Here is a 117,919-nt window from a genome sequence, read left to right as displayed (position 1 = left end):
CCAAGTGATGAAGGCTCTGAGCAGAGGGATGAAAGTGTGTCATTTTCCCTCTGGAATGGAAGCTCGGGGAGCCTCCTGTCCCTTAGATCAACCTCTGTTCCAACATGCAGTGCATTTAACAAATTATTCCTCCCAGTCCTTCTGGGCAGACTAGGCAGCAATTCTGAAACTACAGGTTGTTTGCTGGGAAATAGATCTGAGTGCTAAAAAGTGAAGCCATTTTTTTTTTAAATCTTACGCCAAGGTGCTGGGAGTGTTTTTGATCTGGGTGCCGGTGTCTACCGTGGATCTTTAATCTCATCATTTGCACATTTTACCTTATGTGTGTTATTACTCAGTCCAAAATTTCAAAAGTCCTTCCCCCATCAGCAGTGACTTCTGATACATGTTTACAAGTTCACTTCTGTCACCTGACAGTCCCTTCCCATCAACCCCCAAACCCTGCTCCCAAGGCCACCCCCAATCCACTTAGCCTCTGGCCACAGGCATTTCCAGGTACAAGCTTGTAATGGGCAAAGCCCTCCAGATTTCGAAATGCTGGAGTTTTTTAAAGAGCTCCCCAAATTAATGTTCAGATAATCTATCCACCAGAGGGCGCTAGAGAGTCAGAATAACTAGGCCAGGCTGGCCCTAGCCAGCCTCACACCAAGATACAGGAGGACCAGGATTCTGACTCACACCAAGAACCCATTTCATGGCTCCAAGTGAGCTTCAGTGAGCTCTCCCTGCAATCAGGTGGGGTTCGGGCTTTAGGGCTCTTTCTTTCTTTTCAGCGGTACTCAGGTTGAAACTCAGGATGCTTGACAGGCAGGGGCTGTACAGCAGAGCAGCCCTTTGGCAACTGATGATATTTGAGAGTTCTGCTTCTTGCCTGAGCCACAATCTGCCTGTAGGCTGGGATGACCGGCACTCACCCCCACGCCCAGTTGTTCCTGTTGACTGTGAGTCTTGGGTGTTTTTCTGTCAGGCTGGCTTGGAACCTTGATCCTCCTCATTTTAGTCTCCCATATGCCCAGAATTATAGATATGAGCCTTTGGACTTTGCATTTCTTATTCATAAAGCAGACATACTTTAATGATTAGGGGCAACCGACTTTGGAGGGTGTTAGCATAAATAAAGGTCTAGGATGGAAACGGACATGGCAGATTTTCAAGAACTTAGAAATGAATAGAGAAGGTTCTAGCTGCTTCCATGCAGGGCACTGCTGACATATAGAAAAGACAGAGAAAGACTCACCTGCGGGCTTGGGGTGCGGCTTGGTCAGCAAAGCACAGGGAGGGGGGGTGGATATCAGATCCCACGTCCTTGCTCAGGCAGCTCTGCCAGGGCGACGTCTGTGCCCACAACTCACATCACTCTCCTCTCTCATGTCCTGCCCCGCAGCAGGGTGACACCCGGACACTTCAGAGGGCTGGCAAGCCTCCCCTCTGTCCCTCAGCTGCTTGTTTCTGGGCCTAGCTGCAGGTAGACATGCTCTTCAGGCAGGCCAAACCAGCTCCCACCTGCAGGGCTGTGTGCCCGCGACCTCTCTGTGGATCCTCTTCCTTAAGATGATGCTCTCACCCTCTCCAGGGTCCGCCATCTGCCAGGCCTCCTTCCTGTAATGGGTCAAATAACCTCCATACCTCACCCCTCTCTGTCTGCCAGGCCCAAGGTTGATTTTCTTCATGCGACGTCTCTCCTTGCCATGCAGATGTGTTGAGGTACACGGCCCGAGCTTTGTGATGGAATGCATTTTGTTTCATTCACGGAAGGTGTTTGTGAATTAGGTATGTGGTGAATCTAGGCAATTTTATATGCTCACTCTAAGTTTCATACAATGTGTAAGTCAGAATGTGCTAAACTTGGCTTAAGTTTTGTGTTTCCCAAGCAGGAAGTGTGTAGAGAAATCCAGTGTTTCCTCTTGAAGCTCGTGGAAGGATCATTGGCTTGGATGGATAGTGGACGAAATGGCTCCGCTCTGCTTGCATCCACTACCTGAACAAAAAAGAAAACCACGAAGCAACATTGTTGAACCCTGGCTGTGGTGTTGAACCACAAGACATCTTACTTACTACATTTTTGCTTTACTGGTTGCTATGAAGTTCTGTTAAACTAGATTTGCACTCATGCCACAAGCCCCTTTACATGAATATTCTTTTTCATATTTATTTAAGCAGGTTTTTTTTGTACCTTGCCCTCTTAGCTTTTCTTTTCTGATCAAAGCTAATGCTTTGTCATTTCCAACTTTTTGCTGATTAATTGGAGATAAAGAATCTCACAGGGTTGAGCTACTATCTTCAGATCTCAGCCTCCTGAGGAGCTAGGATTATAGGCATGAGCTACCAGCACCCAGCTTCAGTTATTTATGTATTACTTGTTTGTTTCTGTTGTTGAAGAATCTAATATCTCAGGAGGAATTCACCATCAGTGAAGCCAGAATTATGTTCCCACTTATCACCCTACTGCTAAAGCTAACTGTTTATGTTACAGACTCCTGCCTTGATGTGGGCTATTAGCATATTAAAGTATATTTACTGAAACCAGATCCACTGTTTGAAAGACATATAATTTAAATATCCATGAAAATTCAAACATGAATTCTTTGAAAACAGTATAATTGAGGGGGGGAAAGTTAAAATGACACTCTTAGCTAAATTGTTTTTTCCCTAATTTGCACTCATTGTGAAGAGCTCTTAACATGAGATTAAGACAAATTTCTTGAACTTCTTGAAAATTTCAAAGTGTGCCCCACAGTCTTGCAAACTGAAGGCACAGTTGTGTGTGACACACTGCTAGGAGTTATTTGTCTTGCAGAATAGAGACTCAACAGCCATTTCCCCCACCGCGGTGGCCATTTTAACTCTGATTTTATGAGTTTGACTCTTTTAGGCCTTTGTATAAGTGAAGCCTTGCAGTGTTTGCTGACAAGTGATGGAATATTATTCAGCCTTTCAAAAGGAGGTTAACTGCTTCTGCAATAGGCACAGTTGACTCCTCTGAATTCTAGACAGGCAGCAGACTAGTTTTACGTTGAATCTGAGATTGCACATATATTATGAGTTACCATAGTTATAAACAGTTCATTCACACCAGTGTGTGTGTGCGTGTGTGCGTGTGTGCGCACAAACACACACACACACACACACACACACACACACACACACACAGTGGAGAGGAAAACACACCAGAGCTAAACTTTTCCTCTTTGGATTTCTTTTTTAAAAAAGTTGAAGTTTATAATATCCTTATATAATATGTATCCTTACTACAGTTCAACCGCAGCTTCTCCCATGTTTCAAACTGTGTTCAAACCCTCAATGTCACATCCCCTAAGGAATCCATCCTGTTTTGCCTTTCCCATCCGTCAGCAACTGCCAGTTTGCTTTTTGCCTCTGCAGACTCACCCGTTCTGAACACGCAGTAGAAAAGGGATTTGTTCAATTTTTATTTAGTATGTTCAATGTGTTTTGGGGTTCATCTAAGTTGTAGTTGTGCATTTCTGAATAATACCCCTTGAGTCTATCACAGTTTCTGTCTCCATTCGTCTACTGCTGGGCATGTAAAACTGTTTCTTATTTTTGGATACTACATGTTGTGCTAAGATAAATGCTGTGTGTATGTTTCTGTGGGGACATGATTTCATTTTCTTGGGTGTATCCCTAAGAGTAGAATTGCTGGTTCCTACGCTAACTGTTTAACTTTTTCAGGAAGTGTCAAACTTTCTCCTGGTGACTACTTCATTTACACCTCTTTCATGCCTACAATCCCCTCACATCTCCAAATCCTCACCAACACTTATTTTTACTTTTTTTTGGGGGGGGGGGTCTGTTGGGCTTGAACTCTGGGTCTGGGCGCTGTCCCTCAGCTCTTCAGTTAAGGGCATGTACTCTACCACTTGAGCCACAGTGCCACTTCTGGTTTTCTGAGTGGTTTATTGGAGATAAGAGTCTCATAGACTTTCGTGCCTGAGCTGGCTTTGAACCGAGATCCTCAGATCTCAGCCTTCTGAGTAGCTAGGATGACAGGCGTGAGCCACCAGTACCCAGGTCTTTGGTTTTTAATTAAGTCCACCCTAGTAGGTATGAAGCGGCCTCTCATTGTGGTTTTGCTATTTTTGTTTTCTCTTTCTTTACTGGGCAGTACTAGCATTTGGATTCAGGGCCTATAGTCACTAGGATGCTAGCCTCATTGTACTCTGCCTAGATATTGGCCAAGAAGGCCTCTTGTGTGTTTGTCCAGATGGCCTAGGACCAACTTCGTCTCAGCCCCCTAAGTAGCTAGAATTACAGGTATCAGCCTCTAGCACCTAGCTTAGATTGACATTGTTTTCCAGCTGGCTTCTTGGGCGTTTTATCTCAGTGTTGAACACGAATACCCTCCCCTCAGTCTCTAAGTCTCCAGGACCTTTGTCTTTACAGGCTTATTAATGCCAATAAACAAAATCTCTTACACTGAACTCCTTGTAAGTGCCCCGCTTCTGTAGGCCGGGTACGCAGTATTTGTAGAATGTAATTGAAAATAAGGGGAGTTTTATTCTAGTGAATTTAATTTTTACACACAGGCATTCCAACAGCTCACATCCATTTTGCTTGATAGAGCAACAATGCACTGGGGTGGATAAGATAATCTCATTTATCAAAGCACTTATTGCAGAATGTAGCTTGTAGTAACCCAACTTTAATATCTGTTTAAAATGTTTCCTCTTTGCTGGAACCGTCCGTCTTGTTTGCTTCTCAGGAAAAGGGTCAAGAAATGCTGCGGTTGTCCTGCCCGATCGCCCTGATTAAATGATTAGGTGAGCTCTTGGCAGGTGCTCGGGGATCCTGCCCAGCCAGCCCCTTCCTGCTCTCCACCTGCCCAGGTCGTACCCGCTCCAGGGAGTGAGATGTGACAGTTCTGAAACTGTGTGGGGTTTGCATGTATACCACAGTGGACTATAGGAGTCTAGGAGGAGGAAGTGAGGCCAGCGTCCTTCCCTGTGGGCCCAACTGCAGACACAGAGAAGGGAGATTCAGTTCTTGTGCTGGATTGCTGTAGGGAGGGGTGGGTAGAGGATTGTGAGTGGGTACAGGTGAGCCGGGTGTATAGAGACTCTAGTTTCTTCACGTGTTTGCTCCTCTGTGATTATCATTGCAGTCGGCATTAATCAGATTCACCTTCGGTGCCAGGCATCCTGAATCGAATCCTTGACAATGGATGTATTCTCAAATCACACAGAAGGGAGGCAACTTGTCCCCCAAGTCCTGCTAGGTCCTCGATCAAATCCTTGAGCGTTTGTCCTTGGGCAGCTGATATGAGATATGCTCATCATATAAGTCAACTTCTCCTCCTCCACCTCATTCTAATGCTTTTTGGGGAAGCAGTTTCCTGAAGCAATCCAGACCACAGAAACTGGCATCCTCGGATTGAAGCTGAGGGTTGTGGGGGGTCCAAGGCTGAGCAGCAGGCCAGGGAAGCCTCAGGTAAAGGCCTGTAACTCTTTAACAAGGATCTCCTCACTTCCGGTTGTGACTACGCCTCTCAGGTACGACCTGGGCAGGTAGAGAGCAGGAAGGGGCTGGCTGGGCTGGGCAGGTGGAGAGCAGGAAGGGGCTGGCTGGGCAGGATCCCTGAGCACCTGCCAAGAGCTCAGTTAACCATTTAACCAGGGCGATGGGGAAGGACAACCGCAGCGTTTCTTGACCCTGTTTCCTGAGAAGCGAACAAGATGGACGGTTCCAGCAAAGAGGAGGAAGAGGAGGAGGAGGAGAGCACATTCACCACCATTTCCCTAGCAGATGATACAGGTAAAGAAGACAAGGATATGTTCTCAATGTTTGTTTGTTTTTTAATTGAGCATTGGTTACCTTTATTACAATAGTAGACATAGTCATCATAGAAAGTTTGAAAAATAGAGCTACAGAAGCAGTTTTTAATTAAGAGCTGTTTTTCTTCCTCTTTTTACATTAAGTGATAATTTTTAAGATTCCCACGGCTTTTTAAATTTGATCAACAAACAAAAAGTTTAAATGTTCATTTCCTGTAAGTTCAGGAAATACAGCCTCAAAGTTATTGCTAATCCTATGATTTTATTGCCTTACTTTATTCAGTTATAGTCCAATTATTTTCTATTTTATCAAAACATACTGTCATTTGTGAAAAATGATGTAGTATATTCTACAAGGAACTTGAAGAATTCTTTCTGACAATAAGGACAAAGTTCACCAAATTTAACAAAGGAAGAGTGAAACCGGTTTTTCTTTTCTAAGATTCAAATGGGAGGAATAAGTGTACCTCATTCAATATTTCAGAGCAAATAGTGCTGAATTGTGTGATATTAAAAAGAAGTACTTCAAATCTAAAGCCCCCAAATCTTGGTGTGTGTGTGTGTGTGTGTGTGTGTGTGTGTGTGTGTGTGTGTGTGTGTGTGTGTGTGTGTGTGTGTGTGTGTGTGTGTGTGGTTTTCTGCCCAATTTCCTTCAGTACAATAATAGTAAGAAGCCAGCAAGACTGCAACTAAGCCACAGGGGTTGGTGATTTTGATTAACAGCGAGCAGAGCATGAATATTTAACAACAAGCGCTCTTTCCTGCAGCCATGGTTCTCTCCTTTCTCTCTAAACACTCGGATTCCAAAACGTGTCTTTCTAACGTGCAGCCAGACACTTCCCAGGATCCACCAGCTGGAGCTCCGAGCCTCCCGCCCTGCATCCGCATGCTGGGGTCTCTGGGAAGGAAAGAGAGGGCATTTTAGCTTTCCTAAGGGGAGGAAGGACACAGGTCTGGGGACTGCTGGGCAGGTGGAATGTTGCTGTCTGTATGGTGCTGTTCTCACCAGGGTGTTTTAGAAAATGACAGAGCTGCTGAAGGCTGTGAAGAAAGCAAAGACAGAGGGACAGGTGCTTCTTAGCTAATGGAAGGCAGCGTAGCAAACCTCCTGAGCCACAGAGCCCCAGACACCGTGGGTGCAGGCGGTGCCACTCCCGTGTGTTTGTTTGCTCAGAACACAGCTCAGCTCACAGTTCTTCTGCACTGTAATATGGGCAGAGGTAATGAAAAACCGTTGGAGGTGTTGAGCCTGTTTTGTTTTCTTTTGTCGGTGGTGGGGCTTGAACTCTGGGCCTGGGCGCTGTCTCAGTTCTTCAGCCCAAGGCTAGCTCTCTACCACTTGAACCACAGCACCACTTCTGGTTTTCTGAGTGGTTTATCAGAGATAAGAGTCTCATGGACTTTCGTGCCCAGGCTGGCTTTGAACCGAGATCCTCAGATCTCAGCCTCCTGAGTAAGTAGGATTACAGGTGTGAGCCGCTGGCACTGGCCTGAGCCCTTTTAAAATCATTCTTCTCTACCCTTAACCACACCCTTAGATTTAAAACTTCATACACTTGCTGTCTTTTGTGATGAGAACACTTGAGATCTACCCTGTTAGTAATTCTAAGTATATAATACACCATAGTCACCACTATCTACAAATTCATTCTTCCTCACTGAAATTCTACATGCTTTCCACAACATCTCCCCCAATCTTCCACTTTCCAACTGCTGGTCACCCCCATTTTATTCTCCGTTGCAAAGTTTGACTTTTTTTTCTAGATTCTATCCATAAGTGCTGTCTAGCCTCTCTCGTCCAACGTGATCAACCACTGATTCTTGTGGACTTGAGGCTGAAAATGTCACCCAAAGCTGCTCTGCTCCCTCCTACCATGAACCCCAGCACCAGCCTCTCAGCCATCTCAATTCCTATCTTCCCACGTCTGTCCTCACCTTGACCACAACCCTCCCCAGCTCTGCAGTGAGCAATCAGAACCCATCACATCTTGCTAGGTGAAGTCTGACCCTGAGCTGGGCTCCCTGGCCCAGGCCCTTGCCTGGACTTCAATGCCATTTCCTGACCCACAGTGTGGACCCAGTGGGAGACACTTCATGCTCCGTGGACCATTTATGCCTCTGCTTTTGGCTGCTTCCCCCTTGGCCTGGAATAATATCACAGGCCTTGGTTCTTGGCGGGCCAGGTCTGGCTCCCGTAACCCCCTACCTCCAGCTACCCCATAACCCTTCACTAGGGTCATCCCTTAACACCTCACTCCTCTCCTCCAGAAAGCCTTTCTTTCATCTCCCAAGACTATTAGGAATCAACTCAGCAAGGAAAGATGAAATCTATCCGTTCTATTCCACAGCACCAGTGTGTGTGTGTGTGTGTGTGTGCGCACACACATGTGTGTGCAAGTGTATGAATGTGTGTGCAAGTGCATGCATGAGTGTGTGAATGTGTGAGTGCGAGTGTGTGTGAAGACAGCTTCTACCCAACAGACTTAACTTCTAGAACACGGAGTCTGGGTTTAGGCACTCAGCCTGTCTGTTTCAGTGCTTGTCACTAGTACAGCACCTGAACACTGCCATGGATCTCAACACTTTTGTTATTTTTTTTTTTTTTAAATTTTTGATGCCTGTACTGTGGCTTGAATTCAGTGCCTGACGCTTTCATTTGGCTTTTTGTGCTCAGACCTAGTTTTCTCCCAGCTGGCTAATTGGGTTGCTTTGCTCTGTCTCAGCTTCCTTCGTAGCTGTGTCTGTGTGTGCCCTGCAAAAGGGCCAGCATGGCCAACCCCAGCTGCTCTGCTCTTGGAATCCGCCTTCCTACATTGCTTCTACCTTGTTTGAGCTTCTTTGCCACCTCCACGTGAGGGTCAATTTAGTTCTGTTTCCAGAAGGCATTTATTGAGCAGCTACTTGTGTAGGTGATGTGTTGGCAGGATCTGCCCGCTGGGAGACTTGGCACAGGCAGACTGGCAAGAAGGGCTCACGGCAGGAAATGCTCGCACTCACATGTGTTACACGGTATCTCACCTCCCTGAGCCTCGGCGGTGTGCCCCGTCGCATGATGATCACAAGAAGAGGCCTCAGAACCCCTTTGAAGTCTGCGTTGGTGAGGGAGGTGTCCTGAGCTGGTGCTGCACACGGGGAGCATGTGGTGTATTCATTTCCTCCGCTCCCTATTCAAGGAGCTCAGAGGAAGGGTGTGCATCCATCTGTTCCCATGGTAACGACAGGGTCCTGTGGACATTGTCCTCCAAGCCACGACCCTGTCCTGTGGACACTGTCCCTCAAGCCAGGGCAGTGGCGGTGCATGTGAGCCAGCCCTCGGCTGAAGAGCACGATTCTTTTCCGCTGGCCCCTTGGGCCGGCCCTCTGCGCCCTCCCGTCCACAGCCTGCCCAGTGCTCTCCTTTGTGACCCGGCCTGCGTCCTGACCCTGCTTTGGAAAATCGCTCTTCACTCACAGTCAGAACCGGGCCTGGCTGCTTTCGGTGTTAGCCAATTAGCCCCCATTGTCAGGTTGTCATGTTTCCTGGACAAGTGGCACAATTGCTGTGTGCTTTTATTCTGTACTGCGCTCCAGCGCTGTGCAGAAACTGTAACAGTGCCCTCTCGCGCCTGAGGCGGCAGGCTGGGTCTGGAAGCGTCCCGAGGGCCATCTGCCACGCCGTGGCCCGGCAGGGCAAGCCCCCCCTTGGTCAGCAGGCCCAGGCTCCTTTCCATCTCATCCACCCATCACGTCCACGCTAGATGAGGAAGGGAACGGATGTGTGCTGTGGCGAGAGGGGGCTGAGCCCTGCAGGAGTCTTGTCCTGGACAAGAGTGAACGGAATGGTTCACAGGTGACACCTGACTTCTCCATGTCGGCCGAGGCCTGGTGGTAACCCTGCCGTGGGAGACAGCGGGGCCGCTGGATGCACCATGGAATTGCTTGTGTCCAGTGAAACAGACCAGGCCCATCTCTGTTCGTGCTCCATCTCCTTGTAATGAATTTGGCCAAGAAGATTCATTTCAGAGATCATTCAGCCGGATGCCAGTGGCTCCCACTTGTTATCCCAGCTACTCAGGAGGGTGAGATTGATCTGGGGAGTCGAGGTTCAAAGCCAGCCCAGGTCGAAAATGTGAGCCTTTTATCCCTAATGAAGTAGCAAAAACAAAGCCAGAAGTGGAGGTGTGGTTCAAGTAGTAGTACACCAACAGCCTTGAGCATGGCAAGTTAAAAGAGTGCCGGATCAGATCCTGAGTTCAGGCTACAGTACAGGCACCGAAGAAGCCAGCCTGGGAAGACAAATTGGAGAGACCCTTATTTCCAATGAACCAGCAAAAAGCTGGATGTGGAGGTGTGACTAAAGGTGGTAAAGCACCAACCTTGAGTAAAAAAGGCAAGTGAGAGAGTGAAACCCTAAGTTCAAGCCCCTTGTACCAGCACATAGTATATAAACATGTATATACATACACACCCATGTATTCACATGCATGCGTATATATGCATACGTGTGCGTGCATATGCATGTGTGCACCTATGCATATGTGTATGTGTACACACATATATCTGTATGTGTAAATGTGTATGTCATTCAAAGGCTATTCAAGATCATTCTCTAGTATGGTGGGAAATGAAGTCTTCAGTGGAATCAAACAAATATTTTATACCAGCAATGGGAGAATTTTCAACAGATCTTAAATTGGCATTTGGGATCCATATGTGTAAAGATAGCACTGGCACTGTGGAACATCTGTCCCTGGAAGCTGCGGAGAATCGGCACAGCGGTACGGGGAATACCGGCCTCGGCCCAGCGAAACGCCTTAGACTTTGTGGGGAGGAGGAGGTGGGTGTGTATGGGGGGGGTGAGTAGCTTCTCCAAGCTCCTGAGGCTCCAGTGCTGGGTGCCAAATATATTGCTAGAAACGTCAAGTGTTCTTTCTAAAGAAACACTTGACACTTCTTTCAGGAGAAATCCAGTTAGCTGAAATCAATCATCTAGGAAAGAAAAGAAACTAGTTTGAATAAACAAGCTTGGGAAATTGGAGTGCTAGGGCACTCTAAAGGTTTTCTTAATCTAGGCAAAGCTCTAATTTTCTCATCACAGGAAAAGTATTAATATTGTGACTCTTCCTGAAACAGACAAATACATCCGTCAGTTGTCAGCAATGGCTTTTACTTTTTCGATAGATTAACAACATGAAACAGAACCCGTAAATGTTAGAATTCATCTTAATTTCATACAAAAATCTTTATAGTTATGTTTAGAGTTAGTTTCCCAGCTGGCACCCCCAACATTCCAGGTGAGCTGAGTGATTTACCTGCGCTCCTGAGCTCGGGAAATGCTGCGTTCTCTTGGGTTTGGTTCCCACTGAGAAGGAAGCAAAGTGGCTGGACTTTTGTTCCACAAAGGCTCCGACTGGGTTGGCTCTTTGAGCCCAGTTCCTCTCCTTCCTGTCTGCCTTGCTCAGAATTTGAGGTTCAGAGACTGATCTCCATAGAGACCCTTAAGCTAGTGTGAGGGTATAGAGAGGAATGAATCAACCCTCCAACATAGGACAGACTGAATGAAGCAGCTCCTGCTGGGAGCTCCAGCTCTAGAAATAAATTGTAAATGATGCCTGAGGCGCGCACGGCTATCCTAGAGTTAATATGCGTGTCATCTCAGAACCAAGGTTAGCAGAAAAGTTGTTTCAAGAAGGCAGGCTTTGCTTTCTGAGACGGATTCTGTAGTCATTTTGAATTCTCCACTCTGAGTGCATACAGGGCCCAGGGGCCTCTGTGAATGGTCGGTGGGGACAGCCCGCCTTCCTGTGGCCTTTGTCACAGGGCCTGCCTCCCTGCCACCAGCCCTCTCAGGTTGCTCTTTTCAGCTCTTGCTGACTTTTCTTCCATTTAACTGTTGTTCCCTGTTTACACACACACACACCAGCTTAATGACTTTGGCTCAGAGCATTTGCCATGTGCATGCGTGCCTCTCAATTGCTGTGTGAGAAAGCTTGTATGTTAAAATCGCTTCTTTTCCCACCCCTCCTCTGAATCTGTGCTAACCTTTTCCTAGAGGACAAAGCGCTCTCTTATTATTCGTTCTTAATATTTTGCTTTCATTTTCATTCTTGCTTATTACAAGGGTCGTGGATTTTCTTAAGGTCTATTTAGCAAGCTCCATTTGTAAAAAAAAATTATTTAGAGTTAAAAAAATGTTTCTTTATAGAATTGTGAAATTCTAAATGACTTCAGTTTCCTGGTGTTGAAATCATCTGTAACTTTCACTGTGGATTTCTGTCCCTTCTGCTTGCAGCCCCTTAGCGGAGTGTAAGCATGAGATTTCCATAAAGGAAGTGATACAGATGCATATTCCGAGTGCCTCTTCAGTGCGCAGGGAAATGTTGATCCCGAAACACTATATTTCGCAGCCCATGCATCTCTATGAGATACTCTGCAATTGCCTGGCATGCATTCCCCAAAGAAAGCACATATTTCAAGGAATCGCTCAAAGAAATATTTTTTGCAGCATATTTTTGCTAGCACAAATATTAAGTCCTTTATTGGTCCGTTTTGTAAAGTGAAACATCCTTTTTTATTTTTATTTATTTATTTATTTATTTTGGTCCCATGGTGGGGCCTGAACTCTGGGCCTGGGCACTGTCCCTCAGCTCTTCAGCTCAAGGTTAGCGCTCTACCACTTGAGCCACAGCGCCACTTCCAGCTTTTTTCTTTTTGCTTATGTGGTGCTGAGGAATCGAAGCCAGGGCCTCTTGCATGCAAGGCAAGCACTCTACCACTGAGCCACCTTCCCAGCCCCAACATCCTTTTTTTAATAAGGTGTAGCCATTGATTGTGAGAGTAATTACAGAAGTCCATAGCTAACTTGCCTGGCAGGCTCCAATGGTAACACGTTTCAGGGTTTTTAGATGTGGTTTTGAGAGAGGCAGAAAAAAACTACAGGTGTTGCAGGCAGATGATTTGTCCCACGTCATTCTAGGTCTTCAGTGACCACTAAGAATCCATTGGTTTCTTTGTAAACACTATATAGCTGTTTGGATACTTGTTACCATGCTGTGTATACGTGTGTGCACACTGTGGCTGAGGCTTGAACTCAGGGCCTGGGTGCTGACCTTTAACTTTTTAGTTCAAGGCTGGCATGCTACCACTTGGTCAAACCTCTATGACCAGCTTTTTGGTAGTTAGAGATAAGAGTCTCATGAGACTTTCCCGCCCTGATTGGCTTTGAACTGTGATCCTCAGATTTCAGCTTCCTGAGTAGCTAGGATTACAGATGCATACCACCACTGCCCAGTTACCAGCCTTTAAAAAAAAAGAAAAAGAAAAAGAAAACATCATAACAAGTCCAACTAAGAGAGCTGTTTTAAGTATGACCATACTAATTATTTAGCCTTTGATGACTGATGATCATACAGCATTTGCAAAGAACGTGGAGCGTGCTAGGCTGTGGGTAAGACCCAATCTTACACCTGCTGTCCCATCAAATCCCCACCAGTAGCATGGTAGAGCATGATTATTCCCGTTCCTCAGATTGAAAACAGGCTCAGAATGGCTTAGTGACTTTTTCAAAGCAGATGTTGGATTTTAGCCCAGGTCTTGGTGACTTCAAAGCATTTATCAGTGACAAAGCATCAGCTAAAAACCACTAGGTAGATAGCACCGCCACTTTATTCTGACTAGGCAGAAGCAATAAGGTGCCTGCATTGCAGGTATTGAATAATGAAGTATGGTCCTGTGGCTACATTATGGGGTCAGTGCTTCAAAAATGTAATCACAGAACCAGAGGGTGCGAAGAGCCCCAGAGATGCTAAAGCAATCTAGGACGTGCTCAGACAGGACAAGTCGAATCAAAAATGGTGTCTATGCTGAGATTGCAAGCATGTAAAAGTAATTTATGTATATGGACTGGGAGGGAAGAAAATCTGGGGAAAATGTGTGTATTAGTGTGAGGAGAGCCTAGGTGGTTAGATTTCCATGGTGTTATATTTGTGCAATTTTAAAAATACAATCAGCCGTAGAGATTTTTCTAAAATAATGCATATGGAAGGAAGGTATTAAAATCCTAATGGGGATGTTGATTTTGAGAAGATTACCAGCCCTTCAGTCATGCAAGTCCATCAGCGCACAACATCTGCATTTTTTAGTGAAAAGTTGTCGTAAGGAATATAAAATATAGAAAGTGAGAAATTTAGCCACAGTTCATGGAAGGCAGATGGGTGAGGGAAGGTGCAGTAACTGTAAAAGCTTCTTCGTGATTTTTTAAATTTATATATAATTACTGTATAAAACAATCTCAAACTAAACAAACAGTGAAACTACCTTCAAAAGTATTCAAAAAAAAAAAAGTATTCTCCTTTATACTGAATAATTGAATAGCATCCTTCGGTTTTCTATGCTCAGGGATTTTCTCCTCCCTGACCACCATCTATTTAACAAATCTTACCTAATACTCAAAGCTCTTTCCAGCTTCATCCGTTGTCTTGGAAGTATGCCTTACTGATGAAATCCTCGGCTGAGAGTCAGACCTAGCATTTGGTGGTCATGTCATTTTAGTCAAGTATGTTGGTACTTTTGAAGATTATAGTTATTACTTTGTTAAGTGTTCTTGTCCTTGCATTTGTCTAGTGTCTCCTTGTGATCCAGGAGTTTGGTGAGAAACTGCCTGACACTGTGTTCTCTGCATCCTAGCAGATGCTATACAACTTCTGTTTATCCTTAAACAACTTTGATCCCTTGATTATCAATGCATAGTTTACTCATTTAGTAGCTAGTAAGGATTTTTGTTGGGGGTGAGGGGAGAAATTTTGAGACTATAATATCCCATTTCATGTCAAACAGTTGGTCTACTTATTTATATCAGCATGGACACATGCGTTTCCAAGTTATTGTGTATATTATATTATTCGGTGTATTTTTGGAGATGAGGAAGAGCTACATGGTGTCTTCAGATCTTTGAGATATAATTTTAATTTCTAAAATAGCATTTGTGATACTACAACATTTTAATCAAGATTCTATTCCTGCTGCCTTGAATTATTCAATTCTCACTTAATTCATATTTTTTCTCCAGCTAAATCAGCCTCCAAAGTTGATCTCCATCAGAGATAATGCACAGTGATGGATCAAGGAAGGTTGAATACTCCTTTATTTAATCATCTATGTAACAGTGAGTTAATTTGTGCCTGCTTTGTACCAGGCTTGGGGGCCAGGCTGTAAATTCAGGGCGACTGGGGTCACATTGTAAATTCAGGGTGTCTGAGTCTCAGGCTGGATACTCCTTTGATGAGTGATTGGAAAGTGGCTGAGGGCTGTCCATGTTTCTCTTCTCATGTGATCAGGAGATAGGATGTTCATCATCCAACACAATTTCATGGGTGTGTTGGTGATATTGTTGTTGTTCTCATAAATACCTGACAAAAACAATGTGAGGAAGTAAGGTTGGATCTGGAATGGTTTCAAACTCTCTTCATGGGTCTTAGGGTGGTGGCCTAGCAGAAATGTCACGGCAGGTAGGGTGCAGCAGAGCAAAGATGCTCACCCTTGCCTGTTGGCTGGAAGCTGAGCTGCAGCTATCAAAGCACCCACATGAGGCCTCTTTAGGACGCTACCTCTTCACGGGGGCGAGGTACCTCAGAACAGGTGTTCTAGACCACTGGGTGCACATTGTGCAGCCTTTTACAATCAGCTTGGTGGTCCTGTGATTCTTGGAAAGTGCGAATCTCCTAAACAGACATACACGAAGATCATCTGCTAAGTAGAAAACATTACTAAGGATAAAGTAAATCCAGAATCAATTTATGTACATGAAGTAAAAGTTAATTTTTTTGGTTTATGCAATTTTATTAAAGAAAAATAAATCAATTGCTACCAGAGCTAGTAGTTGATCAAGCTCTTATTCATCAATAACCTGCATTATTATATTATTATTATTGTTCTGACTTTTGAAAGATTAAAAGTTGATTTTGAAGCAATTTGGCCACTAGAGGTCACCACTATACCATGTCAAAGAGGACAAATCTGATCCTGGCTCTCACATGTCCTTATCTACTGCCCTCTGTGGCATTCGCAGTGTCTTTTCCTTTACAAGTATCTCAGAGGCATCAGAGTCAGAGATGACACTGAGGTGCCACCAGCTGTCACTCCAGAGTTGTTGCACGTGTGCCTGGTATGCACACGTGCACACCCGGAAAAACACTTCCTTTCTGCCTCTCACTGGCGGCACCGGGAACAGTGATAATTTGAGGAAGATCATAGGAGCTAGAGATGAGACAATGGTGAAAATCTAGTGTCACACCACGAGCACTCATGTTGGGCTTTTATGACATAAAGCTGAGAAACTGCACAGAATCTTAACCAGTCTTCTGGATTTCTGGCACTGGCCTTAATAACGGACCTTCAAGATAGACTTTCTGCCCGCAAAGATTTTAAGACATCAAGATAGGATTTTTCTGCTTAGTTCTAACTGTTGCTTACACCAAACCAGGCAAATCTCCCTATTTTCTTAGCTCGCCTCCCCTCCAGACGGTCAGACGCCACCACCATCCCACTGGTGTGGAGCGTCAGCTGTGTTCTTCATAATATATTTTCTATTAGAATAGAATATGCAACTGCTTTTTTGTTTATTTTGGTACTGGCATGAAGGCTTGAACTCAGGGGACTGTCCTTTCACTTTTTTGCTCAAGGCTGGTGCTCTACCACTTGTGTCACTTCTGGCTTTTGGGTGGTTAATTGGAGAGAGAGTCTCATGGACTTTTCTGCTCTGACTGTCTTCCTTTCTGACTCCCATTCAGCCTCCTAACTAGAGAGGCTGACAGGTGTGAGCGGCCAGGGCCTGACTTTGCAACGGCTTTACATTTTTTTAAAAATTCTTACTATAAAGGCGATGTACAGATGCAACTACATTTGCAATCTCATCTGGAGCTGTTCAAGGGAAGCTTAAATAAACACAAAGAAAAGGCAGCACTTTTAGTAATGAGATGAATCACTGCGAATTGCAGATTAATGAGCTCCAAGTATGAGAACACACCTGGTTACACTTGAAAGTTGTCAAAACATCTTCCTTTAACATATTTCACCTTAAAACATTCACAGTGTGTTTCGAACCCTCTTGATTACTTAAGACAAGAGCGAAGGTTTTACATCCACGTGAGAGACCTTGTCAGACAGCACAGAGCGCTTCCTTACAGAAGCCATGGTCACACAAAGACTTCAATCCAGAAGTCTCCCCATGTCTAGAAAGAAAAAAAATTTGATGTTCTGATTTAAATGAATTCTAGTGGATTCCTGTTGACCGGGGCAGAGGTTCAGTTTGGGAAGAAGAGACAATGTTTCCGGAGGTTGACTGTGCCACCTCGTGACTCCACTGAATATGACTGAGCTTCAATTTTATGTCAGGTGTATTTTACAACTAAAATGTACAAAATTATTTTAGCAGCACAAGGTCTCCGGTGCTCTGCGGTGCCGCCATCAAACGTTATTCTTTCAGATCAGTCCTGTGCCAGGGTAAGAACTCGTGGACGTTGAGACTCAAGTATGTCACAATCGTGAGGCACTTTTAATCCTTCCTGTCTGAAGGCTAGGCTCATCATTCTTGCTACTTTTTTGTGTGCATTCCGATGACAGTGATGTTGGAGTTCTAGTAAATTCCCTCAAACCGTAGATTGCAGCCCCAGCCAAATGTGCAGTGCGCACACACCAGGTGGAGATTTACATTTTAGTGTGCGGGCTTTTAAGAGAATTCAGGCCAAGAGCAGGAGGCAGACCGAGCTGCCCCCAGGTATGAGAGGCCAGCGGGCGGGCCGGGCCGGGTGTGCGGGCCGGGGCAGGGGGGGGGTGTGCGGGCCGTTGCGGGGGGGGGGGGGCCGGGCCGGGGCGGGGAGGGGTGTGCGGGCCGGGGCGGGGGGGGGGGGGGTGTGCGGGCCTTTGGGGGGGGGCGGGCCGGGCCGGGCCGGGTGTGCGGGCCGGGGCGGGGGGGGGGGGGTGTGCGGGCCGTTGCGGGGGGGGGGGGCGGGCCGGGGCGGGGAGGGGGTGTGCGGGCCTTTGGGGGGGGGGCGGGCCGGGCCGGGCCGGGTGTGCGGGCCGGGGCGGGGGGGGGGGTGTGTGGGCCGTTGCGGGGGGGGGGGGGGCGGGCCGGGCCGGGCCGGGCCGGGTGTGCGGGCCGGGGCGGAGGGGGGGGTGTGCGGGCCGTTGCGGGGGGGGGGGGGGCGGGCCGGGCCGGGTGTGCGGGCCGGGGCGGGGGGGGGGGGTGTTGCGGATCCCCACGGATCCCCCGCGGGCCCCAGGCGGGAAGCCCGCTTCCTCTCCGGCTGCAACATGGGCTGTGTGTGGAACCAGCACCGTTAGGGTTCCCCTCCGTTCTGAAGAGTCGGGGAGCGGCGCCATCACGGTGACGCTGCGGGTCTCGAAGTCTGCTCTGAGCACTGAGGACCCACGGGAGCGTAGCTTTGGCCTTCTCTGTCCCGAGAGGCCCACCCCCGAGCTGACAGCCCGCAGTCCGGACTGCGACCGGCCTCCAGGGGAGGAGACAGCCACTGGCAGGGGAGGGACCAGCGCTCCCTCAGGCAGCCCGCTTCCGTGCTGTTATTGGCTGCTTTTGCAGGACCCGCCCATAAAACTCTCAGTCCTGATTGGGCGCCAGTGTCCTTTTGTTAAGGCAAAGGTGAATCCCAGCACCCTGGAGGAGGGGCTGGCGGGGAAATGGGTCGCCTGAGGCGGGCGGTAGCTAATCAGTGCGCAGGCGTGAATCCTAGAATCTGGCTGGGTGGCTCCTGGGGCGGGGCGGGCCCGGCGGATGGGGCGGGGCTCCTCCCTGCGCATGCCCGGTAGGTGAGGAGGGCGGAGCTGCCGGTGTCAGTCGGTGCTGGAGTCCCGGGCCGGAGGCGTGATCTCGGGATCCCGCCCCTCCGGCGCCTCTGAGGTAGGGGAGGGTGTTGGGGAGTGTGGTCGGGGTCTGGGAGGCCTGGCTGGGGTGACAGGGTAGGTGGCCTGGGTCCCGCCGACAGCCTGGGGGGAGGCGGGTCGTTGGGGCCCGGAGGGGCGGCCTGAGGCCTGGCGGTGGGTGGTCGGCCGCGGCCTGGTCCCCGCGGTTCTCCTTCCCCCCCTCGGCCTCCGGGGAGGCGGGCACCCCGGGACCTCCCGGCGTCGCCCCGCCGCCGGACCCTGGGGGCCGTCCGGGCGGGAGGGGGCCTGGAGCCTGGATGGCCATGGCTGCCCCTCCGGAACCCGGATGCAGGGAGGGGCGCGCCGGTGGGGCGGGGGCCGCCGCGGAGGGTGGGGGCAGGGACAGCTGACTGGAGGGGGGGTCAGCTCCCCTCGGGGGTCCTGGGCACCAGTTGTGGGGAGCTGGGGCTGGGGGCCGGAGCCCGGCGGGCGGGCGCCGGGACTGTGATGTAACAGTGTGGCGGGCTCTGCCTCCCTCCGGCCGGAGCCGCCTCCCGCGCGCGCGCCGGCCTCCGCGCCTGCCTCCCCGCCGGCCTCCGCGCCTGCCTCCCCGCCGGCCTCCCCGCCGGCCCGCCTGCCTCCCCGCCGGCCTCCGCGCCTGCCTCCCCGCCGGCCTCCGCGCCTGCCTCCCCGCCGGCCTCCGCGCCTGCCTCCCCGCCGGCCTCCGCGCCTGCCTCCCCGCCTGCCTCCCCGCCGGCCTCCGCGCCTGCCTCCCCGCCGGCCTCCGCGCCTGCCTCCCCGCCGGCCTCCCCGCCGGCCCGCCTGCCTCCCCGCCGGCCTCCGCGCCTGCCTCCCCGCCTGCCTCCCCGCCGGCCTCCGCGCCTGCCTCCCCGCCGGCCTCCCCGCCGGCCTCCCCGCCTGCCCGCCGGCCTCCCCGCGCGCGCGCCGGCCTCCCCGCCTGCCCGCCGGCCTCCCCGCCTCCCCGCCGGCCTCCCCGCCGGCCTCCCCGCGCGCGCGCCGGCCTCCGCGCCTGCCTCCCCGCCGGCCTCCGCGCCTGCCTCCCCGCCGGCCTCCCCGCCGGCCTCCCCGCCGGCCTCCGCGCCTGCCTCCCCGCCGGCCTCCGCGCCTGCCTCCCCGCCGGCCTCCGCGCCGGCCTCCCCGCCGGCCCGCCTGCCTCCCCGCCGGTCTCCCCGCCTGCCTCCCCGCCGGCCTCCCCGCCGGCCTCCCCACCGGCCTCCCCGCCTGCCCGCCGGCCTCCCCGCGCGCGCGCCGGCCTCCCCGCCTGCCCGCCGGCCTCCCCGCCGGCCTCCCCGCCTGCCCGCCGGCCTCCCCGCCTGCCCGCCGGCCTCCCCGCCCCCGCGCGCGTGCCGGCCTCCCCGCCGGCCTCCCCGCCTGCCCGCCGGCCTCCCCGCGCGCGCGCCGGCCTCCCCGCCGGCCTCCCCGCCTGCCCGCCGGCCTCGCGGGGTCTGCCGCACACCCGGACGGAAGGTCCACGCGGGCCTGGGGCGGGTCGATGCAGCCCGGCGCCTGGTAGAACTACAGAGAACCCGGGGGGCAAATGTAGGCGAGACCCTGGAGGGAAGCGGGGCCGGAGCGGCCGACGCGGGCCCGGAGTGAGCTTGGCGGCTGCGGGAGAGAGCTGCCCAGAGGTGCGCGGGGAGGGAGGGGGGTGGCGGGGGGGGGGGGGTGGCCGCCTGGACTGGAGGCTTGGCCCTGGGAGAGGGGGGGTCTCCTGTGACTTGAGTCAGCCCTTCTCCTCTTGGGCCCTGGTTCTTGATCTGTAAAAATGAGGCCTCTGCACCCAGGTGGCGTTTCTACCATTCTTTTTGTGGTTCAAATTGAAACCACAATTTACGGAGCACTAAGCCTATACACACGTACCCCGCGTGGCTAATCCGTTCAGTTCTCCACCAGACACACGGCCAGCCCCGTAAGACAGCCGAGAATCCTCATCTTGTATGTACGCAGCAGAGCTGGGATTTGAACCCAGGTCACCCGTGTCGCTTTGAACCCAGCCACTGAGCTAAGAGAAGCGTCAGTACAAAACAAAGCAGAGGTGTAGTTGAGAGTGTAGACGTGGAAAAGGTAACTTAAATGGGTCTTGTCCTAGCATTTGCCACATTTCCGGGTCCTTTTTTCTCTTCATACTGTGTGCTTTCTCGGTGTAAAATGATCAAAAATAATTACAGATTTTCTTCCATTATCCAAGGCTAGGTACATATTACTGTGAGCTTGGGGGGAAAAAAGGAAGTTCTGATCTAAAGGATCCTTGGGTCATGTCCATTTCAGAGGCAGGATTGTATAAACAGAGCAACCTTCCCACCTCAAAGTTAATTGGACTGTTCCCACACTTGAGATGCTTTGGTCTGGATTCTCTTGTCAGATTTCATGTAGGCATGGGAGTAGAGGGAATTTACATGAACATGTAAAGGCACATTTGACTTGGAACTGATGTCATAGTGGCTAGAGGCAAAAAGATCTTGTGTTACAGACTCAACCTTGTACCAAGTGCACATACAGCACAGTGCAAATGGAGGCATTGCTCAGTTTAACAATTGTCCTATTTGGAAAGAAAGTCAATTCATGGTGAACATCCTTTCACTCCATACTCCACCTCTGACTCCATACTCCACCTTTGTTCTGTTACCATAAGTTCATTTCTCTGAAACTATGAAAGACTCTGAATATATACAGGAGTAGCATCTTGAGTTTGTTTAATCAGATAACAATAAAAGAAAATTGCTACTTGTGGAGAGGCAGCAGCAATGCTTTGGGCCAGCCACCACAGTTCTTCATAGGACCACCTTGTACAGGTGAGCAGGGCTGCCCTGGTGGCCCCTTGGAAGCGGGCATTAGCGGGTTGCAGTCTGTTCTGCAGTGCTCCATGATCGTGCAGGTTGATGGACTGTTGACTCTTGTCTTCTTTGCTGGACTTGCTGGAGCCGGGTCAGTCCTTGAACTGGTGTGAGTGGTATGAGGATTGGGGACAGTCGTTCTCTTCCTCAGTGTACAGTAAAGTGTGGCCCTCACCAGGAACAAAATAGCTGTAAGGTAATGCGTATGGTAACTAGGTAAATGTATTCGACATTGTATTCAACAAGAATATATCTTTTTGTATCAGTTTTTTAAAAGCTGAATGGAAAGGAGTGATTTTTGAAGCTTGACCTTCAAACAGTGCAATAAGTTTACAGATCTTTTTTTGGTGTGTACTGATACATACTTTTGTGCATGTGTGTATGTATGTGTAGGTCCCGGGGCTTGAATTTAGGGCCTGGGCACTGTCCCTAAGCTCATTAATTTTTGCTCAAGACTAGCACTCTACCACTTGAGCCACACCTCCACTTCTGGCTTTTTTGGCGCTTAATTGGAAATAAGGGTTTCACAGACTTCCTGCCTGGGCTGGCTTTGAACTGCAGTCCTCAGATCTCAGTCTCCTGGGTACTTTTGCTGAGATGCAGAGAACCTGAGACTTGAAACCATGGAAACCAGGTGGAGGGGGTGGCTTGTGGTGCTTTGTGGAAAAGGGGAGCTGCCAGAGGACTGTGTAGATTTGTTACGTGCGCTGTTGAGATACTTGGATTCCATTCATATTTGCTTCTTTGATAATGCTATGTAAAGATGAGGGAGGGCCTACCCAGGGGCAGTTCTTAGGCTTGTACACTGGGCGTTGTGTCTGCTATATGGCCCAAATGACATCACTGGAAGGAAGCAGGAGCCGAGCCATGAGGGGCTGATTCCTCTCTGGATTCTCCATCTAGTATGGTCATCAGGTCTGGCTTCCAGTGCTTTGTGTTGTGTGCTCAGTGAATACTTTTTGGAAGAAAGTTGATGAAATGGATCTTGATTGCTTTAGTTCCAAGTACACTGGTTGACAAACCTGTTTTCAGTAACATTCCAGCACACTTGGTACATTCTCATGCATTTGGAAATGGCTGTTAATAGCAGAATAAAACACATGTCATAGAAATGTTCTAGTCAACTACATTGCTCGGTTACTTTCATGGAAATAATGAAATATTTAGGTACATTGCAACTTGTCTTGATTTAATCACAACCAGATGAGAAATAGACTTTTTTTTGGTTATTTCATCATAGTGTTTCACATATTTACTATTTTTAAGTTTTATTTATAAAAATGTAAACAGTAAAGTGAAATAATAATGAATATTTTGAAAACATTTGTCTTCTATAATCATCTGTAGTTAAAGAACTTTTTTTATTTTCTTTTTCTCTCTTTCTCTGTTGTTCGTTTGTTGGCTTGTTTATTGAGATGGGGTCTTGCTATGTAGTCCAGGCTGGCCTCAGCTCCTCAAATGCTGGGATTACAGGCATGCGTGACCAGGCCTGACTGCTGTGTTCCCCTTTAATATTTGTGTATGTTTTACGTAACTTAGTTTAGCCAATATGAAATTCTATAAGGATTCTTTGGTATTATAACAGTAGTAATTATTATTGAGTAGTCACTGCATTTAAAGTTGGAACTGTATTGTTCCATGAATGAATGGTCATTTGTTTCTGGTAGAGTTCTGAATAAGATTGAAGTAGTGACTTTTATGTGTTATATAACATTTGGCTTTATAATTGTCCTTAGTCCAAATTCCTAATAGTAAAATTCTATAAATTTTTTTAATGTTTTTATGAATTTTGTCACATTTTTAACATTTGTGTGCAATATTTATGTATTTGTTTTTCCATAATTTTTTGCTAGCATTTTATCCTTTTTTCTTTGTGCTGGGAATTGGGCACAGGGACTCATTCATGCTAGATATGAACTGTAGACCCTCTGAGCTGCAGACCCAGCTTCCAATAGCATTTAATCTTTTGCATACCTTTTTTTTTTTTTTTTGTAGGTTGTGGGGCTTGAACTCTGGGCCTAGTCGCTGTCCCTGCGCTCTTCAGCTCAAAGGGAGCACTGCTTGAGCCACAGCCCACTTCTGGTTTTCTAGTGGTTTATTGGAGATAAGAGGCTCATTGACTTTCCTGCCTGTGCTGGCTTTGATCTGCGATCCTCAGATCTCGGTCTCCTGAGTAGCTAGGATTATAGGTGTGAGCCACCAGTGCCTGGCTGCATACCTTTTAAAATAATTAAATAAGCCAGGCCCTGGTGGCACATGGTTACTCGACAGGCTGAGATTAAAGATCACAGTTTGAAGCCAGCTCAGGCAGGAAAGCCTGTGAAACTCTTATCTCCAGGTAACAACCAAAAAGCTGGAAGTGGAGTTGTGCCTCAAGTGGTAGTATACTAGCCTTAAGCATGAAGGCTCAGGGACTGCACCCTGGCCCTGAGTTCAAGCCCCAGGACTGGTACCAAAAAAGAAAAGAAAAATACTTAATTTAGAAAAAAAATGCTCAATGTTTTCTTTCCTTAGCACTTCTTTTGTAAACTGTACCATTTATAATCTTTTGCCCATATTTGCCCCCCCCTCCCCCCCCAGAAGCAGTAAAGCAGGTGGAAAGAGTTCTTGGCCCCATGGTTTGGTAGATCATCTTTTTTTTTTTTTTTTGGCCTGTCATGGGGCCTGTACTTTGGGCCTGAGCGCTGTCCCTCAGCTCTTCAGCTCAAGGCTAGCGCTCTACCACTTGAGCCACAGTGCCACCTCCAGCTTTTTCTGCTTATGTGGTGCTGAGGAATCGAACCCAGGGCCTCAGACATGCAAGGCAAGCACTCTACCACTGAGCCACCTTCCCAGCCCCGGTTAGATCATCTTTTGAAGGAAGCTTATTTTGTTATAATTCGTCTGTGCTGCTTTTTCTTGTTACAGACCATTCATCAGGATTTTTCTGTCCGAGGCGCAGTTCAGTGCCCAGGATGATGAACGCTGACATGGATGGTGAGTTCTCTCCTCCCTGGGTTCTGGGCTGTGGATGCCTCTGCCTCCATATACAATGCCACAGGCACAGAAACAGTCTTCAGAGGTGAGGTGTTGGCTGATGTCTGTACTAACGTGCCATCTGGTCTTAGAAAGGAGCCAATGCTACTTCAGGCCTTCACTGCTGTTTTGGGAGTTCAAACTCAGGGCCTTGGGCTTTGTGGCAGTTTCCAGCCCTGTTTTTCACTAGTTATTTCTAGGCTGGGGCCTCGCTTCCTGCCTGAGCATATGCCTGAGCCTCGATCCACCTTTCTGTAGGCTTCCTGCCTGGGCTGTGATCACAGGCGCACACGACCTCATCCCGCTTCCTTTTTATGGACACTTTTCTGTCGTGGTAGCCTGGAACCTGGTTCCCCCATCTCATGTAATCTCCCTTGTAGCTTGGGATGACAGGCATGCACCACTGCCTCCCGCTGTGGGTTGGGGGTGAGGCTGGCCTTGAACTGTGATCCTTCTGTTCTCAACCTCTCAAGTGGCTAGAAGTACAATAGGCATGAGCCACTGGCACTCAGCTTTGGCAAATCATATTTTACTTTTTACATGGTATGTCCTCATTTTTAATGTATCAATATAACTTCACAGACATCTGTACAAGTCAACAAAGATAATGACTATAAAATGGTTGTGCAGACATATACGTGCTACTCTCCTCAAGTGATGCCTAATGATAATTAACAGTGAATCTGAACCTTTTCATTCCAGCAGTTGATGCTGAAAATCAGGTGGAGCTGGAGGAAAAAACACGACTTATTAATCAAGTGTTGGAACTCCAACACACACTTGAAGGTTAGCATGCATTTTGTAGTTTTCATGAATGATGTCCAGCTAACTGAAACTGTAAGCATTTATGTTGCCTAATTTTGTTAGTCTGTATATTTTTTTAAACCCTCACTTCACTAGTTTCCCCCTCCTTGCCTCTTCCTCCGACATGTAGCTCTGGCTGGTGCTTTTAAAGGACAGCTAGGCCTCAAGCAGGTCAGACACTTCCCCTGCCTCTCACATGACGCTATCTTCCATAGGAACTGGCCCTCAGGTAGCCATGTCTACCATGATCAAGCTTGTATGAGAGTGCAAAGAACATGCTAACCTCAGAGATGAAAGGGACTCGATCTGAGGTGCTCTGGTCTTTTCTTCACTTTCTACATGCCTTGCATTTCATTACAACCTAACTGTTGTGGATGCTTAATGAAATTGCGGTTGCATTTTTTGGTGAGAAGTTCCGTTACTGTACCTTTCCAGTGCTTCCCGCTGGAGAGGCAGCGTGTGTGGCTTCCCAGACCATCGGTCAGCCTCGTGCCTCCCCCTCAGACTGTTGCCCACCTGCCCTGCGGGCTGTCAGTGCTCAGGAGCAGCTCTCGCCCCCCTGCATTGATTTTCTTCCCTGGTTGCATTTCCTGTCGTCCCATCAGATTCCCCTTAGCAGAGCCGTTGCCTGACTAGAGCGGCTTCTCCTGTGCTGCTCAGGACTCTTGACCTTTGTCTACCGTTTTCTTCCTGAGGCCACTGTCCACTGTTAGTACACTGTGGATTTATGCTTGCTCCTGACCATGCTGGGCCCCCTGGCTGTGCACTCATGCCCGCACCCACCGTGTTTCTTTTATTTATTCTCTAGAGCACTGCTTGGCCCTTATTGCCAGTATATATTTCTGGAGGTCATTTTTTACAATTTGAGCATTAGGACCTGTGTCTTTGAAGTTTTTAGCTAAAGTAAAAATACAAAATGACTGCATTGCTTGGAAACTTTTTTGCTTATATCCAGTACATGAGTTCACTTGTGCTAGCCAACTACATATTTAGATAGACACTTTATAATAAAGACTTCACAGCTCATGTTGCTTAGGCATTTGTACCTTTTAAGAAATCTACTTTCTCATTTTTAAGAGGTAGCTACATAGCATGAATGGTAACTCTTTTTTACGTGATCAGTGTCTACTGATTTACAGTGTTCCCTCCGCTTGCTGCAACCTTTCTGATCTGAAACTAAAGACAGAAAAACAGAATTGTGATCTCCCTCTGATGAGTTATAAGCACTTTGTAATATAGAATCATTGCCATCATTTTATTGATGTTGGCATTCTTCTTTTTTATATAGATCTCTCAGCAAGAGTAGATGCAGTTAAGGAAGAAAACCTGAAGCTAAAATCAGAAAACCAAGTTCTTGGACAATATATAGAAAATCTCATGTCTGCTTCTAGTGTTTTCCAAACAACTGACACGAAAAGCAAAAGAAAGTAAGGGATTGAGTTCCCTTCTCATTGACGGAATTGCTGCTTCTCCCTCCCTCCCTCTCTTTCCCTCTCTCTCCCCCTTTCCTTCTCTCCATCCCTTCCCCCTCCCTCACTCTCTCCCCCCTTTAAAACTTGGGTAGATTCCAAAAGTTACAGTACCTTTGTTTGTGGCTTCATTGAATATTTATGAAAGTGTCAAATCTAGGCAAAATTAACTACTTAACAGGAGACTTCCATGAGTCTGTGTATTATGTTAGTCTAAGAAAATGTGCAGATGTATTGTAGAGACTTTATAATTAGAATTGCATATATTTATGAAACTTGAAGATGAATGTTTTATTGAATTTGCTTTGATATATAGGCTTAGCAATGTCTTTTACTACACGCTTACTTAGTAAGATATACAAGAAAATAACCATGTTGTGAAAATGTGACCAAAATCATGTACTGAATGCACAGCTTTACGTATGTACCTGTCCGCCATTGTGTGCCTCTCCTCCATCTGCCTCATTCTCCCCATTTCCCTTCTCCTAAGTCAAGATAGTTTCACATTTGTAAAAGTACTTTGAGTAGTAATCACCTGACAGTAACCTGATCTGTAAGTCCTGAAGTTAACCAAAACCTTGCCTAAAGTTTGTCAGTTGTACTTTCTAGTAATAAGATAGGACTGATGATGGTTTCTCTTTAACCATTGAAAACAGATTTGGGCTATAAAGAGGATTTTAATTAGAAACTAAATTATCAAATTGAGATTTGTTTAAAAACAAAAAACCAACTTGCTTTTGCACCAATAACCCACTTTCTATCTGAAAAGATAAGAATTTTGGTTATGTATCGATTAGAAGTAGAAAATCTGGGAGGAATAAATAGAAATAGGTAAAAAATAATGTGATAAAAGTAGCAACCTACTCCAAATGTTTTCACTCCAGATTTGTATTGTCTCTGGCACAGATCTTCCAGGGAATATATATATAAATATATGAAAATGGGTTAAGTTTGACTGATCTTACATATGCCACATGCTATGCTATTCCAGCTCTAGGACTTGGTTGCAAGGTTTATTTGTTGTACCTAGTCAATTAACTGTTACCAAATTCCTTGAAGAGTGTACTAGTATTAGAATCATGAATGAGAGAATTTTATATGTGGAATAATTGGTAAGCTCAGTATTTTTATCTTACTCTGTAAATTCAACTAATTGGTTTGTAGAATTTTACTCATTCTTTTAACAATTTCTAAAAATTTAGTTCATAGATTCCATTTGGTAAAGGAATCACTATCAGAGGTAATATTAAGATATTATACTAGGAAAAGAGATCCACTAATATAGCTTATGGTTATTAGATTTGAACTACTTTAATCATGGGATAATCTTATGTGTTAGTATAAGATTTGATGAATGACTTTAACTATATGAAGATGTAATAGTCATACTGCAAACATTTTGCATCCCTTTTGTGACCTAATTTTACAAATATTTAAAATTGTGTTGCATTTCTGCTTTGCTGTTTAATAAAAAGATGTTTCAGAGATTGTGTGTGTATGTGATGTAGTTGCCTAAGTGAACGGGATGTGCAAGAGTAGGGGTGTATCAGGGTGGTTCAGTGTTACCAATCTTATTCCAGTAGTTACTGTTAGAGAAGTGGCATACCTATAGACAATTATCACGGGATCTTACCTATCAGAGCCACTCAGCTCTGGGCTGTGATTTCGGGGGCGTCAGATGATGGGCAGGGATGGTGTCCTTGTTTTGCTTAATACCATTTTGAACCTTCACTGCTTATTCCAGGTTGATAAGCCATTGGCTGTTTTAATCCTGTAGCGCTTCTCATAACTGAACTGCTTCACTTCCATCTCTGCTTAGACATGGGTCAGTTCTTTTCATGACTCTTCACGGCCCATTTCTGCCTTCTTTGGCTGCTGTTTCCTGCTGCCGTCAGTCAAGTAGGTGATGAAAGGCTGAAATCCACGTGTTACGCGCTTGTTCTGCAAAAGCCAGCGGCACGTTTTTAGTTTTTGATATGGCAGTACTTCAGGATATCAATGTCTGTGTTGGAAATATAGGTGGCAAATAGTATGTCTAGCTTCTCTTTTGGTGGCTCTGAGCTTTTTTTTTTTTTTTCATGTAGGCCTCGTCTTTGGTCAAGTTTTAGCTAGAACCCTTAGGAATCAGTGACTATCTGCAGTTTATGTCACTATGCATTTGTGGAGTACACAATTCTTGAGTGTTTTGGGTGCACTAGGAATCATGCCTGATTTCTTTCCTCAGTTTTGACACTTGACACAGATCACAAAAACAGTGAGAAGTGTCCATGTTTAATAAGGCCTATCTACTGGTATATGGTGAAGGTTACTTGTTGGCAGAGGTGTCCTTCCAGCGGGAATCCTAACACATGAGCTGTGGGAGTTGAGTTCGGAGGCAGATCTCATGAGTGGTACTCTGCATGCGGCATGCACTTGTAATTCCAGCTACTTGGGAAGTATAGGTAGGGCTGTGGTCCAAGGGCCCGTCCAGGCCAGAGCAAGAAACCCTATCTGAAAATATAACTCACGGGAGGCGTGTGAGTTCAAACCCAGTACTGGCAAAAAGGACAAAACTCTTGAGAGTTCTCTTGCTTTAAGATAGCAGTTGACATCCATGCAAGTCTTCACCATAGCCCAACTTCATTGACACAGATCTCACTTTCAACACCAGAACTGAGAAAAAGGAGAGATGACTCAAAATCTAAATGAAAAATTGGTCTTAATTCTTTGAAGCGTAAAAGACGTAAAGTTTTTGTGTTTTTTTTTTTTTTTTGCCAGTCACTAGTGGTGATCGTCAGATAATAACTACAGGAGTAGTTATCATGACTTGTAAATCATGCAAGAACAGAAGTCATTATGTGGGAGACTGCAAGAATTGGAAGAAAGACTTACTGACTCTGAGCTGCAGAAAATGATTTCCCTGGAATCAGGGAAATGTTCATCCTATCTTTTACATTTTATATTTGTAGTTTATATATTGTATTCACTTAACACAAAACATGTGATATTATGTTCAGTATTAAAAGTCCATTTTCCCTCGAACTACTCTTCGATGCAAATGCACGAAGAACCAACATTTCAAATGTTCCCAAATATGTCTGCCTCCTGTTAGTGTGCTAGAGTTGGCTCATTTCACTTCCTCAATGTTTCATACCTGCCTGAAGATGGAATAGCAGGGGAACTATATATACGTTGGGAAGAAATTGAAATTGAGCTATGCCATTATGTTCTAAATATATAACAGATTGATTAGGTTTTCTTTACTGATACTACATCTCAAATCTTACCGATAGCTAAAATGAAAAAGCAAAAAAAAAAAAACCCAACCCCATAGATTCTAGAATGTAATAGATTCATGTTTTCACTATGGCGGTCCATGAGTTTTCAGCCGCTCTGAATTCATTGGTAGTGGCTGATCTGCAGGTGAGCCCTTCTCCTGTGTCTGCTCTGCGAGGAGGTCAGGTGAGGGGAAGAAGGGACCCTCAGCAGGGCTGGCCAAGGCGTTACTGCCCCACAGCCATGATGGCTAGTGGAAAACATTTCCAGGGGAAGGGTAGTTTAGACTGCTGAAGTTAAGACACTTCTGAAAGTGTAGCTTAAAATGCATGTAATTTTCTCTTTTGTAGAGAAAAGGAAAAAAATTCCAATGTTGATTGAAGGCCCTTTAAACAATGAATTCAGATGAGGGCAAGAAAGGATGCCGCCTCTTGGGGAGCCGGCCCAGCCCCACCAGCCGGAGGGGAAGCGCAGGAATTAGCGGTGTCTGCTTCTAGAGTTGAACCAAATGTTCAAGGCAAACTAAGACAGTGAAAATAGCTTTTATTAATCCTTAGGAAAATGTGTACACAGAATGCACTTGTCAGGCAAGGTTTTCATAAAGCTAAGGATGTTCCTCCTGAAGTCAGTGCTGAGTAGAGAAAGTCTCAGGGAGGTATTCAGTGTCTAGTTCAAAGCAAGAGCCTAGAGGTAGTGCTGGCAATATGTGCTGTTAGTATTAAGTCAGTACAAGTCCTGGTTCTCTGTGTTATTAAAATGTGTGGAAGTTGCGTGAGCAGTGGAGTCTGGATTCGCTGTGACATGCAGCAGCAGGGTTACTGCTGCTGTCAGAGGTCAGAGCTTGTGCTGCCTGTAGGCCAGTGAATGTCCCTGGGAGGGAGCCTGCAGGGGGCGTGGCCAAGGCTGGGGTCTGGGAGGGAAGTCAACATTGTATAGACTGTATTAAAGCAGTTCTGTGGGCTTAGAGTTAAATCATCTCTCAGTAGTAAGCATGCAAAGTTCTTGAACGGATTTAAAGTGGGAAAACAGCTCCACTGTAAGTTGGTTCAGGGACTCTTGATAGCCGCTATAACGAGGAACAAGCAGCATCTGCTCCTTCCCCCTCACCTGAGGTGGCTGGGGGTGGCCACAGACTGGAGATCTGCTTGTAAGGAAAAGTCATGAGAAATGTAAAGTGCACGGTATTGGTGTTAGCCATTAGAATCTCACAGTGATCCTTTAAGCCACTTCAATAACCCGTATGCAAAGAAGGCATTCTTTAGGAAAAAAACACTATTTGAGATTTGTCTTCCAGAGCAGTGTAAGCACAAGCAGTTCTGGGAATGGGATAACCACTCTGGTAAAAACTATACGAAACTTGAAGAAAATCACACATCATTTGGTCTTGAGAAACTATCAATGTATTCAAATGTCAGATATGCTGCAATATTGCCCAGTGATTCTTCCACATTTGCTTTTACAGCTGCCCAACAGAACACCTCTGAAAGTGAATCAGTCATTTTTGTGAACTGAATATAAAACTGCCCACTAGGTGGATGTGGGTCTCAGATACTCAAGTAGCTGATGGGTGCAAACACCATGCAGAGGCTTTACTGCACTTGCTCTGTACAGCAGCACACACATTTTATTATAAAATCACCACCTATCTCACTGGATTGACATAGAAGTAGAAAGCCCAGTAACTGAAGCCAGCAACTGATTTTTTCCAAATCAGTGTGGTTGCTTCACAGTACTTTGTTCTGTAAAAGAAACCCAAAGTACCTTCAACTATTAAAACTAATTTGTAATGACATCCATCTCAAATCTGATGTGTAACTTGCCACTCTTTTATTCTAAATACAAAGACTGTTTTCCCCCCTCATAAGAAAGACTAAAATAAATCTCCAAGAACAGGGTTGCAGGTCTGTTGGAAGCTGGGGCAGGTGGACAGGGTGTGGCACACTCCCTCTAGAGTCCGGACCTCTCCCGGGATGACTCGAGCTCAAGAGCAGCGCTCAGTCCTTGCGCACCCTCCGCTTGCGCAGCGACTTCACCGGTCCGTCCCCAGAGCCCGTGCTCTCGTCCGCTTCTTTCATCTGCAGAAAGCAATTTTGGAAACATTTAACAGTAAACAACATCCTTGGTGCTGTGTGGGCCTGATGAAGTGTCTGCAAGCACCGTGTACACCACGTCTCTAAAGGTGGCACTTAGTGTCACGTCAGTTAGTGAGGATGTGCTAAGCAGCGGCGGGTGGTCAGTGCAGTATTTATCTAAGGAATGAACTGCTGACTTGCTTTGTCCAGAGCATTTTTCAGAAATTTTTGTACACAATTCTGCCAGACAAATTAGAAGAGAGGAAAAGAAATGAAAATACCCAATTTACTGCTTTCTAGGTTTTCCTTTTCCTTTTCTCAGAATGTGATTGTACAGCACACAGACATCTGGAGCAGAGTATTTTATAATTTTATGAGTTATTTTCAGCTCAGGAGAGGCTAGAAGGTGGAAGTAAGTTACATGAAGTGTTTTGAGATGTGCAGGTAAGCCGGGATGCATGGGAGCATGTCTGAAGCAATGCCAGATGTCTGCTCCGGATGAAATTTTCTTACCCTACTCCTCTGTACTTGGACATTTCTACTGGACAGTAGGTCCCAAAGTCTCTCAAAACTCTTAAGTTAGTTGAGACTAGTCACCAGGGATATGTACTGAGCAAGTTCAGAACACAAGCCAACAGCACCGAGTACACTTAACACACCAGCAGGGCAGCACTGGCCCTACTGGGCCACAGCCATTCTGCAGGGCTGGAGACGCAGACCACACCGGCTCCTGGCTTCTGTGCGTGCGAGAAGGCTGTGCTCAGCCATACCCTGCCTGACTGGAGATGAAAAGGCCCTGTGGACACTTCCATCTTCTGTCAGATCAAAAAGGAGTGCGTTCATTGAAAGATTTGAAAGCACACTGGCAGGTGTTGCTCATCTACTCGGCGGATGGTATATTTCAAAAATGTTTCAAGACATGTATTTACAAAAGCCACAGAATTATCTTGTATCCATAAGGATTCTGTTTCAGATACCCAAATGGTCTGTGTACTGAACTCAGGGCCTTGCCTGGCTTTTTCACTCAAGGCTGGTGCTTTACCATGGATGCCACACCTCTACTTTTGGCTTTTTGTTGGTTTGTTGTAGATGCAACTCTTATGGACTTTTCTGCCTGGCTGGCTTCGAACAGCAACAATCAGATCTTAGCCTCCCAAGTAGTTAGGATTACAGGTGTAAGCCGCCGGTGTCCGGCTCTGTTCTTCCATGAAATGTGCTAATCACAGAGTCATAGTTCTGTACTGACTTGGCGTTACCCTTTGCGTTTCATAAATCGTAGGTGTTAACACAACACAATGCATTGTGTTTCTCTCTCCTGCTCTTATGTTTCAAAACAATACGAAAGCTCATGAAATTTGGAAGAAATATAGCAAAAATTTCTTCTCAAACTGGACGCTGTTTTGGTTGAGACAGCGTGCGTGTGTGTGTGTGTGTGTGTGTGTGTGTGTGTGTGTGTGTGTGAACTAAATCTAGAACTGAGTTTCTTTTCTGATAGAAGGGTGCTTACCTCATCCTCTGATCCAGACTTATTGGACTTATTCCCTTCTTCTTGCCCTTCTATGATTTCAATTTCTTCCTGACTCCTTTCCTCAGGTTCACCTTCCTCCTCTAGAATGTACATTTTATTAAAGGCAAAGACTTAGTGAATTAGAGTTTTGCTATTGAAAAATAGATACGATAAAATGTATTTGAATTCCAAAATTTAAAACCAGTTTCTTCCTTTCAAAGTTAAAAAAAATAAATTTCAAGATAAGTAACAAAGATCCTTTGTGTGGCAAGGAACAGCTTTCTAGAATTGTATATGAAAACCCAAGAAATGGTTGTCTTTCCTGTGCTTAGTAACTGTAATATAATTAATAGTAACTCTCCCTTCATGGTCAGTGATGGTTCATTTTTACCATGCCAACAGCCTGTGTTCACATGCTCGCACTGTGTGCACACTGTCTGGCGTTTTCTACCCGTGTTCCGCGTGCACGCTGTCTGGTGTTTTCTACCCGTGTTCCGCGTGCACGCTGTCTGGTGTTTTCTACCCGTGTTCCGCATGCACACTGTCTGGTGTTTTCTATGTGTGTACCGGGTGCGTGCTGTCTGGTGTTTTCTATGCATGTACCATGTGCATGCTGTCTGGTGTTTTCTATGTGTGTACCGGGTGCGTGCTGTCTGGTGTTTTCTATGCATGTACCATGTGCATGCTGTCTGGTGTTTTCTACCCGTGTACTGCGTGCACGCTGTCTGGTGTCCTCTGCTCACTGACTTATTTGGTTTCCACTCTGCACTTCAGCTCAGTCACCTCACCACAGAGCACAGGACGCCTGCCCAGGAGCTGTGGAACGCGGGGGAGGGAGGAGGGGGAAGTAGTGGGGGGAGGAACATGCTCATGTATTCCACATACACACATGCAGGATATGGTGGACACAGACCTTCTAGAACAAGTCTCTCGCCATACTCCAGTATTTCCTAGAGAGCACCTCATAATCCCTCCTAAGTTCATGGAAACAACATACTAATAAGCATTACAGGTTACAAAGAAAAGGTGCTGGGAACAAACTAAAAAAACTTACATATGTACATGTGTATGTGCAGGTACATGTATGTAAACATGTAGTTTTCTTTTTAGATAGTATTTTTTTGCTGGATTCCAGTGATTTATGCCTATAATCCTAGTTTCTCAGAAGGCTGATGTCTGGAGGATTGAGTTTGAGGCCAGCCAAATCTGTGAGACTCTACCTTTTGTTAACAAGTAAAAAACTAAGCTGGAGGTATGGGTCAAGTGGTATAATACCAACTCATGAGCAAGAAAGCCAAATGAGTGAGGTCTTGAGTTTCAAGCCCAGGTACCGGATTAAGAAGAGAAAGATGGTTTTTAAGTCACGCTGATATTGGCTGGTTTTATTTCTACCTAGATGTGTAAAAGGAGGTCTTGACAACTCAATTCTAACATTGTCAAGTAGTTCAGTGTAAGGGAGAAGGAATGTATATATACATATATGTATGAATACATATAATATATATGTATATGTATATATTCATATATATTCCAGCAGCATTTTCGGGAAACTATTCTACAGAAAAGACTACCAGATCCACAGCAACCATTTGAAGAAGATCTGATGTTGATTTCATTGCTGTGATCATCTGCCATCTACCTGCTTTTCATGTACACACTATCTACTTTTGTACCTCCTTTACGTTCTCAAAGGCATGCAAAGTCCCCTCACGAGGCCGTGGCCTGTGGGGTCTGTAACTGCTGGCCAACGATGAGGCGTGGGAGCAGGGCTACAACCTCCTCCCGAATGAGCGCCCTGTCCCTGGGGCTCAGCTGTACAAGCTGCAGACCGGCAAGCACACCGGCTGGTTATTTCAGGACAATACCCCACTTTTATGAGTGGGGTCGGAACCCCGAAGGTAAGTCGCCATCACAGACTGACCTTTTTCAGGAACTTCACCATCACTTTGCTTTTTTTCCTCCTCCAAGTCTGCGGGTTGCTCTGGGGCGGCCTTCTCTTCTTGTACTTCCTGCTCAAGAGCTCCCTTTGTCTGTGGCTTACAGAGATCCGTTTTCATAGACGCTGCAACTTCGTATTTTTTCTGTTGTAGTTAAACATAGGCTATTTTTACTCAAAGCAAAGCACCACTTAAAAACCTTTTTTGCAATAAATGGCATACACAGTAAATCATTATTAAGATTTAGGAAATTTAGCTCATTGCATTTAAGAGTGAGTTGCTCAATGCATAGAATGCCTAAACACAGGCAAACTGGAAACAAAAGGAAAAGTTGAGGGGCATTTGTGTTCTTTACCTTTACTTTCCTTGGCCAGCAGAACAAAGTAATCAGTGCGATTGGCAGCCCTGCTGTTACGAAGTAAATGAGCCAAAGCCACGGGCGCTCTTTAGCGGCCACCATCAGCTGTGTAAACACGCCAGGCTAGAGGGGGAGAAGCCAGCAAAGGTGTTACAAACCTGCATTGGGAAAGCCAACCACCAAAACATGCATTCTAGCTAGCCATTTTTGTTAGGAACTGGAAAACCTGTCAGTCAAAAACAAATCCTTCATTTTCACACTTCGTTAGGTTACATATTACAATAAGCATATAACTTAGTGAGATTTGAAGTAGGAACTGCGATACAACATAGACGGAAACTTTTACCACAAGACGAGTGACTTCATTCCTTACTTAAATCTCAGGGTAGATCTATTTACATGAGTATATTATCTAGTTCATTTAGAAGTACACAACTCTAATTCTATACTTTGAAAAAACTTATCACTAAAAACAGGACTCAGAATTACTGTGTCCTTTTTTCATATAAAGAAATTTCACTATAACCTTCAAAAAGAAAACTGTCTATATTACTGAAATAAAAGCCAGGGCCATTGGCCATCAAAAAGTGTCCTTTGACCTGTTCTTTTGATGGCTAGTAGAGTGCCTGAAGAACCAAATTTCTTCATGGGTAATTGGTTGTTAAAGACATCTCCAAGATGCATTATGTTGAAATACTTAGCTTAACCTTTTCTGTACAGTCTGTAAGATTTGGGGCTAAAATGAAATAGTATTTAATCAAGTTAGATTTAAAAACTTATTCGCATTTCTGTGAAAAGTTGTTAACGTGGTGTAGACATTACTGTATTCTAGTTGCCATTAAAGGGGTCATTTGTGTAACATAGCCAGGAGTGTGGCTGGCCTGTTACTACCCTACACAGTTATCATGCCCATACCTCATTAGCATTTGCTACTATTAGTTTTACTCCCCAGCCCTCTGTGGCCCAGTGATCTGCTGTTTCCTTTTCTGAACAGATGATAAAATTATCAAAGTAGATGTCAGGGGTCATCGACCAAAGCTCTAGGCCAAGAGCACGAAAAGAAGTCAGAAGAAATGGATGATCGTCTTCAAAATAATCGGGATTGGGAACTTTTTGAGGACTCCAGATTCCCTGAAAGAAACAATAATTGGAGACATTTATAATAAAACAATTATAAATGCTTCTTGAGAAACAGCTGCTGATGAATGACTTTAAATTCTGCAAAGGGAAAAAACAAAGTAAAATCCAGCATATATAAACATTTGAGTTGCACAAGTCACACTATGTTAGACTTTTTTTTTTTTAAGATTTAATGAAGTTGTTCAACGCTAGATGCTGTTCAAGTTGCCCAAGTCGGAAAGCTCCGCAGGCAGACATCCACCTGTGTCCAGACAGACTTGGCTTGAAGTCCGGTGCACCTCAGAATCCCTGCTCAACACACAGAGCTTCATCAGCTCCAAAGCCACTGCACTGCCAGTCAAGTCAGATCTCTTCAGCAAGCTCACGCTGCCATCAGACACTTCTACTGTGCCAGGTCCTGGGCCCAGTGGTGGTCCAGACAGACCTGGCTTCTGCCCTGTGGCATTTAAAGTCATGACATGAATATGGGACCCAAGAGATGAATACTCCGGAGACAGCAAGAACTGGGAGATGCAGATGCACATGTGATGTCAGAAAATGCCATTGGATAATCAGGAAGATGAAACTACAGGTCCAATGAACAGTATCAACAGTTTTAATATGGAAAAACCCGGATGGAATCAAAAGATGTCTGGCTAATATTTTTAAAATTCTGAATTGCAACAGCGCACACACACAAAAAAAACCTATGGGCACTACTGATGACCAAGCACTGAGACTCTTCTCGGTTAGCAGTCATTTTTTTACTTCTAAATGAGAACTTTATTCTAAGGGTGAGCTTGCTTGAGTACTGGGGAAGAATATAATACAGAGTAATCTATCTTGTGTTCTTAATTAGCCTACAAAATTATATGAAGAATGCTTTACTGTGTAAACATAGATTACTTGAGGTCAATTTCCTTCAACTTGATGAAGTTGCGTGTCAGACTTCTAACACAGTGTGAGGGATCGCTGGGTGTCTAGGAGCAGATAACCACAGGCAGGCGGGGTACCTGGTAGTCGGGGTTGCTGACCATCGGCGGCCTCCACACACCCTTGTACTTCGGGTTGTCAATCATGGGCGGCTTCCACTCACCGCATCCGATGTGACAGGCTGGGTTTGGCATCCGAGGCGCCTCCCACTCCCCGTCCAGGTCTTCATTCCTGAGCAAAGGACAACAACAAAGCAGGCGTCACCATCCAGGCTAGTGGGAAGAAGTGGGGAGAAACACCAGAGCCACGAGCCCGGGGAGGCAGCGCACCAGTCATCTGGCTTCACAGCATTCGGATTCGGGATGAATTTTGGTTCATCATCAAGCCAGCCTTCGGGCTTAACAGCACTTAAGTCTTCTATCTGCACGGGTTCATTTTCATCCCTGTAAAATATTATGTTCATTAATAGTCATCCCACAACCTGGTAGAATGTGCATGATGAAGTTCAGAAGGCAGAAGGAAGGAAGGACAGGACAAGACATGAGATAAGGGACAAGGCTCTGGTTAAGCACACTGATCTGAGTGAATTCTAGATTGCTTCTTACTACATTGAGGAAAAAAATAACAGCCACATATAATATTCATACATATACAATAAAGAGCAAACTAAACATTTAAGTATATTAGTATTTTAGATATGTGAATTTTCTCCACAGCACTGAAATTATAAAATATAAGCAACAGAAAAATTCAACAACATTAAAACAACAACAAAAAACCACTTAAAAAAAAAAAGCAAAAGGAGCCAGGTGCTGGTGGCTCAGGAGGCTGAGATCTGAGAATCAAAGTTCAAAGCCAGCAGGAAAGTGCATGAGACTCTTACTTCTAATTAACCAGTAGAAAACTGGAAGTGGTGGTGCTGTGGCTCAAAGTGGTTGAGCACTAGTCTTGAGCAAAAGGAGCTCAAGGACAGAGCCCAGGCTTGGAGTTCAAGCTCCACACTAGCAGCAGCAGCAGCAGCAGCAGCAGCAAAAAGGAAGGGAAGTGCAAAATCCGTTTTAGGAAAGCATTTCACATAACAGTGAAAAGTGAGTGGCTTGGCTGTGAAGAGGAGGCCTCACTGGGTGGAAATGTCACTGACGTGTTCCACGTCCTGCTAACCGCGCCCCGTCACGCCCTGCCACGGAGCCTCTGAGCTCTGCTCACCAGTCGTCAGGCTTGACCGCCGAGGGATCGGGGATTTTCGCCCTGTCGTCCCACTCGCTGGGCTTTTTGTCGTTGGGGTCATCGATCTCTCTGGGAGGGTTAACTGGAGGAACCACATCTTCTAGTAGGCTTCCTTTGTTTACTACCTTTTGGTCAATTAATATTTCAAATGTGTCGTCTGGGCTCAACACTAAAGAACAATTTAAATGTTTTATAGTCATTATGGTAAGACATTTTAAAGAGAATATTCTAATGAATAAAATGACTTACATTTAAATATCTCTATCCCAAATAAAACTAGACCCACCAATGCACTGCATCAAAGTGTGCTGAAATAACTAGAAATAATACTTTCTAAAATGAAGAAAAAGGTTTTTAAACTGTATTTTTTCTAACCTAATGTTAACTCGGTTTGATACTCAGGATCACTGTTTTGTTCCTTTATAGTTACAGAAGGAACCTAACAACTGTCTTTGAAAAAGGTTTTTACCCAATCTCAAACTTAAAAAATTTCAAGTACAACAGGAAGAGCTCACTTCCCACCCCCCACTCCCGCCCGCCGCCGCCACTTGAGGGCAAGCACTTGACCTTTTACACATCACCCCTGAACATGTTCGTGAACCTTTCCTCCAAACAAGGGCATTTCCTCTAGAAAGCCACTTCCTGCACTGGAATGGAATGGCCACACTGTTATCACTCACATACTCTAACATGATATGTCTTCTGGATCATTTGACACAGTCAGCTTCACACCTGCTAGCATGCTTGTTTCCAAGGAAATTCCAAAATTCCTCAAGCCAAAATTTTCATAAGTAATGATGAAAGAACTTTTCCCTCTTGTGGATAAAATTTAGGTCTTTGGCAAGAATGATGGTAGGAATAACTGTGTAACATTCACATGCACATGTTACATGCACATTTGTAATCGCAGCACTTGGGAAGATGAGGTAGGAAGACCTCAAGTTCAAGGCCAGCCTAGAACACACATGTAGGCCCCCAGACTGGATTACATAGAAAGCCAAAAAGAACAAGGAAAACAGAAGACGTGGATGCAGCCAGCAGACATCCAGAGGGTCCAGACAACCAGAGATGCAGCTGCGTACTTTCAGAAGAACCAGTTCTAATGGAGTTCCAATCTACAGAGGTTTTCAGTCACGTAAGACCAAACTCTGCTACCCAACTCTTTAATTTCTACACAAACACAACACAGACCCACACCCACTTTTTCTTCCTCCACCATTTCCTCATCTTTTTAGCTAAGATTATAAAAGCTACTTGGCAGCAACCAAAGCAAGATTGAAGTATAGCTAAGCATAAGATACAAACAAAACAACAAAAAACTGGGTCTTCCAATTCAAAAAAAGCAATTTCTGAAGCAAGTCTCAAACAGAAGTTGCAACTGAAATTTTTTGTTCAAATTACAGTTAAAACCAAAAAAGCACATTGCAGATATGCACATGTTAAAAACGGACTCTTGGGCAAATTCCAGCCGTAGCCAGAGGGCGAGCTGGAGACCCACCCGGGCCACACACTGGTACTCTGTCTCAAAAGCAATTCCCCCAAGAACCCTACAGGATAGTGTCTTTTAAAACAGCACCACAGATTTAAAAATGGCATTCAATGACTCAAACACAAAGATCAATGTTTTGGAGTGTATTAAAAGAAGAAAATGTTTAAGAGTCAGACTTGCAATTCAATTCCAGCCTACTAGTCCTTCTCGCTCTAGTGCTACTTCATGCCTCCCATATGGTGGGGCATATCGAATGATCATGAACACTATTTTCTTGCTTTCTAGTCCCTTCCTAACTGCTTGCATATTTTTGCCCAGAGGCAAAAATGAATACAATTGTTCTTCCCCACTGGAACACAGCAAGTTGAAGATCTCTTAGGCTAAATGCTGAGGCCAGACGTGTTGCACGTTTCACTGTGCTTGGTTTTGGGCTTTTAGAATATTTTCATGGACTTCATTGGTTGAACACCTTTAATCTGGAAATGTGAAACACTCCAAAATCCAAACAGGACATGCATTTGAGATTCTGCACATTCAGGTAAAGGTTACTCACTGGTCTAAGCCTGTTTCCTGTTGCTAAACATATTCACATTTATCATTTCTGCCTTGTACAGAAACTCCCCCTATATAACACTGAGATTGCCTCAAGTCAGTTTATCTTCATCCATAGTTGTCTTCTTTTTTCTGAGTTTTCTTTGGATAAATTGCTGAAAGTGGAATTTTGGTTTCAAAGGAATAAAATTCTTATGGCTAGTATACTACCAGATTATCATCAAACTGGACACTGACTTGACATAAAATAATAATACCACAAGATTTCTGCCATCGCAGAATCTGAAAGAAAACTCAAATATCTAGTCTGTGATGGAGTTGAAACTTGAGAAAGGAAACTGTGTAGAGCCATTGCTCCTGTCCTGCTCAAGTTCTGAAACGCTATGGTTTTAAGTAATTCGCTGCACGTACATACTTAGGAACTGAGAAACACTCCTCATGTGGTACTCTTCTCTCCTCGACAGCTATGTTAGACGCCCACTTACTTAAGTCAAGCTACGCATGTTCACATGCGGTTGGCTCAATGATTCTCTTCAGTGTCAGTCAAGTGGCACCAGCACCACAAGGCAGGCCTCACAGCCATCACTCCTGCAGATAGTGGAGCTCGACCTTCTTTTCCTGGCACTGAGGACCCTCCTCTCCTGAGCCGCTTCACTTTCGGGTTCCCTGCCTTTCTGGCATCAGTGTCACGGGGCTAACGTGTCCTGTCCCCTCCTCCTCCTCCATTCCATCTCTGCTCAGGGACAAGCGCAGCATAGTCTTCACTAGTCTCCCCACAGTCTGCAAGCTGGACACCACATTGCCTTTGACCTCTGACCTGCCTCACCCAGCACGGCACCCTCTGTGGTGCTGCCCTGCGTGCAGCCGTTTACCCACAAGACAAGCCTGGCACGAGTGCAGGCTTCTGTCCCCACAGCACTTGCCACGAGTATATCTGTAGTCAGCACGTTTTCACATCACCAGTGAATTAAAAGGATATACCAAGGGTATACAGATGAGTCTTCCTGTCTGTAAAGAACTCTTTAAGATCTACATCTGGAGGTTTGGCATGTTTTTCTTCAAAAACTCCAGTTTTGGGGTGTTTATGTCTGAAGATAAAATGAAGTTTATAATCTTCTCCACATTTATCTGGTCCAAACATAATGGTATAGGATGTTTTATCATAAAAATTTTCCTTCAAAAAGAGATGAATGTTGGAATTAGTCTAGAATTAGAGAACTTAATGATTTCTTTATTCTGTCCCCTGGGTAAAGCTTACTATTGTACCATACGCTAACAACACAAACAACATGGGATATGAGTAAATGACAAATGACAAAAGGATATGGGTATGTGACAAATTTTGCTTGAAAATCGTTATTTTTGAAGATATACCAACCACTTCCTGAGAATATGATGTTAAACAACATCATGAAGTAGCTTTAATTACTTGATGTAAATCTGCGTTAGTATTTCATGGAGACTCAATCATTAGAAGATAGTATATTTATAACCTTAAAACAAAAAGGATTATCCTCTACTGTTGTACAGGAAGGCATTAAAAAATGACCAATCTAAGCAGAAAATGGAAGATCCACCCCAAATGTATCCAGCCTGACATGCTGGTGAAGAAGTCTGGGATATAGATACTGGGTCTCTGTGTTAGGCTGCTGCATAAACTTGCTGTGTGAGGCCCGGAGTGCATGCTTCTTTACCTTCTCTGAGTCTCCATGTTATTACCTTTGAAGGGTAGAGACAGCAGTGCCTAATTTACAAGCTTTCTCTGAGGATTAGTTGGATAAGTCAGCCTTGCCAAATCAGTCACTGAACTTTTGCCACCAGCTCTGTCATTTTTACCTTTAATCACCAAAAACAAGGGCTTCAACATATCCTACAAGTGAGCCAACCAAAAGAGCCTTTAATCCGCAGCAACTGCACAGGCATCTCAAGGATGACCCTTTTAGTTCATTCCTGCTATGTGCACAGTTCCTATTATACCCCTTCTCTACTGTGGGAGAATGTGGTAAGAAATTCCCCACACTTTAGGCGTTCTTTTTTTTTTCCTTGCCCATCCTGGGGCTTGGACTTTGAGTCTAGATACTGTCCTGGGGCTTCTTTTTCTCAAGGCCAGCACAATACCACAGCCCAACTTCTGACTTTTTCTGAGCAGTTTATTGGAGATAAGACTCTCAAAGACTTCCCTGCATGGGCTGACTTCCAACCTCAATCCTCAGATCACAGCCTCCTGAGTAAGTAGGATTACAGGTGTGAGCCACTGGTGCCCAGTGGTAGATTCTTTTTTTTTTTTTTTTGGTCAGTCGTGAGGCTTGAACTCTGGGCCTGGGCGCTGTTCCTTAGCTCTTCAGCGCAAGGTGAGCGCTCTACCACTTGAGCTACAGCGCCACTTCCGGTTTTCTGATGGTTTATTGGAGATAGGAGTCTCACGGTCTCTCCTGCCCGGGCTGGCTTTGAACTGTGATCCTCAGATCTCAGCCTCCTGAGTAGCTAGGATTACAGGCATGAGCCACCAGCGCCCAGCAGTGGATAGATTCTTAAGCTACTTCAACATGAAAAGTTTCAATTAGCTATTTTCTGCACATTATTGGTCTTGAGTTGGTCTACCTTTTAACTTAGTTTTCTGCCTACTTAAGTTCTACTGCTTTGCTGTGTTACCTTGCTTTCCTAAACAAACATAATTCTTACTTTACAAAGTGCTGTAAATTGACCTTTCCACAGCATTAATATGCACCACATTAGCATGTGTTTATAGTTGTGGCCAAGTTTTATCTTCTAAAATGGATGCATTCATGTGGCAGCTTCATATGGAACTCAAAGACAAACTGTAAAAACTACATAAACTAACAGAAAAAAACATTCAAGGTTCCTAAAGTTGAAAGTGAAGTTTTCAATTGTAACAATTATTCCTTAAAAATACTTACTAACTTTATTAAGGTTTTCTGAAGTATTAAAAGATCATACCAGAATCAAATCGTCAGTGTCTGCTAGTAGTTTAATGTATGCACCTCCACAATCAATACCTTCTTGAAAATTCACTTCATATCTACATGAAGGAAAAAGAACCATACTGCTGATAAATAAAAATTACTAATTGCTCTTTAAAATCTAATGTAGCACTCACAACTCATTTAGACAGAAATGTTTTATATCACTCTATAGTAGTTCATATGTACAAAGCACACCTATAGGAAATTAACAAAAATGCTTTTTTACTATGTCATCTCAAGGCATACATATAAAGTATTATAAATAAGATGATTAGTAGTTCAATTATATAATTCATTTAGTGATTCATTTAAGTAATAATTTTTTCTAACTGTTGAGGATAAAATAACTTTAGATAAAACAAGAGTAAATTTCAAATTCTCAGCAGGCATATATTACCCATATTCCTTATAAATTCAAAACCACAAACCAAAAAACCTACAACAGGGTTCAAAGAAATTGCTCATGATTTTTGATATTCTGAGCTTACTACTGAGTTATGTTCAATACACCTAAGTTATGTTCAATAAGTTATATACTTCATTAAATACCTCTAGCAAAGAGATTTCATATTGTCTGTCAAGAATATGGGAGTATTTGGTATCTAACAAGCTCAGATATATGTGAAATTATAGTTCTTTAACAGTAAAAAACCACTGAGTGTCTTCTCATGGATTTATAGCACTACAATTCTTAGCAAAATTTTTCTATTTTCTAGTTTTGTTAAGACAACAAGCAAGAAATATAGTCTTGCTAAGATGACTTATAAATTTATAACAAACAATTCAGTGCGGAAAAAACCCAGAATTGTTGATTTTGTTTAATGAAATAAAACAAAAAGATGAAAATTGAAGAAATAATAAAAAATGATCATTTTAATAAATGATTAGTTTTAAGTCTTGCATATATAATGTTATTGGTTGTGTAGATAATGTCACCAATGGTAATTTGCTACTTGTAAATATCTGGTTGGGAATTGAATTGGTGAATTTGTTAGTGGCAAGATGTAATTTAATACCAGCAATGACAAATGGAACATCAAACCATCTAATCTTGTGAGAATGTAGAGACTAACTGCAGATGACAAACTCAAAACTACAAGTTGTATTTTAGTGAATAAATCCCAATATATAAATTTAGGAAATATGAGACAGTAAAGAAATATAAGGCTTAAACAACAATAATTACACAACAAAAGATCAGAATAACAGTGAGATCAAAGGAATTATGATAAGAATGTTAAAAATGAAACAGGATATTTATAAACAACAAAATCAAAGAGAACACAACCAAAGTAGTAAATGAAGTCAAAGAGAAGTCAAATGAATACCAAGTAAATGCAAACAGCTAAATGAGATCAAAAGGAATACACCTAAACATTTAAAAAGAGATCAAAGGAAAGAAACAAATGAAGAAATCAAGGCAAGACATGAAAAAAGGATCCTAACAAACATACAGACATTGTGAGAAAAAAAATTAAAAACCAAACCAAACAAACGCCCCTGAAACCTGGAAATGAAAACATAGTGGAAAGCACTTCCTGCAGAGAAGAGGAAATAGAAGGCTAACTTTTAGGCGTTGAAGACGTAGTAGACATGGAAAAAATCTGACAAAAATACAGAGATGAAAGAAATACAAAAGGATTTGCAAGAAATTACTAGTTTGGGCTCTAGCAAAAGAGCAAACATACAAATGATGGGCATAGAGGGAGGTGAGGAGGTGATGGCTTAGGGCATAGGTAACATACTCAACAAAGTAATAGAAAACTTGAAGAGAAAGCCAGGACCAGGAGGCATTTAGAAAACCCTATAAAACAAGAACGGAACTCTCCAAAATCATATTGTAGTTCAAACACCAAAAACAGAGAACAAGGAAAGAATACTAAAAGTTGTAAGAGAAAAGCTTGTCATTTAACGGGAAAGACCATCAGAGTAACTAATGATTTCTCAACAGAAACATCATAAGCCAGGAGGTTATTGAAGAATTACAAGTAAAAACTGGCAACTTAGAATACTCTACCCAGTGCAACTATCACACAAATTAAAGAACAATAAAAAAATTCTATCATAAAAACTATAGCAATTTTTTCTTTTTCTTTTTTGTTGGTGAGGGGCTTGAACTCTGGACCTGGACGCTGTCCCTGAGCTCTTCAGCTCAAGGTGAGCACTCTACCATATGAGCCACAGTGCCACTTCCAGTTTTCTGGTGGTTAATTGGAGATAAGATTCTCATGGACTTTTCTATCCTGGCTGGCTTTGAACCATGATCCTCATATCTCAGCCTCCTGAAAAGCTAGGATTACAGGCGTGAGCCACCGGTGTCCGGTGCCCAGCTTAAAGCAATTTAGTATGACTAAACCAGCACAACAGAAGGTACTCAAAGAAATCCTGCACACAGAAGAGGAAGATGGAATGTAAACCTGAAGTTAAGGAGAAGAAAATCACATTGGATAAATAGACAAGCACAGGAAGAGCAGGAAAGAATCTAACACTATTTTTTTAATGGCTGGAACTATGATACATCATGTCAATGAAGTACTCAATATCAATGGACTCAATCCTCCAATCAAAAAAGAATTGTAAATTGGATAAAAAGGAAAAACTTGACCATCTGCTGTCTACCAGAAACACACCTGACTGACAAAAACAAACATTGGATTAGGAGAAAAGGCTGAAGAGTCCACATAAACATGGACCCTTGAAAGCAGCTAGGAGAGCTACAATCATATCTGATAAAGAAGGCTTCAAGTCAAAACCAGTGAAGAAAAGACAAAAAAGTCACTTCACATTAATAAAGGTAACTTACCACCTAGAAGATATAACAGCCGGGTACCTGTGGCTCGTGCCTGTAATCCTAGCTACTCAGGGGACTGAGATTTCAGGATCACAGTTTGAAGCCAGCCCAGCAAATGTCTGTGAGACTCTTATCTCCAATTAACTACCATAAAACTGCAGCTGGCATTATGGCTCCAAATGGTAGAGCACTAGCCTTGAGTGAAAAAGCTCAGGGACAGGGCCCAGGCTCTGAATTCAAGCCCCACAACCAACAACAAAAACAAAAGACAGCAATTTTTAGCATCTATGCACTAAATGTTGGTATACTCACCTTTGTTAAACAAATGCTAGTGGATTTAAAAACACACATTGACCCTAAACACTGGCAGTAGGAAGCTTCAATACTACACTTTTACCAGTAGATAGGTCATCCAGACCTACCTCCAAATCAACAGATTGAGATTTGATAATATCATGTAACAAATGACCTGACAGACACCTGTAGAACGCTTTGCCACCAGCTGAACGATCACTTTCTCCTTAGAAGCCCATGGAACTTTCTCAAAAATCAGTCATATTCTAGGACATAAAGTAAGGTCTTGGAAAATGTAAGAAAGTCAAAAATGGATTTTTTTCATACCAAAATACTGTATTCTTTCATACCATAGTGGAATTAAACTAGTGTAACAGTAGAATAACCTGCAGAAAATATTCAGCCACAACAACACACTTACTAGAGGGAAAAATTTTAAAATTTTTTGGAAGCCAATGAAAATGAAAACACAACCCACCAGAACATTTGGAATAGAGGAAAGGCAGTTCTCAGAGATACGTTTATATCTATAAGCACCTATAGAAACAGAGAGATGAGAGCGATGTCTAAAATAAACACTTGAAAGATATACCTCAAATTTGTAGAAAAAAATGAACTAGCCAAACCTTAAACTAGCAGACAGAAAGAACAAAAACTATAGAAATCATGTGCAGTATACGTTCATAATTCTGTATATGTTTAAACAATTAGCAGTGCTCAATTCTGTACACTAGAAATTTGGATGCCTTTTTTTTTTTTTTGGTGCTGGTCCAAGGGCTTGAACTCAGGGCCTGGGCACTGTCCCTGAGCTTCTTTTGTTCAAGGCTAGCCCTCTACTACTTGAGCCTCACCTCCACTTCCTTGTTTTTTTGTTTGTTTTTGTAGGTTTTTTGGAGGTAAGAGTTTCCTGAACTTCCCTGACCAGGCTGGCTTCAAATTGCAATCCTCAGATCTCAGCCTCCTAAGAAGCTAGGATTACAAGCAAGAGCTAACAATACTCATCTCGGAGTACTCACTTTGATAAAGATAACATGAAAATAGTCCCAATAAAGTTCTTACTAACTGAATTCAACAACACATCAAAAATCTTGTACACCGTGAGAACATCGGGTTCATTCATGTATGCAAAACTGGCTTAACATAAACCAATAAAAATTATGCACTACATTAACAAGATAAAGGACAAAGATCATATAATCATCTCAACAATGCATAAAAGGCCTTTGACAAAATACAACCTCCTTTTATGATTAAAAAAAATAGGAATAAAAGGAAAGTATCTCAATAAATGCTATTTATAACAAACCTATCACCAACAGCTCACTAAATGTTGGAAAACAACCATTTCCTCTAAAATCAGAAGACAAAGATGTCTACTTTCTACTCTTATTCAATATAGTGCTGGAATACCTAGCCAAAGTAATAAGGCAAGAGAAAGAAATAAAGGGTTCCAAATATGGAAAGAAGTTAAATTATCCCTATTTGCAGATGTTAAGATCCTATACCTAAAAGACCCAATGATTTTACCACCAAACTCCTGCACCTTCACAGCAATGTGGCAGGATACAAAATCAACACACAAAAATGAGTGCCTTTTGTGAACAGAATGAGAGGAAAATTAGAAAAAAATTCACAATAGCATCAAAAATAAAAATAAACAATTAAGGAGATGAAATATCTCTACAATGAAAACTATAAAACTTTGAAGAAATAAAGATGACAGTAGAATATGGAAATATCTGCCATTTGCACTGATTGGCAAAATTAATATTACAATAATGGTCATATTGCCAAAGATGATCTATTGATTCAATGTAATACTGATCAAAGTTCCAATGTCATTCTTTATAGAAATGGAAAAATCAATCCTGAAATTTATACAGAAATGCAAAAGATCCCGGGTAACCAAAGCAATCTTGAGCACAAAGCCAATGTTGGAGGCATCACAAAACTAGACTTCTAATCATATTACAGAGTCAAATAGCATCACAGTTGCACAGAAACATCAAACAGCCCAGAAATGAATCTGCAGTACCACAACTATATGACTTTTGACAAAGGAACCCAAAATAGATGCTGGAGAAACAATGGTCTCATCAACAAATAATGCTGGAATGACTGGATATCCACATGCACAAGACTGACATCTACTTTTCACTCTGTATGAATATGAACTCCAAGAAGAACAAAAACCTTAATGCAAGATCTAAATGTTGAAACTACTACTGAAAAGAATAAGGAAAATACTAGGACTTACTGGCATAGGAGTTAACTTCCTGAATAGCTACTCTAGTAGCTCAGTTAACAAAACTGTTAGAACTAATAAAGAAACTCAATAAAGGTGGAGGCTATGCAATAATCATATAAAAATCGAGTCATTTTAATATATGAATAATGAGCATGCTGTAAAGGAAATAAGTCTCATATAAGACCATCACACACACACACACACACACACACACACACACACACAAATACCTCAGAATAAATTTAGCCTAAGAAGTAAATGATCTCTATAACAAAAATAATAAAACACTGATGAAACAAACTAAAAAGTACTGAAAAACAAATCACCCTATGTTCTTAGATTAGAAGGCTTAGCATTGCTAACATGTCCATTCTACCTGGAGTGACACACAGATTAAAGCAATCCCAATCAAAATACCAATAAAATACTTCATAAAAACCCACCCTACATGGAAGCTCCTGCCTGTTCAAGAAGCAGAGATCAGAAGGACTGCTGTTTGAGACCTGTCTGGGGAAAAGTTAGACAGGCTCATCTTAACCAAAATACTTGTGTAGTGCTATGTGCATTTCATCCTTTTTATGTGGGAAACATAAATAGGATTCATAGTCAGGCAAAATATGAAAGACTATTTAAAAAATAAGTAAAGCAAGGGATGGGAAGGGGAAACAAAGGAGGAGGCAACAATGCTTGATAAGAAATCTACTCATTACCTTGCCCATGTCATTGTAGCCCCTCTGTTCAGTAGTTTGACAATAAAAAAAAAAAAGTGAAGTGAAAAGGGCTGGGTGAGTGGCTGCTTAACAAGCACTGAGTTCAAATCCCAGTCCACAAAATACAAAATACTACAGTCTTAAATTTCATATGGAACTATAAAGACCCCAAGAAATCTTGAACAAACAGAATAAAACCGATACATTGCAATAGCAGATCTTGTCAAAGCATTCTACAAAATTATGTTTTAAAAAAGTAGCATGCAACTGGCATAAACAAAATGACACATATCCCAATGGAACAGAAGAGAGAACCCACAAACAAATCCGTGTATCTATAGCCACTTTATCCTCAACAAAGTTACCGAAGAAATTCAGTGTAAAAAGGCCAGGCTCTTAAATAAATGGTACTATGAAAAACAGAATACCCATATACTCAAGAATGACGTTACATCACATATTTTTCTATTTTAATAATTTCTGCATTTTCATACAAAATATATTTTCATGTTTTAAAGTATTTTACATAACTGGGTGCTGGTGGCTCACGCCTATAATCCTAACTACTCAGGAAGCTGAGATCTGAGGATCATGGTTCAAAGCCAGCCTGGGCAGGAAAGTCTGTGAGGCTCTTATCTCCAATTAAACACCAGAAAACTGCAAGTGGCACTGTGGCTCAAGTCGTAGAGCACTAGCCTTGAGCTGAAGAGTTGAGGGACAGCTCCCAGGCCCAGAGTTCAAGCCCCACAGCCAACCCCCCCCCCAAAAAAAGAAATAGACCTAAACAGACGTTTCTCAAAAGAAGATAAACACATGACCAAAATGTAGCAAGTCATTATTCCTGAGGAAAATTCAAACCAAAACCATAAAGAACATCCTCCCAGTCTGTTTGAAATTGCTTTAACACAAAAGACAAAAAATAACAAATGCTAATGAAAGTCATCAAGAAGTACTACTAAGGTCAAATATGAGTCTACTAAGTACCTGTAACTATTTTAAATTTGTTCAAATAGTGGGCATATGCTCTATTACATGAGTCAGTATTCAAAACTCATTGAGATGACTTACTGTAGACCAGATATTTTGAAGTATCACACTGATATATTTAACTAAGTACAATTGCTAGACTCTGGGAGGTCTCGTAAAACAAGATGGCACTCTGCAGGGCGCAGGAAGAACCAGCCATCAATCTAACAGAAGGGGTTCTGATATGGAGGGGCTCTGGGGGGACATTTCAGGGAATGATGCTCCTGAGTGCCCTCACTGTCTGGCAGGAGGAGGGAGGTTTTGTTATGATGGGTGTGGGCTCCCTGTGGAGTCCAGCAGGACCCTGGGCAAGCCCCGCCTCTGGCGTATGCCCACTCGGGGAGGAGCGAGGGTCTCCTGACCCCATCCACACTTCCTTTGAGAATGAATCTACTGCTGCCGAATCCCACTGCCAGCTTATCAGCAGTACTTGTGTTCCCTCTTGATTATATTTGAGTTAATATCCTAGTAGCAAGTAACTCTCAGAAAAAAGGTTGAAATTTAAAAAGTGGCTACACTGTGCTGTATTATTTGGTGGCAGAAATGAATCTAATTTCATCATTAACTGGTTTTCACTGAATAATTGGGGTTGTGCATATATACATTCCAAGATTTAACTAAATAAAATTGAAAAAAAATAGAATCTTATGCCCAGCACTAAAGTCCAAGCTATCTATCAGATGCCAACTAAATCACATGAACCCAAATCCCGAAAAAGAGTGGTCACAAGCGTACTACGACTTACTGAACGATCAAAGGTTTGTCTGCAAAGACAAAAGGCCTCTCCAAGGCGGCCGCCACCGCGTGGTGCTTCGCCCTGGACTTCAGCACCAGCCCCCGGTCTCCAGGAACCTGGTTTTCTTTCAACTCTTCTATTTCCCATCTTCCTAAAAAACAAAGAAAAGCAAGGTAAATTAAAACAGAAAATACTGATAATACGGATTTCCCAATAAGCTGTAAACTATGTATTTTTCACCAATACTGATACAGAAAAAATAAAACCATATTATAAGTCAGGAAATATCTGAAATGTTGTGTATGCATCTCTCTTCTCCTCCTCTTTTCTCTTCTCCCCACTTCCTTTGCTCTCCTGTTCTCTTTTCCCATATCAGAAGCTGGTTTCAGGGCTGAGTGCAGTGGTACACTCCTGTAATCCCAACAAACATAGGAGGAAATGCAGCATTATGGTCCCAGGCTGGTCCCAGGCAAAAATGAAATATCTCATCTGAAAAGCGCTGGAGACCTAGCTCAAGTGAAGAGTGCCTATCTAGCAAGCCAACGGCTCTGGGTTCAAACCCCAGTACCATAAAAGCGGGGCCCATTTCCTTAGAAAAGGTGGGGCTGGAAGGTGGCTCAGTGGTAGAGCGCTTGCCTTGCATGCCTGAGGCCCTGGGTTCGATTCCTCAGCACCACATAAGCAAAAAAGAAAAAAGCTGGAAGTGGCGCTGTGGCTCAAGTGGTAGAGCGCTAGCCTTGAGCTGAAGAGCTGAGGGACAGCGCCCAGGCCCAGAGTTCAGGCCCCATGACCAGACCCCCCCAAAAAAAATTATGAAAAGGCACAACCACCAAAAACTGAAGTATCTGATTAAGGCACTGGAATGAAAATGGGTAACTTTAGTTTTCTCTAACTAGCACACATGTGGTAACTGGTTTGTCTCAGAGGGTGGCAACACTGGATTTTCAGGGTGACATGTTAAAGCGGCCAGCGGCCCACTGTGAGGTTCCGCCTCAGTCCATGTTGATTGAGCATGTCCGCTCCTTGCTGTCAGCGTCATCAGCGGTACGCTTCATCCACACAAGCGGTCCCAGGCTAGCTGGCCAGGCCAGCAGCTCCCTTCCACTTGGGGGCTTAAACACTAAATTCCCAGGCACAGAAGGTGATGTGGACTGGATGCTCCTGAGGTGAGGATGCCCCTGGTCCAAGCATGGCTGCACAGAACCTAAAGTCAGGTGGCTCAAGTGGTCAGTTCACAAAAGTAGAAACAAATACACTGAATCTAAATGTTAGGGGACCTGTGTCAATGGGTTCTTACGAAGTACAAATGAAAAGCAAAAATCCCCCGTGTTCCTGGAAAACAAAAGCCTGCAAAGCACCGGGACACAGATGCTGGGAGCTGGGCACTGTGTCTGGGAGGCCCCACGTTCACCGGCTGCTGGGGGGTGGTTTCAGGCAGAACAAGATGAGCTGAGTGCTTCCCTGCTTCCCCAGGGAAATGCCCCTCTTTGCAAGTGGATTCAGGCTAGATGTGGCCTTGCTTGCTGTGTGCACATGGAGGGTTCCCCCCAGATGCCAACGTCCCTAGGCGGAGGACGCACAGCAAGCAGGCCTGGCGTTGGGCTGGCAGGCAGGAGATGGCTGAAATCTGCACATGCCACACTGCCACTGGTCTTGCTCCTGTTCTGATGTAACCCATGCTGGGGTCTGACTGGAAAGCCACACACTTATGGCGATGAGGCCCTGGACGGACAATCCCACCCCAGGTCACCTTGAGAACAGGCCTGCTTTCCCTCAGCACAGTGAGAAGGCTGGCTTTAGGCTGGAAGGAAGGTGACCCTGATTATAGGGCATTTCTTTCTACAGCTAAGCCTGAAGACAGGCTACCGGTGACCCGGCAGACAGCTGTCGGCCTGCAGCTGTGGCTCCGGGGTGACCGTGTGTCTCATGCTGTCCTTAATTAGGCTCTGTTTGGTACTCTCTAGGAGAATGGTCATTTGGTGTGGGTGTGCCCAGTGGGGGGTGCCCCTGCCAAGCAGAGCCTGGGCACACTGCTCTGGGAGATGCAGCGACTAGCTGTTATGGAGGGAAATTCGGTGCTGTGTTAGACACCTGGGTCGTCAGGCTAAAAGGAGATTTCCACCCATGAGGAAGAGCAGCAGACTAAGAGACTGGACACTGGAGCACAAAGCTTGACAGGGAGCTGGTACACTCTGCATCAGACAGGTGACAGCTGATAGCAAATAAATACTTTACCATCATATATAGAAATCTCTGAATCCATATCGTCTTTCTTTGCTTTTGATAAGACCCACCTGTAAATAAAGTTGAAAAAAAAGTTGGCTTTGAAAAATAAGATTAGATGCTTTGCATATTAGAAACACAGGAAAGTAAGTGTCCAATACAGTCATTGTTCACATAAAAATAAGTCTGTGGGAGGAGGATGGATAAGGATGCCTGTGCACCGCCTGCAAGGCTGGATCTAAACCAGAGTTGGAATGTGCAGTCTGCCTGCAGCGCGCAGAGCAGCCTTGGCTTCTTGCTCGAGAGATGGGTGTGGAAGGAGCTTGCTGTCTCCCAGGACAGGGTCTGGTACATCGTAAGCACTAAGCATTAATCATTCTCTTACCATTTCTTAGGCTGGAAGAATAACCCAAATTTGTCATCTGAATTTAAGTTGTATTTGTCCTAGGGGATACAAAATGTATCTGTATCTTCCTTTGTATGTAGCCAATCAAATTAAGCCTTGTTTTATCTATTACATAAATATGGAACAAAAAGCTGTCAAAGGCAAGGAAAACGTTTTCTAAATGAATACTCACCCGGCCAACTTTCCACTATCAAATGTTTCTGTAAAGTATACTTCTCCTATAGGTTGAGGTGTCTTATATTTAAAAACCTAGAAAATAAAGATTTTGAGAATTCAGTTACCCCTCTCACACGCATGTTAATGAAGCAATCTTGCAAGCACACACCACATATACCACACATGCACATCATACCAGCATGAGGCGGCCGGGCTGTCCTAGCTATGGTGACAGCCCAGAGCAATGCATGGTAACAGAAACGTGCATGCAGCCAGAGGACACACATAGCCTTAGAATCCCAATAAGTTAACAGTTTGTGGGGATTAAAAGTAATTAGGAGCACGCCAGGCAAGGTGGCTCATGACTGTAATCTCAGCTACTCAAGAAATACAGACTGGGAGGTCCAAGGTAAGCCAAGGCAAAAGGTTCACCATGTGGTAAATGCCTGTCAACCCCAATTACATCGGAAGTATAAATAGGAGGATCATGGTCCAGGCTGACCCAGGCAAAACTTTGAGACCCTATCAGAAAAATAAAGAAAGCAAAAGGGCACAGAGACACGGGCAGAGGGCCTTTCTACCAGGCATGAGACCCAGAGTTCACGTCCCAGTACTTCCCCAAAAATTATAATAGTAAAGGGTCCTCACAGTACCCCTGAGGGGAGTACTATCTTGGATGTTCACAGTACCCCTGGGGGGGTGCTATCCAGGATGCTCGCAGTACTCCTGTGTGTCTTGTGAGGAATACCACGCTGCCACCCACCTCTGGACTAGGTGTGGCCTCCTCAGCACCCATCTCCTCTGAGTTTTCACTGAAGTCTTCCACCTCCACACTGTCGTCAGCAAAGTCCGCATTGGCCGAGATGAAGAGAAGACCCAGGCACAACCCAAGGCCTCGGAAACGCATACTGTCTTTGGAATTAAGAGTAAGAGGCGGGTGTAATGCAAAGCTGTGAATGATTCACACTGAGCAATAGAGAGAACAAGAATTTCTCTCAATGCTTGCTTTATTCTAGGCATATTTTAAAGCTAATTAGCAGGATGATTTGAATTATACCTTGAACAAGTAGAACACAAACTTCAAATCTTTCAGTAAACAGATTTTACAAACACAAGTCTTTGTCTAAAACCCAAACAGCCAATGGAACAAAATCTAAAGATGCTGGGCACTGGTGGCTCAGGCCTGTAATCCTAGCTACTCAGGAGGCTGAGATCTGAGGATCAAGGTTCAAAGCCAGCCTGGGCAGGAAAAGTCCGTGAGATTCTTATCTCCAATAAACCAGTCAGAAAACTGGAAGTGGTGCTGTGGCTCAAGTGGTAGAGTGCTCGCCTTGAGCTGAAGAGCTGAGGGACAGCGCCCAGGCCCAGAATTCAAGCTCCACAGCCAAAACAAAAAACAAAACAAAAAAAAAATCCTAAGGATATAGAAATGATGATTATCAAACTCACATAATATGTAGACCCCTTTCAAAGATAAAAGCATCATCATGATTCTTAAATGTTTACTTATTTTTGTAGTGTTTCTTAAGTATATATGTACAGTTAGAAAATTTATAATTATAAAACTAAAATTCATTTATTTACATTTCCTATACCTCCAAATATAAAGGAAAAGAATTTTATCACATGTTTAATGGAATTATCTTTTGCCAAAACCAAACCGCATTTCAAAGATGAATCAAATGTGGGGGGCTTACAACAATCCAGTTGACTTGGAGAACTTGCTGTTGCATTTACCATCCCCAAATCCTGCGCCTACACAATCATCTGCCATTCCTTCAACTAGTTTGCTCAAATCATGCAAAATTTCCGTTCCCGTGACACTGAGGTAAGTACAAGCCAGATATAATCTGCTGCCTCTTAGCAGAAGCTCATCATCTACATAATCACATAATCATATTATCATAATTACATCCTCTTCTACTCTCATTATATGCACAAAATTCAACTTTTGTTTCTTGGTGTCAGTAGAGTTTCAAACAAGTTCCTGTGGACAATGAAACAGTGAAGGGTTCTTGATTATAAGGTGTCAATCATCCAAGTAACCCAGATCTAAGGTGTCAGCCATCCAGATAGAACAGAGTATAACTATATTACTTATCTCTAGAGTTAATGTCAACACGGGATATTTTTGAGAAGCAAATTCCTAGAAATCTAAGACTCTTCAAAATGTAGGGAACTATGAGCTTAGTGGATCTCTCTAAGGCAGACAGGAATCACAATGAGCTCAGACTCTCCACTCTCCAGAGCAAGTACTACTAAAAAGAGACAACGGCTAGCAACGAAAGCCTATGGAGAATCTGGCAACGTCACGCACTTGGAACAGACTGGGGCTCTCCCATCATGGAAGGATGTAAGACCTTACAACATGCCTTTTCTGTACCAACAGAGATGACCGTGAGGCTGCTTCCCCTGCACTGTTAATGTGCTGTGAAGAAGTCTTCATATGAGGAATGCCAAGATAGGAAGCAGGAAAGCAGGAGACTCTGGAGAGCTGAAGGTGCGAGTCCCCATGGGAAATTCCACAGGCTGGAAAGTTGATGAGAGTTGCTCTTCCCAGAATGATTCTTTTCAGGTTGGGTTCAAGGGCAAGAAAAGGACTGGTATCTTCATCAGTCAGCCAGACAGCACTGATTTTGAGGGAAAACTGATTTTCTGTTCAATTTAGACCTTCAACCATTCACTCTAGTCAGATCAATCTGCTTTCTTCAGTCTACCAATTCAGACACTTAAATCTCATCCTAAAACATCCTCAACAAAGCCAGTGCTGGTGGCTCATGCCTGTAATCCTAGCTACGCTACTCAGGAGGCTGAGATCTCAGGATCAAGGTTCAAAGCCAGCCCAGGCAGGAAAGTCCGAGAGACTCTTTTTGGCAATAAAAAACCACTAGAAAACCTGAAGTGGCGCTGTGGCTCAAGTGGTAGAGCGCTCGCCTTGAGCTGAAGAGCACAGGGACAGTGCTCAAGCCCAGAGTTCAAGCCTCACGACCAAACACCCTCCCCCAAAAAAAAAAATATCCTCACAAGACAGAGTCTAAACAATATCTGACCAAATGCCTGAGTATGCATGACCCATCCATCTAGCTGATACATATAAACTGGCCATCCTGGCCATCTGCTCCTTATAAAACCCAAGAACCAGGGACTGTGTTGGCTTTTCAGTTTTCTTCCATTTGAGCTTGACCTTGATTAATATATACTATTAAGTAACACTACTTACTGTTTTCAAAAGCAAAGGATTCCCTCTCCCCCAAATGTAAAATCCTTGGTAAGCACAGCCGAAAGTGCACAAGGAAGCCTAAGAACAGAAATAATAATTGAAACACAGCCTACAGTAGCACCACAAAGTACTACAGCAGCCACCAAGGGAGAGAGAGAGCACTGAAGTTGGAGCAGTGGTCAGACTGCCGGCTACAACCTGAAGAGAAGAGTAGGACTGAGGCATGCTGATTACTTAGAGAACTATCTCAGCACTGGGCTTGAAAACCAGGGCACACAGTGAAATGAAAATCAAACAGTAAGCAGCACCATTTTCAAAGGATCAGTTTACATAAACATTGTAATGTATTCATTTATTTATTTAGGACTGATGCTACTGCTACATAGTTCCCAAAAGTAACATTGAGACAGCTTGCAAAAAAAAGACAAAAACATGCAAGCCCATCAGACCTGGAGCACACTCCTCTTATTCCCTAGCTGCAAAGCTTGTGGGTACATGAGAAATAAGAGCAGGTAAATGTTTAGAGAATGCAGGGCCAGGGCGGGAAGGAGAACGGTTAGAGGGAGGGAAGCTGGTGTGGTCAAGCCATCAGGTAGGATGGACAAGTCTTTGAACCAGCAAATTGAGGGCAAGAGTTTCCAGGTGATTAGGGGAAGCCAGAATACCGAGAGTTGATAAAAGGCTTTAAGATCCTTGGGGTGGGGCTGCTTTTCTAAAATTAACTTCCACAAAAATTCACAGAAAGAGTCCTTGAATAGTGATGTGTCTTGCTTTCGCCAGAGAGCTCTACTTATGTCAGTGTTTCTCACACTGGCCCACTAAGATTTAATATTAAATGACTAAAACTTAGAGGGAACAAGTTTCTGCAGAGAAGATACATTATGGCCCAGACAGCCTGCGGTTTTGTGATCTAATTTAAGGCTGAAGAGTTAATCGCATGTTAAACAGAACTTCACACCTATGAAGGAACAATGTCAAAGTTTTGCTTTGAACATGCTTCACTTTCACAACTATAATTGTAATTTTCTTAAGAACAAAAGATGTGATATAGGAACATCAGATTTAAAAGGTTTTGTTATCATGTCATGCAAAGAAAGTGAACCTTCTCACTAAAATCAGAAGATTAGGTGGCTATGTAGCTCACAGAAAGTTCACTCGGAGCCTCACAGCGGGGATAGGAAGGGAGCTAACGCTGACACCTTTTCCAAAGCTTGAAATGCAGCCATTTCCACATAAACAACTAACACTTTTCAGAGTAAATGGTACTAGGATTTGTTTCCCAATGGCAAATGTTTCACCTGGGAAATTCAGAGGCGATTGGCCAGTGGGACACAAAACCCATCTCTCCTTCAACCAACAGTTGGGACTGGCAATGCTGTGTCAGATTCTTGCATTAGACGTTGCAATTACAATAATTAGCAACAATTGCAGACATGGTCCCCAGTCTCGGAGTGTATGGTCTAGGCTGGAAAGTACCTAATGAACAAATAACCCAGGTGTAATAGGTAAACTCGGTTGTGATGGTTGGCAATGGGGAATTGAGCTTACAGGATAGGGGCGGGCCAGCATCTTTGAGAAGGCAATATTTAAAGTGAGATGCGGAGGACAAATAGCATTGATTCCCCAAGGCCAAGACAGCACCATGGCATCAAGGAACTGAAAGAGGAGGGGCAGAGAAAGAAGACTAAGAATTGCTGGTTTTGCATGTCTGCTGCTTCAGTAGTGTGAATCCCAATCTTGAGAGTATCTTAGGGTGAAACCATTGGCCTTCCATCTGATATTCAGGAAAAGTGAGGCTCAGGGGAGGTAAGAAATATTGCCAAGGCTCTAAGTGGAAGACAAGACTCCAGGTTAGGCACAGTCATTCCATTAAGGCACTAAGGCAAGAAAATGATTTAATCCTCATTAAATGGCACTAAAATTCTAGGACCAGAAAACATGGGACAAGGTTAAATAATGCCTATGTTCCTTCAGACACATCTTCCTCTTCCCAAGAGTGTGGCTTCAGAACTCACCCACAAAACTACGCAGTAGAAAGCACCCTGAACCTGGGCACATCTCACCAAGTGGTTAGCTCTACAGCTTAGAACCTGAGTGGTTCTAGGCCCCCGGCCTGGGCTCTCACGTGTGAAGGGACAGGGTTGAATGGGGTGAAGCGCAGATCTACCAACATCGACCATGCTCACTTTCTGGTGGGACACACTCCCCAGCATCAAGTACTGAAAACAAGCAGTGAAGGGCTCACGTCTGACACCATATCTACGGACATATCAGTGCCCTCCACTTGCATTCGATAATCTTATTAGGCAGCTCCCTGGGACACAGAAGGTAAAGTATCTTGTCCTAAGACTTTGGGGTGGGGGATGGGGTAAGGTTTAAATGTGACTGGATGAAAAGAGGGCTATCTGAAGTAATGCAAACATTTCAAAGGAAGCAAAATCCTAGTCGTCAACTGCAGTTGGACCGATATATATATAATGTTTATATATATATGTATATATGTTTATAAATGTTTATATATATGTTTCAGTAGAAATGAGCCTTCTAATTTTGAAGCTTCTTCACAGCTATATCTATCATCTATCTATCTATCTATCTAGTAATCTGCCAGTCTATCTATCTGGCTATCTATCGGTCTGTCTGTCTGTCGTCTACCACTCTGGAGACACTCGCTTTGAACTCCCACACCAATCCTTGCGTGTCTGGGGCAGAGGCTGCCACGCGGCCGGGTGGAGGAGGTGGCTGACATAAACAGGCTTTGCGCGATTGGGGGCCCCGCTGGCCTCGGTCCCTGGGCGCGGGGAGGGGTCCCGGGCACCCCGCAGTCAGGGCCGGTGCCGGCCTTGCTCTGAGTTCCGCGGCGGGAGGGGGCGGCGCCTGGCTCCCGACAGCCTCCCCCGCGCCCCCTCCACGCCCCCCGCGACCCTCCGTGCCCCCTCCACGCCCCCCGTGCCCCCTCCACCTCCCCGCGCCCCCCCGCGCCCCCTCCACGCCCCCCGCGCCCCCCGTGCCCCCCGCGGCCCCTCCACGCCCCCCGCGCCTCCCGCGCCCCCTCCACCCCCCCCCGCGCCTCCCGCGCCCCCTCCACGCCCCCCGTGCCCCCCGCGCCCCCTCCACCACCCCCGCGCCCCCTCCACGCCCCCCGTGCCCCCTCCACCCCCCCCCGCGCCCCCCGCGCCCCCTCCACGCCCCCCGTGCCCCCTCCACCCCCCCCGCGCCCCCTCCACGCCCCCCGTGCCCCCTCCACCCCCCCCCGCGCCCCCTCCACGCCCCCCGCGCCCCCTCCACCCCCCCCGCGCCCCCCGCGCCCCCTCCACGCCCCCCGCGCCCCCCGTGCCCCCTCACGCCCCCTGCGTCCCCCGTGCCCCCTCCACCCCCCCCCGCGCCCCCCGCGCCCCCTCCACGCCCCCCGTGCCCCCTCACGCCCCCTGCGTCCCCCGTGCCCCCGCGACCCTCTGCGAGCCCCGCAGCCCCCCGCGCCCCCCGCGGCCCTCCGCGCCCGGGGCTCGAGCGCGGAACCGGCGCGGAAACGGCAACCGCTGGGTAACGGACGCGGCCCCGCGCCCCCCACCCCGGAGCCAGGGCTCCCCGACTTCCCGCGCCCGCCCGGGGGTGGACGGCGCCCGGGACCAGCCCGGCTCCGCAGCCCGCCCGGCCCCGCCGGCTCAGCCTTTCGGGCGGCAGAAGAAAAAGAGGTGTGGCCCAGGCGCCCCCATCCCGCCCAGGGGCAGCGGGGCCTGGATTCCTCACCCCACGCCCGAGCGCAGAGGCTGCGGGAAGGTGTCGTGCGTGTCTGTTCTCGGCGGCGGCAGCTCAGGCGCTGGGACTGGCGGCCACCTGGTCCCGCGTCGCCCGGGCCCGACCCCGCCCACCGCCGCCGCCCAGCAGCGGCTGCTAACTGCGCCTGCGCGAGCGCCCGCGGGTCGGGCGTGGCGGGGGCGTGGCGCTGTCCGGAGGGCGGGGCACTTCTCTGGGGGCGTGCCAGGGCATTTATTGGGGGCGGGGCATTCTCTGTGGGCGGGGCGCTGCCGGGCGGTGGGGCGTGGTGGGTGGGGCTGGGGAGGGGCAGAGCCCGGTGCACCTGCTGCAGTTTCCATAGCAGCAGAGGGGGTGGGGTTGGCAGCGCCCCGCCCCGCCGCGCCCCGCCCCGCCCCGCAGGCATCTGCAGAGGTGCATCGGCCCTCCCTCCTCATTCCCGGGTCCCCACACCCCCCTCCCGGTGCCCACCCTCCCGGCAAACTGCGGGCTCCACCTATTGCTCCCGGGCCGGCTCCTGGCTGATCTCGGTGAGGCTGCGGGTTCCCTGGCCTCGCTTTGTCCTAAGGCCCAGGCTATGGGTTTCCTCTGCACAGGTGGCTCAGTGGTGGAGCGCTCGCCTTGCATGCATGAGGCCCTGGGTTCGATTCCTCAGCTTCGCATAAGCAGAAGAGCTGAGGGACAGCGCCCAGGCCCAGAGCTCAGGCCCCACAACAGAAGCCAGACCAGTGCAGTCTGACCGCAGGCCTTCGTGTTGCTAACGTAACAGAACACCATTTATGAAGCACGGCCCTCCCCTCCGGGGTTGCCTGCCTTCCTTTCCCTAGGTTGGAATTCGATTTGAAATTTGTAAGGAATCTGGGTGAGCAAACCTTTGCGGCTGTGTGTGTGTGTGTGTGTGTGTGTGTGTGTGTGTGTGTGTGTGTGTGTGTGTGTGTGGAAGGGGACTGGGGCTTGAACTCGGGGCCTGGGCGCTGTCCCTCAGCTTTTTCCGCTCAGCCCTGGCTCTTTACCACTTCCAGCTCTGGGGTGGTTACTTGGAGGTGGAGTCTCTTGGATTTTCCAAAGCCCGGCCATCAACCTTTACTCACCGTCTCCTTCCACTCTGCCTTTAGGAACCATCCATCACTTTTGCCTGAATCAATTTCCCTGTGATTATACCAGTGAATTTCTAACTTCATCTTCTGTGTTAATTAGACACAGGTAGCCTTGTATTAACGTTTACATTGTGTATCCATCCATCCATCCAATCTTTAAGCATAGAATCATAGCTTGTTTTATTACCACCCATAACTGTGCTTAGGTATTAAGATGCCCAGACGCTCAAATCTGGAAAAGCTCGCCCTCCTGTCCTTTAACAGGATTTTTTTTTTACAGAAAGCTTATTGAAATATATTTGGAATGCAGTTTCACAACTTAATGACATATCTACACCCAGGTAACACATGACCCCCAAACATTCCCATGTCACCCATTTCCAGGCAACCATGGTTCTGTTCTTGCACATCAATGTGGAATTTTATAAACATGGAACTAGACAGCAGCATGTGCTATTTTTTGGTCTGGCTTTCTTTAGAAGTATTTGAAATGTATTCATGTGCTTGTGTGTATCCATAGATCCTTTTTTTATTCTCAAGTAGTATTCCACTGTAAAGACATAACATTGTTTCTATCTTTGTTGTTGTTGTAATTTATTTCTTAATATTATTTCTTCTGTGAAAGTTGTTTGGATTGAGCTTTCTGCCCCTACTGACATCAATTGTTATATATTCTATCTGGGATTATAGAATGAAGTCTAATGGCAAAACAAAACTCTAACGGCTCATGTATAAGCCACTATGCAATTCACTGCTAATGTCAAGTTTCTTGTTAGAAACCATCATCCTGCCACCACAGGGTAGAAGGCCCAGCTGGGACTCCAACATCTGCACACACCTCATTCCCCAAACTCTCACCTGTAAAAGATGGTGCTCAGCTCAGTGCTTGTGGGAGGTGTTGGGAAGGAGAGTAGGTGGGGCCTAGAGAAAGGTCTTGAGCTCATTGGGGTCACGCTCTTGCTCTGGGGGTGGGATTACGGTAGGATCCTACCCTTTCCTCTTTGTCTTTAAATTTAAAAAATATAAGGACTTAAAAGGTTTAAACAAAATTAGGATCTAATTTTAACTTACAAATTAATGACTCAAGGAAACTACTCAGTAAAGAGTCTAATATTTTAATGCACAAACCCAACATCTGTTTAAAAAAAACACCAATGAGTACCACCTACTTCTAAAGAAGTGTACACACTTTACATCCTTTTGAAATCCTATGAGCACAAATATAAGTGCTCTCAAATTTTATCACAGATGAAGTGCTCTTAATACATAACTTACTTGGAAATTAACTGTAAGAAGATGAAAAAAATTTTAAATCAATTAAGAGACAATCCCAAATAATTAATGGATTAAACTCTGAAACTATTAGAGAAAAGAATGAATATTATGTTAATGAATATTATGTTACACATCTAGATGGTAATAATCAGCTCAAATGGCACATAGGTAAGTTAAGAGTTTCAAATGCATTTATTAAAAGACAAGAAGTCATGATGCTCTGCTAGACCCAGGCTGGCTCTCATTTCTATTTCTTTAGATGTCTTTGAGGAATGGATAGAAGTATCTGTGAATTCACACAGAACCTGTACACAACATACTTCTAGGCTTGGAGCTACTTACTGAGATTGTTAGCCTTGTTAGCTAGATAAGAAAATACAGCTCCTGTTAAGAACTAACTTTACTATCTTTAAATTAAATAATGGATTAAAAAAACACTAATAGAGGTGCCATTTTCTTTTCTTGACCTAATAAGTCATTTAATGCTGGCTCATTGCCATTTTTCTTCTTCTGGATAATTATGTTTTTCCTCTATTATAATATCCAAAAGATTTCACTACAAATCAAGGTTATGAGAGGATTTAAAGACCATGGGGTTTCCTCTTATGTTTATTATCTTCAAATTTTTGGAAATAAATTTGTAAAATCTGTAATATATTAGCTCATAAAGATGCAATTATTTCTTAATTTCTTGGTATTTTTGCATTACTGTGTCCTTTACTCTACCACCCACCCATTTTAAACAGAAAAGACAATTTTATACTTAGCGTGGATTACCAGATATCTAATATGCTGTTATCAAATGACAATAACATCACTCCTTGTGATGTTAGCATTATGGAAGTTGGATTACAGTTACAGAAGTTGAATTTCACCTGCACCTCTCATGGAGAATCTGTATATTCAGATTAACATTGTCATCAATGAACTATTATAGATGAATGGATATTTTAAAACACATTGTATTTTACTTTTATAATTGAAAATGCAGGTGGGCATGGGAGGAAAAAACAGTGCAAGGGATGACACTGTCCAAAAAAGAAATGTACTCTTTCTTTACCTGACTTTTGTAAATGTAACTCCTCTGTTCATCACCTTTCTAATAACAATTTAATTTTTTTAATGCAAATATGTGAAAGGTAAGGTAACTAAGTTAACTTACTGTAAAAAATACAAAATAATAAACCTTTAATAATAACGTGAGCATCAGACACAGTATAAAGTTGAATAGACTGAAAGAAATTTGCTCTCGGTCTGAAAGAACATGGGCCTTTTATTCCACATGATGATAATGTCACATTTGTTGTGGACCAAAGGGAACAACTCTCAATGGATGAAAGGAATCATGATGGTCTTTAGAAAAAAACATTTTTCGTTACATTCAGCCCCAAATTCTAAGGTGAACTCATCACATGTATCTACACAAAAGAGAATGGTCTTTAGGGAAAGGCAGACGTGTTGCACATGTGGGTGCAGCAAAGGCATCCGTGGGAAGGATGGAAGTGTCCTCCACACTTCTACCCCCTCCACACAGGCATGGCCCCACTGACTACGGTCCTGACAAACACACAGACACAGGCTGGGCTTTTCTGAAATGTGAAGCTCACCGGGAGAGGTCTGTACAAACCGGCCTCCAACACGCCAGCCTCTGGCTTATGCACGGTGTAGCGTCTGAGGGACTGACGGCATGTGGGGCAGAGATACGCCATGCAGAAGAGAGAGCGCACTGACTGTCCACCAGCCACGATCCAGCCCTCCCCTCCACCTCTAATATGGGATTGGACATCTCCAAAAGTACCAATGTATTGATTTGAAAAAAAAGTTTTCAGTCATCACCCAAGGAGAAAGGTTGTTTATTGCAATATAGAACATGATTTCAGGTAACAATCTGTTGAAATTGAAGATTGGGGCAAATTTCAAGAAAGTTCAAAACTAAGACGGTGCATCACTAAAAAGACAGTATTTGTTTTATTGTTATAAAGTGATAAGATAATAACAAAATTATAAAATAATCTATGTGCTAGATGGCTAGAGATGAGTTTTTTCCTAATAAAATTACAGTACAGAAAATATACATCTATGTGGTTTTATAATAAGTGTAATATGTAATTGGTTAGGGAACAACTTGCATTTTAAAAGAAACAAATATTAAAGAAATGCTTTTCTTAGAAATAAATATTAAGGAAAACATACCAATAAAAGTTGAACATATATAAAACACAATGATTTAAAGCACTGAGTAGTGAAGATCATTGTGCAGATTCATTGATTTTAATACTTACCACTAAGATTTAGTCTTTAAAAATATAATTCAGTCTCTTGTCCACTCTTTAAAATGTGAAGAAGTCTTGTTCTTGCCATGACATTTTTTTCCCCAAAGAATGAGAATAACGATTTTTAAAGAAGCTGGAAGAATGAAATTCTAAGCTGGAATGAAATTCCTAATAAAAGTTATCCTGTTAGAAAATTAAAAAATAATGTCAATATATTCACACTTATTACTAAGATATTGTTGATTCTACTTTATATGGTAGGAGGTATAAGTTGAGTATTATGATTCACAAAACTCTTATTGAGTCTTATTATTTAAATTGCACAGGTGAAAATGGTAAAGCAAAGAAATTTCTATAAGGCAGATATTTTTTTTTGACCATGAGAGTCGACACAAACTTTGCAAACCCTCTGCCATGCGTTTCTGTTACAGTTGAGTGGTTGGAATGTGTTAAAGTGTCACGTCCTCACTCCTTTTCTAACCAAGAGCTTATACGTTATTGAGACATGACTGGCCACTGAAGTTCTATTTCCAAGTCTTACTTTGAGAAGTTGTCTTCTCCCAGGGAATGAAGACTGTATCCCCACATGCTGGAAGAGAGACGGCTTGTACCGAATACGAACTTTATGCTGCCGTTGCTTGCAGTCTTCCTGGGAAAGAGGACAAACAAGAATCTTCTGTAAAATCTCAGAAGGCTCCTTTCTGTTGCATTTGCTGATGGCAGACTTTTTACTATATCAGTTTTTGCTGGGCTACTACATTATTATGTTTTTTCAATTAAACAAAAATGTAATTGTTAGCTCTTTCTTCCCAGCAGAGAAACAGTCAGGGTAAGAGAAGGCTTTGGTCAAAGCCTGTATTTCTTATGATTCTTGTCTTGGAAAAACAAACTACTTTTCTACTAGCTAAATTTTTCTTTCTTCTGTTCTGATAGCTTACAAAAAATGTGTAGTTTTTTCTCCTGCCTATCCATTTCAGCCAGGTGTCATTGTCTCTATCCTTCTCTTTCTGTATTCATTATGACTGAAATTTCTTCTTCAACAATAATATGATTATCAACAATAAACATGTAAGATTAAAGTACAGAAGCTATGAGATATTTAATGGGGAAGAACAATAAAAATGTAAATATCTTTTAAATGACTAACACCAATCTTATTAAAAGCAAACATGTGTAGCTGACATGTAGTCCAGTGGTAGCACAGTCTCTAGGCTCTGGGTTCAGTCACCAGCAGCATAAAACCAAACTAAAACAAAAATATATCTGAAATGATATTGTTATTGGAGGGTTCTTTTCTAGACTTTGTACAATGCAGAGTTATTTAGTTCACCTATTTCAACCTGAATGGGTGTGGACAGTTTGGGATATTTGAGGTCAATTTCATTTTCATGGTGAAGAATTTATGCACTATAATTGTTTGCAGTGTTACCTGGTTAACCACTAAAGCCTATGTAAGTATCATGATCCCATTTTGTTTTGTAGATCTAAAGGACACTTTGATTTTAATATATGAACTCATATAAAGTTCCTCGATTATTGTTTTCATGGTCTTTACTTTTCCCATCTATTTGTTTTAATCCATACTTCATATTTGAACCAAGAATAGCAAGAACTACTTTTAGTAAATCTGTTCTTAGCATCTCTCAATTGAGTGTATTGGCCATTTATGTTTAATGTAAGTAGGGAGGGTTTAGAATTCTATTTTTTGTTACTCCCTGTTTTTTATTCTTGTGTTTATAAGTTTCTCTACATTTTTGTCCTCTTATCACCTCATGTAACATAGGGACATCCTAGTTAAAAATGTTGATGGTATCATCAGATTCAGTTTGGTAAGAAAATATAGGTAACTACAGTAGAAAGATAGAATGTTCTCTAAATATTTCACATGTATTAAGTAATACTCACATAAGGTTCCTTTGTTTCACACACTTTTACATAAAACATGTCCTCCAGGAGCAAATCTATGGGCTTATCTTGGTAGAACATTAAGAAAAAACGCACAAAGCCAGGCAGGTCCTCGGATCGAAACAGTTTTCCTGTGAAGAAAAGTAAATGAGGGGCTGGGAAGATGGCTCAGTGGTAGAGCGCTTGCCTTGCATGCCTGAGGCCCTGGGTTCCATTCCTCAGCACCACATAAGCATAATGAAAAAAGCCGGAAGTGGCGCTGTGGTTCAAGTGGTAGAGCGCTAGCTAGCTTTGAGCTGAAGAGCTGAGGGACAGCACCCAGGCCTATAAATAGCGGTCCCTTCCATCAGCACAAAGATCTCCAGAAATGACTTAAAACTATATGCCATCCTTCAGAAACACATTTTACAGAATCATTGATGGTCCAAGATGATAAACCGAAGCCTTATTATCTGCTTAGCCAGTTATGAAAGAGAAAGGGTATAAGCAAGCTGAGCTTAACATCCAAGAAGCCACTTCTGACTTCACATGCTGTCCATCAGTGAGGCAAAGCCACAGTGTTGCATTACCTGCAAACTGTAGTGGTCTTATCTAACTACCTACGACCTCATCACTTCCGGCACTTAATTCTTATTAAAAATGCTCTAGAGTGTAGGGAGGGATGGGTAGGGGAGGGAAGGGTGAGAATGTTGAAAGGGGTGATATTGCTCAACGTGTATTTATAAACTGCTTTGTTATATGTCATCTCCTTGGCACAACTACTTAAAAAATTAAAAGTGTTCTATTTCAATATGTGAGCATTCCTTTGTCGGAATTTGAGTTTAATTAATGATCCTTTTAAATAATTCACTCATTTTTATCTGTAAGTAGCTAGGTATACAAAGGGGTTTCATTCAACACACAATTTACGAGTACAAAGCATGTCCATCAGTGTCACCCATCACTGGCCACCTTACCTAGCCATCTGCATCTGACTGCACCCATCCATTCTTATTACCTCATTCTATTCCTAATAATGACTAATGATGCCCTACATTAAAAAAAACATGATTCAATAGGTCTGATTGCTGTTTTTAATATGCTGTTTTTAAAATGAAGTAAGAGGGAGACTACTCAGTCAAAAGTTCATGTTCCATAAGCGATGCAGAATGCTTATGACGTAGAGCTGTCCCCGCCGGCATACCACCCTGCTCCTAGATCAGAACTGGTGCTCCTAGGTCAGAAGCTGGATTCTCGCTATCCCTGCTCCGTCAGCCAGCATCAAGCCAGGGGATTTAGTCATGGAAATGTAAGTTTTCGTTCATTTCCTCACTTGCTGTGAGTTCAATTTTTTTGTTTTGTTTTTGCCAGTCCTGGGGCTTGAACTCTGGGCCTGAGAGCTGTCTCTGAGCTTCTTTTGCTCAAGGGTAGCACTCTGCCACTTGAACCACAGCATCACTTCTGGATTTTTTGAGTAGTTTATTGGAGATAAGAGTTTCACAGGCTTTCCTGCAGGCTGGCCTTGAACTGTGATCCTCAGATCTCAGTCTGTAATCAATCCTGAGTAGGATTACAGATATAAGCCCCTGGTACCCAGCTCTGTCATTTCCCTTTCTTCCTTCCCTTTCCTTCCCTCCATCCTTCCCTCCCTTCCTTCCTCCTTTCTTTTTGTTTCTTTTGGCTAACTAATAAGCAACTGTTATTATCAACTGGCATTAGTTGTTAAAAAGCTTGATCCCAACAAGATAGATTTATTGCTTACCTATAAATCCAATCACTGTAAACTCAATGAAAAACCAATTATTTGGAGCAATATTATGCACATAATTTGCCATTTCTTTAAAGAACATCCTTTTAGCTATGATGTCATCTTCTAGCTGAAAAATATTCAAACCAACAACAAAAAAGGAATTAGTCCTTCAATACTTCTGCTGAGTCAATTATTAGCGTGTAGGTAGACAATACTTAAAATAGGATACACTGAAAAAAGGTTCTAGTGAGGAAATTATTGTTAGTGTAATTCCCTGAGGACATTTGAGTCAGACAAATTTCTTTTTCTGGCTCTGAGACTAGCCAGATCACAGTATCTGTTTCCTAAATGCTAACCTGCAATATTCAATCTATGTCCTTGCATTGTTTGACTGCATTTTCATCTTCACAGATACCCTGGTTTTAGTGCATCTGGGCTATCACAACAAAACACTACAGATTAGTTTATACACAATGGCCATTCATTTCTCATAGCCCTGGAGTCACGGAAGTCCAAGATCCACGCACTGCACACATCCCATAGATCTGGAATCTGGTATCCAGTCTCTCATGGGCATTGACTTCTGCATGTCCTCAGGTGGGGAAAGGGGCCGGACAGACTTCTCAGCTTCTTTGATGAGTACACTAATCCCAATTATTAGGGTTCTGATCTCCAGCCCTTATCACTTCCCAAGGCTCTAATTCTGAGATTAGGAATTTAGGATTTCAACAGAGGAATCTGGGGCAGAGACGCAACATCTAGCGCATGGCAGAAATGAACTTTGCTTCCTGCCACATGCAAGTAGCAGCTACTGTGGCTGGCTGAGTGGTTTTTGGCTGGTAGATGACAGTCCACCCGCCCAGGGCCGGCTGCCACTGTGGTGTGAGGACAAGGCCACTGCAGGGAGAAGCAGAGCAGGAAACAAGGGCCTTTTGTTGTGATGTAATGTGTATCTTGTGTGATCAACGGAAGAAAAGGACTCCTAAATAAGTTGGAGGAAAATGAAAGTTCTCAGTCAAAACAGAACTGTGGACACTGGCGGGATCTTATGTTTCCATGACTTTGCATCCAATGCGGAACAGAAAAGGATTTTTAGCCCAGTAAGGACAAAGGCTTTGCCTTTCTGTAACTTTCACCAGTAACATTCCAAAATCTCTTTTCAGAGGGGCACATGGTCTATGTTGTCAAATAAATCAGATACTTTTGCGGTTGTAAACCACAACACTACTGCCGGAAAATCTGCGGCAGCTGAGCGGTAAAAATTACACACGGCAGATTTATCTTTACAAATATACTAAGGCCTCATGGGACCATGTTGCTCACAATGTGTGAGACGAGGTGGGGTAAATGCCAGGCACGTACAATGGTGACAGGTATGACAGTGTAGGCCTGTAGTCCCAGCACCTACAAGGCTGAGACAGGAGGCTCCCGAGGTCAGTCTGGGCTCTACAGTGAGTCCCTGTCACCAACAGACTTATTTAGTCTAGTAAAATAACGGGCAGAAAAACGTATACAGTGGAATTTCTACTTCACCACACTTTAGATTTTCTTTCCGGTGTGCATAACGTTATGCATAACGTTACTGCAATTTTTCCCATTACGGTAAACCCCATGGAAGATTATGGTAGAGTCAACTTCAAGCTTCTATTTGGTACCCTCATACAATAAGCATTTTCTATTTTTGAGGTACAAAGTAAGGCAGAAGACCGACCACAAGGAGGAAGGAAGGAGTTACAGGAGAGAGAGAAAGGAATACTGAATTTCACAAAAAATAACATATATGGCAAGTTTTCACCTGCAGGTAATACATGGCTTTGGGCTGGGCATACAGCATCAAAATACAAAAATCCAAGACTTGTTTCGTGTACAACCTAAAGATAAACAACAAAATTGGTCATTATTTTCATTATTATTTAGTTGGTAAGCCACCCTCTAAAAGTCAACTTTTTATAGTTAACTGACAAAGTTGGTGCTGGGTGCTGGTGGCTCATCCCTGTCATCCTGGCTACTTAGGAGGCTGGGATTTGAGGATTGCAGTTTGAAGCCTACCCAGGCAGGAAAGTTCCTAAGACCCTTATTTCCAATTGCTATCCAACAAGCCAGTAGTAGAGTGGCTCAAGTGGCAGAGTGCCAGCCTTGAGCCAAAAAAGTTAAGGGACAACATCTACCTCCTGAGTTCGCGCAGCCGAACTGGCACAGATCAATCCATTGATAAAGTTGAGTGTGTTTCTATTAAGCTCACATAACGAAAAGCTTACTATCTTTATTCTGTAGGTATTGTCTCCTTTTACTAAACTATGGTAAAATACAATCTACATTTTACCTTTCATGTTGTTAAATTTTGGACTAAGTGATCAAGTCCATGTTCTTTCTGGTATTAGGTCTTGTTCATGTGAAAGCATAAAGCTGGATTCTAGGTCTTGTCCTGAAAACACCAAGAACTAAATCTGCAGTGCAGCTCTTGCTCTTCGGAATGGCAGAATCTCACATGAAAAGATGCAAACTTAAGAAAATGAGAGCAACTGAGAAAGTTCAACATGCAGATGTGAACACTAGGGGCCAACTCACAGCGCAGTGGGGTGGGTGGGGGAGAAAGCGCCAGGGACTGCCTGTGTAGAAACACTCCTCACTACTGCGCAGGTCCGAGGCGCGGAAGAGCAGACACCGTGGTTTCAGACCGGAGGAAAAAGAGGCTGATGGGGCCAATGCGTGCGCGGAGACTAAAACACAAGGGACCCCAGCAAGTATGAGTCTCATCTCGGGTGAAAAGCAGACATGGGGTTACCATGGGGAGAAAGGCTGTGAGGGGAGCAGGGCAGGGCTTGGGCTGGGGAAAGGCCACTGCCCAGGCAGGGGCGTAGAGGGGAAAGGGACCTGGCAGGAGGGGAAGGGCTGAGTGTCCCCTAGCTTTCTGAGCCAGAAAACTGGAGCATATTCATATTTAATTTTTGAAATATTTCTAGATTCTGACATACCATATATAAAATTTTAAAACAGAACCAAGTTAATAAGATCCCATGGAAAAAATCTTTTTAAGCCTGATCCTCAGCAACATGTCTTTCTCTCTTTATTAAGTTTTGAGCAACCAAATTCATTTCCTATCCCATCTACCACAATAGGAAGGTAGTAGTAGGGGGCTGGGTTGAGCTCAGGGCCTCTCAATCACTCAGCTTGATTGGTAAATGGGAGCTCTACCACTTAAGCCTCACCTCCAGAACCACTTTTATGGGCTGTTTTGGAGATGGAGTCTCGTGGACTTTTCTGCCAAGGATGGCTCTGAACCATGATCCTCTAGCTCTCAGCCTCCTAATGAGCTTGGCTTCCAGGTGAGCCATCTGTGGGCACTAAACCCCCAATATCAGTTTACTTCACCACAATACATACCCTTATACATACTCCCTGTGGCTTACGTTTACCTTTACAGGGTGTTTACATTTTTGAGGCTCTTTTATAGCATTTCATCATGTATAGTGGGAAGATAAGGAAATGAAGGATCAAAGGCTAACCGACCTGCCTGGGACATCCAGGATGGAGAGGAGCAGAGGCTAGAATCCTGATGCAGTGATTTATAATCCCTGCTCCCCTACCTGCTTCGTGGGTGGAATCATCTGTCTACAAATGTAAGCAAAGACAACTCGCAGATGTGCCGGCAAGTGGGGGAGTTGGAGATGCCAGGTGTGGCTTTGCCCATTTCTTTTTTTTTTCTTCTTTTTCTTCTGTTTTTTGGGTCCAGTCGTGGGGCCTGAACTCTGGGCCTGGGCGCTGTCCCTCAGCTCTTCAGCTCAAGGCGAGCGCTCTACCACTTGAGCCACAGCGCCACTTCCGGCTTTTTTCTTTTTGCTTATGTGGTGCTGAGGAATGGAACCCAGGGCCTCATGCATGCAAGGCAAGAGCTCTACCACTGAGCCACCTGCCCAGCCGGCTTTGCCCATTTCTGTGGACTATGTACCCCTGCTGTGTCTGATCTCACACCACCACCCACTTCCCCGGCCTGGATGACACACAGTGGCAGGTTTTGCAGCCAATTCACCTGGCTCAGCTCTCTCTCTCTCTCTCTGTCTCTGTCTGTCTCTCTCTCTGTCTGTCTGTCTCTCTCTCTTCCCCCCTTTAATCCCCTCTCCTTTCCTCTCTCCCTCCCCCTTTCTCAATCCTTGCTCTCTCTCCCTCCCTCTCTCTCTTTTCCCCTCACTGGCTGGTGCTCTACCAGCTGACCACCACTGCAAACCCTGAGCCCCTGGGTGCCTGAGGAAGTATCTGCAGTGCTCTCCCCGCTTCAGGGAGGAGGCAGGGCACTCAGCAGCCTTCTTTAAGGCTCCCTAGCTTACCCTACCTTTTCATTTGTGCGTGCCCAGTCACCGTCTCGTTGCTGAGGATCAGGTTTGGATAGAAGAAAGTGGGTATTGTAATGACTTCTATGCTCCCCATCTGCACGTACCAACTGAATCTAAACACACACACAAATGGAGGCTGATGATTCAATATTCAATTCATCAAAATGACAAGAACTTACATAACTTTATGCATGTCTGTATGATATTTTGCTTTGAATTATTTCATGTGTTAATACATGATATTAAAGTGCTGAATTTTATAAAGACGGGAATATCACAAATTTAAACTAGTTTAAAATTAGTAAAGAAGATAGGAATATGGCTTCTGAACTCAGAGACTGGGGTTGGCCCATGGTGGGAGCATGTACTTTGAGCATCTTTATTTTTAAAAAATTGATAGCAGTATATCAATTAAGGACACCACCAAAATACATTAAATACTTCTCGCAAAAGTTGTAATTGCATTTTGCAGGGCCAGAAACTGAACCCAGGGCCTTGCACATGTGAGGCAAGAAATCTAACATAGCCACATCCCAAGGCCTTTAATAGAAATATCGTACCATCAAGGCCAACCATGGAAAGCCAGGTAGAAAATTACACATGATCTTTCTTTAGAGATAAATTACGTGACTTTTAAATGGTATTTAAATGTAGGCATTATGATATTAATATATTGAATCCTCAAGGAAATGTTATTTTTTACTGTACAGGGAAATCAGGACAAGATTTATATGAATGACACAATTTGTGTACATTGTGCAGCATAATAAATGAGCTTTATGGTATTTTTCCACACATTTATAGTTCACAGAAAAAGTGATATTCTGATAAATGTTCAAAGGTGTAAAACAATTATGGTATTTCTCTCATTGATCGCTAATATTACTTCCTATCTTTCCTTCCCTACCTCCATTTCATTTCTTAGTTTTCTCTTTTCTTTCTCTTCCTCCAACCCCTTTTCTTATTGCATTATTCTAATTAACTTTACAACTACTGATACACTCAAAAGATGCAGGGTCAGCTAAGGATGGAGACCCCTGTATACCTGTGTTTCTTGTGGCACCATTCACAATAGCCAAATTGCAGCATCAGTGTAGGTGCCCTCGAAGATGACTGGATAAAGAAAATCTCACACACACAAACACACACACACACACACACACACACAGGGGTTTTCAGCCACTTAAAATTTTGCCATTTTCTGTAAAATGGTTGGAATGAGAAATAATCTCTTTTAAAATAAGCCAGTCCCACAGAGACAAATACCATGTTTCCTCTCACTGGTGGAAGCTGGGGGGAGGGGCAATAAAACATGGTAAGGTCACAGACAGACAACAGGGAGAGGAAGGGGAAGGGAAGGAGGAGGACAGACAGGGATAAGAAAGAGCAACTGAGGGGTGGCTGTGATCAAAGGATGTTAGTATGCGTTGTAGAAATGTCATGATGAAACCTCTTACTTTGTATGAATTAATACATGCCAATGAAAAGGACTGAAATTTTTTTTTTAAAGTCCAAGTAGTTATGTACCCTTCAGAGTAAGAAATGTTCTGGAAATATAAACCATAAGAATTGTACAGCAATTGAAAACAGTGGAGGCAAATGAAACTATCATCATTGATAGCCATGCAATCATCCAACAGGGTCCTAGAAATACAAATGTTAAGTGACAAGTAATTTCTTCTTCCCATAACTGATGAAAAGAAAGATTCTAGCCTGGTGTGGTGATACCTGTCTTTTCTGGCACGCACCACAGGTTAGAAAGATATATAGGTTCATTCTCCACTTCTGTATTCATTACAAGAGCATTCATAAATTATAGCATAATTAGACAGAGAGTAAAGCAGGAGAGAAATGAAAGAATGGCTAGTTTTTAATTTACCGGGTGATACTTACTTTTTTTTAATCATTTTCACAACAGAATTTAAATAATCTTCATTATTCTAAAAAGGAAAAAAATACTGAAACTGAGTAAATCTCCTAGTTTTATTGATACAACATTTTTGCAACCTGCCATTTGGGTATAGAATGTTATGTCCTAGCCATTTCTAGTGTTTTCTCACTTTTTATGAGAGCAGTTAAAATACAGACACTGAATACGAACATGTCGCCTTACTATAGTAGGAAATACTGCTTTGCATTCATTACATTTAGAAATTACTATACAAAAATCTTACTGTCTGAAAGTGTTCTGCTCCAAAAAGTGTTACCTGAGAATGAATTGCTTCAAAGAACTATTCTTTTAGAAAACATCTTCAGTTGGTGGACATGATATGACAGTAAGCTAATTCAGAATGATTGGATGTTTTCCCACACGGTATAATTCAGAGCCATTCCCCAGGTTTTCAGCCTGTGAAGATGCTTTCTAAATCTGATCCTTGAACATAGAACAGTGTGCGAGACTGGATGACAGAATCTTCTGTAACGTGCTTTCTGTAGTTAACCCTCTCAGGATGATATTTATAAAATAAAATGGATGGCAATATACACAAAATATAGCACTACAGCCCGTTAGCATTTCTAGCAAAAAAAAAAAATTCTGGGAATAATTTGTAGGTCAACAGTCCTCTGATCAAACCTAACCACGTTGAAAGGCAGCACTGAATGCATGAAACCAGGATGCATGTTCTAATGTGTAGGAGAGTTTCGTAAGCAACAGTCCACTGACAATTCTTAAAACAAGTATTTACTCTGTGCGGTGCATGGGACTAAGTAGAAGTACTCTAGATTTATTAGCCCATCTCATTCCCAAACACCCCTGTGGAAGAGTAACATTATCATCACTGTTGTACAGGTGAGGGAAGTGAACCACAGAGCAGTTGGGTGCATTGTCTGTGGTTACCAGCCAGCAAGCGAAGGGGCTCGCGTCTATGCCTTGGAAATCTGGGTCCAGAACCCGTGTTCTCAGGGGTCCTACTCTTCGGCTATATTTTTATTGGGTTTAAACCCTTGATGGGTTATTTCCAAAGGAATTTGAATTTTCGAGACAAAAGTCCCATATGTTGTAAATGGGATACATGTTGCCAAATTCCCCTTCAGAAAATTTATGGTACTCAAAATTTCAACAGATACATGGATTAGGGCTTAAAAGATTTTTGAAGCCATTAGACCTAGATGTGAAGCTATTAATCCCTGGGCAGATTCCTCTTTGAAGTTGGATCTGCTCCTCTCAGGGCAGTGATACTCTCGGTGAGGCCCTGGGGCATGGGGCAGAGGCCTTCAATGGTTGGCGGTTAGTCCTGCGTGCACCTCTGGACTTGGACGCCCATCTTTGATTGAGGAAGCAGCTTTTGTTTTCATCACAGTAGTGGTCCATTTTAGAGTTCTGTTTATAACATAATTTCTATATTTTACAGTGTCCAGGGATCCTACATAGGTAAATGCAATTCAAATTTGGCCAACTTGTATTTCCCACATTGTGTTTTCTTTAGAGATTTGAATGTTTTTTTCTCTTCTCATCAAAGCATGTATTTTTTTTAAAATTATTATTCTTTAAAAGTTGCTACTGGCCTGGTGACTCTGTGGAGGGAGGAAGGGGGGGGCATCGGGGGAGGAGGACCAGGCCCCCATACATACGTCTGCGACGGAGACAATGACCACAGCGTCCTCTGCCTCAACGGTCGTCATCCTGGAGACCAGGGAGGTGAGCGTGTAGGTCAGGTAGCTGTGGTTTCCTCGGCTGACTGTGGGGATGCCCAGGGCGAAGGACACTGCGCACAGGAGACAGGGGCGGGGGGCATGGCCGCAGTCACGGAGCAGAACCGAGCCCCCGTGGGGGTTGGTCTCAGCATTACAGAAACAATGCAAATCACGGACCCTACTTCTGGCACCTCTCCCAATTCTGTGCAAGGAAACTCCCATTTGCAGCGGACTGCAAATCATATTAAAGGTATTAAGCGGGCGCCATGTTTTCTGATGGGGAGATTTTGACACAACAATCACACACTTCCTATTTATTATAGCTTTCATCTGTCTAACTCAGTACATGCCATTTTACAGTGGCCAATTCTTTCCTGCTTTTCATAAAGAGATGCTGGAACCCCCATTCAGGGTTTTGTCCTTCCTTCCTTCCTTCCTTCATTCCTTCCTTCCTTTCTTTCTTTTGTTCTTTCTTTCTTTCCTTCTTTCTTTCTTCCTTCCTTCCTTCCTTCCTTCCTTTCTTTCTTTCTTTCTTCCTTCCTTCCTTCCTTCCTTCCTTTCTTCCTTCCTTCCTTCCTTTCTTCCTTCCTTCCTTTCTTTCTTTCTTCCTTCCTTCCTTCCTTTCGTTCTTTCTTTCCTTCCTTCCTTCCTTCCTTTCTCTCTTTGTGGCAGTATGGGGTTTGAACTAAGGGCCTCGTGTTTGCTAAGCACTTGATTCTATCACTTGATAGAATCCCAATTTTTGCTTTAGTTATTTTTCAAATAGAGACCCACATGTTTGTGCATGATTGGTCTTGGACCGAGATCTTTCTACCTATGGCTCCTGTGTTGCTGAGATTACAGGCATGCACCACCTCACCTGCTCTCAACTTTCACATTAAAGACTATAATTTACCAAACATTATTTTTTATGAACAGCATAAATTAGAAATCAACTTGGAAACTGAGAGATCCTCTATGAATATAATTCCTGACCTGGCTCCCCTTGAGTTTGGATCTTAAAAAAAAAAACACCTATATTTCCAAGTGTGTTTGAGGCCCTTATGACCTAGTTGTGACATCTCTTTTGCATGAACTTTCTCCTCCTCCCAAACTGTCTGCACATCACCTCTGGGCCTTTGAACATGCCCTTTCTTGTTGGGTAGAACATTCCTGTTCCTCCAGGCTAATTCCACACGTTATTCTGGGTTTGGCTAAGCAGCCATTTTGATGCCAGATTCACACTACCTCTGTCTGCTGAGGAACATGTTCCCCTGTCTCTCCTGGCACTCATCCCTCTTGTCATTACCCTGCCTACTCAGTGAGTGCAGTTCTGCCTCTCTGGCTTGCTCCCCATGATACATCAACACTTAGAGAATTCCTGACACCAGCAGGGTCACTAAACTTGGGGTAAATAAGCTAATGGCCCGCCCCTTCACCATTCTCCATTTGGCTTCTTCTTATTTTGCTACTGACAACCCCAGCCCAACTGTACGTGCAAATCTGTATATATATTTCTTTTCTAGACCTTCCTGCTGTGGCAGCTTTACATATTTCTTCTCCTCCACGTGATGACCAACTTCCACTTTCCCGCCATCTGCCTCCTGCCTTTTCTCTATTTTGCCTACCCCTGATTCTTTGTACTCTCGTGTTAGTTTGATACCATTTCCTTCAAACACTCCCCTTCGTTTTCTTGGTGTGGGTTGCCTGTCCCCACAACAAGATTCCCACTAAGCGCATGGATCGTTTCCCCCACATGTGACCCGCTCATTTAGCACTATCAGGGGGAGCCCCATGTTTTGGTTGCAATTCTGTCCCTATGGGCTAATGAGCTCTCAGAACAAAGCAGCAGCTGGCCAAGCGAGGGCAAGGAAAGACTTCCCACAGAAGCTGTGGGAAGGGCTGGGAAGTCATGGAGTCACATGACCTGAGGATGGGCTGGCAGGTAAGGGAGTCACGTGACCTGAGGATGAGCTGGCGGGAGCTGGGGCTTCTCGCCACCAAAGGCAGTGCTCAGCACTGCAGAAACCCACCTTCTACAGATGGTCCTTAGAGCAGCTGAGTTTACCCTGGGCCCACTCCAGGGCTCCTGGGGAATTTGAAGCAAAAGCTGCGCATGATCAGTTAGGAATTTTAGAGGCACGCCTCAGGGAAGTGAAGGAAAAATAGATTGACTCTAGCAATAATGAATCCATAAGAAAACATTTAGATGTGCTTTGATGGCAGGCAAGAAATCACAAGGGCACTCACTCAAAAATAGTAAGGGGAGGGCTTACAGAGAACCTGAGAAGACAGGAAAGAGATTCTCCACGAGGACATGTTTCACCAGAGCCAAAATCACCTTTCAATTGTCTTTGCTCAAAAGTTGAGAAACATCACCAAAAGGGCCTCAAAGGGAAGATGTCGATGTACTCATCCTGTGTGCTGATCAGGACACACTCAGAGAGCTGGGAAATCACTCTGTACCATCGCCTCTCACCGGCCTTCCTCTCCCTCAGTTCAGGGCCTCTGCTGCTATCAGCTAATTCAAGGCTACTCTTCTCCTTGCTGTCTAGAATCTTACGGTTTCGACATGCTTTTTCTGCTGTGTTTCAGCGTCTCCTCCAGAAAACTTAAGCTTTTGTCTAGCATACAGTGTTATACTCATACATCAAAGCACATATTTCTACAACATTTAAATGTGACATTCCAGAGTCTCTAAAGAACTAATCTGATGCAGTTCAGGACACCTCAAGTGCGAGATCAAAAAGTTCCTTGGTTTCCCTACGGCTCAGCTTTCTCAGGTATATAGACATGGAACTATGCCTTATTGTACTGGGATTACTTGAAATAAAGAATATACTGTCTCAGTCTGAGGACTACAGTAAGATAACATTAGTAAATGCTAAACCGTGTCATCTGGCACCAACATCCCAATATAGTAGACATGGTTAATCCCTATAGGCACGTGATATGGAATGTTACTAATGCCCAAGACCTGCTTATGGTGTCTGTCAGTAAATTTTTCCAGTGAAAGGGTAGATAGTGATATCTTTTTGCTTTTTGTGTGTTTGTTGTTATTGTTTTGTGCCAGTCCTAGGGCACTGGGCACTGTCCCCAAGCTTTTGTCCTCAAGGCTAGGGCTCTACCACTTGAGCCACAGCTTCACTTCCAGCTGTTTTGTAATTTGGTACAGATGAGCCTCATGGACTTTCCTGTCTGGTCTGGCTTTAAACCACAATCCTCAGATCTCAGCCTCCTGAGTAGCTAGGATGACAGGCGAGCCCCACTGGCACCTAGCCAGATAGTAAGGTTTGTGAGTCTCGGGCCACTGTCTCTGTGACAACCACTCGGTCTGCCATGACAGCACAAAGGCAGACAGTCACCAAGGAAACCAGTGGGCCTGGCCATGTTCTCCCACTGTGGGCTCACCCACTGGAACCAATGGGGTTTATTCTGAGCCTTGGCCCAATGTCACGGGGCTTTCTGAAACTCTCGTGCCTTTCCCTGTCGTTTGTCTGCTGAGGCCAAACAGCTCTTCCACAAACCTTCTGCTGACCTTGGGCTCAAGAAAGACGGGGAGCAGGAAAACTACCAGGTAAGGACAATTCCTACCAAACCCAAGGCGAAGAGATCTGTCATGCACTTTGAAAACTCCCTATGTACACATGACTTACATTGCCTTGTTTTCAGAGCATCTGGAATGACACTGAATTTGAGTTGCTCACAGAACATTCTGACTTCTGGTAATCCAATGGCACTGTGGCTGGTGGTCCACCTATCTGAGTATGGTAGAGATAGCGTATACTGCTGGACATGCAAGTATATCCCCAAACATACTTAACTTCCAGATTTGAAATATTCTTACCTCCTTTTTTCCCTTTGCCAATGACGACGTTAGGGTACAGTCTACCGAATTTCCGGAGGTGAGGGAGGAAGAACTTCATGTCTTCGAATCTGTCAGCTGCAGTGGTGACATTCTCACTCAATCTGTCCCCTTCCTCCTTGGCTGAAAGACTGCGATAGTTTCTCTCTGATACAAATTTTAAAATGAAGTTTAACATATTAATATACAGATTAATAGGCTAGTCAAGGGAACTATACTCTTTTATTAGCAAATATTGGCCATACAAAGGAAGGGATTTCCGTGTGCTATTTCCACACTTGCATATAATGGGAAATGTGAATTGTCACGATTCTAGGCCTATAAAATATAGCTCAAAGATGATTAACAATAATATCTGCCCCATCGATTAGAGCCATGTTCAATTTAAGCCTTGCTCTAAGACCTGTGCCAGCGGCCCAAAGGACGGCCCGTTCCAGGGGAAGGAAGTCCAGCAGGGACAGGCCACCACTGGGTCCTCTGCTGCTCTGAGCAATAGCATGACATTTTCAGTCTTCAGAATGTTGCTTTGCAGCACCTGAAAGTGTAATGTGTCTATCTGTGCCATTTATTACTTTAAACAAAAACAAAACAACTTGGAGGGGTCACACCACCCAGTTTAAATTTACAACATGTAATACAGAACAGTGTCGCTACAGAAAAATCTTTCCACGACTAATGGATCAGATCACAGGAAGTAAAAGTAGATCTTCACCTCTCTGGAGGAATCTGGTTTTTGATAAAGGAACAAAAATAATCAGTGTCCCCCAAACCAAAATACACTGTAAAAATATTTGTTCTCTGAAGAATGCCAGCAAGAAAATGAAATGATGAATCAAAAGTATTTTGAAATAGTTTGCAATTGTAGATCCATCTGACATATATACAAGATAATATACCAAACACTTGAAACTCAGTAAGAAAACCAACTGTCTGAATAAAAATTTCTCGATACCACAGAAACATTAAAGATGCCCAGTATTGTTAGTCACTAGGGAACTACGGCTTACCACTGAGGTACCCTGACACCAGATTAGCTGTAAAAATCCAGAGTGAATAGAACTGCTTATGCGGCTAGAGATAATGCAACCTGGTACATTCACTCTGAAAATGGCATGCAGTGTCTACAAAGTCAAATGTACCTTTTTCCTGTGCCACATCAACTCCACTACTTACATAATATTATCCTTAAAAAATGAAACTGTCTCTTCCTACTAAAATCATACACATGGACGCTATAGTAGACCCTCAATGGCTGAAACAATAAACTTGTGTTACTTGTACCTCCACACAATGGAATGCTACTTAACAGTAAAAAAGGAACCAGTCTCCAAGGATTGTGTGCTACATCACTAGATGACTGTTTGTTTGGAATCTGGGGAGCGGGGGAGGGCATATTACAGGGAGAGAGAGCTAATTGGTCAGTGGCTGCCAGGAGTTAAAAGTTGGGGGGAAGATTTGATTACAAGTCAGGCATTTTTATCCTGAAATTTGGAGCCACTGAATTCTTATATTCAGGATGGGCTAAAGTGAATACATGAGAATGGAACTACAGAACACAGAGGAAAGCCAGCGGTGTGTGAGGCATCATCCTGGTGAGACCTGAAGATGGCCAACCAGTGTAGAGATGAGAATGCTGCATAGGTTTACAGATGGGGAATGTAAGGGATCGCCTATTGGTGGAGTGGAGGTGTGCTGGTAGAAGAGAGGTCAGAGGTGACCTCTCTGGGAGCATCTTTTCGGTGGGTCATACGGAGAGAATGCAGTTCAGAAATACTCAGAAAGACGCCTGTCAAGGCAAAAATGGGATCGTGTCTGTGCTCTTGTTACCTGAGTTTTGCATGTTTCATAATAAAGAGCCAACACTGGTTGACTTACATTCATTGAAAGGGAATGCCTTAAAAACAGAAGGCATTAAATCCCGATGATCAGAAATAAAGCATATTTAGAGGAAACGAATTACTGTACATAAACATAAAGGTAGCACAAACCTGCGGTTCGTGATGAATCTTCTCTCCGAGTAATACCATGCTTCATCTGAATCAGGGCTTTCATTAGATCTTTGCGATTATTTTCACTGGTGTTTTTTAAACGTATTAGGCTCTCCTTAATCTCCAAAACATGGTTCCTACAATTAATCAACTGATTGCCTGCGGGGGGGGGGGGGGGGGGGGGGCAGATATACATGCTTACTCAGTGACTGCATCACATACTTTTCCATAACAAAATATCTTCAATATATAGTATAGAAAGTACTATATATGAGGATTGCATATATGAATCTATGTGGTATATAGTATGTATATATACATATATATGGAATATATGGTATATATGTACATGTACAGGAGATTAGAAAGAACTAAATTTTATAAATAGTAATACAGAGGAAGCTGGGTTATTAGTGGTTTTTAATTTTTTTTTTTTTTTGCCTTAGCACATTGGCTCTTCCATCCTTTCTAATTTTTCCACCCCTTCTCAGATAATGTTTTCTCGGAAGTGTACCTGACTTGGGCTCAAGGCCCTGAGTTTGGAACAAAGGGTACTCCAGCTTCTAACAACAGTTTATCTCAAACCTTAGCAAATGGTTTGAAAAGAAGTTGTCCTTTCTCAGTCCTGAGTGGGTGCTGGTGACCCATGCTGGCAATCCCATCTATTCAGAAGGCTGAGGTCTGAGGATTATGGTGTGAAGCCATGCAGGGAGTAAAGTCTATGAGACTCTTATTTCCAATTAATGAGGTAGAAGTGGGGCTTAAACAGAGGACTGGCCTTGAGTAAAAAAGCCAAGCAAGAGTGGAAGGTCCTGAGTTCAAGACCCCGTACCAGCACAGGTAACCTGCCAACCATCCTGTTATTAATATCCATCTTTATCTTCTTCTTTTTTCTTTTTTAGTATCACTGATTACCACCTGACCTCTTCTGTGGCAAACATTGTATAATGTTGCTCCTCATCTCAAAATCCTCCAAGGATTCCCCTTTTGTTAAGGTCTGTCTCAGGAGTGCTCTAGGATGCAAACTGAAGGAAAGCAAGGACTTTACTTTGTAAACTATGAAATCCCCAAGCCGCCTGCGCCCAGCCAGCTCCGGCTCTTCCACAAGCAGGTGCTGAATGCATGAAGGGTTTGGACTTGTCAAACACCAGGCCCAATTTAGAAACTGAAGCGTGCTTTCCCCGGAAGAACTGTAACTAGCCGCAGCATCCTGGCCTGTTCACACAGTGCAAACTCAGGATGCTGACAAACCTGAGAGTGGGTGTAGCCCAGCCTGGAAAGCCCTCTGTGACCAGGGTTTCCCAGGCAATATTTTCTCTGCTCGTGTGTTTGGAGTTGGTATGTCATGGGTGACGCAACCCAACTGCATTTCCACTGTGCAGGACAGTCCCTGAAGGATCAATTTAGGTAAAGCGTGCCGAGCAAGCGTTGTCTCTAGAGGAAGCAGTATTTACAGAGACAGGCCCACAGACACGTTAAAAGACACCATTTCTAATCATAGATCATTCTTTTTTAAAACTGTATTTTTATCTGTAAGTAGTCGTACAAAGGGGTAGTTATTCAATAAACCAGTCTGGCACAACATCTCCATCATCTTGATCACCCCTTTCATCCTCCCCAGCCCTCCTAACCCCAGCCCGCATCTCAGCGTCCCTGGTTTCAATGGATATGCATTGAATATTATGACTGCTTTCTTCCCCACGTCCTCTCATTTGTCAGCCCCGCTGCTGCCTATGCACTGCTCTGTGGTCAGTTAAATCTACATGTTTAAGATAGTTACATGGTGTGCATGGCCACTCAGGATTGAGTAGGACAACTTTTTTCAAACCATTTGGCTAAGGTTTGAGACAAATCACCATCAGAAGCCTTGAGTCCCCTGAGCACCTTTTGCAGTACTGGTCTGAACTCAGGGGCTTATGCCCACATCCAGCGCACTTCCAAGAGAAGATTATCTTAGAAGGGGTAGGAGTAGGAGGCACAGCTAAGAACAAGTGCAAGGGTCACCTGGTAAACAACCAGGGGACAAGCATGCTGCAGGCGTGGCTCAAGGGGTAGAGGTCCCACCTTGCAAGCCGGGGGCACAAGACAGAATGACAGGAAAATTTCCGTTTGCTGGTGACAGCTCTACATTCATTGAATGTGTGTGCCAGCTTTCGCTTTGGCTTTTTCTTTACCTATGTCAACCAACTTTCTTTGGGCTCAGGTTGGTGGGTGTGTGATTTTTGTGTTGTTGTTTGGCTCTAGTCCTGGGGCTCAAACTCAGGGCCTAGGTGCTGTCCCTTGAGCTTCATTTGCTAAAGGTTGGCACTCTACCACTTGAGCCACAGCTCCACTTCTGGCTTTATGGTGGTTTATTGGAGATGAGTCTCACAGCCTTTCCTGCCCAGGCTGGCTTTGAACTCTGATCCTCAGATCTCAGCCTCCAGAGCAGCTAGGATTTCAGGCGTGGGCCAACACACAGGTCTTAGACACCACAGCTGAAAACACATTGGATGTCGTGTCCAGTCGGACACTGTGAACCTCACTTTGGAGCACTGACCGGTACATGTGGGTTTTCGGCTGTCGTGTTTATTGACTTCAGCGTTATGTGGGTGACTCACGACCGCCCAACGGAAAGCTGGGGGTCCTGGTGCAATTCACAGCACGGGGGGGGGGGGGGGGGGGGGACGGACCCTGACCCGGAGGGCAGGGCGGGAGGAGGAAGGATGGGACCGGGTGGGGGGGAGGCGGCCAGGGCGGTTGGCGCCCGTTACCCCCAACCGCCGGGGCCTGGGGGCCCGGGGCGGCCGGAGCCCCGCGGCTGGCCCAACCCCACGGCGGGCAGGCGGCCCCCCTAGCCCCGCGCCCCGCGCCCCGCGGGGGGCTGTGGGGTCGGGGTGGGGTGGGGGAGCTGCTTACTGGTCTGGGTCATCCTGGAGATGCAGAAGCAGGAGAAGCTGAAGAGCATGAAGGCCGCCAGGGCGATCAGCAGGTTCACGTGCTTGGTCCTCATGTCGCCCTTCCCGCGGCGGGGGGCGGCCAGCTTGGCGGTGGGGACGCGGCCCGGCCCTGAGTTCGAGGGGGCGGCGCGCGCCCTCCGCGCGGGGCCGCCCGTCCGCCGGGCACGGGCAGAGCCCCGGACAGGCCTCGGGCACGCTCCCCCGGACACGTCCAGGACAGGCCTCAGACACGCCCCGGACTGGCCCTGGACACACCCAGAACACGCCCAGAACACGCCCCGGACACATCCAGGGCAGGCCTCAGACATGCCCCGGACTGGCCCTGGACAGGGTCCTCCCCAACTGGCCCTGGACACGGCCCCGTACAGGCCCTGGACACACCCAGAACATGCCCAGGACACGCCCAGGGCAGGCCTCAGACATGCCCCGGACTGGCCCTGGACACGGGTTCCCCCCAACTGGCCCTGGACACGCCCCGGACAGGCCCTGGACACTCCCGGGACACGCCCCCGGACACGCCCCGGACACGGGGAAGCGAATCCCTCCACGTGCGAGGCTTTGAGCGCGCCGTGGCTTTCGCTCCATGCGAGGACTGCAGTTTTCCTCTGGAATCCGGGCACGATTCCGACGTGTCCCCCGAGCCCCGATCAGGAACGGCTCGGGTAGAAGGCATCGCGGCTCCTCACTGCTTCGAGGGCTTCTGGAAACCAGCGCGTCCTCTGGTTTGGCTGGAGGCACAGCAGGCGGCGCTGGCCACAGATGGCGGCATCGCTGTCCCCGTCACATCCCTGCCACCCCCTGGGGATGCTTCCTCCACTCCTCAGGATGCTCCTCTTCCTGCCACTTGCTGTCTACGACTGTTTCCAATGTTATCCAGGGTGAACATTTTAAAAATGAGACCTTCCTTCATTGTCAATCAGGTGCATTATTCTCATTATTCTCAGCCGGTTACACGGACTTCCCCCGGATTGTGAGAGTCACTAGCAGACTTTTTTTTACTAACTTCCTACCGTACTGGGTAGCTTCCTGATAAACCGAGACGCTGTTGTACTTTGGTAGAAAGCATCTTGAGATGTAGAGCGTTCTGCAACAGCAGTGGGCTGGTAGTTGCTGAAGCAGAGATGCTACTTGCTTAGCTGTCCTAATGCTCCGGAGACTTGGGTTGGCATGAATTCTTGGGAGAATTTTGCTCAGCTTCCTCTTTATTGTAACAGCTTCCTGATATTACCAAGAACATAATAGGTAGTTTGTACCTTAAAGTAACTTAACACCCTTAAGTGTCAAGGGAAGGGTCCTGCTTTTAATGCCAGACCCATAGCATGCTGGGACGGGAACTTTAACAAGAATCCTAGTGGTTGCCACAAGGTGGCAGTAGTATGTTTCACTCAAAACCTATAATCTGCATGATTCTACAGGAACAGCTTCCTAAAACCTTTGAATTGTGCTGGAATCCTGGGTTCCCCTGTCACATATTTGGGTCACAGCCTGACAATCAGTGTGTTCCTCCCTTTTATTGCCAGTGTGACACTGACATTTTTAATTGTCAATATCATAGAGGGAGTATAACTAATTACTTACACTGTAGGAAAACTAAAGTTATTTTCAGAAAATTTTCTGATAAGGGTAGTTTATTTTTTTTTTGGTTCGGTCGTAGGGCCTGAACTCTGGACCTGGGCACTGTCCCTCAGCTCTTCAGCTCAAGGCTAGCGCTCTACCACTTGAGCCACAGCACCACTTCCGGCTTTTTTCTTTTTGCTTATGTGGTGCTGAGAAATCGAACCCAGGGCCTCAGGCATGCAAGGCAAGCGCTCTACCACTGAGCCACCTTCCCAGCCCCAAGGGTAGTTTATTTTTAAATCTTAGCTGGAGTGATAAACTATCTAGTTGGATTTGCCTCTACCACCCTTAAATCTGAGTTTCTCCTTGTCACAATGCCATCATCATTATAATGAATTGCTTGATATTTACAGTGATTATATCTAATTCCAGTCTCATCAAATTGTGGCAGGAAGCTGCAGAAGTCAGATGTCTGTGATGAAAGACTACTAGAGCATACATTATATTTCTTTTCCTTCCAAGAAAAGTGTGCTGAGTGAGATCGAGGTAATTTTATCCCACTCTATCACAAAAATGAGTCACAATTAGTTTGCTATGACAGAAACTTTAGATCAAGGGAAGCCATGATACTAACAGCCTCTCCTTTTCACCCGTGTCTGGTGCTGCTGTAGTTCTTTTTAAGGGTCTTGCTTTTTATCTAGTCAGTTTGGACACTGAGCCTCATATTCATGCTTCCTACTATATCTGAGAAAACAGGTGTATACCACAACACCCAGCTAGGATTCTACTTTTCATGTAGTTGTCTTTTGTCTGCTCTCCACCTTGCCCTTCCTTTTCTAGCCGCATTGGTTTCCTTCCTGTTCCTCCCAACTGAAGTGTCTACAATCCTCCTCTTCCAGATGCCCTCGTGATAACCTTCATTACTCATTAACGCCCATCACGTCACCTTACTGAGCTGATTACACCGTACGTCCTCCCTAATACCCCTTTTACCCATTTCCCTTAACGGTAACACTAATACCTCGCCCCATCTGACATTCTAAATACCTGGCTGTTGGTGTGATATCTGATTCCTTTGTGGGGCGCTCCCCGATGCGCAACAGGCCATCAAGTACGAGTCTGTGTTTGAGGTTTCTCTCTTTTTCTGTGATGAACAGTTAAAGAATGTTTGATAAGTTGTTATTATGTCCTTATACATTATTATTTTGGGGGAGGGGAAGCCACACTTCGTCTGTCAACATGCGGGGCTCCCGTGCTGGCCTTGGACACGTGCACGGACCGCACTTCTTTTTCGTGGCCGGTCACCACCCCGGGACAAACCCGGGGCGGAAGGCGGGGAGGGCGCTCGGGAACCTCAGGTGGACGCGTGTCCACCGGCACGGCGTGGCTCCGGGGCTTGGGGCGCCAGCAGGGGTCACGGGGGGGGGGGGTCGAGAATCCAGAGACCGAGCCACGCCTCGCCCGACCAGCAGCGCCCGGGCCCCGGCGGGCCCCGGGAAAGGCTCGCCCCGCCGCACGGCGCAGGCCACCCCGACACCGCCGGTCCCGATGGGGCGCGGGGTGCGGGAGCGAGGGGGCCACCCGACGTGACGCCGGCGGCCCCGACCCCGACCCGCGCGCGCGCCGCCCAGCCCCGCGCGCGCCCTCCCCCGTGGTGTCGCTTTACTACTAATCGTGGGCCCCGCGCGCCAACTCCTTCGCTGCGGCACCGTCACAAGCTCGGCGCCCAGCGCCCGGGCCCAGGCCTCTCCTCCACCCGCAGCACCCCCGGGTCACCAGCGGCAACAGCCCCGGCTCTCCAGCCGCGGCAGCGCCTGGCCTCCGGAGCCGCGTCCCGAGTCCACGCTGGCGCTGGGCGTGGCGCCCCGCCCCCGTTGCCAGGGAAACCGTGGAGGCGTCCGGGCACCGGAGCACTGCGCACGCCCCCTCCTTCACCGCTGGCGATAGGCAGCGCGCGGGCCAATCAGGAGAGGCCGAGGGGGCGGGGCCCCGAGCCCGGGGAAGGCGGTCCCGGGGCTTCCACGCCCTCACTTCCGGGTCGCGGTGCGCGCCGAGAGCGGTCTGCGAACGGCGTCCTTTCCGTTGCCGGCTCTTTGCAGTTGGGGAAACTGAGGCAGCTGCGGCTTTCCCTCTGGTCCTCCGGCGTGCCTGTGAGGTGGCTGCTGTTTCTCTCCCCTCCCCCTCGGCTGCTTGCGCGGGGCCCGGCGGCGGTCGGCGGGGCTTTGTGCCAGCCGTTCCCGCCCACCGCGCGCGCACGCGCACGCGCACGCGCACGCGCGAGGGGCTCGCGCGGCGACTCTCCGCGGTCGAGGCCCGGGCGGGCCGCCGCCGGGTCCGCGGTGCGGGGCGCGGGCGGGGGGGGGGGGGGCTCGTAAAGACGCCGGCGCCCGCGGTGACCGGCCGGGCCGCGGGGGGCGGGGGCCCGAGGCGCGTCCCGGGCGCCCCCGCCGGCGCCGCGTCCCCCGGCCGGAGTTACCCGGGACCGAGAGCGGAGGTCGGGGACCCGGGGTTTTTGACTTCCTCCCGGAGTAGCCGCTGGGTGTTTCTGCCGTTCGTCCACCGAGAGGGAAACCGTCCGTTCTGCCAGGTGCGGTGTCCGTCCAGCCCGCACGCTCCCGATGAAAGCCGGGCTCCCGGTTCCTCCGGCGCCCGCGCCCGCCGGGGTCACCCAGCGCGTCGCCCTCCCTCCCCGGCCGCGCTCCCGTCCCGAGTGCCACCCGCACCCCGCACCCCCAGCACGGGACGCCTGAGCAAGCCTGCCCCGCGCGGCCCCGCGCCCGCGGAGCCGCCGCCGGGGAACCCGCCCAGCTCCTCCGCCTTTTGTTAGGGTTTCTTTCTGAAAGCGACCCCGGACCCGCTTGGCCGGCCGTCACCGCGCCCAGGCTGCGGTCACCGCGCCCAGGCTGCGGAGCACCCTGGCACCGTTTGCCTGGAGGTCCGACCCCCCCCCCCCCCCCCCCACACACACACACCGAGCAGACGCAGGAATCCATAGTTTCCACAGAATTTCAGATTCGGTGTGTGGAACAGAGTAAAAAAAAATTTTAAATTTAAGCTTACTTGACATATTTCCTTTTCCAGGAAAGAATGTTAATTTCTTTATGGGAGTTCTTCTATGGGCACTTTTTTCGATTTTGGATGAAATGGCTCTTACGACAGATGACTGGAAAGTGTGAATTACAGCGCATTTTTGACACCTGTGTGGGTGCACAGAGGACACACAGGATAGGTAATGTTACAACAGAAATACCTAAAACTGCTAAAAATTTAACTCAGAACGAATATCTTTTCTCACTTCCCACAGGCAGAGTGGATTCCTTATATATTCTGGACAAGTCACTTAAACTGAGTTTCATAAACTTGGTAATCTTTGAGTCTCTGTATTTCTAAAGCTACATTATAGATAAAGAAAAGAACAAAAACCTGACTACAAAGTCCGTATCTGTGCAAAGAAGAATCTAGTCTAGGTTCTTCCATATATCAGTAGTTCTTCAGATTATAGATTAAATTGTTGTAGAGAAAAAAAATTGAGACTACCATATCCCTTTGAAAACTACAAATTAATATAGACTAGTGCTGGAAGGAGTGTCATGGTCTAGATTCAGTTTTATACTTCATTCATCTCTTAATTTCATACCCATTAATCCCATATGGGATTAATGCCCCATGTGAAGATTAAGACTCCAAATCTGCAGTCCAGTCCTATTACCTGTAGCCAGCTGGTTACTCCTCTCTTGAAATGTGACATGTCTGAGATGCACTGTGCTATAAGGTACACACTGGGATTCAAAGCCTTTATATAAGAAAAGAAGGTCAAAAGCTTGGTTACTCAGGAAACTGATAATCTAAGTCACCCTAGGCAAAAGTCCCAGAGAGTCTTTTCTCCAATTAACTAGCAAACTGCTAGACTGGAGATATGGCCCAAGTTGAAGAGCTCCAGCCATGAATGGGGAGGAAAAAGACCTAGTGAAAATTCAGGACCCTGAGTTCAACTCCTGGTACACCAAAAAATTGTAAAAATGTCTTATTAATAGCTACTTATATGCAGTGCGTGTTCTTACTAATTATAAATGATGGTATTTTGGGCCTGTTGAGTTAAGTTTATTAAAATTAATGTTGTGTGTTTCTTTTTAATGCAGCAGTAGAGAGTTTATAATCCAGATGTGGCTTGTATTTTCGCCTTCATTCTAGTTTTAACAATCCTACTCTCTTGCCTTCTAAAATATGCCAATTTTTCAATACTTATTCCCTAAATTAGACCATAGATGGGTGAGAAATGTGTTGGGCATCTCTCTCTTTTTTTGTTTTTGTTTTTTTTTTGGCCAGGATAAGGAGGACCTGGAAACCACCCCTGCAGCTCATGATATTATGTTAAGTAGAAAATCATGACTTGTGTTACCCAGATGAGAAATGAGAGGACGGTATTCTGCATGACTGGTGTGTAACTGGTCGAATGACAGGCTGCCTCGGGCGATGGATGATTGAGGTTTACTTACTTCCCTAGTTCTTACAGCCTAAAGCTGACTTAAATTATACCCTGCTCTTTTGACTTGCCCTTTGGACTGCTCAGAACAAAGTACTTTTTGATAAGAGATCTTTGCAGGCTGCTTGGTATGTGTATTGTAATGTGGGGAAAGAACTTATGACAAAGCTTTACTTTGGGACAAAAACATTCTTCTTGGATTGTTCAAATTGCCTACAAAAGGAACTTATTATTGTGTGTGCCAGACAAAATTTTTACTAGACTAGTGAAAATGTGCATGTCATTCTTGAAGCCAAAAGTGGAGAAGTTATCCTGTTCTTTAGGTTTAGGATAGTCAGATAATCTAGTCTTTGTCCCTTTGTTCTTTTTTTTTGTCGGTCGTGGGGCTTGAACTCTGGTCTGGGCGCTGTCCCTCAGCTCTTCAGCTCAAGGCGAGCGCTCTACCACTTGAGCTACAGCACCGCCACCTCCTGTTCTTTTGTTCTTGTACTATTGCCAGTGCCTTAAATCTCAACACTACTGACAGCTTTCAGTGGAAGGGAACATAGTAGACAGCACTCACTGTAGTCTTCAGATGAATATCTGGGACCTGAGCTATTCTTACACTTTGGGGACTTCACTGAAACACAGGATTCTGAAGAAACTAGGTTGGTGTCACCTGTTTGGCTTGTTATGTTATGGTTAAGATCTTTTGAATTAAACATTCTTTTGTATACTGTATACTATAATATAGAATTTTAAAGTGTTTGCCATGTGATTCATATAGAAATTGTATCTTCTCCAACTTTGAAAGTGACTTAATAGTATTTTATTATTTTATAGTGTATTTATGGAATAATTTGAAAACTGCACGTAAATGGTAATGTTCTTTCTTTTTTTATTATTTCAGAAAATTCCTTGACATACTCCAAGAATAAGGTAAGAAAGAACCCTACTAATTCTCAGAAACTTAGTTTTAGTTGTTGTTAAAAAAAAAAGACTTTAAGTTTAAAATTATTTTTAGTGTCCTGCCTAGTGATTTTGCTATAAAGAAAACTTAAGTGAGATTTTCTCTCTCTAGAAATAATTCTCAAAACACATGTGTGTTTATATGTGTGTATGTATATATGTGTGTGTCTGTATGTATGTGCCTGTGTGTATATGTGTGTGTATGTGTATGTGTTTCATACACAGAGGTTTTTGAAGAACTGGAGGTGTGGCTCAAGTGATAGACTATCAGCTGTGAGCCAAAAGCCAAGCAGGAGGGAGAAGCCCTGAGTTCAAGCCCCAGTACCAGCACCGAAGATAAAATAGGATAAAATAAGAAGTAAAATGCACTTCTTTTTTCAGCTTTAAGGGCTTCTTCTCATTCAGCTTTCTTCCATACAAACAGATTTTACAGAAAGCAACTCGGGTTGCTGAGAGTGAAGTGGACAGATGTGTTAAGGATATAATGAAGGTGAAGAATATTAACCCTGAGAAGGACACGAGGTGTGTTGCTCTCTCATTCTCCTTCTTGGTTGAGCATTTACAATCTGTGGGGTCTGGGCTCATGTGCAGCTGTGAGCTCCAGAGCTGATCAGCTTCACCCTTACCCCAGCGGGTGAGCAGCCAAGGTCTGCAGCGAGGGGGGTCCCGAGCAGTGAGTGACAGATGCAGAGCTGAAGCCTGGCTCCAGGTTCCCAGGCCCTCACTGTTCCTAATCTGCCTTCTGCCTTGGTCAAGGTAGCAGGCCATTCCTCTCCCATGGTTAAATAACTTTGGCCTTCAGAGTTGAGTTTTCATGTCTTCCTCCTGTGAAGTCTTCCTCCAGTGTGGGCCTTGCTCAGTCCTCCCACCGAGCTCTCTGTCCAGCCTTAGCCCTCGGTGCTGCAGTGGGCTCAGTAGCCCACAACAGGAGGTGGCAGATCATTGTAGGTTGGTTTACTGTCTAGCATCAAGGCTGTTCTGACAGATTTAGAGTTGTCTTCTGTCTTTTTACAAGCTCCACTATCAGATAAGTGTTTAAGATTAGAGCAAAGCTGGTAGAGGAAAGAAGTTAGGAAAGTGAATCATTCAAGCAAGAAATGGCAAAGCCATGAATAAAGCAGGTGATTAGTGACTTGAGAATTGCTTTCAGGGACATTTCAGAGATTAGAGATTGGCTTAGGGACCTTCTGATGTATGGTGTTGACAGGGAAGGTGGATCGGAACTTGGAGTGCTCTGGCTTGGGGAACTAATGGCTCGTGAAGTCATTAATAGATTTAGAGGCTCACTTTAGAAAGAGGTGTTTTCTTCAGGAGAGATAGGGTGTTGGGCAAAGAGACAACCTGTTGTGGACTACATGGAAGTGAGGTGTGTCAGTGTCACCTGGCATGAAGATCTGGGAATGCTTGGACTGCCCAGAGGAAAGGCAAGAGAGGACAGAGCCTTGCCATCACCAGGTTGGCCGTGCCTGCCACAGCTTGGTGTCTTTGTAGGCCTGTCTTATGTCCTAGGCAATGCTATGCAGTGTTTGCTATTTAAGGAGGCTCTTGATGCCTCCTGAGAGCCAGGATGTGCTTTCTAAGTAGACATAGGAGCCACAAACTGTGCCAGACATTACAAAGATAAGAGGGTCTGATTAAAAAATAATAATAATCATTTCATCATTTCAGCTTTAAAATCTGCATGAGAGCATGCTTACTGCAGATAACAGGATATAAACAGCTCTATTTGGATGTAGAAAATGTGAGGAAAAGGCCATATGATTCTGATAATGCACAACATGAGAAGCTACTCCTCAAGGTAAATTATTATTTTCTGTATTTAAGTGATTGAACACTGGAGAAATTAGTCTTGACCTGAGTACAGTCTAGGAACATTCCAGAGGCTTAGTTAAACTTTCTGGTTTCTTTGCTTCTTGGAAAATTTTCTCATACTTGATTTCATGAATGTGAACAATTTTTAGCCAGTTTTTATGACTTATTGATAAATATCATTAAAACATATTCAAATTTCATTTTAATGCTTATAATCCTAAAGTTGGTTATAAATCCATAAAGAACATTCTTTTCAACCAAAAATTGTGAGTCTCCAGCCTCAGATTTCCCTCCAGTTTTTATATAAATTATACTGTGAGCTTGGTGTATCTTGATGCTCTGAAATCTTTTGGGATTCACAGAATGTTAATTGCCAAATAATGCCATGATAGATTAAACATTAAGATAAATAAAGATTATTCAGAACTTTCATTTTTTCTTCATGCTTAGTATTGTGTTCTTAAGCAAGCAGTTTAGCAATTCTAGCATAAGGGTTTTAATTATGAATAAAGACATTATTTTAGATTTCTGGGTATTATTTGCTACCTTTTCAAAACCTAAAAGTCATTTTCATTGGAATAAATCCGCTACAGTACTTAAGATGATTAAAGTTCTTAAACTATTTTTTTGTTGAATTTATAATTTGTCTACAAAACTTCAGTTGAAAGTAATATATATATATATATGTATATATATATATATATATATATATATATATGTGATTAAGTTATGAGAAAAAATTATCTTGGCAAATTAATACCACCAGTATTATTTGTAATGTGCAAGCATATTCTTACAGCTCTGGAATCTTCTGATGCCCACGAGTAAGTTGAAGTCAAGAATCTCCAAGCAGTGGGCTGACATTGGTTTCCAGGGTGACGATCCCAAAACTGACTTCAGAGGCATGGGCATCCTGGGCTTGATCAACCTGGTGTAAGTGGAATAGACGCTCTCTTCTCCCAGTGATTCCACACCATCTCCCATCCAGTGAAATTCTTGAAAGCATTGTTTCAGACTCTCTTGGGTTTAATAACTGCAGGGCCAGTGTTTACTGACATGCTGACCGTAATGTGAAAACCTCAGAACTGCATATGTGTGTGTGAGAGAGAGAGAGAAAGAGAGAGACACATACACACACACACACACAGATTTTCTTCTTCCTTCTGGCCTCCTTTTAAAAGAATTTTGTGTCCTCTTCTCTCTGGTCTCTGATTCCATTTGGAGAAATCAGAACAGATACAAGGAGGAAGTCTCTTTCTGTTCTCCTCCTGTGCTAACAAGTGATGTAAATCCCTGACCTAGGGCCTGTGTGGACTCCATCTCTTTTTATTTGATACTCTTAGCTCAGGCTGGCCTTAAACTCATGATCCTTTAGTCTTCTGAGTGCATTACAGCATTACAGGCATGAACCACCATACCCAAGGCAGATTGACTGCTTTGAGTAGTTTTACTGCTGATAAGGAGTTGTGTGTAGAAAGGAGTGAAATTCATAGACTGCTTTGTTAAATCACAACTGAAAGATAACAATTTTTTTTTTAAGTGTAACAGCCTACTAAGGGCATTTTAGAGTCAACTCAGGGTTAAAGTAGAAAACTTAAGAGTATGTAGGAGAGCCTTAAACTAAGCAGGACTCTGTTGATTGTGGACTTACAGATTAATTTGAGGATCAAAGAAACTAGGTATTTTGTTAAAATTTTATTGTACCTGTGTACATACTACCACATGTGAGGTGAGCCCAAAGTTTTCCCAGTTTTTACAAACTCAAAAAGTTTACACTGATGTACACCAAAAGGATATATGTAAGCCTACAAACAGGTGGCTTTTTGGTTTTTTCTTTTGCTAATTCTTTGCTAATTCTTTGGCTTTACTGCCGGTGTATTAACTGGACTGTTGGCCAAGTAGTAAGGTTTGGGGGGCTTGGGGTGCAAAAGAAGGATCCTGGCTTTCTTTTGAGTGCACTGAAAATGGTATGAGCCGAAGCAGACTTGCTGGCAGTGCTAGGCGCAGGCTGAGGTGAGAGGCAGGGCACGCAAAACGTGTGTTTTGACTGTTTTATACAGATGGAATAAACATGAACTCTGTAGAGGTGGTGTTTTTTTGTTTTTTGTTTTGTTTTTAAACATAGATTGGAAGTCTCTTTAGGCAGTTTTGTAGTTAAAGCAAGTCTTGCCTAGAGCCTATGGTCTTGCTGAACAGGCTAGATCCACCAGGTTAAATACTGACCCAGGACATCTTGTGAGTCACACAAGTGCCTGAGGTGGGGGTGGGTGGAGCCCGAGAGCCAGGGCTATCCTCCTCACAGTGCCCCCTGCTCTGGTGTCTGAAGCTGGGGCCTGCTGCCTTTTCATGATTGTCTCTAAACACTTGTAGGTATTTCAGTGAGAAGTACACCAAGGAGGCTCATCAGATTCTTTCCCGCGCAAACCATCCAAAATTAGGGTAAGCTGCATACAGGTTAAAGAAACTTGTCTCTGGCATTAAGATAACCATGGTTTAAAGGTCTTTCACGGTATTTCTATTGATATGCTTTTACTAATTTCTAATTGATATGCTTTACTGTGTAAGGTAGTTATATGACACATTATTTTTAAAGTAGATTGTGATCACAAGTGAATTTTACATTTATTTCTATAAATCTTTGTCATAAGAGATAGTTTATAAAATGGAGATTTTTTTTTTCTCCAGGAATACACTTGAAATTTGGAATAGAAAATAGTTTTGAAACAGCAAAATGACAAATAGCTTCAGAATTATAAAGTGAAATGCAAATTGAAGTCAAATTATTAGCTCTTATCATTATGTTTATGTTCTGATGATATATAATCCTGAAAAATCATAATAACGTTAGATGTTAGAAATTAATACGTTGGGAAGGGAGAAGAAAATACCAGTATATCAATGAGATTTGGTGAATGTAGTTTTCTTTTTATGTGTCATATAAACAAATTATTTTTTTGTTTCTTAGCTTCTATCTAGAAGCTTTAGGGAAAAAAAAATGTTTTGGATCCATCCTTTTTTTTTTAAATATTATGTAGAGGTTATTGTAAAATCCATGTTAAACTTCCTTCACTTTTTCCCAATTCCTTGTCTAACTTTAACTTTATTTTGTGAGCTTTTTGGCTAGCTGGTATAACTGGTAATGTTTCTGACATAGGTATTCTTATGCAATAGTTGGAATCAATCTTACAGAGATGGCTTATAGCTTACTGAAGAGTGAAGCATTGAAGTTTCATCTCTACAACTTTGTTCCTGGTATGCCAACAATGGAACACTTCCATCAGTTTTACTGTGAGTATTACAACAAGCTAATACTAGATTTCACTAGAGAATTGTCAAACTGTAAGGAAGGTATAATGGATTTCCTCTACTATCTCTACCAACAGAGAAAGCTTCATACTTATATGTACTATGTAAGATCTTTGAAGGCTAAGAAAATAATAGTACATGGGTCTCTAAGAGTATTTTTTACTTCACTCTATATTTACTCATAAAAAGGAATTTGATAAGGCAAGTACTACATGTACAGATTTAGCAGTCATACAGATTTTCTGTAGACATTCACTTCCTAGCCTGCTACAAAATGAATTTTCTCTTTTTAAATCTATAATGAGTGCTCTGGAATCAAAGGTGTAGACTTTTAACGATTATTTTTGTTACTTGATTTTTTGTTTTGTTTTGTTTTGGTTGGTCGTGGGGTCTGAACTCTGGGCCTGGGTGCTGTTCCTCAGCTCTTCAGCTCAAGGCTAGCGCTCTACCACTTGAGCCATAGTGCCACTTGCAGCTTTTTCTGCTTATGTAGTGCTGAGGAATCGGACCCAGGGCCTCATGCAAGGCAAGCACTCTACCACTGAGCCACCGTCCCAGCCCCTGCGACTTGACTTTTTAGTATTTTTTAATTAACAGTTGCACAGAGTTTTCAGTGTGGGCCCCAAATGCCGGGTGTCTTGGTCACCACCCCTCGCGTCGTCCTCCCCGCCCGTCCATGCCTCAGCGGACGTAGTGCAGTTTTTATATAATGTACATTGAATAGAATGTCTGTATTTTTGTTACTTTGTAAGAAAAATCATTTTAAACTTCACCTCCTGTTTTTCAAGGCCAGGTTTTCTGTAGCAGGCTGGGCCCCATTCAGTGCGCCCACACAGTTGTTACTGTCACTAACATGTATGGGGGCAGCAGTGGGATAGTGAGGGTTTATTGAACCAGTTCACTATCTGAAGCTGTCGCGAGCAGTGAGTTTACATGTCACTGAGCCTCATGCTCTACTTTCCTTGATCTTTTTGTGTTTTTGGAACATTACTGCGTGTTGTGGGGATATGGCAAACCTTCCCTAATGCATGGTTGGATCATAACTTCAGCCTGTGTCAAAGGTGTCCATGTCACAGTCCGCCATCGCCCTCCCGCCTTTACCCCTTCATTCCTGTCTACATATTGAGTCTCTCTTCATCTGTCTGCGCCTCTCCCTCCCACGTGGAACTACATGGTAGCTTCCATCTTTGTTATTTGATTACTGTAGTGTTGAAACTCTTCAATTGTCCACACAGGATGTCGGGTTATTTAAAATGAAAATCTAGCCATTTCACTCACAGAGTTCTTCAGAGGATCCTCATTCATAAACCCTGTGTGATCTGAGCCGTGGTATCCTTCCAGACTTAGTTTTGGCCACACACACACACACACACACACACACACACACACACACACACACACACACACACACACCCCCCATGCACACCACATGCGTTCATGCACTTACATACACTCAGAGTCTACAGTCATGGCAGTCTTCTTGACTGGGCTGTTGCAGGTCTTGCACACCGGTTACCCAGCACTCCAGAGGCTGAGGCAAGAGGGCTCCAGTAAAAGCCCAGCCTGGGATCACATAGTAGTCTCAAAAAGCAGAACTAAAAGAACCCACGGATGAATGCAATGAATGTAAACACAGATAAATCTGAGGAAATAAACCAGGACTGGCTAGGAATGTGCCAGTGTCTCTCCCTGCAAGTGCATACTAGGCAGCTCGGGACAGCTGTCGCATTTCCCCCTTCTGGCCACAATGTGTATTAATTTCCAAAGTTTTCGCTGTAATTGTATTAGAGATGGAGCTGAGGGAGAGCCCCTGCTCAGTTGTACATTTGTGAGTAATTTCTGTCCATACACAGTTGTCTGAATCTAGGCCCCAAATGCATTTTCAATCAAAGATAGAAAATAGTATTTAAAAATAATAAGACTGCTATCTTTAGTCCATCTTTTAGAGCTGAGAAGCAAATGGAATTTTTCCATAGGCTTCATTGATTTTTCTTACATTTCCTACTTGTCAAAATTCTGGTTTAGCATATACCAAAAGATCAATCTGAAATCTTTATCAAATTGAATTTTTGAAGCTGTATGTAGTCTTGGAATGGGCTAGTTTCTAACTATAGTGTTTACATTGTGACCAATCTTACTGAAATGGAATTTTCTTTTTTTAAGTTTTTCTCTGAAACTGGGCAGGTGCAGTTTTGTAAAGTCACTGGTGCTGAGAAAAGTCATTGAAAACAGCAAGTTCCTAATACTTTTAATGCTATTTTGATGATTGCATCCTAATATGGAATGTAAGGGGGTAGTTACTTTTAAAACTGAGTGGTTTATAATTTTATTAATGAGAGTGACATGTTTTTTCTTTTATTGCAGGTTATCTTGTCTATGAATTTGACAAGTTTTGGTTTGAAGAAGAACCAGAAAGCATTATGTATTTCAACCTATATAGAGAGAAGTTTCACGAAAAGATTAAAAGACTGTTAATGGATTGCAATGTAGCACTTACTTTAAAAATATAAACCATCCATAGAAGCTTCTATTTCTACCACATTTTTGCACACACAACAGAATTTATACGTTGTAATAGAAATTGTCTGATCAATTACACTCTTATATATAATTTCCTACAAAAATTCTTCAGAATTTCTATTTAAGAAAGCTAGTGGACAATCAGTGTATGTTTACAGTTTATGTTGATACACTGCTCTCCAAAGGTACCTTATCCTTCCAAAGACCCCTCTGTAGGGTCTTACCACTGCAGTCGGGAACTTAGGACTTAGCCCATTCATGTCAAAGTATAAATCAGGTATTTGTCACTTGGTTGATGAAATTGTGTTCAAATCTGTTTTCATCTTTTTGATGTGCGATAGCTATCAAGTTGAGATGTTTTTCAGTGCTCTTCAAGGATTTTAGGTTTGGGTCCAGAAATACATGTTTTTTTCATTGGCTTTGCATTCTTTTTGCTTCGGGGCCGATTAGCACCAGGTCCTCCTCTGTGGTCCTTTGTCTCCATCCCAGCCCCTCATCACTGGTAGCAACCAGAGTCTGGAGATGGCCAGGAGCGGGGAGGGGGACCGTGGGAATAGTGGCCTCTCTTTTGGTTTCTCTGATTACTTATGGGAAATGAGTGAATAGCAGGATTGGTGACCATCTTATTTGTATTAGAATAACATGCTTTAAAGTATGACTGTTTCCTTAAGACTTAGAAGCATTTGTTAATAAGCTTCTTTGCATTTTTTCAGTTAAGAACCTTAGTGCTTTGCTGTGAGAACCTATCTGTGTTTATGAAAAGCAAATGATATTGCCAAGAAAAATCTCATTTTTTTTTTCAAAAGAAAGTTTGTTTTGAGAAGCAAAAGGAAAGCTTCCATAAGCCTTGGTTAAGCATCCTAGGTGTATTGACTGCCGGTAACTTGGCTTTTGACGTCCTGGTGTTTCTGGAAATGACTTTGGACCTGAACTGAATGGGCTTGTTAACAGCTTGAGGATGCTGACTGTGCATTTTGTAGAGCGTTGTTCTCCTCAGGGCTCAGGAGGTAGCATGTGCTGTGATGAGAACCTCATAGGAATGAGTTCTTGGTGTGCTGTGGACATTTCTCCTCATCGCCAGTCGGCCTCGAAGAACTTAAAGATAAGAAAGCTCATCCAGTGGCTGAGGTCTCCTTACATCTTAGGGAAAGAAACCTGGTTCACATGTAACTTAAACGATGCTTGCACATTGTTTCATGGGGTGTTTGTCCATCAGGCGTGACAGGCAGGATTCATACTTTATTTCTGTTGCTCATAGCTGTTGAAGAGCTTCAGTCTCCAGACTTGTCAGAGACAAGAGAGAGCAAACGTCCAGTGGGAAACCCACAGATGCAGTGTTACATAACACATACCTTGAAGTGCATGGATTAAAATTATTTTTTCCTCTGTAAGATGAAAGTATTTTTAAAACTTGGTTCATTTTATTATAATGGTAGTGATTTAGCTTTCCACTGTTACAGGAATGTAATACTTGATGTCCCGTGGGGAACTTCTCAACCTTGGTAACATATTTACTTACAAAAAACATTCTGGTGCTTTCTCTCTCATCTAGCTAGAGTTTCAGGATGTGTAGCAAAATCCGAGCCAGATCAGGCATTAACTATGGAAGTTCATTGTATAAGGTATTAGTAGTCCATGGAAAGCAATGTTGTTTGTCTTTAATTTAGTGCTAAAAATACTTACGTTTAGTTTTTGATCTTTGAATAGCTGAGATCTTGAAGTAATTTAAATCTTTATTAGTCTGCATAATAAAAGTGCTTGAAGCACAGAAGGGTTCTACTCACATAAGTTTTTCCCCTTTCAGAGATGGGAGGGGAAAAAAACCAATTCTAATGATGATCAGAAAATATCATAAGGTTTTCTCAGTAATGTGCTTCATTAAATCCACCTATTTGTACATTACAGAGATTGTTTGGTTTTGCTCAGAGTAATCATTAGCCATTTATAGAGAGTTTGATCTGAAATCCACCAACAGATTTAGAAATTCGGACATCCACAAGGCAAGCCGCCACTAGCTGTGCACAGAGTGTGGCAGAATTCTGACTCAGGTGATGCTGATAGGCAGAAAAGGAATAATGGTGTAACTATTGTTCATGCCATCCTTACTCTACCTTGTATGTCAGATTCTTATGTCATTTTAAAATCCATATTTAGGATCTTTCTGTAATTAGTAAAATGTCAGGGTAGTAAGAGAGTATGATGGGATTAAAGTAGCAGGATAATGACATTTGCATTCGCATCCAGGAAGTGGAGTCAGTATGGAAGGGAGACACCATATGTGCAGCTTGCAGAAAGGCACCAGACAGGAAAGCTGTAAAAGTCTGACCATGTTTCCTAAGACAATCATTAAGGATTTGGGAGAAATCGGGTTGTATCTGTGACCCCCTTGTGAATAAATGTGGAACTATAGCTACACATTAAATCTGTGTCTTCAACTGGCACTATTTATACTTCCAAAATCAGAAGCTTTCTTAAAATTACCCATCCTGATCTTTTTCTACTTTTAAGAGCTACTTGGATTTATATGTATTTTTCTATGTGAAAATGGAGGAACTCCTTATTGTTATTCCAGTGCTCACAAAATTGTTCATCTACTGTCTGACTTCTCTGAGAACATTCAGTGGAATAGAATTGGTCAGAGACTCACTCAGAGGCTGAGCCTCATCTGAGTGGAGGAGGGTGGCTTATTTCTAGAACAGGGAAGATGGCGGTGCCGGGCACAGGAGAGGAAGGCTGGCTGGGATGACTACAGTGTTATTATCCTTGGAACAGTAGAAGCCAGCAGGTAACTTCTCACAGTAAATACCTTCTCTGTGAACAAGACCAGGGAAGCTTTAATTTCCTTTTTTTTTTTTTTTTTTAAATCTGTGAACCTCTCCACACAACAATTTTTAGGTGAAAGTTAATGGAATTGTTAGTACACCAAGGGAAGCCATGAGTTGTTTTTGTTTTTTTTTTTTTTCTGTCTTTGGCTTCTGATGAGAAAAGTTAAAAATGTGTAGGTAAGACCTAGCTGCCACATTCCTGCTAGAGGGCAGTGCTGTGTTTTTCTTACAAGTATTTCAGTATTTAAGCAGTAGTGTTCCCTGGAGGAAAATTTCTTGCCCAGTTGGCAACTTAAATTAACTTTTTGTCTACTTTGGATAAATCAGTTGAGTTTTAAGTAAATGTCGTAGTGTGAAGTGTGATGTCATTTTGTTTGTGATGTTAAGTGAGCAAATAAAAATGTTAAACTTGTAAGCCTTTCTGTCTTTCTGTCTTCCCCACACCTTTTTAAGTCACTTAGTTTCATTTTCTGTCGTGCTGCTGCAGAGGAATTAGAATATACAGAAATCACTTGGCTTCAGTGGAAGGATGCGAAGATTTACTTCATCCCTGACAGATCGTGTGACTAAACTAGCCACAGCCACAAGTCTCATGCCACAAGAGGACAACCGTGCAGCGCAGCTTTACCCCCCCTCCCCCCCCAAACAGCCCGGGCTTGCTGTCGGGCAGTTTCATGGTCTCACTTTATTCCTCACCGTCAAATCCAGGCGTGCACCCTAAATGACGACCTTAAAAGGTATTAGCAATACTTTATTGAATATATGAACAGAAAACTGGTTAATAAATAAAAGGAAATGGTAATATTTGCTTCTGTTTTCCAACAGTTGGAGTGATAGTGAGTGTTCCTCCTCTTCAGTCACACAGTTTAATCCCCGTATAGTCAATCGGATGCGGTGACTGGGCGTTGCAGGGTGAGCTCCAGTGGGGTTTGTCGACAGGGGAGGCAGTGCAGGGCTTCCTGGGTGCTGCAGGCCCCGGGCTGCCTAGGTGGTGCAGTCCACAGTCTGCCTGGACTTGGTCAGCTCTCGTTTGAGCTGCTCGAAGCACACAAACATAATGACGTTCCAGGATGCCAGTCGCAGGAAGGAAGGCATGAATCTAGAAAAGCACATGGCGCCATCATGAGTGTCTTTGGAATGCACTGTGTGTGTGTGCACATGCGTGCACATGCTCTGGTTCTGGGGCTTAATTAATCTCAGGTCCTGGGTTCTATGCCTGAGCTTTTGCTCAAGGCTAGTGTTCTACCACTTGAGCCAGAGCATCCTTAGATCTTAGTATCCTAGGATTACAGGCGTGAACATGGTGCCTAGCCAGCCATCTGGCCATTTGGAATTCTTGAAGCTCTTCCTGTACAGGCATTTTACGTTTCTCATCTTGCCATTTAAATGAAGTATTTTTCATTTATCCTCTGCCCCAAATAGTGTCCAGTCGGTGTCCTAGACTGTTTCAAAATAACAAACCCTGGCAATCCTGTTTACCACATTTGAGATGATCATAGTTCCCGGCCAGCCTGAGCAAGAAAGGAGTTAATGAGAACCCACCAAGATCGGCATGGTGGTGACTATCTATAGTCTCGGACACCTAGGAGGTAGAGGTGAGAGGATCTGAGGTCAGCCGGAGCAAAAACAGGAAACCCTATCTAAAGCCAAAAAAGGGTGCGGCCATGCTCTACCCAAGAGGTAGAGCACCTAGCAAAGAAGGCCCAGAGTTCAAACCCTAGTATCATAAAAAAAAATCCTCAAAGGTTTTCCCCATCCCATAAGTCTTGATCTATTTCTCTTGACTCGCAGATACCTGATAATTTATTGTGGAAAAATATATAAAACAACACTTTAGCCCTTTCTACATGCGCAGCTCAGCGCACTGTGAAATGGATGCCGTCAATGGGTGCCTCCCTCCTCGGACAACTCTCATCCCCCTGTGAGCCTCTGTCCCTGCTCCGCGACCCCCTCTCCCGCCCCCACCCGGTGGCTGCCAGCTATTTCCTGTCTTCGTGCATTCGGCCAAGTGAAGCCCCATCACACTTGTCTTTTTGTGTAAGAGTTATTTTGTTTGGCATAATGTTTTCAAGATGAATCCATAGTGTCGTAGGTCCCCTAATTTGAAAAAAATACTATTAGTGGTTAAGAACATATGTGCTGGAATGGTAACCCCTTTGTACAACTACAATAAAAAAGAACTCATACATCCATGTCCCATTAACTTTATAATGTATATCATTTGCATTCATATAAGTAAGTGCTAGAGGCATGGCTCAAGATGTAATGCATCTGCCCTAGCCAAGTGCAAGAGCCAGTTCAAACCCCAGTACTGCTGACACACACATACCTACTTACATGATATCTATCTATATATATCTATATATTTATATATAGATATATATATAGTAAGTGCTTGGAGCTTTTTGTATGATGCATATGGTGCATTTGTGCCTATTTTATAAGGTCTGAGGCACTACCTTACAATTTTAAAGGGTTCGGAATTTTGCTATTTTGCTACTAGTACAATCCTTGCTCACACTGTATTTTCTCAGGAAGGTAGTTGCAGTACAATAGAATATTTCATTATGGAAAATTCTATCTGTTGCCCAATATAGTCTATCAGTCTGCTAGACCCGTAGCAACTTCTGTATCATTTTTCTAGGTCAGCAACAATGACTTTTTCTAGTTTTGCTTTAATAGAATTTTTGAAAAGGAGGCATCCCGGTAGTAGAGAGCCACCCTGGGTTCAACCCTGGCGCTCCCGACACAAAAACTAACTGCAATTTTTAAAAGGCTGTCAAAATAGGAAAATCAAATCTTTTTTTCCTCTCACCTCCCTCTGGTCTAGAGTTGTACCTCACGACAGAGTATGTTCGAATTTCCAGTCTTGGGGAAGGGCCCTGATGTTTAAGAAGCTCTGGACAAGGCTAGCTAGTGTCTCTCTCCCAGCTTTTTACTTCCTGACACAGGAATTGGTGGACTGGAGCCACCTGTGCTGAAGTGCATCACGGGTTAAGTGAGATCGGTAAGCGATGTGCCAACTGTTACTAGACAACAGTGTCCCCAAACACAACACGACAGACAACAGAGATCCTGTCCCTACCCTTTGAAGAAAGCTGTCGGCCCTTCCTTGGTAAGCATGCTCATGGCACAGCTGGGCACACTCAGGTACTGTCCTGGCGGGGAATTAATGAATCTGGTTTTCACCACATCCACCGGAGACGACAGAAGTGTTGCGGAGAATCCAGCGATAAGAGCCGACAGTAAGTGGCAGGGGACATCGTCTAGGAGATGAATGAAAGAAGTCAACATCGGACTGGGGGTGGGGGAGGGCGTCCTCACCTGTCATCTGTCACGTCCTTATAAACCTGCTGACAACAGGAGGTCATCTGCATACATGAAGTGGAATAAGTAAGGTTACACCCGTGCTAGGAAAAGATGGTCACTAGAACATGGATAACGGATAGCAAACGCTCCAGGAAACCAACTCAGGCTTCTGTGTGTCCTGGCCTCACGTCTGCTATGTGGGCATCCTGGGAAAATGTGACCCATGACCCAGTGTGAGGTGCAGAGGGCTCTACCACTTCCCCACCTCACAGCATTCTCTTTGCTTTTCTAGATCAGCAGCAACGACACGGAGGAATTGGTGGCTTGCTTTCAAGCAATACCTGAAAGCCTGGATGCTGTAGGCTGTAGAGAGGGGAGCTCAGAGTACTCAGCGCTGCCTGGACCGAACACCTGCCATCACTGAACTTGAGCTGCAGTAAGGTCGTCATCAAAGCAGAACTTCAATGTCTGTCTGTGCTGTAGATTCACCTATACTTTTGTTTTTGCTTTTTGTTTTGGTAGGGAAAGCAGTGATGAACTTGCTACAAAATCAGCCTTTCTGGAGAGAGGGTGTGGTGGATAGATTTCCTGAATGCTGCTGTGTGAAGCACAAGAGTCTAACCAAAGTACATCCACTAACGTTAAATGAGAATTATGCTGATATAAAAATACAGTTGCATTTCATTTCTTTTTTTTTTCGGTAGCAGCCAAAAAAGTAGTGTAGGCAAAAATGAATAGGGCTCAGCTTTTAAAGTTTGGGGTTTTTTTTGCATTTCTCAAAAAGTGACATTTCATGTACAAAAATTGCTTTAAAAAAATAACCGATGTGGCCACAGACTCCCCGAGATGAAGTTATAAACGCGCAGACACGTTTGGGATGAGTCCACACGAGGAAGTTACCTGCTAGGATTTTGTTTCCCACGAAGAAATCCTTCACCAGGTCGTAGGTCACGAGCTCTGTGCAGTTGATGATGACGCTTCTCAGCAGGTTAGGTGAGGTCCCTGGAGAGAAAACGCTGCGGGCTGAGTCTGGTGTGTGACGCGGGAGTTGTGATGATTGTGTCGCCCGCCTCACCGTGACTTACCTTTCCAAAGCGTCGACAGGCTCTCTTTGGTGGCGATAATTCTGTACGCGTTGTAGGTGCCCGTGTAGCGAGGCTTGAGGCCGTGGAGGTGGCTCTGTGCTTGCATTCGGACCTTCACCACCTCCGTGGGTTGCCCGACAAACACGGCCACGCTTCCGGTCATCAAGCCAGCTAAGATCTTGTTTCCCAAACTTGGTGGTTCTATCCAGAGAAAGAAAACAGCCTTGTCAAGACAAAAACGGTCAAGACCCCTAATGCTCCCACATTTTAACTTTGAGTGGTTCAGAGTTTTCTATTCTTCTATCTTTCTACTTCCCTCATGTCAGTTGGAGATAGACTAGATCATAGCTGGGCTGCACAGCGTTGATTGAAGCGCTTTGAAAATCAGGGTTTTCAAGGCGCCATAAGCCATGCCTCTGTGAACAGTGGCCTAGTCCTTCCCAGAATTCATCTGAGCCCTCCTCTGTGGTTAGCGGTTCCCCAGCAATGTCACCATGCTGCCTCTTCTTCCTGCTACCAATGATGGCACAGTTTACTGGATTCATCGTTGGGGACAGCCCAGTGGACAAATTGCCTTAATAGGGGTTTCACAAATCAACTTGCAAGGCTGGGAATGTGGCTTAGTAATAGAGTGCTTGCCAAGCACGCATGACGCCCTGGATTTAATTCCTCAGTACTACATACACAGAAAAAGCCACAAGTGCCACAGTGGCTCAAATGGTAGAGTGTTAGCCATGAGCAAAAGAAGCTCAGAGAAGCCAGATGCCGGTGGCTCACATCTGTAATCCTAGCTACTCAGGAGGCTGAGATCTGAGGATTGCAGTTCAAAGCCAGCCTGGTCAGGAAGGTCCGTGAGACTCTTATCTCCAATAAACCCCTCAGAAAAATGGAAGTTTTGAGTGCTGTGGCTCAAGTGGTAGAGTGCTAGCCTTGAGCTGAAGAACGGAGAGACAGCGCCCAGGCCCAGAGTTCAAGCCTGAGACCAACCGAAAAAAAGAAGCAGCAGCAGCTCAGGGACAGTGCCCAGGCCCTGAGTTCAAGCCCTGCAACTGACCCAAAAAAATCAATTGCATACTTCTTTTTCTTTCTAGACAGAAAAGCTCCAATTTGAGGAAGAGAGCATGTGCAAGTGCTGCTGTTTTTTTTTCCAACTTGTATGACAGCTACTACCTCGTGTGGTGCTTCTTTTTGGGGCTGGGAGGGGGGGGAGATCTGGTGCTGGGGATGGAACCCAGCACTACCACTGAGCTACGGGGGGCCAGCCTTGCTTACTATTCCCCCCCAGTACTGGGGTTTGAACTCAAAGTCTTATATCTGCTACGCAGGTGCTCTATCCCTTGAGCCACGCCTCTAGCTCTTTTTGCTTTACTAAAAATGGTCCTGTATCCCCCCCCCCCCCCCCCATCACCATGACCATCCTGGGATTCCCTGCCTTCCACCCAGCTGGGGTGACAGACATAGGCCCCGCCCTGGCTCATTGATTGAGATGAAGTCTCAGGAACTCTTTGTCCAGCATAGCCTTCCACGGGGACCCTCCCATCTCCCAACCGCCCAGGAACCGTCACCGGGATTACAGGTGTGAGCCACACGGCCCCACCTGGATTACAGTTAGTGAGCAGAGCTAAACTCGGGCCGGGGGTGAGGCGGGGTGTGGGGTGGCGCTCACTGTCGGTCTCGGCCGCGAAGTACTCCTGGGCGGTCTCGTAGAGGCCGATGCGCAGCGAGGCCGAGCTGATCTGCCTCTGGATGCCGGCGGGCAGCCCGCTGTACAGTTTCGCGGGGCCTTCGGTTTTGGCCAGCGTGGTGATTGTTCCCAGGACCCCCTTGTACTTGATGCCGCTGGACGTGGGGCTCTCCCCTTGAATCTGGAGATGAAGAGGGAATGGCGGTCATGGGTTCGTGGAGAGGGGGTGAGCTTGGTGAGGACCAACTATACACCTAAGCTGCCTCGTTGTGTGTGTGTGCGCGTGCGCGTGCGCGCGCGCAGCCTCCGTCTCCCTACACTAGCAGGCTGGGACGGTTCCTGAAGAGCCTGGGGATGAGAGACTCCTGGCTGGAGGATGCTGATAGCCCCTGTGCCCCCATCTTCCCAAGGGTCCCCCTCCCGCCTGGTCCTCCTGATTCTGCAGCTTATCCGGAAAAACAACCAACCAACCAACCCCCCAGTCCTACTCTGAAGGGTCCCAGCCTGGACAATCTAACTTTTTATATGTTTGGCCAGTCCTGGGCTTGAACTCAGGGCCTGGGCGCAGTCCCTGAGCTTCCTTTGCTCAAGGTTAACGCTCTACCACGTGAGCCACAGCGCCACTTTTGGCTATTTCTGTGTATGTGGTACTGAGGAATCGAACCCAAGGCTTCATGCATGTGAGACACTGCGCCCTGTGCCCCCTGCGCCCCCTGCGACCCTGCGCCTTGTGCCCCTGCGCCCTGTGCCCCCTGCGCCCCTGCGCCCCCTGCGCCCCTGCGCCCTGTGCCCCCTGCGCCGCTGAGCCCTATGTCCCTGCGCCCCTGCGCCCCCTGCGCCCCTGTGCCCTGCGTTCCACGGCCCCCCGGCCCCTATGTCCCTGCGCCCCTGCGACCCTGTGCCCTGCGTTCTGCGGGCCCTGTGCCCCTGCGCCTCTGCGCCCCGGCGTCCTGTACCCCGCGCCCCTGCGCCCTGCCCCGCGTGGCCCTGCACCCTGCGCCCCGCCTCGGACCCAGCCCCCACGCACCTGCAGGCGCACTTTGGCGGTGTCCAGCGGGAAGGTGATGATGTCGGCCAGGCAGGCGGACACCCCCGCCGAGAACATCTGGACGCCCATGGTCGGGTGCCCCTCCGGGGCGGCGGCCGGCGCCATCCCTGCTCAGCGCCCGCGGCCGGCGACCCCCGACGTGGAGTCCGCCTCGCCGCGCTCCTTCCCCGGGCGGCGCTCGCTCCTCTGGCTCTCCGGATGGGGTCCGGCGGCGGCGGCGGCTGGGCCGAGCTGCGCGCTGGGGACCGAGAGAGAGTCGGGGTCCGGGTCCTCTCCCCACGCTGCGCCCCGGCTGCCGGGCACCGCTGCGCCTCGGCCCGGCTCGGAGAGCGATATATCCCGGCGGTGGGAGCGGGGCGTGGGGAGGGCGGGGCGTGGGGAGGCCGGGGGGCGTGCTCCAGGCCCCCACCCCGTCCTGCTGCCCCAGGACGCACGGCGGGGGACATCCCACAGCCCGGACGGGCACCTCGGGGCACAGGATGACGGGGCGTGGCCCTCAGCCTTCCATGAACCCGCTTCCCGCTCCTCACCGCTCCGTTCTCCCTTGAGTCCCAGCCCCCCCCCCCCCCCCGTCCGTCCGTCTGGGAGGGACAGGCCAGGGCCCTGCGCCAGGCACCGCCGCCCTAGGGACTCCATGACTCCTGGAAAGTCATCTTTCCTCCAGATTTTGTTTCCAACTGTGTAAAATGTGGCCCCTTAGCCGCGCCCAGGCCTCACCTATGGCAGTGTGGGTGAGGGTTGGGGCCCGTGGGGGAGATGTCCCTGTTCTCTGCGCCAAGGTTTCCTTGGAGCAGTTATCGATCCACTGGAAAACGGTTTTAAAATGTCCTTAGAAAACAAAAGCAGGAAGTAATAAGAATCAAAGGAAGAAAGAAGGGAAAGGACCGGATCTTTCCTTCCAGAACGTTCCCCCTGCCAACCCACAGGACCTGTGAATAGGGTGCGCATCTTCATTGAAATCTTCCAGACCCTGCTGGTGCTGCACCGAGCAGTGGCCGGCAGACGGGGTCCCTTCCTCCAGGAGCAGAGCCTTTGAGACACCAAGCTTGGGGGATAACTCTGAAATCAGGTCTGAGAAAAGATGCCTGCTCTGTCTCAACGAATCCAGCCCCAAGGAGCGTCCAAGACTTGAGGAAGGAGGGCAGTGTGGACCACGCGGGGAGCTCTCAGCAATCAGAGGGACAAACGCGCACAGGCAGCTTCTGGAGAGCGATGGCGGTGGGCAGCGATGGGAAAAGGGGATCGCAGGCAGCAGTGCGCTCTGCCGGCCTGGTGCGCTGGGAAGCTGGATGATGGGAAGGAGAGAGGGAGACAGGAGGACGTTGCTAGGCCTGAAGCCCTAGAAACCCAGTGGAGCTGCTCTGAGTGCGCGTTTGTGTTCTAAGCTCCTCACCTCACACCCGGCTCAGGGCTCCCATGTGCGTGGCACATTCACCTGATAGGGCAGTGTGGGAAAGGACGGGATGTGGAGTGCAAGAGTTTCCTTGGGTAAACGCTGTAAAGCGAGTGTTTTGACAGATAAGAAGATGGCAACAGTTGGTCAGCTGAGAATGCTTTGCAAACATGAAGTCCATATTTCCGTCATGAGACAAAGGAAAGCCTGGTTAGTTAGGTTCGGTTCTGATGCTTAGGGTGGCTTTAGGGAATGCGGCTATGCACTGCTTTGTGGCTATCATAGTCTGTTACAATATGACGGCCGTTATGGCTAAGCAGAGGCTGTCTGTTATGACATGAATAAAATATACAGGCAGCATTAATCCTTGCTGGCTCCTGACTCCATGGAACATCGGGTCCTTATTGCCACCCGGACCTTCCTTCCGGAATCCCCCACAGCGCTTCTGTCTGAAGTAGTTTTATTTTCACGTTTTCTTTCCCCATTCCAAATTCAGACAGGACACATCCCATGCAAAAGCCAAGAATGATCTGAACTTTCAAATGCAACAGCGCATATATTCTAGAATTACTTTTATTTTTGATAGGAAAATGCCAGATGTGATTAGTATTGACAGAAAGCAAATAGTAAATTGCTATAGTGCTCTACAAAAATAAGCTATCCCTTGTGGCTTTTCTTTTTTAAAAAAAGTTTTTATTGTCTTTAAGTAGTTGTACAAAGGAGGTACAATTTTACAAAACAGTTTGTGAATATAATATGATGCATCTTTTTTTTTTTCATTTGTGGGCCTGAACTCTGGGCCTGGGCGCTGTTCCTCAGCTCTTCAGCTCAAGGCTAGCGCACTACCACTTGAGCCACAACGCCACTTCTGGCTTTTCCTGCTTATGCAGTGCTGGGGAATTGAACCCAGGGCCTCATGCATGCAAGGCAGGCACTCTACCACTGAGCCACCTTCCCAGCCCAATATAATGCATCAGTGTCACCCCTTCAACACGCTCACCCGCTTCGGCCACCCGTTCCCTTGATTTCTTTTTCTGTACAGTGACCTCGTGACTGCATTCTCTCCTGGCCCTTCGTTCCTCTGCCCTTCTCACCCGGCTCCCCTGCCCTCCTGCAGGTCCCACATCCCAGTGCTTATTTTGCTGGGCTTTGACTTTGTCTTTTTAAATGATGGCACTCTGTGAGCTCATCGTTACAGAATCACTACACATTCGTCCATTCATCTTATCCAAGAATCGAGGCTCCCTTTCCTCCCATGCCCCAGGCCGGTGCCAGCCTCCTGCGGCCAGCGGAGCGGAGCTGACCGGACTGGACCGGATGCCGCCAACCTTCAAGGCTGCCTCATCGCAGTTCTTGCAGCTGCGTCTCCGGCCAGCGGAGCACTCGGGTTTGGAGCCCTGGGCCGCCCTGTAAGAAACAGAGCTTCCCTGAGACTGCTGCTGGAGTCCCCCGTCCATCCTCCACCACGCGCCAGCCACTCCGTGAGAGCACTTGTAAGTGCAAATTTCTCTCTATAGGCCCACCTGCCAGCTGACCAGCTTTAGACCACGTCATTTCTGTTGATGCCAGTAGAACAGAACTAAGTCTTGACCGAGTTACTGGGTCTTAAAAGTGTGAGATTGGAGGCACACATGTTGTATAGGATTTGGGAGGTACAGAGTTTTTACATTTGTAGTGTAAGAGGAACTCACAACGCACTTGTGAAGAAGCAGGGTGCACGGAAAGCTGTTTTTGTTTCATGATTTAAAGGCAGAGTATGACAGGCTAGAGGGAAGGCGGGAAGGAGAACTATGAAAAAAGGGAGGAAATTAAAGAAATAAAGGACATAGCTCAACTAGAAAACAGGAGGCGCTGCAGGTGTGCTCAAGTGGTAGAGCATTGCTTTGTGTGCACAAGACCTTGTGTTTAATTTTCCATGCAAAAAGAAAGAGAAAGACAGAGTGAGAGAGTGAGTGAGAGAATGAGGAAGAGTGAGAAAGGAGAGAAAAAGAGAAGGAGGGAGGAAAGGGCGGGGAATGGGTGGGAGGGAGGGGAAGGGAAAGGAAATCGTCCTAGTCCAGAGCAGGTAAGGACAAACAGGGAGTGAGGACTTGGGAAAGGGAGACATTTAGCACGGCTTGCTGGGAAATCAATGTCTGCCTAGACACAGTCAGATGCCAGACTTGCTCAACACACCGTCAGCCTGGACCAGTGGCAGCTGAACAGGGTGATGTGCAAGATATGAAGCTGTCCTTGAAAGGTCAGGGGAGAAGAGGAAGGCGCAGGTCAGACAGGACACAGAAGCTGCAAACAGAAAAGGCTGAGCTTGCAGGCTGGGAGAGGCTCTGTGGAGTAGGAGAAAGTTTGTCTGGGGCTAGAGAGAGCAGTAGGGGAGAGGGTGAGGGTGGTAACCCCAAAGGGTCAGGCTTCCTGTGCTCTGGCGCCAAGAAGCAGAAAGGTGAGGCTGAGTGCAGTGTGAGCAGGGGTGACGAGCGTGTGTGACATCGCAGGGGCCGCTGCACACGCTCCCATTTTCTCCTGTGAGCATTCACAATGACATGTGCAGAGCTCTGCCCAAACTCTGCTCATTCAGGAATCGCGGCGCAAACGGGGCTCATGTAAGGACAATAGCATAAGAATGCTTTGGATTCAACTGCTACTGCCCACACTCTATCAGCATTTTTCCTTAGGCACTAGCAGGAAATGCTACAGCGTGGTTATGAAGACAAACACTCAAATGACAGCAGGAATGATTTATAGGAAAAGAAATATGAACTTTAAAGATGTGAGGGGGGAGGATATTTACATCACTTTCGAAGAAGGATGCATTTATAGCTGGTCCCTACCCTTGTGGTAGTTATAATAGCTACCCATTGAACTGTAATATGCATATATAGTGAAATAGACTATAAATAGTATAATTTAAGCTTATGGATGTTAGAAATGAAATAGTGCTATATTGATGATGGTATTATAAATTGACACAATTCTTTTGAAAACAACTGAAAGTATGCATCAAGCTAAGGAAACGTCTACATCATTTGGTCCAAAATTTGACTTCCAGATGTCTCCACTAAAGTTAATTAGTCCTGATACAAAAGAGGTCTGTGTGGTGGGAAGCTTACTACAGCTTAATACGTCTCACAGCCCTTGGTGGGATTGGCAGTGTCAGTCAGGTGTGCAGGTGTGCGCATCTGGGGTTGTGTGCAGGTGTGCGCATCTGGGGTTGTCGGACGAGCTCTATGTACATTTTAGTGGTCCATAGGTGTCTACTGTTAGGAGCTGAAACACAGCGGAGAAAGGAGTCAAGGAAAGGGGAGAGAGCTGGGCAGCGTTTCTGTGATCCAGCCCTTCCCCATACAGGGAGGGACGGAGGGACTCTTAAACCCCCGGTAAGGAGAAAATCCTCCATTTTTGGCTCTGGTGTGTGTGTGTGTGTGTACATATATATGTGTATATATATGGATCTTACACAATCTATAAAGCACCTTTGTTTAGCTGGTGGAAGGGATAGAGAAGGTGATATGCTAGATTCAGAGCCATGAGCTTTTCATTTGTTTTTTAGTGTCATTAGGATTTGAACTCAGAACCTTGGTGCAGTTGCCAGGCAGATGCTTTCACCGCTTGAGCCACATACCCTGGCTAGAATCACGGCAGGTGTGGGTGTCCAGGCTGGAGGGAGGGGAAGGAGAGGTGGGGGTGTGGACCGGGCACTGGGGGGAGAGGGTGAGGACTAGCCGGGGCTCCTGCCTTTGTGAGTGAGCCCTGCGTGGCTGCCGTCAGCCATGGACACACGTGACTGGAGTACAGAGACACGGGGACACGGGGACACGGGGCGCGGGGACACCACATCAGCCCTGTAGGAGAGTTCTTTTTTCTCCACAGTCCTTCTGGTGTTTCTCTCTCTCTCTCTCTCACACACACACACACACACATACACACACACACTATGACAAATGGCCATTCCTGTTGTGGTTTTCGTTGGCACGTCCGATGGCTACCAGGCATTTTCCCCAAGGCCTTTGCATTTCTTCTTTTGGGGAATGTCTTTCCGGCTCACCTTCCCATTCTCAGAGGACTTGGTGTGTTTGTTGTCATGTTTCTCTGGGGTCCCTTACAGTCCCTGGATACGAACATTCATCGGGTGTAGATTTTCCAGATCTTTCCTCTTGCTCTGCACTTTCTCTTTCCTCGCTGAGCAGAAAAGCTTTCCCAGCGGTGGCTCAACATGCACTGCGCTGTGATCACTGGGTTATTCGTATGTAAAGTCTGAGGATGAAATTTGAACTTGCTTGTATTTAAAAAAAATCATTTCTATCTATTCCATGTACTTGGGAGTGTAGTTTTGTTTATAAAACAAAGAAAACGTTTACAGTTGTTCATAAAAGTTCCCTGGGAAAGTTTCTTTTTAAGACAAACATGTAGGAGCCAGCTGAGGTAATGCAAGCCTCTAATCCCAGAGGTAGAAGGTAAAGAGTTTGAGCCCAGCCTGAGAGGGAGGGAGGGAGGGAGGGAGGGAGGGAAGAAGGACAGAAAGACCCAGAGAGAGAGAGAGACTCTGAGCCAGCAAAATACTCCATAGAATACTGATAAAATTGAGCACATTTAACCATAACGTTTGTATTGATCACAATAAATATCCATTGCTTCTGTGAACTGACATTTACAAAAGTGTTTGAAATGATAACGATTAAAAACTTTTTTTTGGTCAAGAGAAAGAACAGGGAATTGGGCCGCATGAGAACTGGCAGCAAGTACAGCAAACGCATAAACATGATCGCATCATCCTCGTGGGGTTGAGAGAGATCTCCCTCACATTCATCTTAGTCCCTCAGCCCATTGAGCGAGCAGAGTCTGGAGGTGGGGGCGGGGGGTGGTGGGGGCCGGACACACACACCACCCCGGGGTGCGCCTGGACCACAGGCCAGGCTTGCTGCTCACAGTCAGCAGGAAGGACACACGGTGACTCCCAGATGAGTCCCGTCAAGCCAGTGATGCCAGGTTCCGAAGGCGTTCCAGCTATGCGGCACTCGGGGCAAGGGCCAGAGCGAGGCGCACACACCCACCGTCTCCGAAGAGTGGGAGAGTCAGGCCACAGGCATGGAGTGAAGGAGAGGACCATGGAACTTTACCTACACCTTGTCATTGATGAGGAGGAGGAGGAGGA

At 45.2% G+C, this 117,919-nt stretch overlaps 5 protein-coding genes across 8 annotated transcripts; 2 read left to right on the top strand and 3 right to left on the bottom strand.

The window, feature by feature from the left end:
- Positions 1 to 5,556: 5,556 nt before the first annotated feature.
- Scoc (short coiled-coil protein) lies at positions 5,557 to 28,270 on the top strand. Of its 4 annotated transcripts, none has more exons than XM_042701865.1 (4): positions 5,557 to 5,769; positions 24,407 to 24,475; positions 25,220 to 25,300; positions 26,607 to 28,270. In XM_042701865.1, exons 1-4 carry the CDS (start codon positions 5,691 to 5,693, stop codon positions 26,747 to 26,749), a joined length of 372 nt encoding a protein of 123 aa, XP_042557799.1. In that variant the 5' UTR covers positions 5,557 to 5,690; the 3' UTR covers positions 26,750 to 28,270. The 4 variants fall into 4 exon arrangements, with proteins under 4 accessions (XP_042557799.1, XP_042557798.1, XP_042557802.1 ...); XM_042701864.1 differs by having other exon boundaries at positions 5,561 to 5,769; positions 25,217 to 25,300; XM_042701868.1 differs by lacking the exon at positions 5,557 to 5,769 and adding an exon at positions 18,599 to 18,681.
- Positions 28,271 to 31,756: 3,486 nt separating this feature from the next.
- Positions 31,757 to 61,826, bottom strand: Clgn (calmegin). The gene is made up of 15 exons (XM_042701797.1): positions 61,781 to 61,826; positions 55,574 to 55,722; positions 54,827 to 54,903; positions 54,261 to 54,319; positions 52,035 to 52,176; positions 44,195 to 44,276; positions 42,218 to 42,410; positions 39,175 to 39,364; positions 38,298 to 38,411; positions 38,049 to 38,199; positions 36,832 to 37,047; positions 35,914 to 36,039; positions 35,543 to 35,702; positions 33,622 to 33,722; positions 31,757 to 32,117 (listed from the first exon to the last, which is right to left on the bottom strand). Exons 2-15 carry the CDS (start codon positions 55,715 to 55,717, stop codon positions 32,037 to 32,039), a joined length of 1,836 nt encoding a protein of 611 aa, XP_042557731.1. The 5' UTR covers positions 55,718 to 55,722; positions 61,781 to 61,826; the 3' UTR covers positions 31,757 to 32,036.
- A 5,062-nt stretch (positions 61,827 to 66,888) lies between these two features.
- Mgat4d (MGAT4 family member D) lies at positions 66,889 to 86,856 on the bottom strand. Its single transcript, XM_042701760.1, has 11 exons — positions 86,763 to 86,856; positions 83,865 to 84,023; positions 81,859 to 81,999; positions 77,970 to 78,103; positions 76,290 to 76,336; positions 74,414 to 74,509; positions 72,689 to 72,697; positions 71,861 to 71,936; positions 70,078 to 70,192; positions 68,337 to 68,467; positions 66,889 to 67,080 (listed from the first exon to the last, which is right to left on the bottom strand). The coding sequence occupies exons 1-11, from the start codon at positions 86,854 to 86,856 to the stop codon at positions 66,889 to 66,891; spliced, it is 1,194 nt and encodes a 397-aa protein (XP_042557694.1).
- Positions 86,857 to 90,392: 3,536 nt separating this feature from the next.
- Elmod2 (ELMO domain containing 2) lies at positions 90,393 to 102,839 on the top strand. Its single transcript, XM_042701832.1, has 9 exons — positions 90,393 to 90,515; positions 91,442 to 91,589; positions 93,733 to 93,761; positions 94,216 to 94,313; positions 95,460 to 95,589; positions 96,403 to 96,536; positions 97,974 to 98,042; positions 98,758 to 98,891; positions 101,274 to 102,839. Exons 2-9 carry the CDS (start codon positions 91,448 to 91,450, stop codon positions 101,417 to 101,419), a joined length of 882 nt encoding a protein of 293 aa, XP_042557766.1. The 5' UTR covers positions 90,393 to 90,515; positions 91,442 to 91,447; the 3' UTR covers positions 101,420 to 102,839.
- Positions 102,840 to 105,028: 2,189 nt separating this feature from the next.
- Positions 105,029 to 111,632, bottom strand: Ucp1 (uncoupling protein 1). The gene is made up of 6 exons (XM_042701773.1): positions 111,360 to 111,632; positions 110,315 to 110,513; positions 108,649 to 108,849; positions 108,464 to 108,565; positions 107,340 to 107,520; positions 105,029 to 105,353 (listed from the first exon to the last, which is right to left on the bottom strand). The coding sequence occupies exons 1-6, from the start codon at positions 111,483 to 111,485 to the stop codon at positions 105,239 to 105,241; spliced, it is 924 nt and encodes a 307-aa protein (XP_042557707.1). The 5' UTR covers positions 111,486 to 111,632; the 3' UTR covers positions 105,029 to 105,238.
- Between the last annotated feature and the right edge of the window lie 6,287 nt (positions 111,633 to 117,919).

Source organism: Dipodomys spectabilis, unplaced genomic scaffold (assembly GCF_019054845.1).
Source record: "Dipodomys spectabilis isolate Male_0828 unplaced genomic scaffold, ASM1905484v1 ptg000297l, whole genome shotgun sequence".
Taxonomy (NCBI): domain Eukaryota; kingdom Metazoa; phylum Chordata; class Mammalia; order Rodentia; family Heteromyidae; genus Dipodomys; species Dipodomys spectabilis.
Note: the sequence above shows the minus strand (reverse complement) of the source record. Positions and strands in the feature narration are given on the sequence as shown.

Coding starts and splice junctions, on each gene's coding strand:
- Scoc (XM_042701864.1), top strand. CDS start 5,691: ATGGACGGTTCCAGCAAAGAGGAGGAAGAGGAGGAGGAGGAGAGCACA. Junction 5,770..24,406: donor TTCCCTAGCAGATGATACAG/GTAAAGAAGACA, acceptor TTCTTGTTACAG/ACCATTCATCAGGATTTTTC. Junction 24,476..25,216: donor GATGAACGCTGACATGGATG/GTGAGTTCTCTC, acceptor TTTTCATTCCAG/CAGTTGATGCTGAAAATCAG.
- Clgn (XM_042701797.1), bottom strand. CDS start 55,717: ATGCGTTTCCGAGGCCTTGGGTTGTGCCTGGGTCTTCTCTTCATCTCG. Junction 39,365..42,217: donor GACTCATCTGTATACCCTTG/GTATATCCTTTT, acceptor ATTGTTCTTTAG/TGTTGAGCCCAGACGACACA. Junction 32,118..33,621: donor AGTCTGGATCAGAGGATGAG/GTAAGCACCCTT, acceptor TGCTTTCTGCAG/ATGAAAGAAGCGGACGAGAG.
- Mgat4d (XM_042701760.1), bottom strand. CDS start 86,856: ATGAGGACCAAGCACGTGAACCTGCTGATCGCCCTGGCGGCCTTCATG. Junction 82,000..83,864: donor AGATTCATCACGAACCGCAG/GTTTGTGCTACC, acceptor GCAGTCTTTCAG/CCAAGGAGGAAGGGGACAGA. Junction 76,337..77,969: donor TCATTGTCTCCGTCGCAGAC/GTATGTATGGGG, acceptor TTTCCTTTTTAG/AATAATGAAGATTATTTAAA.
- Elmod2 (XM_042701832.1), top strand. CDS start 91,448: ATGTTAATTTCTTTATGGGAGTTCTTCTATGGGCACTTTTTTCGATTT. Junction 91,590..93,732: donor ACAGAGGACACACAGGATAG/GTAATGTTACAA, acceptor TTATTATTTCAG/AAAATTCCTTGACATACTCC. Junction 98,043..98,757: donor GCAAACCATCCAAAATTAGG/GTAAGCTGCATA, acceptor TTTCTGACATAG/GTATTCTTATGCAATAGTTG.
- Ucp1 (XM_042701773.1), bottom strand. CDS start 111,485: ATGGCGCCGGCCGCCGCCCCGGAGGGGCACCCGACCATGGGCGTCCAG. Junction 108,850..110,314: donor CTTCGCGGCCGAGACCGACA/GTGAGCGCCACC, acceptor TTCTCTGGATAG/AACCACCAAGTTTGGGAAAC. Junction 105,354..107,339: donor CCGACAGCTTTCTTCAAAGG/GTAGGGACAGGA, acceptor GTGCTTTTCTAG/ATTCATGCCTTCCTTCCTGC.